The following is a 144,179-nucleotide window of genomic DNA, read 5'->3' on the forward strand; positions in this document are numbered from 1 at the left end:
GTCCACGCTGTCGCGGCATGCTACCAGTGTTAAAGACTGCGATGGAGCTCCGTATGCCACGGCAAACTGGCTGACACTGACGGCGGCGGTGCACAAATGCTGCGCAGCTAGCGCCATTCGACGGCCAACACCGCGGTTCCTGGTGTGTCCGCTGTGCCGTGCGTGTGATCATTGCTTGTACAGCCCTCTCGCAGTGTCCGGAGCAAGTATGGTGGGTCTGACACACCGGTGTCAATGTGTTCTTTTTTCCATTTCCAGGAGTGTATTTCTTCATGTTCAGTTTGCGATGTCGTTACCTGAAGTATCGTTGTCGGTGGTTTGCTGTCGATTTTCATGAGAACAACCCTATCACTGAACTGTTCACTCTCTGCCTTATCTTTCATTCATAACGAATTCTACTCCCGTTATACCATTTTCTGCTGTTATTGACATTACCCTATACTGACCTGACCAGAAATCCTGGTCTTCTTTCCATTCCTCTTCACTGACCATCACCGTATCGGAACTGATCCTTTGCATTTCCCTTTTCAGATTTTCTAATTTCCCTACCACGTTCAAGCTTCTGACATTCCACGCCCGACTCCTAGATCGTTATCCTTTCTTTGGTTATCCAATCTTTTTGTCATGGTCACCTCTCTCTTGTCAGTTCTCTCCCGGAGATATTAATGGGTGACTAGTCCGCAATCTTTTGCCAATGAAGAATCATCGTGAAACTTTTTCAATTACAAGCCACATATCCTGTGGATACACGTTATATGTATTTAATACAGTAGTTTCAGTGCTTCTGCATCTTTATGCTGTTGATCATTGCTGATCCTTCCGCTTTCTTCCCACCCCATGGGGAAGCAACTGCCCTGAACCTCTGCCCGCTCCTCCCCCCTCTTTGACAAAGTCGTTTGCAGAATGAGAGTGACTTCTTATGCCAGAAGTTTGCAGCCACGAATGCTGATTTTTATTTGAGATTGAAGAGGTGGCGAGATTCGAACCCGCTACCGAGAATTTGTTGATTACAAATTAAAGACCCTACCCCTAGACCACATGCAATAAACGTTATTACGTACAAGCACTATCAAAACATAGACATGAGGCTATTGTTGTATTTTCAAAAAGATACGTGTCTGAACCTTCATTAAGGACACAGAAATTCTGCTTCTGTCCACCATTTCACTTATACTAGTGGTATGCTTAAGGCAGTCCAGACATTGTCTTAGAACTTAAACTTTTATTATCATAGAGTGTGGATCGATGCAGGAAATTTCACAATCACAATATAGCTTTGCAACTGTCCATTTACGTAATTTTATTGTGAAATGTTACTTGTACCAGTTGTACTCTCAGCCCCTTAATTGCGTCTTTATTTAATCGAACACCACACCGTGGAGGGTCTCTTCCGCGAAGTTCGCCACTTGCGGGCCGTTTGTTACTATCTGAAAACACTTGTTGGGCAGTGCAGAGGCTGCCGTGATCATAAGCCACCATCAGCCACACCCACTGCTGCCTGCCTTCAACTGAGAACCTCTACTGCACTCCACATGACGTAACGCAGCGCCCCAGTGCACGTTACAGATAGGCTGCATTGACCTGTGAGTCAAAAAGTAGTCTGCGCCACATCATACAGTTAGGAATGCCGGCGGACGTAGCTTGTCTTTCACCCGATACGGGCTGTGTGTTCCAACACAACCAACACGCTATATAAGACGACCAATATTCAACCGTATTCCTAAGACTACATGATTGTACACTTAAACATGCCCTTGCTTTAGATCAGATTGTGTCCTCTTGTGGTAGAGAAAGGTGCGGTAACAGTTCTGACATTCCATTGCTGGAGCAGTCTACATGTCTCTCTGCAGACTGCTTTTAGTTTTCAACCGATACACGTTTGATGCGAGCTGAATGTAGTTACCTAAAAGTTTTCAGCACCCCCATGCCTGTATGATGACATGCTCTAGCTCTGTTCGCGACATTGTAAGAGTTTGGTTATCTACTTTTCACAGCTGAAGCATGAATCTGATTCGATGAAGCTATACACCACCCATGAAAGATAACGTTATTATTAACAACGAACACTTTTTATTATATGTGTACAGAATTCGTGGCACAAGTGAGGATCGGACTGGCATACATTTTACATCAAATCCAGCCATGATACAGCGTGGCAAAAGCCATTAGTAGGTTTCGGGATGCCATTAATTGGTTCACAAAATTCACGCAAAATTGAAGTCGCAGCGCAGTATCCCAGAAGAATGGAGGGTAAACTCGAAGGAGGGCCTTGCAGACTGGAGAAATCGGGACTGATACGGACGTACACATTCGTTTTACCCTCTACAAAAGTATACTTACTTGATGGTATGATAGGTTTTTACGCAAAGTGTAATGACACAATGATGTTAGATATCAATTGTACTAGAAAGATGAAAGAGGCATAAGACTATCGATCGAAACACTTTGTGCTAAAATCCGAAAACACGAGCTTTACTGGCAGTTCGATGGCAGCCGTGTCACAGAAAATTTTAAATCTAACGGTTCCTGTTTCGCTATGTGTCTTACGCTGCACACATATCAGACGTCTCCACAGTATTTCTAAATGGAGACCTCTACTCGTAATTAATATACAACTTATCATCAAAATTTCACGTCAATTTCATGGTGAAATCAATGAATAATGTGTCCACACCAATGAAATTTCGACCTAAAAAAATGTGAAATCCCTCTCCAGATGTAGTCTTAAGCTTTGAAAACGCATATTGTACCGACAACAATGAATGTTGCATTGAAAACAATGAATGTAATGCCAAAACCAATTAAATTCGTACTTAAAGAAGTTGATAAAGTCCCTCCAGAGGTGTAGTGTTATGCTTTTTACAACACTGAATCTTGTGTTGAAATCAGCGAATATACCATAAAAATATTCAATTTTTCTCATGTAACAGAGAATTTACACGTAAACGTTATGCACCTGTCGTTGGGCACATACACCGAAGAATAAAATGTAGTTACCCACTCAGCGAACGACACTTGACAGAAACAACGTAACAGAATTTCCCCCGCCTCATCATGTGTTCCATACTGTACAAATAACATCAAACGTCTCCAAAGAATTTTTTTAATGGAGGCAGCTGAACATACATTCCGAAAATCAACGAATGTATGTCAAAATTGCCTAATTTTGTGATGAAATCGATGAATATTGTACCTAAAGAAGTGAATTTTACATCATACCGCTATACCTCTGTCAGGGCTATACATAACCGACATGATCCTAGCAGGATGTCTCTGATTGCTTTCGATATCTGTTATCATCCACTCCAGAATTGATCATATGAGGATCATCTTTTACAGTGCCCGTCATTTTCTCACAATCATCCCAACAAATCTAAGTCCTACCCCCACTACATCCACACTTTACGAAGTCAAAGAACGATTCAAGTTACCCATTATGTAGCAAACGGAACGTCGTTCTATAGAGTTATTCCACCAATTGTAAAGCCAATGCAGTGGAAGCAAACTCCTTGGTAGAAATAGAAGTGTGCAGGACAGCAGCGTTTGACATGTAAACTTAAACAGTATGCTGCACTAACATCGTGAATACGAACAGAACAGAAGACAATCTCGCCTCTGTCTCTCTTCCTCACACACGATAGCTTTCGGGCAAAAGGCTAGAGAACCATGTGCACAGAGCTGACAGGACCTTAATACTTTCTATCAATGACACGGCCGCTACAGCAACGAAACTGCACGACTCAATTTATATCAATTTTGTGACAGGGAAACTGTGTGCTTCCCATCATCACACTTGCATAATCGTTTGATGCACTCTAACGTCTAGACAGGTATGCAATTTTACTTTTCAACTTTGCATCAGGAACAAGGAATTATTCTAAAATTGGCTTTCCAGTGTTTGATATCTAACCTAAAGCAAGCGTTGTCGACATAGTTGCTTTTCTAAGCTTTCAGTTGTAGCTTAGAAGAAGTATTCTGAAAGTCTTGTACTTACAAGTATTGCAAATAGTTCTGGACATGGCAGAGTAGCACATCCGATTTGGACTGTGAATGCCCTACGTATCAATATACATAATCTTACAGATTTGGACTGTGAATGCCCTACATATCAATATACATAATCTGTAGTAGCAGATTCATAACCGTGGATTCATAGCACTCACACACTCGTTTGATAGACGACAGTATTATCTTTGAACTTACATTGTTTTTTATGTGTAGCCTCGGTGTGGCGAAAATTTGATATCGATGTAGATGAAAAGTTTAACTCCAGCCATCCTTCTTATAAATAGAATGTGGGCTAATGTCTGGGCTAGCATTGCATTTTTAAGTGATTCCTCTTATAAATTATAGGTGTATGTGTTTGCACACGACGTACAACATTTCCGGCAGATTTCCATTCACCAATCACCCCTAGCATCCAGGCATACTATTCATCAAGAATGTATGGAGCAGCGCACAGAACTGTTTCCAGACCAGCTCCATGATACACATAATTGTTTCCAGACCTTGGTCTTCTACTGTCTCCAGTGTCTACACCAATAGCATCACATAGTGCACCAACTATTGTGGTGCTACTCTATGCAAAATTAAATGTGTTGTAACAGGATTGTCATCAGATGTAAAGCTCGTTGTAGTATTAATTTATGAAAATCCTCTATTGCTGACATGAAAGCAGTGCTTTCAGGTTATGATATGAACTACATCAGAATTCAGCAAAAAAAAAAAAAAAAAAAAAAAAAACCGCCAAGGAACAGTGAAAATATATGTCAACAACGAGAATGCCATTCTGTGCACTCACTTTCAGAAACCCACCAGGTGTCAGCAAAAATATCCAGCATGTATAGAATTTATGGAATTGGCTGGTGAACCTATGGTGATTATTTCGAAAAATAGCTAAATGTTCAAGCTGTAAACTGATGTAAACCATTATAGAAATAAACAGGTCTATGTACTTATAAAAAAATAGGAGCCCTTTCTTTTGGGATTACCCTCGTGCAAAGATGTAAATACTGAAGAGAGGGATCTTGTGATGTGTGGCTTTAAAATTGTTATAAAAATTAATGAGCAATACAATTTTACGTGAAACCACGGAAAATATTCGAAAAATTCAAATGGCTCTGAGCACTATGGGACTTGACATCTGAGGTCATCAGTCCCCTAGACTTAGAATTACTTAAAGCTAACTAACCATGCCCGAGACAGGATTCCAACCTGCGACCATAGCAGCAGCGCGGTTCCGGACTGAAGCGCCTAGAACCGCTCGGCCACAACAGCCGGCGAAAATGTTAGACGTCACAAAGAAATTCATGTTGATTACCAATCGGATGGGTCGTTTTGGCACAACAGATTATTTCGCCATGCTAAATTTGGATCACTTTACCATTTTCAGTTGAGGACTAGCCACTTTGTAGACGGGCAAGGTTTTAGTGTAGTTCACGAAGCCTGTTTATATCGATATGTGTCGTGTGTTGCTCTCCAGATTAAACATGCACCGCCTCTTCTACGAGTCTGCGAAGCCAAACTTCGCTGATTCCAAGTTACTTCATACGGAGAAAGGCAATTTAATCTCTTGTGTGACACACGAAATAAGCTATCTTCGTCAATATAAACAATTCCGAGTCTGTTGTACGTAGACATATGAAGTAATTAGGTACAGTCCTGATGAATTCGAAACCTCTGGATATGCGGCCGATAATCGTTATAGAATAACACTACAAGACAATAAAGTTAATAAAGTTAGCGGCCTGAAGAAAGACGAGGCGACTGGTTCGCAGTTTGTGGAGTTTGCGTGGCACGGGTAGAAAACGTGTGGATATGCATACAGGCAGGTGCCACCCATAGCGGAGCTAAGTGCGTGGATCGCGTATCCTTAAAGGCTCTCAGTATCGTGCATTACAAGAGGAGCCTGCTGAAGGGCGTTGGCGCTATTCCACATATGGTGAGCCAGGTAGCCTTTCTACTGCAAGGCCGTGAGGTACACACTGCTTTGTAGCTGAAAGGTGGCCTGTCGCGTCGTGACCACAAAATGTTCATCTGTGGGGATGGGATTGGCACCCACCCGTACTCAGGATATTCATTGTGTGAATGAGTGTATGGCTGTGTATTTATTTATTTCAAATAGTGGTTGTGTGCATGCGAATGTGCGTGTGGAATAGTTGGATCATTATGTCTCCATTCTCGTCGTCAAATGTGGGGTGTCTAGGAATCCTTCTTACTCGTTTCACAAATCGTATTAAAGAGTTTGTTAGAAAAAAATAAATGATTATGCTTTACTTTAACAATTACAAAGAAGTGCCGCAAGCAAATGGCGATACACGAATTAAGCTACCTTCTTCAATATAAAAAATTCCAGGTCTGTGCTACATAGACAATACAAGCGAAGCAACTAGTGTTCACGCTGCTATCCAAGTCACTAGTGTTGAAGCTACTATTCAACTGGATATTTCCTTTTCACATAGGGGTCGCTGCTGTCTCGTTATCGTACTGGAAAGGGGTCGGTCAGGGTGCGAATGGACGAAGCCTTCTCACAGCCATCTCTTCTCTATCGTCCCCGACTGGCGTGCCGAAGCTTGACTTTACGCCGTAACATGGATGAACGGCTAGTCATAGTTGTCTGGGTTCGTGTATATGCCTGATTGCACGTATGTTTGCCCATGAATATGTGTTTGAGGCTGAGTGCTGTTTGTCTTCACCAGTTTCCCATAAATACAGAAAAATGAACAGAGCTTGATCAAAGAATAAATATAAATACTGTCTCTGGAATGATCAGCAAGTAAATGTAAATACTGTATGTAGAATGATAAAGAAAATGAGAAAAACGTAAATACTGTGTATAGAATGAAAAACAACAAATTCTACGGCAATCGTAGTATGTAAGTTTTCAGTGTACCTGGTAGTATTTGTAATGTATATAAACAATCAGGAAAAAATAGTAGCTTTGTAAATAAACCGGTGTGCCGCGCGGAGTGGCCGCGCGGTTAGAGGCGCCATGCCACTGATTGCCCGGGCATTCACGCCGCAGGTTCGAGTCCTCCCTCGGCCATGGGTGTGTGTGTGGTGTTCTTAGCATAAATTAGTTTAAGTAGTGTGTAAGTCTAGAGACCGATGATCTCCGCAGTTTGGTCCCTTAGGAACTCAGACACATTTGAACATTTGAATAAACCAGTGCACAAATGTCGTAAAAAATACATCGTGAATTATTGTGTATAAGAAACAAATAGTTTTGTTAACGAACCAACAAAGAAATTGTAAAAAGACTCCTTCATGTACATCAACAGAAACGAATTGCTTTATAAATATACCAACAAACGAATAGATTGTTAATAACAAATCATACGCCATTATTAAATAATTGGATTGCAAATAATTGTATTGCTAATAATAAACTACTAGTTAACTTGGTATGTCATTGTACTTCCAGATCCTTTCACTATAGAATTATTGTTGATAATAAGTTGTTTATAGGAATCTGAAGCTCTCCCTATGATGCACAGACATCAAATGAAGATGCCAAGGCTACGATGCTATTTGTACAGGATATGGAGGGTGGGACGAGCTTAGGTCTTATTGGTCCATAGGGGAGGGGGATTGGATGGGTTTCCGGCCACTTTAATGTGTACCCATGGGTCGTGGAAAGAGTAGGGTTCCCTAGAAATTTTATGTCACACAACACCACGTGACGGGCCTCGAAATATGTTATGACCTTGAATGAACCTTTTACAATTACCTACGATTCCTTGATTAGGAGGGGTTTCCCATGGATGACCTTGAATGTACCACACACACACACACTTGACGGTTGTTTCTTTGGGGCAAGCAAGTGGAGAGTGATCATGAATACAAGTAGCCCAAGTGTGTAACCTAACACTGAAAATCACATTCAGATCAGGTCGTAATGGGAACTCGAACCGACCCGTGATGAGTACTACATATCAGGTATACCATTATTTTATCACCAGAAGTGCTGCAGCGCTCGATGTTTACCTGTCTTTGAACCCACAGTTCATAACTATTGACGTCCTTTAAAAATTACTACATATCTCTGAACCCCAACCCTGAGAAATTTATGCAGTTTTATATCAACGATCTACTCATTCCAGTACTTTAAAATTACAGCACAATTAGGTACACATAATTGTATACAGTCTTGTTATTTTCAGTTCCATATATTAAGAAAGTCCCATGATAGCACAGGCCCCAAAGCGTTTGTTACATGTGCTTTGTGTATAAACCGCCTCTTCATAGAAGGTGTTCCAATGAGCTTAAGATTTGAGTTTGTTTTTCAGTATAACCACCTTTAAAATTAATACACTTCATCCTGGTGCTCCTCTCCAAGTGCTGTAAAATACTCATCTACAGCTGCAATCGCTTCTTGCTTTGATAGAAAACGCAGACCAGGAAGATGGACTTCGAGTTTTGGAAACAGATGGAAGTCCGAGAGAGAATAAGCCGTGGACTTCATAACCGAGACCTCTCAACTTTCAAACTGCCAAGACACTTTTGTGAATAGGGACATTCTGTTGATGAAAGGTGATACGTTTTTTCCTGTAGACCACATCACTTCTCCTGAGTTTTGCATCCAGATCCATTAGAATGTTAATACAGTATTACCCAGTTATTGTTTCACCTTTCTGAACATAGTCAAGCAACAAAATTCCTTTCGTGCCTTGAAACACTGGTGCCATGACTGTTTTGGAGCTGAAGATTCGGCTTCTTTATTATTTTCGAGTGTTGTTTTGAATCTGATATATAGTTACGTTAAAATGTACAGTCGAGATCGCAATAATATTTCTTTATTTACTGGTTTCAGCTTGTATGGAAGCCATCTTCAGAATTTCCTGACCCCCTATGACTGGTGTTGACATCTCTTCGGATTTCTCGTGGTACCACGAGAAATACAACTGCAGATGGTACCACGAGAAATACAAGCCAGCTTCAGATGGTACCACGAGAAATCCGAGGAGCCGTCTGAACCGCTGCTACTTCTGCTCTACATCTATGGTCACCTGAAATTCTAAAGTCTTTTATGGCCCTGATATCCTTTAGACAATTGCCTGATGGTAGGTGGTGCAAGTGGACATGCAGAAATACTTTTCCTCTCTGTCATTTATGATATCATGCTTTATGCTTCCTACAGTTGTCAGTTCCACCTTTTATTATGTTCCTGTATCACCTTCCGTATGAAATACTTCTTCAAGCTACTCTCCGGCATTTTTGTCTCGTAGTAATTTCACTTTACTATACTGGTAATTTAAATTGTTATTTAGGCACTTTCTATTTCAGTTCACTGTGAAAGTTTTTCTGATTTGTTCTTTTTATACTTATTTACTGTCTAATTTTAACATTTTTAAATCCATTGGCTATCCATAGTAGTGAATAACTGCTAATTTTCAACAACATTAGCACTACACTGTGAAAGATGAAACTTACGTGCGTATCTCACTCTCGGTAAACAGCACCCTTTTCAGTGTTCTACAGAAATATTGTACCTTCTGTTCTAGTCCGATGATGGACTTGTATGCCAAAAACCGGTTAAGGAAATAAATTAATACTGTAGAAAATACACAATATTGTGTTTTCTATTTATAATTATGCAGTTGTGCTGCCAAGAAGCGAAGGAAGACTGGTTCAAATGGTTCAAATGGCTCTGAGCACTATGGGACTTAACAGCTGTGGTCATCAGTCCCCTAGAACTTAGAACTACTTAAACCTAACTAACCTAAGGACATCACACACATCTATGCCCGAGGCAGGATTCGAACCTGCGACCGTAGCAGTCGCGCGGCTCCGGACTGAGCGCCTAGAACCGCGAGACCACCGCGGCCGGCAAGGAAGACTGAATCGACATCATATTCATTTATTTTCCTTTTACATAATACTTTTATTGCTAGGTACTGAAATACGCCCTGTCACGGCGCTTTTTCCACAGAACACTGTTGCAACTCAATTTCTATTTCTGCCTGATGAACTCATACAGCCTCTGACCTTTTGCTGATTTCCACTGGGTGACAGACAGTACGTATTTCTACAGTGACGCACGTCATATTTCATACATCGCCAGGGCTGCCAATATTGTGATAAATCATGGCACTGACGCTACTTCGTAGAGAATTTATTGACTCGCATTTACCAATGATGCGTCACTCGTTCCAGTGCAGTAAATACCATACGGCCGACAACACAGGTGTAGTTTACTTGGTATCAATGAGCTTAGAATACAGTAATGGCGTGTGACTCGCTTTGTCTCTTCCTCTTCCCTCAACCATGTAGTCTCAACTTTAATGCACAGCTTCTGATATCCGATGAGTTCGAACTCCATCGACGAATTGTTAGAGGCTGACGAGAGGTGTGTAGTGAGTGTTTTGAGATGAGGAACCTTTCGTCTGCGGTGGCACGTTACCGAATTTGCATCCACTGGGCGCGTTGTATAGAGGCAAAAGGTGTACAGAATTCTTCGGCAGAGTGGCCTTTATTGTTGGAGACCTGCTGCATGTTTACCTGTGATGTGCGCGTTCATGGAGTGAACGTCTAGAGTCGAGTCGTCAACATGCCTCTTGGGCAGTCGAACACTGGGCTAATATTCTTTTCACATATGAGTTCCGATTTGGTCTGGAGAGTGATTCTCGACGCATTCGCATTTGGAGGGAATGTGGAATATCATGGAAAGAGACCAGTATCTATGAGGATTCCTAATGTTGTGGGCAAAGATTATGTTGACGTGATAAGTACGTCTTTATGAAACTGTAAAGGTGAATTGGCAAGGTTTAACTACTGTCAGGTATAGTGACGAGATACTGGGGCCTCATGTGTGACTCGTGAAAGATGGTGCGGGCCTAGAGTTCGTATTGACGGACGATAACGACCGACTTCATAAAACAAGAGCATTTGTTGTTTTCTTGGAAGCGGAAGATATCGCACACATGGCGTGGGCTGCTCGCTCTCCCGATTTGAATCTCATAGAGCGTGTCAGTATCCTCCAACTACTCTCCAAGACTAGCGAGTAGCTCTAAGGAAGAAAGGGCTTTATTGCCTCAACATGAGATTAATGATGTCATTCACAGCGTGCCTCGTCGTTGTCAGGCTTGTATTGCTCCCAGGCCTGTGACACACCATTCTGAGCACATTGACCAGTTGTCAGAATGTGCGGGTGTGGTGTGCGTACTCTAATACCTTCGGTACACACACCAGCAGATTATTTTACTTGTCGCTCTAGCGAACTAGGCGAGTGTCAGCAATATGTCTCGTGGTGTTATCGTGGCATGTTTATCTTCTGCCGTTCGGTCAGACGATAGACAGGCCACTTGCACGCTTAGAGTAGCAGATTGACGGTGACCAACTTTAAACAGAACTTGATTAATTTTCACACACATTTATTAAAATAACAACAACATAAAATTACTTAACTTGATTCTGGATGCTATTTACTATTGACAATCTGAAGTTCCTTTGGTATTGGTACGTTAATCTTATACTCACATATCTCTGATACTTGACAAAGTGTCTATACATTTATCTTCATGGCTATGTACAGGAATATGATAATCTTATTAGGCGCAAACTGAAACTTGACTACAGACTAATGCAGACTGATGCAGACTGACTAATCAGAGGTCTCTACACTCGTTATAATACCACGCGCGTTCAGGTATCACAGCGCGAGTGTGATCCGCGAGGAGAAAAGGGTCTACGTTAGCAGCAATCTCATTGGCTGCGTTACATATTAACAAGCGGATCGGTGGAAGCAGAATTTGGTCTGTCTCTAAGACAGCGCCATCTCATAGTGCGGAGACGGACGAGCGCTGCGCCTGTGCTGTTGTGCTTAGCGGGGCGCGCTCTAGTGGGAAAGTTGTGTACGCGCTGACTACGCGGAACTATGTACACAACAGCGGGCAAATGCGTTAAGTTGGAAAGATGAAGAACATTTTTGTCTACCATTATACATATTGCAGTTGTTTACGGTCTGCTTTCTTTAAACTGTTCCTACTTTTCTATCACCTGTTTATATTGTTCTGTGGCAAAATGAGCAAAATCTTGCAAAATTTCCGTTTGTTGGTTTAATTTTTGACACCCGTGTATTTATAGGTTAAAGCCCCTGATCCTGTGACTAAAATCCAGAAGATTCGCAGGCCACAGTAAACAATATATAACATCATATGGCCGAAAAACATACATGTATTAGCTAGGGAGGCGGGGGGGGGGGGTAAAATTTATGGTGGTGGTTGGCGGATTTGTTCCTACAACATTTTGATTTCTAGGTGGAGAGGGGGGGGGGCGGCTGATTTCCTCCCCGAGGGACCACTTCTGTCCCAGACTCATCCCCTATTACATGTATGTTGAGGAGTGTAAGAACTAATAGACACAAATTTAAGTGGTTCTAGAAAGTGGGATGCATCTACAACAGGAAGAAGTCGAGAGATGGGGTGAATCTATAATAGGAAGTAGCCAGAGTCAGGCTGTATGCATCCTAAGTTCTAAGGAAATATTGCACGATATGACAAATGTCGTGTGGGATGATATGATGGTGTGTGTTATATGGTATAACATCAGTACTATGCTACTTCACTTGACGATGCATCAAACTACCTGATTTTGATACTAAAACAAAGAAGAAAGAATGTGCGAATATGTCAAGATCTTGTGATTTAAAGTCTTTGAATGTGCCAGATAAGTCTAGAAGCTATTTCTCTTCTTTTACATCTCTAACACTGCTAGGATATATTCGTCTTTTTTGCGCTATGATAATAACATTTCGTTCCGGTGCCTTTATAAAGTAGCACACTCATGAGGCACAACGTTGTGAGCATTTCGAACCGCGAAACTGAATGCATACTGGTGACATTGTCAGTATGTGACGCGGTAAAGGGAGTATATAAAGTGATATGAGTCGAACGAGGAGTACTTCTGGCGAAGATATGGCCCGCAAATGGCGAAATCTACTGATTTTAGCGGATTTGAGAAGGGGCACAGGATTATGGCTTGAAATCTGATAACAACCAATTCGTAAACTGCGACGGTGGTCGGCTGTTAACGTGCTCCTGTCGTGGGCACACCGTTCGGCGAGCATGATGAACATGGAATTACGTAGCAGATGGCCCTTACGTGGCCCTCTGTTGACCTAACGACATCGTCATTCACGATTGCAGTGGACACGGGATCATCGATACTCGATCTTGGATCAGTGTAAACGCGTCGCCTGGCCGCATAAATCACGTTTGTTGTTACAACATGCCACTGATGCTGCCTGAAAAACTATCGTCTAGGCGAACTCCTGCTCGAAACAAGTATTCCGCCACGGACGCAGCATAATGTTATGGCAGACATTCATCTGGTTTTCTGTGGGACCTGAGGTAGTAATCGAAAGCACTGTGAAAGCTGTGTACTACGAGAACATTATTAAGAACCATCTTCACCCTTCGTGCTTGATGTCTTCCCCAATGTTGATGTCATATTCCAGCAGCGTAACTATCAGTGCCACAAAGCCGGAATTGTACTACACTGGTTTGAGGAGCTCTATAGTAGCAGTCTCAGGTTGATGTTTTGGGCACCAAATTCAGCTTCTCGATGGGGAACATACGGAAAGCTCAGGAACAGTGTGACCTGTGCGTACACATCTGGTGACATTTTTTTCTAGGTTAACCTCTTCATCTCAAAGTAGCACTTTATGTTCTGTGTCTAATATACACTCCTGGAAATTGAAATAAGAACACCGTGAATTCATTGTCCCAGGAAGGGGAAACTTTATTGACACATTCCTGGGGTCAGATACATCACATGATCACACTGACAGAACCACAGGCACATAGACACAGGCAACAGAGCATGCACAATGTCGGCACTAGTACAGTGTATATCCACCTTTCGCAGCAATGCAGGCTGCTATTCTCCCATGGAGACGATCGTAGAGATGCTGGATGTAGTCCTGTGGAACGGCTTGCCATGCCATTTCCACCTGGCGCCTCAGTTGGACCAGCGTTCGTGCTGGACGTGCAGACCGCGTGAGACGACGCTTCATCCAGTCCCAGACATGCTCAATGGGGGACAGATCCGGAGATCTTGCTGGCCAGGGTAGTTGACTTACACCTTCTATAGCACGTTGGGTGGCACGGGATACATGCGGACGTGCATTGTCCTGTTGGAACAGCACGTTCCCTCGCCGGTCTAGGAATGGTAGAACGATGGGTTCGATGACGGTTTGGATGTACCGTGCACTATTCAGTGTCCCCTCGACGATCACCAGTGGTGTACGGCCAGTGTAGGAGATCGCTCCCCACACCATGATGCCGGGTGTTGGCCCTGTGTGCCTCGGTCGTATGCAGTCCTGATTGTGGCGCTCACCTGCACGGCGCCAAACACGCATACGACCATCACTGGCACCAAGGCAGAAGCGACTCTCATCGCTGAAGACGACACGTCTCCATTCGTCCCTCCATTCACGCCTGTCGCGACACCAGTGGAGGCGGGCTGCACGATGTTGGGGCGTGAGCGGAAGACGGCCTAACGGTGTGCGGGACCGTAGCCCAGCTTCATGGAAACGGTTGCGAATGGTCCTCGCCGATACCCCAGTAGCAACAGTGTCCCTAATTTGCTGGGAAGTGGCGGTGCGGTCCCCTACGGCACTGCGTAGGATCCTACGGTCTTGGCGTGCATGCGTGCGTCGCTGCGGTCCGGTCCCAGGTCGACGGGCACGTGCACCTTCCGCCGACCACTGGCGACAACATCGATGTACTGTGGAGACCTCATGCCCCACGTGTTGAGCAATTCGGCGGTACGTCCACCCGGCCTCCCGCATGCCCACTATACGCCCTCGCTCAAAGTCCGTCAACTGCACATACGGTTCACGTCCACGCTGTCGCGGCATGCTACCAGTGTTAAAGACTGCGATGGAGCTCCGTATGCCACGGCAAACTGGCTGACACTGACGGCGGCTGTGCACAAATGCTGCGCAGCTAGCGCCATTCGACGGCCAACACCGCGGTTCCTGGTGTGTCCGCTGTGCCGTGCGTGTGATCATTGCTTGTACAGCCCTCTCGCAGTGTCTGGAGCAAGTATGGTGGGTCTGACACACCGGTGTCAATGTGTTCTTTTTTCCATTTCCAGGAGTGTATATCTTCCCCTACAGGTTTTACCCTCTACCGCTCACTCTAATTCAATGGAAGTCATTTACTAGTGTCGTCACAAATTTCCTATCATCCTGTTCCTTCTTCTTATTATTACTTTCCTTAGGTTTCTTTCTTCACCGATACTGCGGAGAAGCTCCTCATTCTTTATCTTATCAGTCCAGCTACTGTTTAACATTCATCTTTTCTGTCCTCGGTTTTCCCACAGTCCATGTTTTTCTACTACAAAATGCTGTGCTCCAAACTAAATTCTCAGAAGTTTCTTCCTCAAATTAAGACCTATGTTTGAGAATAGTTGACTACCCTCGGATGGAATGCCTTCTGTGCCTGTGGTCCTCTTTGCTGCGTCTGTGGTTTCTTTTGTTTCCAGGGAAGCATAATTCCTTATCTTCATCTAAAGCGTAATCAACAATACTGATGTTAAGTTTTTCTCTATTCTGATTTCTGCTACTTATCATTACTTTCGTCTGTCTTCGATTTACTCTCAGTCCACAATCTCCACTCATTAGACTGTTCATTCAGTTAAACAGATCATGTAAATCCTCTACACTTTCACTGGGAATGGCAATGTCATCAGCGAGCCTCATCATTGATATCCTTTCATCCTGAATTTTGATCCCACTATTTAACTTTTCGTCATCGCTTCTTCGATAAATAGATGGAACAGTAGGGAAAAACACTGCATTCCTGTCTTACACACTTTCTAATCTGAGAACTTCGTCCTTGGTCATCCAGTGTTATTGTACCCTCTTGATTGTACACTAGTGGCCATTAAAATTGCTACACCAAGAAGATGACGTGCTACAAACGCGAAATTTAACCGACAGGAAGAAGATGCTGTGATATACAAATGATTAGCTTTTCAGAGCATTCACATAAGGTTGGCACCGGTGGCGACACCTACAACGTGCTGATATGAGGAAAGTTTCCAACCGATTTCTCATACACAAACAGCAGTTGACCGGCGTAGCCTGGTGAAATGTTGTTGTGGTGCCTCGTGTAAGAAGTAGAAATGCGCACCGTCACGTTTCCGACTTTGATAAAGGTCGGATTGTAGCCTATCGCGATTGCGGTTTATCGTATCGCGACATTGCTACTCGCGTTGGTCGAGATCCAATGACTGTTAGCAGAATATGGAATCGGTGGGTTCAGGAGGGTAATACGGAACGCCGTGCTCGATCCCAACGTCCTCGTATCACTAGCAGTCGAGATGACAGGCATATTATCTACATGGCTATAACGGATCGTGCAGCCACGTCTCGATGCCTGAGTCAACATATGGGAACGTTTGCAAGACAACAACCATCTGCACGAACAGTTCGACGACGTTTGCAGCAGCATAGACTATCAGCTCGGAGACCATGGCTGCGGTTACCCTTCACGCTACATCACAGACAGGAGCGCCTGCGATGGTGTAGTCAACGACGAACCTGGGTGCACGAATGGCAAAACGTCGTCTTTTCGGATGAATCCAGGTTCTGTTTACAGCATCATGATGGTCGCATCCGTGTTTGGCGACATCGCGGTGAACGCACCCGGCATGATTGTATGGGGTGCCATTGGTTACACGTCTCGGTCACCTCTTGTTCGCATTGACGGCACTTTGAACAGTGGACGTTACATTTCAGATGTGTTACGACCCGTGGCTCTACCCTTCATTCGATCCCTGCGAAACCCTACATTTCAGTAGGATAATGCACGACCGCATGTTGCAGGTCCTGTACGGGCCTTTCTGGATACAGAAAATGTTCGACTGCTGCCCTGGCCAGCACATTCTCCAGAGCTATCACCAATTGAAAATGTCTGGTCAATGGTGGCCGAGCAACTGGCTCGTCACAATCCGCCAGTCACTACTCTTGCTGAACTGTGGTATCGTGTTGAAGCTGCATGGACAGCTGTACCTGTACACGCCATCCAAGCTCTGTTTGACGCAATGCCCAGACGTATCAAGGCCGTTATTACGGACAGAGGTGGTTGTTCTGGGTACTGATTTCTCAGTATCTATGCACCCAAATTGCGTGAGAATGTAATCACATGTCAGTTCTAGTATAATATATTTTTCCAATGAATACCCGTTTATCATTTGCATTTCTTCTTGGTGTAGCAATTTTAATGGCCAGTAGTCTACATATTGTACATTACCCGTCTCTCCCTATAGCCTACACCTATTTTCCTCAGAATTTCGAAAGTTTTGTATCATTTTAAGTGCTCGAACGTTGTGATTGGCTGACAGATGCTACGAGCGTCTCTTGATTTTTCTCTCATTCTTTCTCCAATTATCAATCGCAACTTGAGTTCTGCCTCTCCGATGCCTTTACCTTTCCTAACGCCAAATTGATCGTTATTTAACTGCTCCTCAGTTTTCTTTTCCATCATTATGTATTTTATTTTTGTCAGCAGGTTGGATGCATGAGCTTTAAGATGATTATGTGTTGGCATCATAGTTATCTGCCCTTGCTATTTTCGTAATTGAATGGATTTTTTCGAAAGTCTGATAGTACATCGCCAGTCTCATAGACTCTATGAACTATCTTGTATAACCGTTTGGGTGCCTGCCACTTCTCCTGTGATTTTATAAATTCCGATGGAATGTTATCTATCCTTTCAGCCTAATTTGATTTCAAGTCTTCCAAGCTCCGGTTCTAATATTGGATTTCCTATGTCATGCGCATCGTCCGTTTATTCATGTGTCACGTCGTAAGACAAATCCTACTCCTCGTAATTGCCTTCAGCGTACTCTTTTCACCCTTCCGCTCTTTCTCTTGTGCGTTTAAGAGTAGAATTCCCATTCTATTCTTAACGTTACCCTCCTTTCTTTTAATTTCACCGAGGTTTATTTTGACTTTTCTATATGCTGAGTCAGTCCTTCCGATGGTTTTTTCTTTTCCGATTTCTTCACACGTTTCCTGCTGCTAGTTCGCCTTGGCTGCCCTGCACTTCCTACTTATTTCTTCCCTTAGGGATTCGTATTGTTGTATTCCTGTCTTTGTCTGAACATTTTTGTACTTCCTTCTTTCGTCAATCAATTGAAGTATTTCATCGGTCACTCGAGATTTCTTCGCAGTTACCTTTCTTGTCCTATCTTTTTTCTGTCGAACACCTGTGATTACCAATTTTATAGATGTCCACTCCTCTTCGACTGAAATGCCTACTCTGGTATTCCTCGTCGCAGTATCCACAACCACAGCGAAGTCTCTCAGTACTTCAGCAAACCACTTCCTTCGACAAAGATCCTTCCTGAAGATTTTCTTAAACTCAGTTTATTCTTCATCGTTACTGAATTGTGGTCGGAGTCTGTAACTGCATCTGGATGCACCTTGCTATTCAACACCTGATTTGGAATCTCTGTGTGACCCTGATGTTATCCATCTGGAACCTTTCCCTGTCTCCGGGTGTTTTCCACGTACACTTCCTCTTCTTACGATTCTTTAACAGAGTATTCACTACTATCATTTGAAATTTATTGCGGGTTGTCATAACGTTTGGGTTCTTCAGTGTATGTTGAGTACAAGATGATGCTCACTTCCTATTTTACCTGGAAGGACAGATTGCTCCTGGGAGTAGAGTGGCGTGAACCACTTACAGTAGGTGTAGGTGCTTTTGGACAAACCATACAATCGTTTAGGTAAATTTCCTTAATACATTTTGTTTGGAATGGCAGTGGATAGTTGGAATCGTAGGTGCAGTATTCTAAAAAGTTTCCACATAACTTGTAATTTCGTCTGCTTCATTCTTCGTTTCCAGAAAGATTATATTTCGTTGTAAAAATTGTCATTGCCATCGCAGTCTCGTTGCGTATTCTGGGGTTTGCCTAAATCACACCGTTATAATTACCAAAACTACCGCGGTCGATTTGAATCTCGTCCTAACCGAAATTTCGATCCGTCATCCATTAGGTGTTATGCTCTATATTTATTTATTATCGAAACAGTCCATTTTTCCGAAAAACATACAGAAGCAAAGTGTCAGATACGAACGTCAGGAGTTCTATTGTGTGGACACGTAACAGCTTAATGATAATAACATGTACAATGTAAACCAAAGGCGGTTATAAATGTTGTGCGACATCATTCTGGATCCCAAATTCAGGTAAAGTTAAAACAAAAGGAAGAAATGCGTTGAACATTTCAAAAGGAAGAGGAAGTAAGGGATCAAAACACTTCATTCACATTGTACCAGCACTCAGAAAGAAATACGTTTAGTGTACGAGGAGAAGGTGGCATTAATTTAGGACTCGCGGAGGTGCAGCGCATCGTGGCACAGAAAGGTAAACCCTTAAAGAGTTGAGAGACGTGGCAGGACGCAGTAAGCACAAAGATAAATTAAGGACATAAAAAGATGTTTTACACTAATTGGATTTAACACAAACAGCTGTCTCCCAGCAACACATCTACAGTGCGAGTCAATTGCTCCTACCGCTGTCGTTTTACGCAATCATCGGTGTTATAGCAGGCCTTCAGATACCACGTACGGGTTTTTTATATTCTCTCGCTTGCTATGCGCAACGTATAAATCCCACAGAAAAAATGAGCAGGACCTTTTTGTAGGAAACGTAATATACTTACATTTCGTACTAGGTTGCGTTTTCGCTGGAGGCTACGGTTTTCGAGTTACTCGAGAAAAACGGACAAAAGTGACCTTCAAACGCACCCCTACCCACACTAATAGTTCACCTATCAGAATTTCTGGTATGTTGTTCGTGGCGTTCCCGCCTGCCACTGTACAAAACCTACCACTATACGAATGATTCCCGATATTCGACCTTATTTGTCTCGAGTGATAAGGCTGTTATGCCACCAGCATAGTCGACTACTTCGTTAACATTATTGATTTAAACGTGCCCGTGAGGGCAATGAACGAAAAATGACTTTCGCAAACGTTACGCTAAAGCTAATTACGTTGAAAATTCGATTCAAAGTTAACACAATGGCAGTAGTTTCGTAGTCAGAATGCCTGACGAATTAACGTTGTTATGGTGCTGTTAGAATTCACAAAATTACTAGATAAAATCTACACAAACGTCAGTTTTACAATTTGTATGTGATGGACTAAGCCGGTGACGTAGGAAGGCCAGTCACTGGTGACCATAGGAGGTCGAATGTGGGTAGTATATCGTGCAGTCGCAAATTTTGGAATGAACAGTGGTGGATGGGAATGCCAAGAACAACTCACTAGAAATCCTGGCTGGCGGGGACTAAGTGTGGGAGTGGGGGTGCTTTTGAAGGTCACTTTTGTATGTTTTTCTTGAATGACTCGAGAACTACAGCCTCTAACAAAAACGTATCTCAGTACAATCAACATTAAATTTGCTGAACATCTGTTCATTCTTTTCTGCAAGACTAATAGTGAGCGAGAGAACATGGAAATCTCGCGCGTGATTTATGAAGGCAAGTTATAACATTGCGGACTGCATACAACGACAGCGGTAGGGGCAGCTGAATCACGCTGAATATTGCTGAGCAGTTGAATTCACACTTTCTTCGACGATCATTTCGACTGACCCATTAACTATTCAGTTTCCTCTGTGCGTCATTGTCTTACATCGTGTGCTTCTCATTTCACGTAGCACAGATGAGACAAAATACTGTAAGCACCATCATAATGCGTTGTTGGTATACATTTGAAGCGCAATATAGCAGCGATGCTGCGTTGCAAAAATTCCACAAGTCCATGTTAGGCTCCCGGAGGCAAGTGTCCACAAGCGAGTCAGTACGTCCCGTAAATTACGGGTGGTGGTTTTTAGGAGCGGAACTGGTACCCGATAGCACCCCAGATGTGTACCATCGGGTTATGAACACACTAATTTGGTGGCCAAGACGTCAACGTGAATGTGTTATCATGCTCCTCAAACCACTGTATTAGGATTCGGGCCTTGTGATACGGACAGTTATCTTGCTGGAAGATGGCATCGCTGTTTGGGAAGACAGTAAATGTGAACGGATGCAGATGATCCACAATACCTTTTACATACTTCTTAGCTGTCGCGCTGCTTACGATTACTGCAATAGGCCCCACTGTAGCCTAGGTATACGTCCCGCATACAATAATACTGCCCATACTAGCTTGTGTACGTGGGGTGGTGCATGCTTCGAGCAGTCGTGTTCCTCCGGGTGACAGTGTATCCAGAGATGACTATCGTAACAAGAAATGTAATTTATCCAACCAGGCAGCACGTTTCCATTGATTCACGATCCAATTACGATAATTCGTGCCCATTGCAGTCTACATCTACATCTACATCCATACTCCGCAAGCCACCTGACGGTGTGTGGCGGAGGGTACCTTGAGTACCTCTATCGATTCTCCCTTCTATTCCAGTCTCGTATTGTTCGTGGAAAGGATTGTCGATGCGCCTCTGTGTGGGCTCTAATCTCTCTGATTTTATCCTCATGGTCTCTTCGCGAGATATACGTAGGAGGGAGCAATATACTGCTTGACTCCTCGGTGAAGGTATGTTCTCGAAACTTCAACAAAAGCTCGTACCGAGCTACTTAGTGTCTCTCCTGCGGAGTCTTCCACTGGAGATTATCTATCATCTCCGTAACGCTTTTGCGATTACTAAATGATCCTGTAACGAAGCGCGCTGCTCTCCGTTGGATCTTCTCTATCTCTTCTATCAACCCTATCTGGTACGGATCCCACACTGCTGAGCAGTATTCAAGCAGTGGGCGAACAAGTGTACTGTATGTAACCTACTTCCTTTGTTTTCGGGTTGCATTTCCTTAGGATTCTTCCAATGAATCTCAGTCTGGCATCTGCTTTACCGACGATCATCTTTATATGATCATTCCATTTTAAATCACTCCTATTGCGTACTCCCAGGTTATTTATGGAATTAACTGCTTCCAGTTGCTGACCTGCTATTTTGTAGCTAAATGATAAGGGATCTTTCTTTCTATGTATTCGCAGCACATTACACTGGTCTACATTGAGATTCAATTGCCATTCCCTGCACCATGCGTCAATTCGCTGCAGATCCTCCTGCATTTCAGTACAATTTTCCATTGTTACAACCTCTCGATATACCAGAGCATCATCCGCAAAAAGCCTCAGTGAACTTCCGATGTCATCCACAAGGTCATTTATGTAAACTGTGAATAGCAACGGTCGTACGACACTGCCCTGCGGCACACCTGAAATCACTCTTACTTCGGAAGACTTCTCTCCATTGGGAATGACATGCTGCGTTCTGTTATCTAGGAACTCTTCAATCCAATCACACAATTGGTCTGATAGTCCATATGCTCTTACTTTGTTCATTAAACGACTGTGAGGAACTGTATCGAACGCCTTGCGGAAGTCAAGAAACACATTAGCTGACGATGACGTTGGGGCAACATGGTAACAGGTAGGTCGTTTCTATGGGGCTCTACGTTCAACAATGTGTATCGAAGAGTGTACTCAAAAACACTTGGGCCTGCACCAGCATTGTATTCTGTGCTGTTATCTGTGAGAATCTCTGCTGCAAATGCTTTGTGGTTTGGCTTCTCATCGGTTAACACTGTCTCGTCCATAGCTGATTGGTAAGAGTGACTGACTGCCGTGGGCTCCATTCGCGGTACTGCCACGTGGTTTTCCTTGACGGGAGGAGTGGCACAGGATGCACTCAGCCTTGTGAGGGCGGCTGAGGAGCTCCTCGATTGCTTAGTAGCAGTTCTAACGTCAAGAAATCCGACAACGACCGGGAGAGCGGTGTGCTGACAACATGCCCCATACTGCATCCCATGGCTCCATGGCAGAGGATGACACGGCAATTGGACAGATCACAATGCGGAACTTTACGTACCTTTTTACCTGTCATCAGGCTGAAGCGCATGGAACAGCTGCACCCTATAGGCACGAATATTCAATCTCTAGCCTAGCACCCTGTGCACTGTGGTTTTTGGTAGCTCCAACAGTCGAGTTTGATTGGTTACGTTGGTCAGAGGATAAAATGACTTTCGAACCCGTTCTACACGCACATCACTCGTGCTCGGATGCCTGGATGACACTTCCGGATTTCTTAAACTTCGTGGACCTCAGTCTGCTGGTCGGACTTGATGATGATGAGGGACGGGCTTGTGGAGGTGGGATGGGGCGGGCATTTCCGTCAATAATTAATTTGGAGAAAAAGAACTTCAGGTGCATGTGAACATCATGCCACAAACCGTTACATAAACATCTACACTCCTGGAAATGGAAAAAAGAACACATTGACACCGGTGTGTCAGACCCACCATACTTGCTCCGGACACTGCGAGAGGGCTGTACAAGCAATGATCACACGCACGGCACAGCGGACACACCAGGAACCGCGGTGTTGGCCGTCGAATGGCGCTAGCTGCGCAGCATTTGTGCACCGCCGCCGTCAGTGTCAGCCAGTTTGCCGTGGCATCCGGAGCTCCATCGCAGTCTTTAACACTGGTAGCATGCCGCGACAGCGTGGACGTGAACCGTATGTGCAGTTGACGGACTTTGAGCGAGGGCGTATAGTGGGCATGCGGGAGGCCGGGTGGACGTACCGCCGAATTGCTCAACACGTGGGGCGTGAGGTCTCCACAGTACATCGATGTTGTCGCCAGTGGTCGGCGGAAGGTGCACGTGCCCGTCGACCTGGGACCGGACCGCAGCGACGCACGGATGCACGCCAAGACCGTAGGATCCTACGCAGTGCCGTAGGGGACCGCACCGCCACTTCCCAGCAAATTAGGGACACTGTTGCTCCTGGGGTATCGGCGAGGACCATTCGCAACCGTCTCCATGAAGCTGGGCTACGGTCCCGCACACCGTTAGGCCGTCTTCCGCTCACGCCCCAACATCGTGCAGCCCGCCTCCAGTGGTGTCGCGACAGGCGTGAATGGAGGGACGAATGGAGACGTGTCGTCTTCAGCGATGAGAGTCGCTTCTGCCTTGGTGCCAATGATGGTCGTATGCGTGCTTGGCGCCGTGCAGGTGAGCGCCACAATCAGGACTGCATACGACCGAGGCACACAGGGCCAACACCCGGCATCATGGTGTGGGGTGCGATCTCCTACACTGGCCGTACGCCACTGGTGATCGTCGAGGGGACACTGAATAGTGCACGGTACATCCAAACCGTCATCGAACCCATCGTTCTACCATTCCTAGACCGGCAAGGGAACTTGCTGTTCCAACAGGACAATGCACGTCCGCATGTATCCCGTGCCACCCAACGTGCTCTAGAAGGTGTAAGTCAACTACCCTGGCCAGCAAGATCTCCGGATCTGTCCCCCATTGAGCATGTTTGGGACTGGATGAAGCGTCGTCTCACGCGGTCTGCACGTCCAGCACGAACGCTGGTCCAACTGAGGCGCCAGGTGGAAATGGCATGGCAAGCCGTTCCACAGGACTACGTCCAGCATCTCTATGATCGTCACCATGGGAGAATAGCAGCCTGCATTGCTGCGAAAGGTGGATATACACTGTACTAGTGCCGACATCGTGCATGCTCTGTTGCCTGTGTCTATGTGCCTGTGGTTCTGTCAGTGTGATCATGTGATGTATCTGACCCCAGGAATGTGTCAATAAAGTTTCCCCTTCCTGGGACAATGAATTCACGGTGTTCTTATTTCAATTTCCAGGAGTGTATTTCTAAAGTGTATGTGATGAAAGTTGTAAAGATAATTTTGGAACATCCTATAGATGTGTTTCTAGTCCTACTGTGTCGATATATTGTTTCTTCACGCTATCAAAGTTCCTTTCTTAGACCTTGAGTAGGTGGTAACTGAAATGTCTCTAGCGGTAAAACGCGCAGTTTTGATGCGAATGACTTATACCACTGTTTTTGGGACGACTGGTTTATGTTCTAAGGATATTTTCGTGCCTTTCATGAGGTCACTGCACTCCCCTTGTTAAAATAAAATAAAGAATGATCTTGCCAGCCTCTGTGACCGAGCGGTTCTAGGTCCTTAGGTCAGTTAGGTTTAAGTAGTTCTAAGTCTAGGGGACTGATGACCTCAGATGTTAAGTCCCATAGTGCTTAGAGCCATTTGAACCATGATATTATTCCATTTACCTGTCTTTACCTCCATTAATTAAGTCCTCTTACTTCAGTATAGGCCCTGATCCATTTATTTATTTTCCAGTCTCAACATGCTTTCGCCATAGTCTGCCGAACTAGCATCCGTTTCGAAGTGGTTTTCACATTAAAATTCTATATCTCACTACCCACTAAGTCACACCTCATAATACATACTGTTTGTAAACTTACTTTTTTAGAAATATCAAAATTTACATTTCAAACTGCCGGGTTACCAAAAGCACTACCGGTCGTTTTCACTCATCTGCTTATTAATTTTTCTGTCGGCTTCATCCACAACGAAAACAAAATTCAAAGGCTAATTCTCTCACTTCATATGTAAGTTCTTCACTTCTTTGTAGAAATTTCCCTGCGACAGAGGAAGGCTGTACAGGACCATCAGAGAAAGTGTGGCTCAGAGATATTCCATTAATACATATTGATTCAATATTTTCACAGTTTAAGGATCTGAAAACTTCCAGTATTGTTGCTAAGAATAATATTCCCCAATTCTCCCATTATGATTAAGCAATATCATGGTTGGTGTAATGCGGCTGTAGAAGCGATTCATTTGTTTTTTACTATGCATATATACCAACATGCAAAGTTTGTTGCAATTAAGACCAATTTCTTTAAAATCTTTGCAAATATTGGAAAAGTGGTAAATCATACTCATTATTCCATAGTACAATTTCGATCACAATTACAACACGGTTTATTATCCTATATATACCTTAACATTCTGTTGTTCCCTTGTTTGATCAAACTGCAGAGCTTTTGTTAGGCATTTGCTGTCTTGTAACTTAGGACACACGTATTATACGTTTGTAGTTTTTAATATATCATTTGATTCCCTTATTGTGAGGTACAACAGTCACAACACTGTTCCAGGCATCTTGTAAATAATCCCTTTTGCTCCTACATCTACAATTATACACATACCCTGCAGGTCACAATACAGAGCATGGCGGAGAGTATCTAGTACTGCCACTAGTCCTTCTCTTTAGTGTTCCACTTGCAAATGGGGTGTGGGAAAGACCATTGTCTATATTTATTCACACGAGCCGTGATGTCTTCGCAGTACTTACGCGAGATGTCCACTGGAGAGAGCAGAATCTTTGTGCAGTCTGTCGCAAACGCCAGTTCTCTAAACTTTCTCAATATTAGAAGAACTACATTCGCAAATTGCGAATATGATTATACACCAGCTCTACAAATGAATATTGACGTATGAAAATTTGTGCCGGACCAGGATTTAGCGCGATGGTTGCCTTAACCAAGTCGGCTATCTGTGCACCGCTCCTATATCGACTCAAAACATTATATGTCAGTGCCCGCGTCCTATGCCCGCGCACCTTTCGCGTGATTCTCGCTGGGATAGAGACAATGTTAACCTCGTCGTTTTTGCCTCGATGGGCATTTAATGCAATTTGGCAATATAAGTATTCCATAGTGTCTGAATAGTACTATACTACGATGTTCTTCGGACATGGATGCATGCATGGATGCATGGATCGGTCCATGAGACATGCACGGGTTGCCAGTGTGGTTACGTTGACCCCCGCGATAAGCGGGAAATCTGGATTCGATTTCCGGTCTGGAACAAATTTTCGTGTCACTAATCACTTCTACAGCTCACGAGGTATTATATTCGTAAATTGCGAATACATTTCTTCGATTTAATACGGCTGTAGTTCGTCGGCAATGTCTGTTCCTTCGGACATGCATGAATGTCTGAAAGACATTACTTAGGCCTAGTACTACTCAGACACTGTGAAATAGAGACATTTCAAGCTTCTTTCTCAATAATGTTTCACGAAAAGAAAGTCTTCTTTGTTATGGGGATTCCTCTTTGAATTCACGGAGCATTTTCATAACACTCGCGTCTTGATCGAACCTACCGGTAAGAAATCTAGCAGCGCGCCTGTGAATTGCTTCGATGTCTTCCTTTCATATGGTCTGGTGGGGATTCGAAACACTTGAACACTGCTCAAGAATCTGTTGCACAAGAAATCTTTTGTACTTGAGGTTCTTTGTAGACAGCTGCACTATGGTAGAATTCTCCCAAAAACTGAAGTCGGCCATTCGTCTTCCCAAAACCGACCATAGGTATTCGCTCCGTTTCATGTCGCTTTGCAGCGTTACGCCTGGATATTTAACGGACGTGGCCGTGTCAAGTACCTCACGAACTCTATATTCGAACATTACAGACTATTTTTCCTGCTTTGTCTCCAACCTTCATCATTTCTGTTGAAGCCCAGTATTCTCTAGCACATTTCCTTTATTCATGCCTCAAATGGTGGAGACATGTCTTTTGGCTTCACTTTTGGCGTGTCATTACTTTTTTTCTTTTTTTGGATTTCTTCGTCCATTAGACTGTGCAAGTAGTTGCGAACCACTGCTTGGGGGGCCGATGCTGTAGTTTTCGTCGTTTTCTTCGATCTTCCTGGTGACTTTCGAACTCTTTGCTGGTACATAGATGGCATTTCCAGATCATGAATATGCTCCATCCTATGCAAGCGACTTTTACAATTTGCTCTAAAATCCTGGAAGTGTACGCTTATTCCTATATCTGTTATTTGCATCTCTGCCTCCCTTTTTGTGAAAGCTGCTTTTGCACCACAATAGTAATGTGTACGCAACATACGAAAACTGTAGCCAGGGCTGTAACGTCACAGTGTGTGTGAGTGTGGGTGTGCGTGTGCGCACGTACGAAGGGCGTGTATGTCAACGGCTTATAAAGGGCGGCGTGGCAACCGCTTTGAGCTAAATGTTAACGAGCTCACCTGGTGAGACGGCTTGCTAAAAATATGCAACTGCTACTCACCTAGAAGATTCCTGCACTCTTTGCTGGAGGAATGAGATCGGCTGTAAAGGCCAGTCTCTTTCACGCGCTTGCTGTACCACGTTCCTGCTCTGGTATTTATGTGGAAGTACTACTGAAATGTCAACCACTGTCACTCCGAATTGAATAGAAAATTTGCATGTTAGCGATAGAATGGTAGTGAGTGTACGAAAGTCCGTTACACGTTGCAGTACGAATTATACACCCCTGGAAATTGAAATAAGAACACCGTGAATTCATTGTCCCAGGAAGGGGAAACTTTATTGACACATTCCTGGGGTCAGATACATCACATGATCACACTGACAGAACCACAGGCACATAGACACAGGCAACAGAGCATGCACAATGTCGGCACTAGTACAGTGTATATCCACCTTTCGCAGCAATGCAGGCTGCTATTCTCCCATGGAGACGATCGTAGAGATGCTGGATGTAGTCCTGTGGAACGGCTTGCCATGCCATTTCCACCTGGCGCCTCAGTTGGACCAGCGTTCGTGCTGGACGTGCAGACCGCGTGAGACGACGCTTCATCCAGTCCCAAGCATGCTCAATGGGGGACAGATCCGGAGATCTTGCTGGCCAGGGTAGTTGACTTACACCTTCTAGAGCACGTTGGGTGGCACGGGATACATGCGGACGTGCATTGTCCTGTTGGAACAGCAAGTTCCCTTGCCGGTCTAGGAATGGTAGAACGATGGGTTCGATGACGGTTTGGATGTACCGTGCACTATTCAGTGTCCCCTCGACGATCACCAGTGGTGTACGGCCAGTGTAGGAGATCGCTCCCCACACCATGATGCCGGGTGTTGGCCCTGTGTGCCTCGGTCGTATGCAGTCCTGATTGTGGCGCTCACCTGCACGGCGCCAAGCACGCATACGACCATCATTGGCACCAAGGCAGAAGCGACTCTCATCGTTGAAGACGACACGTCTCCATTCGTCCCTCCATTCACGCCTGTCGCGACACCACTGGAGGCGGGCTGCACGATGTTGGGGCGTGAGAGGAAGACGGCCTAACGGTGTGCGGGACCGTAGCCCAGCTTCATGGAGACGGTTGCGAACGGTCCTCACCGATACCCCAGGAGCAACAGTGTCCCTAATTTGCTGGGAAGTGGCGGTGCGGTCCCCTACGGCACTGCGTAGGATCCTACGGTCTTGGCGTGCATCCGTGCGTCGCTGCGGTCCGGTCCCAGGTCGACGGGCACGTGCACCTTCCGCCGACCGCTGGCGACAACATCGATGTACTGTGGAGACCTCACGCCCCACGTGTTGACAATTCGGCGGTACGTCCACCCGGCCTCCCGCATGCCCACTATACGCCCTCGCTCAAAGTCCGTCAACTGCACATACGGTTCACGTCCACGCTGTCGCGGCATGTTACCAGTGTTAAAGACTGCGATGGAGCTCCGTATGCCACGGCAAACTGGCTGACACTGACGGCGGCGGTGCACAAATGCTGCGCAGCTAGCGCCATTCGACGGCCAACACCGCGGTTCCTGGTGTGTCCGCTGTGCCGTGCGTGTGATCATTGCTTGTACAGCCCTCTCGCAGTGTCCGGAGCAAGTATGGTGGGTCTGACACACCGGTGTCAATGTGTTCTTTTTTCCATTTCCGGGAGTGTATTACACGCAGCTGTCGACATCCCGTACACAAACAATAAAGAGTTAGTAATTATTTAATGTATAAAAAATCTACAGCCAAACACTCACCTAATATTTATGAAAACCTGGAAATTTATGGGTGGAGTACGTTGAATTAACTGATGATGTCAGGGAGAGTCCACAACTTAAAAATAAACCAGGGATATCAACATAGCACTCACAGTCAAGACCTAAGAAATACCATCTGGGAGTTGCGAATCTGCCGTCTGCGCTGATGGAAGCAAGATTAACAGACAGTTTGTTGGGAAGATCCACAAATACGTGAAGCTTGTGGAATACCTCTTTTGATACAAAGTATTTGAACAACGCATGTTACAAATTTTGACACAAGAGCAACTCTCTGCTTAGCCCCACAGCTATCCACCATCCTAGACGACGACAACAGTGTAATGCGAATTTCAAAATTTTGTTAGCTGTTACGCATGTTACATAAATCGTTGGCGAAAGGAAGTCAACGAACTCAATGAACTCTGGGTGAACGGATAGATCCCTGCTTTTCCTTTCTTTCTTTTTTTTTTTTTTTGGTTGAAGTATTAAGCTACCCCTATGACAGGCAGTAAGTTGTAAAGACGTTTTCACAAACGGTTGGTGGATTGTAATGCACACGAACCACCAGTTTGTGTCGGCATAGCTGGACATTCTGAATGAAACTGCTCATATGTGTTTCTGGGGAATCGTCGTAGTAATTTCGCTTGTGATAAGAGATATCATTATATTCAACATGACAATGATTGACCCAGTGCCAGTATAGAGATATCAGGGGTTACTTACAACAGTGTGCGTCAGCTTGCCTCAGGAGAAGATATAACCACTTTATGACACCCTTCCTAATCCAATCAGTGCATGCATTCAGGGCAGAGGGAGTGGAACATCACATTGGTAAGTCGGCTCATACTGCCAAGTTTCCGGCGTATTTTACACTCTTTTGTAATTACTGAAATAACAGCTTACAGTCTCTCAACCGTGAAGTTTCTTTTTGTTTCCTCCTCTGGGCATTTCACGTATTTTGTCAGCCAGTAAGAGGAGGGGACACGCAGTCCATCTACTGTGGGCGCATTCCCACACTGGCATCCGGTACTATACTGCAGTCGACGTATCAGTGAAAAAGTTGCAAATATAGAAACTGTCTTCCATTTAAAATTGCCCTGCACAAGCTATTTACGTGGGGTCAAAATCCACAGAAAATATCGATGGTAAGAGATGTGGAACGCGTCAAAACAAACGAAAGGTGAATATCATGCGGCATTATAACCTCAAATTTCTACAAGGCCTTGCGTTACGAGGACTCATATGGACCGATCAACGATTTCCACTATCATTCGACTCCGTGTTAATCAAGGCTCTTGAAACGTCCCCTTAGAACAATTTTACATGTGAAACGTCCACTTAGAACAATTGTACAAGACTGTGCTTAACCTGGCACACAATAATTTTAGCGCAACGCAATCTGACTATCTAAAAATCCCTGCAAAAGAATGGCCCTGACAAACATTACACTATATCTTTTACAAATCACTTACCTCACAAAAATCTTCGCTGCTCGAACTACTGCAATACGGCGAGCGCCACTACTGCCAGCTAAATAAAAGATTCAAACTACTGAAGGCACTAACTACTGATAGGGATAGTTAGCAAATGAAAGATTTTAATAGAGAACAAACACTGTATTTACCTTAATATTCATAATTAACATCCAGTATTATAAAACTCCGCCATCTCTCTCCCCACATCCACCACTGCTGGCGGCTCACCTCCAACTGCCCAGCGCTACGCGCTGTTCGCATCCAGCTATAGCAGTTCATGACAACAATGGCAGACAACAATTCAAACTTTTCATATAGAGAGTGCTACGTAACGTTGCCAATAAAAAAACATAAACAGCAAACTTACATAGCCCCCATGCTCCCCACAAAAAATTTTTACAAATGGTGTTGGGCACTGGCCAATACAGACTTGAAAAAATTTTTCATAATTACAATCACAAAGATATCAAATGCACACACTTATTAATACAATGTTGGTCAACAGCTAAAATTTTCTCACAGTCAATAAAGACAGTCCTGATCATTCACCACAGTAAAACTGCCATTTCTTTTATCAAAGTCTGAGCAATAAAAGGCAATGCACACGGAAGTAGTGGATGTCCATGCAGTCTTGAAGAAGTAGTATTGTCCTTCCAACGGTAAGATAGTGCTGACTCTTGACATGCTGACATGTAATGGGCCACAACAGAGCAAACCCACAGCAGAGTCATTCGACATTTTGAAGAAGATTGGTAGGTAGGTCATCACAGAGCAGACCCACTGCAGTCCTGGTAGAGAGTGTGGACAGGCCCACTGTAGTCCTGGTAGAGATTGTGGTATTGGTGGGCCACCAGAGATGCAGACCCACTGTAGTCCTTGTAGAGACGGCCAGCAGCCATCTGCTGCGACTGTGCAGGTGCACAATCACCATCGAAGAGTCTTGCAGAGAAGATAGCAAGTCCATAAACAACCACTTGTGCACTCACAAAGTTTGTGGAATTGTCCTTAGAACCAGCAATGCTGTTATCCAGTCCCTTGCTGAATTATTAACACACGTGCAAACACTAGCAGTCCCAACTTCTCACATATTGTCCATATACTATGACCAACAGAAAAGTGTGCAGTGAAATGTAACTAACAAGTTAATAATATGATGAACTGGTGTCAATTACAATTTTATAACATAAGAATACAATTACAAAGATACAAAATACAACATTAAAGACATAACAATACAGATAATATTTGTAGTAATAGGGGCTTTACAAAAGAATAGAAATAAACATATACATCAGTGTTACAGGAATGATGACATGAGTACAAAAATAAAAGATCAGAATCACTTTTGAAACGTCAACTTCACACATGAGCATTAAAACAGAATAAATAATGTCTAAACATCTTTACAAGGTAAATAACAGAGTATTAGAAAAATTCTACAACATAGCTGTCATCAGCTAAACACATAAGGACAGGAAAAACACAAATACACAAGGGTACACAAACACATAGTGGGATAACACAAAAGGAAAGGACAACACACAATTACATATTGGGAAAAAGCAGCAAAGAGGAAAGGACAGGGTTTGTTTTACTGCAGTATTTTGCTTGGAGATCTCCCTTCATTCCATAGATTGTTTGTCTTATTTCAACCTTTGCTATGAAACGTCCCCTTAGAACAATTTTACATGTGAAACGTCCACTTAGAACAATTGTACAAGACTGTGCTTAACCTGGCACACAATAATTTTAGCGCAACGCAATCTGACTATCTAAAAATCCCTGCAAAAGAATGGCCCTGACAAACATTAAACTATATCTTTTACAAATCACTTACCTCACAAAAATCTTCGCTGCTCGAACTACTGCAATACGGCGAGCGCCACTACTGCCAGCTAAATAAAAGATTCAAACTACTGAAGGCACTAACTACTGATAGGGATAGTTAGCAAATGAAAGATTTTAATAGAGAACAAACACTGTATTTACCTTAATATTCATAATTAACATCCAGTATTATAAAACTCCGCCATCTCTCTCCCCACATCCACCACTGCTGGCGGCTCACCTCCAACTGCCCAGCGCTACGCGCTGTTCGCATCCAGCTATAGCAGTTCATGACAACAATGGCAGACAACAATTCAAACTTTTCATATAGAGAGTGCTACGTAACGTTGCCAATAAAAAAACATAAACAGCAAACTTACACTCTTTACACCTACATAGAATTGACATTTACAACCTCCCGTAATCAGTTTCGCCTATTTTATGTATTAAAGGCTTTCACCTTTTTAGTTTCCTTACAGATATACAAAAATATATATAGTAGTTTGAATTAATAATTCAAATAGAATTGGGGAGACAAGGAATTTGTGGCATAACTTGACCAAAAGAAAGACACATTCTGAGACATCAAGGGATCACCAGTTTAGTATTGAGGGTAGTGTGGGAGGTAACAAACGTAGAGGGAGAGCAAGAGATTAATACACTAAGCAGATTCAGGAAGATGAAGGTCGCAGAAGATAGAGTTGCTTGGAAAGCTGCACCAATTCAGTCTTCTGACTGAAGAAAACAACAACAATAACACAAAAATGTTTGAGGTTCTTATCATGCTATTTATTAAAAATTTGTTATGAAAAAACATGTGAAAGCTTGATCTTTCAATTCTGTACATATGCATTTATGTATTTTCTCCGGACTTCTGTCTTAGACAGCTGCATAGAATACAAACTGTGGAGGTCAAATGAAAATAAAACGCCATCATTATCATCTAACCACTCCTCCTTCCATTCAAGAAGCCATCACCAGCAATCAGCTAGAAAGAATGTGTGTGAAATGTGAAGTAAATAATCCCATTGCGTCAAGGCGTTGGTGAAAGGACACTGAGTAACACATGAGCATGGGATAAAGTATTTTCAGCCTCCTATGAGGACAAAAACGCGCCATTTTTGCCATTAGCGGAAAAGCAATGTGATGCGGCAACGATTCTGGTTTTATTGACTGTTTGCTGAAGTCTCCAAGACGAATGCGTAACCCTACCCTCCATCAAAGAAAGATGACGACAACAGGTTTTTTTCAGACGTTTGACGCCGTCGTATGAACTGCCAGCTTCGTGTATTTAGCGTATAAGAAAGCATGGCGTCAGAGCGTGGTATTGTATAACCTGGTCGGCTACATCCATTGCGGCTAAATTTTTTTAATCAAAACGTACTGTACTTCCTGTTATTAGACTAAATTCAAATTTTGTATTCATGTCTGACATTGACTGCGGTGCATTACGAATCTACGATAGTTACTCCAAAATAGTGGACGGCCTCAGTATCCAAATCTCTTGCTAGGTATCTAGAGATGCAAATCGCGAATTTCTGGGCATTTCAGAATGATATCTTGGTTCTTCTTAGAAAACATTTCTTAATTTCTTTATAAAAATATTACCTTGCAGTTTACTTTAATTCTATTAACTGAAACTATATATGAATAGCTCTATGACTTAGAACAAGGGAAGAACAGCGTTAATTCTGCTGAAGCTTTTAAAGCGTGTTAATTTTACTGTGAATCAACAGCCAAACTTTAATGAGATGAATTCGTATGTTTTTTTTCTGGATAGGCTTAGCTAACAATGTTGTTCAAATATAAATCGCGGTCTTTGTTCGACGTAGCTAGTTTTTATACTATAGCACTTTAAGAAAACAGCTATACGTGAAGAAAACAGCTTTCAGTGACAACAATGACAGTAATTGATATTTTTTTCAGACAAACCTTCTTTTTTAAGTTTAAAACATTTCTTAAATATATTTTTTGAAGACACAACGAAGAATTACATGAATGATTTCCTTCCGTGTTGATTGATTGCATCGGTCATCTTTAGTGGCCTTGAAGATGGAAGAACATTACTCTGCTAGTGCTTTCTTCGTAAGGGTAGAACAAACGCTACGTGCACAGAGGAAGGTATTCAACACACATGATGAATAAGTCAGTTTCATTACGTGTAGTAGTCTAACGATTATTATTTAACATGTGGTTAGTTCAAAATGGCTCTGAGCACTATGAGACTTAACTTCTAAGGTCATGAGTCCCCTAGAACTTAAAACTACTTAAACCTAACAAAACTAAGGACATCACTCACATCCATACCCGAGATAGGATTTGAACCTGCGACCGTAGCGATCGCGCGGTTCCAGACTGTAGCGCTTAGAGCCGCTCGGCCACTCTGGCCGGCCGTGTGGTTATTTATAGAAATATCAGTGATCACATATGCATTTATACGTATACGTATTTACAGATGAGAAACTTAGAAATCTTCACGCATCACGACTGCGTATCCAATATTTTGATTCAGCGCACATCATCTGGAGTTGCCAGCAGGATGTTTTCTTCATCACCATGATAGGCTCAAATCTTGCATTCTTTGACAATGTGATGAACAGTTTGGTGTGGAGCTCTGAAGTCACAGTCTGGACTACGCAGCTTTTTCCACTTCTGGAGTGTATCTATGTGCCGGTCGTGGCCCGTTCTGGTTGTGTGTTCAGAGCAATCTAGATCTGCCGTGGCAGGTGGGATCCACTTGGAAGTCGAGCACCTATAAAGATGTTATGCAGACGCACATCAGTTACGGCTTTCTACCGATCTTTCCACTCATCAAGGGTCTTAAAATCACTGGCATCCACGTCAGCAACATCAAGCAGGGATCGGTGACGCGATTTTAGCCGGCCGGAGTGGCCGAGCGGTTCTAGGCGCTACAGTCTGGAGCTGCGCGACCGCTACGGTCGCAGGTTCGAATCCTGACTCGGGCATGGATGTGCGTGATGTCCTTAGGTTAGTTAGGTTTAAGTAGTTCTAAGTTCTAGGAGACTGATGACCTCAGATGTTAAGCCCCATAGTGCTCAGAGCCATTTGAACCATTTTTGACGCGATTTTAGTATTTTAAGATTCAAAAGTGGCAAGTCACGATGCGCGGGTAGACCACGATTATTGGAGGTCTTGTGGACTTCCCTCACAATGGCCGTAGATCTACGTAGATCAGGAGGTATTATACCAGTCTGCAGCGGAAGCCAATGAAGTGCAGCAGATCTATTACGTGTACTGGAGTAATCAGCTGAGGGTCACCAAGCCTTGTCTGATGACTTTTCGTCAAGACAAGTGCCCAATACTCAGGATTTGAGTACACCAAACCCAATGCTGAAGTTCGCAGGGTGGTTGCTGAAGGTCCCAATGTGGTTCCACATAGCTTATGGAGGATGTTGTTCCGAGTCCTCAACTTTTGAGTCAGGTTCAGGTTGGTCGGTACCTGACCCCTCCGCCCCTCCCCCACTCTGCCGATGATATTACACCAAGACGTCCTCCCAGGAGCTATATGTGATGCTCTAAAGAATCATCCTTGTTAATTTCTGTTTTATGGATATCAGACTTTTATCCAAGCCCTAAGGCGTGTTTTTATGCCTAATGTTCCTCCTAATGCTGGAGGAATCATTTTTCTCCTGCGGGATTCCTAAAGCTGTTATTGCATCCCGCATATCTGTCGCCATCGATTTCTATTTTCCGTACTTCCTCGTCTTCTATTTCTCTCTTTCTCGTGGCATCCTTCACCCCTTTTAACCAGACAACCTTTAGTGTTGCTTCTCCTTCTTACCAGAGTGTGATACATCAAGATCTCCTTTGGCCGTATCTGAATTCGCATTGTATGTCCTTACCATGCAAGCTGGCTTTCCTTTGTTCATTCTGTGACGCTTTTTTGAGTCATTTCCCTAATCGTCGTATGCCTGACGTGGTCTCTCCGAGACATCCTACACGATATTCGGAGACAGGCCACAACTACAAATCCGAATTTGTTTTTATTTATTACAGTACGCTCCCAGCACTTGCATCCACCGGCTCACATCCATATGCTCTACGATACTTCCATAGAACTCATTCCCTTCCATAGAACTCATTCCATAGTTTCCAAGTTGCTTAGAAGAGAATAAGAGAGGGCTTAGCTTCTGGGTGCTGCTTTTCTATAGGCTACTTGTTGCTGTATTGCCCAAATACTTGTTCCCTCTTCCGCGAAGATGCTACCTAAATATTTGAATTTTTTACATGTGTTGATGTGTTGACCCTCTACTATTGTGCTTCCTACATTTTCTACACTGTTGAGGAATTCAGGCTTTTGAAAATTTACTTTCAGTTCTCACTTATCACAACCTTTAATTTTTTTCTTAGCATGAAAGAGATTATGTCCATCTCTACTGTGACATCAGTAAGTTGGAGCGGGCCGAGAGATGTGTGTCAATAGTAAATAGAAATGCCGTGTGGCTAGGGCCTCCCGTCGGGTAGACCATTCGCCTGGTGCAAGTCTTTCGAGCTGACGCCACTTCGGCAACTTGCGTGTCGATGGGGATGAAATGATGATAATAAGGACAACACAACACGCAGTGCCTCAGCGGAGAAAATCTCCGACCCAGCCAGGAATCGAACTCGGGCCGTTAGGTATCAAATTTCGTCACGTTGACCACTCAGCTACCAGGGACGGACTTGTTCAATAGTGAATCACAAAAATCAGAAGAAGGACTTTAAGGTTTGGGAACAAATAAAAGAAAAAATAACGAATGTAGACTCTTCCAAGCATGCATATGAGTGCAGCTTAGTGGGAGTGTACAGTGCAACAAAGGAGGCTGATAGCAAAACGTTAGGATGTTGTAACTGAATATTACTATCAATTCAGCCCAAATATCCACAGCAGCAGAAAAGTTCATTCTTACTATTGTTCAATAAAATGGGTAGCAATTTGCACACTGGTGTTACTAATTAAATACTTACTTGACAGGGAAGTACTATAGCAGAAATGTGACAATAAAATAAGAGGTAACCAGTAACATTTATTACGTATATTCTGAAAAACTTTAATTAATTTTAGTAACAGCTGATGTGGGGCACTGAATGTCCTATACCCAATGCAATGAAATGTAAATATCTTGGATATCTCTCTAGCGTCTTTGATATTATCACTAGGACTGAAATTAATTGTGCAGACACTCATTTCACTGTTTCTCTTTCTGTGTAAAAGCGACTGCTAAGTTGGATTGTCTTACGGAATGGTGCACTGTAGCGTAATGGCAGTGACTGAACTGAGCTAGCTGCAGTCAATAAACTGTACTGTCCATCGGCAGGATCTGAGCTGTCAGAGTGTCCATAGGGCTTAGTCTTTTCTACCTGTTGGTGGGAGCAATGTAGTCCTCAGTTGGCAGTTGGCAACACTGCTGGTAGACGAACACAACATGCTGATCAACGTGCCGGCAGAAGCAGAAAGTAGTCCTGAACAGCGAGTGCCATCTACAAGCTGCTGCTAGGAACTGAGGGGCGCCAGGTGAGTGATTGTGGCTCTGCAGCGGCGGGCTCTCGTAGTATTATTGTGTACCTCTTGAGCCATGTAAACAGCACAAAATTATAGGTAAGTGTTATGAGTTGTAGATATCCTCAGAAGCTATAAAGCTGCACTTAGCTCGCTGAATTTGGAACTCAAATTAGAACAGGAAGCCTAAGTTCATACTTAACCGAGCAATGGTCGGGTCACTGCATCATACAACCTGTGCCAAAGATAGTAGTTTCGCACCGACGAAAGTTACACAACTTGTAGTGGTGAAGACTTGGTGCCGTGAACGTGTTCGAGAAAACATTGTTACGATCAGCATCGTAACGCGCAAGCCATTCCGCACAGCTGGATTGCTCTTGTCGATCTTCTGTTAAGCGGCGTAGGACCCAGTGGGCACAAACCTTTGAGTTCCCAAACTGGTGGACGAGTGTGTCAGCACTACCAACAGACGCCTCCTTTCGTGCAGCGAGGTGTTTGATTGTGGTCCGTCAACAACATCGACCAGAGTGTCTGCACCTTCCTACATTGTCGTCGGCCGGCACACGGGAGATGGGACCTCGTTGCGATGATTACAAACGCCTCGCCCAAAAACTCACCGTGTTTTTATTCACTCCCAGGTCTCCGTAGACATACTGCAAGCGCCTATGAATATCTACGATGATTTTTCGCCACACGCAACTCAATGAAAGCTCTCAGTTTGGAACGAACCTACACCATGTGATACAAAGTACCCGAACATCTGGCTGAAAATGACAAGTTCTTGGCGCCCTCCATCGGTAATGCTGGAATGCAGTATGGTGTCGGCCCATCCTTTGCCTTGACGAAAGCTTCCACTCTCGCAGGCATAGGTTCAGTCAGGTGCTGGAAGGCTTCTTGGGGAATGCCAGCAAATTCTTCACAGACTGCTGTACTGAGGAGAGATATCGATGTCGGTCGGTGAGGCCTGGCATGAAGTCGGCGCTCCAAAACATCCCAAAGGCGTTCTATAGGATTCAGATCAGGACTCTGTGCAGGCCAGTCCATTACAGGGATGTTATTGTCTTGTGACTACTCCGCTAAAGATGCAATCGCCATCACCGAATTGCTCTTCAACAGCGGGAAGTAAGGTGCTTAAAACATTAATGTAGGCCTGTGCTTTGATAGTGCCACGCATAAAAACAAGGGGTGCAAGCCCCCTCCGTGAGAAACACGACCACACCATAACACCATCGCCTCCGAATTTTACTGTTGGCACTACGCACGCTGGCAGATGACGTTCACCGAGCATTCGCCATACCCACACTCTGCCATCGGATCTCCACATTGTGTACCGTGATTTGCTATTCCACACAACGGTTTTCCACTGTTCAATCGTCCAATGTTTACGCTGCTTCCACCAAGCAATGCGCCGTTTGGCATTTACTGGCGTGATGTGTGGCTTATCCATGTTTTTCCACCTCCCGCCTAACTGTCATAGTACTTGCAGTGGTTCATGATGAAGGTTAGAATTCCTTTGTGATGGTCTGGATAGATGTCTATCTATTACAAATTACGACCTCCTTCAACTGTTGGCGGTCTCTGCCACTCAACACACGAGGTCGGCCTGTACGCTTTTGTGCTGTACGTGTCCCTTCACGTATCCACTTGACTATCACATTGGAAACAGTGGACCTGGGGATGTTTAGGAGTGTGGAAATCTCGCGTACAGACGTATGAAACAAGTGACACCCAATCAGCTGATCACGTTCGAAGTCGGTGAGTTCTGCGGAGCGCCCCATTCTGCTCTCTCACGATGTCTAATGACTACTGAGGTCTTGATATGAAGTACCTGGCCGTAGGTGGCAGCACAATGCACCTAATACGAAAATTGGGGATGGCCGGATACTTTTGGTCACATAGTGTACGTTACAGCTGCCGTTTTGAAGGCTATATGTAGCGCCACTACCTACCGGAACTTCATGGAACTGTAGGGATTGAGACGAGAATATTTCACGATGCCCCACAACATTTTTTCAACCGAAACTGGCTGAGAAAAAATGTATTGCATTTCTTACTGAACGCCCCGAAACATCCAGTGGACAACAGACACGTTTAATTAAACTATTCATATTACCGGCTCCTGTATAATTACTATTTCACCTGAAACTTTTTGTATAGCCCTAGGCTCAGTCTTATTTCATTGTGACAGAAAAATAACCCTCAGATAGAGTTATGATTTCTTTTATTGTAAATGGTGTTGTGGTGTCGAAAAAGATATCATTTTGATTTTGGCTATAAAAATTAATTTATTTTTCCTTTCACGACAAAGATTTATTCAAACATTTCATATTTGCATACTTTAGAACAAAAAACGTCAGTTTAATGTAAAAAACTCAGAATACAGAACGAAAGGAAAATACGTAATCCTGCCTAACAGTAAAGTTAAATGAAACATAAACAATCAAACTAGTTTACCGTATTAGAAATAACCTGAATCAGCGACAGGCTGCTGTAAGATTAATATATGAGGTGTGAAAAATTAGCAGCATATAATGAACTATTCATATGAATTGATACACAATTTTTGCACAACTGCTTCATATTCACCCAAGTAGTCCTCTCCACACTCTTTACACGTCACTGAAAGACAGGAATGGCAAATTTCTTTTAACATAATTATGTCTGATAAACAAACACTTCCACGTTTACAATGTACTGCATGAGTATCCCACCATGTTTGCAGGGCTTTTCACAGTAGGAACTTCCATGATCAAGTTATGGGCTGGTGTCCTGAAACTCATTTAAGATTCAATAGGCGAGCAGTTACAGCTATTTCTTCAATCAAAACTGGAGGTCTGCTCTCTGTATCCATTTCTTTTTTCCTTATTTGATTCATTAGAGTCACAGTCATGTACACTACTGTAAGAAGGCTAATTTTCATCGTCGAATTCATTTGCTTTACTAACTTCACCTTCTTCTAATGTTTTCCGCAATAAATCCAGAAAATATGGACCAAGCACTGGCATACGTGAATGAGAACTCTAAACCATAGTAACACTGAAAATAAGTAAAACACTACTGAAGCCTAAAAATAAAATGATTCTTAGTTGTTAAGTAAATTTTTGTCATCTAGGAAACAGAAACACTGATGGTGTTGTGGGGTTAATAATGGCATTACCCAAACTTTACAGCTGTGCAATGGTAAAACGGAAAACTCGACAATGTTTCCAGGTCTGTTATCAACTGCCTGCAAGGTTTGTGAAACTACCAACTACTGAATGACAAACAGGGTTGTACAATTTCATTGATATCGAAAACGCCCCACAGTTCCTTTTGAAGGTTAATTTTAAGAGAAGAGTAACGAAAAGATGATAATGATACTAAATTTGGGTGCTGTCTAGGGCTCAGGGAGCCAAATCAACGGCGTAGTTGCTTACTTGTTGTCCTGTGTTGATGTGGCGGTTTCAAAGATAAGAGGCGAAAACCTCATATTTGATTCAATATGGAAAAAAAATATTCATACAACGACAGAGTACTAACTTTGGTGGCAATGTGTGACGTAAGAGATCACTGCTCTTCAGTGGTATTTCTGATTACACTATGTAATTTGAGAAAACTCATTGAGAGGTGCGAACAGCACGAGAATTAAACCAGAAGTGAACGTATATCAGGACAATGCATTTAGCTTGTGTGTTTCCCTTTCTTTTGTGCAGTGGCGGGTGAGGGCCGTCTATTAACTTACGCCCACAGCCCGGAGTTTATTACGGCTGGACGCACTTGAGATGCCTCTACGATTTAATTTACTCCAAAAGGGCGCTCCCCGCGAGCAATTACGTCGCAGGAAATTGCGCTCAACCAGACAGGAAATTGCTCACTTAGTCGGAACTCGTGGAAAGTTATTGGATCTAAAACTAATCTCAGACTTACAAAATTGCTCTCAGGCTGTCGTGCACAGCATGCGTTTGTTGGAACTATCGAAGCTCGCCACCAGGCGATCATTATTACATTATTACGAACTCTCATGGCGCCCAGCTGCCACGCAGCCAGGTCCCGCAAGCTTCTCTCTGACGTCGAACAACAATACTGTTACGTTCTTAATAACGTTAATGACGTAACAATCTGAGCTGCAAACATGGATGAAAACCAATGCACGGTTCAGAACCGGTTGAGACAAGAAGGTAGACATAAATAGTTTCTTCATCACATAAGTAGTCTGCCGTTTCGACGTTCTCATATGTTTGAACATTTGAAGTTACGCACCTGCACTGACGAGTGCATCTGGGCATTGTAGCCGACAATGAGACTACTCGAAGCAGATCTTCAGTGAAACTTCCTGGCAGATTAAAACTGTCTGCCGGACCGAGACCCGAACTCGGGCAAGTGCCCGCGGAAGGCAAAGGTCCCGAGTTCGAGTCTCGGTCCGGCACACAGTTTTAATCTGCCAGGAAGTTTCATATCCGCGCACACTCCGCTGCAGAGTGAAAATCTCATTCAGATCTTCAGTGTTTGACGCTAGCTGAAACGTAAGAATGATGTTGCTGATGTCACCCCGTACCGGCGGGGAATCTGCCGTGCTAACAACATTTCCTGCCGTAAAAGGGCGTCTAATAACAGTACTGGCCTACTCATTATCACCTTTCGTCCAGATTTATAATATTTGCTGGTCTTGGCGAGAAAAGAAAGTGATCGATGTGGGAGCTCCAGGTGGACATGCGTTTAGAGCACAACATGGAAGTCTTAGGGACCTGGGTTCGAGTACGAAAGTGGAAAGATTTTTTTTTAAATTTTCTACTATCATGTTACTTGCACTGTAAATAATCCGAAATACGAACAAAGTAACCCACTCGTATGCAGCGCAATATGATAAAACCCTTTCTCCAAAATTATTGCCAATATGGGAAACTTGCAACAGCCCTATACAAAAAAAAAAATTCGTCTGATGTGATGAAGTGCGATGTGGAGGAGAGCAAATTTATTCTGTTAGTTGACTCGTGGGGAAGACAAGCAAATCCACAATTATACGACGAGATTTTTCACGATGAAGGATTGCCATAGTGCAGTATTAAAGTGATTAACCCCGACTCACGGTAAAGAAAAACAAACCCATTCTCTCACTGAGAGAGAAAAAGAAATAACGTTGCGAGAAGACTGCATCAAAATATGATACATTCCATTGTAGAACACCAGTTACCCTTTCCAGTACATGGCGGAATGAATCGTTGCGCGTGCTTTGCGGCCAGTCTGTGCGACGACTGCGCATCTTTTATGAGTGTACACAAAGTCTGTTTTTCTATAGAAACTTTAAATCAACTATGTCAAGGTAAAATAGTGGCGTTTGTAACGCGTGCGAGATGCCGAGAAAATTGCTGCTTCCCCTGTCTTCACTATGCATGTCATCCCAGCACGTGTAAGTCATCGATGGTAAAACAACTAACAATAAAAGTATCAGCTTTTATATACGACATCCTGGTGTACGCTTTATAATCCCTTCCTGGAAATAAATTTTCCTTTGACATTTATTTTCGTGTTTTTTATTAAAATACTAAAAGATTCAGTAAACGAGCTTTATTTCGGTTTATTTGCAGTGTCAGTGACGTAAAAATTGAAAATAAAGTCTTGCTTCTGTTCCTGCGTAACATCAAGCACCGGCACTTGGGCCTGGAACGCAACAGCCAAGAAGGCTGTGTACCAATACGCTGACTTGCTCCGCACCACGACAGGAGCGGTCCCAATACGAAGACCATACACTACTGGCCATTAAAATTGCTACTCCAAGAAGAAATGCAGATGATAAACGGGTATTCATTGGACAAATATATTATACTAGAACTGACATGTGATTACATTTTCACGTAATTTGGGTGCATAGATCCTGACAAATCAGCACCCAGAACAACCACCTCAGGCCCTAATAACGGCCTTGATATGCCTGGCCATTGAGTCAAACAGAGCTTGGACGACGTATACAGGTACAGCTGCCCATGCAGCTTCAACATGATACCACAGTTCATCAAGAGTAGTGACTGGCGTATTGTGACGAGCCAGTTGCTCGGCCACCATTGACCAGACGTTTTCAATTGGTGAGAGATCTGGAGAATGTGCTGGCCAGGGCAGCAGTCAAACATTTTCTGTATCCAGAAAGGCCCGTACAAGACCTGCAACATGCGGTCGTGCATTATCTTGCTGAAATGTAGGGTTTCGCAGGGATCGAATGAAGGGTAGAGCCACGGGTCGTAACACATCTGAAATGTAACGTCCACTGTTCAAAGTGCTGTCAATGCGAACAAGGGGTGATCGAGACGTGTAAGAAATGGCATCCGATACCATCACGCCGGGTGATACGCCAGTATGGCGATGATAAATACACGCTTCCAATGTGCGTTCATCGCGATGTCGCCAAACAGGGATGCGACCATCATGATACTGTAAACACAACCTGGATTCATCAGAAAAAATGACGTTTCGCCATTCGTGCACCCAGGTTCGTCGTTGAGTACACCATCGCAGGCGCTCCTGTCTGTGTTGCAGCGTCAAGGGTAACCGCAGCCATGGTCTCCGAGCTGGGATAATCCATGCTGCTGCAAACATCGTCGAACTGTTCGTGCAGATGGTTGTTGTCTTGTGAACGTGCCAATCTGTTGACTCAGGAATCAAGACATGGTTGTTCGATCCGTTACAGCCATCCGGATAAGATGCCTGTCATCTCGACTGCTAGTGATAGGAGGCCGTTGGGATCCAGCACGGCGTTCCGTATTACCCTCCTGAACCCTCTGATTCCATATTCTGCTAACAGTCATTGGATCTCGACCAACGCGAGCAGCAATGTCGCGATACGATAAACCCCACCGCGATGGGCTACAATCCGACGTTTATCAAAGTAGGAAATGTGATGGTACACATTTCTCTTTCTTACGCGAGGCATCACAACAACGTTTCACCAGGCAACGCCAGTGAACTGCTATTTGTGTATGATGAATCGGTTGGAAACTTCCTCAGCACGTTGTAGGTGTCGCCACCGGCGCCAACCTTGTGGAAAAGCTAATGATTTGCATATTACAGCATCTTCTTCCTGTCGATTAAATTTCGAGTCTGTAGTACGTCGTCTTCGTGGTATAGCAATTTTAATGGCCAGTAGTATATAAGCGCCGCTCCACATATCCGAGGCCTCACTAGAAGACGATCCATGATTCAAACGATTTAGCCATGACTTGTGATCTACATTAATTGCTTGCACAGAAATTGTATATATCGAAGAACATTGATTATTTGCAAGTCGCCAATTGCTTGCGACACCTGTTTGAAAAAAAGAAAAGTATTGTCAATTTAATTTACTGCAATAATCTCCGTTAATCTGATTTGCTTGAATTGTTGTCTAGCTATCCGACAAAATACCTTCCTAGGCACCCTATATTAGACGAGTGGGCAGGATCTTAAGTTTCCATATAGGCACAATGACTCCTCGACCTTCGGATTGCCATTCAGTACTCTTTCTGCTGTGCCAGCCGCTGTCTGAAACCAACGCCGACATAAAAGGCTGATGCCTTCCCTGATCCGCGACTGAAGCACTGTTTTCTCTAAAAGCTTGGCCATCTGAAGCTCCAACCTCTGCATATATAATAAATTTGGACGGAATCGGTGACGATGAGTAGGCGTGGGCTCCTTGTAAGCTGCAAATGGACCTTGGAAATATGTTAACAGGCTAAACGGTCTATTGAAGGTTCTCCTATTTGTGGTTGCACCATTGAGAACTCAAGAGCACCCTTCTGAATTGAACAGGAATCGAAGGTTTATGCGGTCGGTGTGGCCGACTGGTTCTGGGTGCTTCAGTCTGGAACCGCGCGACCGCTACGGTCGCAGGTTCGAAATCTGCCTCGGGCATGGATGTGTCTGATGTTCTTTGGTTAGTTAGGTATAAGTAATTCTAAGTTCTAGGGGACTGATGACCTCAGATGTTACGTCCCATAGTGCTCAGAGCCATTTGAAGGATTATGTTCACCTTCATTCGATAGGTGGTGGCTATATATTGTGATTACCTGTGGTCAAAGTAATAATGAGGAAGACGTTTCCAGTTAAACCCCTGCTACAATGGCAGATTATCAAGATTTCAGTGCGTCTGATTGTGGTGTTATAGCCAAGGCACGAGCGATGTGACACAGCATCTCCGAGGTAGCGATGAAGTGCGGATTTTCCCGTGCGACCTTTTCACGAGTGTACCTTGAATATCAGGAAAAAAACCTTAAATCTCCGACATCGCTGCGGCCGGAAAAAAATCCTTCAGGAACGGGACCAAAGACGACTGAAGAGAATCGTTCAACGAGACAGAAGTGCAGGTCTTCTGCAAATTGCTTCATATTTCAACGCTGGGCCAACAAGTGTCAGCATGCGAACCATTCAACGAAACATAATCGATTTGGGCTTTCGGAGACGAATGCCCACTTGTGTAATCTTGATAACAGTACAACACTCCTCGCCTGGGCCCGTTAACACCGAATTTAGGCTGTTGACGACAGGAAACATCTTGTCTGGTCGGACGAGTCTCGTTTCAAATTGTATCGAGCGAATGGACGTACACGGGTATGGAGACAGCCTCATGAATCCGTGGACCCTGCATGTCAGCAGCGGACTGTTCAAGCTGGTGAAGGCTCTGTAATGGTGTGGAGCGTGTGCAGTTGGAATGATATCGGATCCCTAAATCTGTAAGGTGTCAGGCAAATCCAACACCTTCCATGAAAACCCTGACATGATAAGCAAATCCAGTAGCATGTCACATAGCTCCGAATAAATCGTGACATTAAATTAACCAAAGTAATACGAGTAACGAGTGAGCAAATGGAATACCATAGACTAACACAAGAATGCCTAAATGCATGTCATACCTTCCCACCGTGAGACAGACGAAGTTCCGAGGGGAGAAACGAGAACAGAAGCCGAGAGTAGAACCGTGTTAAGCTGGAAGGCCCTACGATAAGGGACGGACCCCCACGTCGCCAGCTAACCGCTAGGACCACCCCCAGCCCATGTTAAAAGCTAGAGCCCTCCAGAAGAACAGTATAGATCTTACGATAACACTAAAAGGACCACACCAGCTGCAAGTTTTAGCGTGAGACTTTTTCGCGTCTCTGTTACGTCGCAAACTTTAAAAACATTGCCCCACCACGAAACGTATAACGTTTCTCATTCGATGGATAGAAGTTTTGTAGGCGGAGCTTCGGGTTAACATTGAGACCCTGATTGGTCAGATGAAAACACAGCCAGATAGTTTTTTTCAACTAACTTCGGTAAATTGTAGTAGGGAGAAGTTAGGAGAGAGTTGCTTCCGAGACGGCGAGATGTGAGGAGCTGCGCCGCCCTGACGCTGCCTAAACACCAAGGTAATGAACGCACGCGATGCCGCATTTTTGAGCGCATAAGGCTTCACTCAGAACTGCAGAAGTCTCATCTGTTACATCCCCGTTTCGCGTAATACTAGTGTCGATCGTCAATTAAAGCTCATGGTATTCACATTTGCTACGTAAGTTAAAATCTCAAACGCGATGACTTTTTTCTGTTATATAATTATTGAGAAGCCACATCAGCCACTGTAATTTACGACAAGTTAGATAAATAATTAAAGATAATTGAGGGTCACTGTAGACCATTTTGATAGTTTTCTCTTATGTGAAACTTAATTTAAACCTATATTATAGATGTGATATGGCATAGGTCATCCTTCGATCCATTGTAGAACTTGGAAATCCATTCAGGGAATATTCGTTCACATTTTTGTTGAACGCAGTTGGTTTTTATCATCCTGCATTAAAACATTTCCTTTTATCAATAGTGCAATTTATAAAGAATGTTTTGTGAGTAGAATAAAATTTCCATTGGTAAACTTAACTGCTTTTTCGACGTTATTTTACCAGCTAACTAAAAATGGGAAAGCCTTGAACCCCTTCCACTAAATTTAGTTAGTATTAAGATTGTTTTACAGGGAGTGCAGTGGAGCTGACGCTGAAATCATTAAGTATTTGGTTATATCATCGCTAGTCTCACTGAACTCTTCTGAACTCTACATGTCATGTGTGGTCTGGCGTCTCCTTACCAGCAACAGGTCCCAGGTTCAAAGGAGTCAATTCCCTAAAAAACACGCTTAGAGCGTCGTTGCTCGAAAGTGGTAGGGAGACACGATATAGAACAAACAGACACCACGCAGAATGTTAGAATTCGTCTAGATACAGCTCTGATAGGTGACACGTACGTAAGCATCCTTTCTGATCACCTGCATTCATTCATGTTCATTGTGCGTTCCGAGGGACTTGGGCAATTCCAGCAGGACAATACGACACCCCACATGTCCAGAATTGCTCCAGGAATACTCTTCTGAGTTTAAACACTGTTGCTGGGTACCAAACTCCCAAAGCATGAACATTATTGAGCATATCTGAGATGCCTTGCCACGTGATGTTCAGAAGAGATCTCCGCCCCCTCGTACTCTTACAGATTTGTGGACAGCCTCGCAGGACTCATGGGTCAGTTCCCTCCAGTGCTACTTCAGACATCAGTCGAGTCTATGCAATGTCGTGTTGCGGTACTTCTGTGTGTTCGCGAGGAGACCCTACAGGATATTACATAAGTTTCTTTGGCTCTCCAGTATACATCCAGGGTCGTCAAAAACAATTTGAAAACCTTGTAAGGGTTTGGATGGTAGATGGATAATAGTTTAGAAAAAAAATCGATATATTGTCGTTTCCGAGTTAATTAGCATTGAGCATAGCGAATCAGGCAGTTGAGTGCGCAAATTCAAGCAGACCGCCAGATGCAATTAGCTTCAGTTGTTCTCATATCGTAGATAATAGTGCATGTTACTACTCAGCCTTTGGCTCGGATTCGATCCTTTGTACCATCCCCTGTCTAATTTCTGTATTGCTTGCTGGTTCGAATTAGGAAGCCAAACAAAGGACGTGTTCGGCGGCACCGTCTCTGGCGGGCCATTTGAATTTGCACGCACCACGGCTTGATTTTCTAACTTCAGTGCTAATGAAGTCGGAAGCAGTGCAACCGATCGATCTTAACATAATGCATCTAATCAGAAGAATTCTACTTAGCAGAGATACACCTTAATGTTGTAAGATGGCAAGAACTATACCCCTTACATGAAGTCATTAAAGATCACCTGACTCACGTTGAGCGAACAGTAGGGCTGAACAAAAATGACTGACAAGGCACAATGCATCTTGTAGAAGGTATAGTATGGACGTATTGGAATAATTAATGTTGGGTGATGGTTTTAAAGTAATTCACACAACATGAAAACTTTGTGGAAACGCGTCGATTTACTGGAGGCTAGTTTATTCCAGGGAAGTATTCGAGTTGACCGTGGCCTGCTGGGGAGCGCCGAAGGGAAGCGACAATAGACAGCTTAGGGCAGCTCAAGCTCTGAGAAAGCAGTAACAGGGTGCGGCCTCCAGCTACCTTAAGATGAGTGACAGTGAGGGGGTGGCTGACCCCATGCCGGTGTACCCAGAAGCAGACGGAGAACTTGTATGCCTGTTGGTAAATGTCCGTCGTCCCGTTTTCAGTGAAACATGCGAGAAAGACGCGCAAAGCTACGGCAGAACGGTCAACAGAGGCGAAAATATGCGTGTTCGTGACTATAGCAACTTGTCGCTGAATTCACGGTCTGCAGAGTCTGAAGTAAATCAGGTGAAGAGCGATAGAATGAAATACGCTGGCCTCCAATGGGAACGTAGGACTGAGGAATTTGAAGTATTCTCCTGGGAGTCAGAATTCCGGAAAAATTGGTATTTTGTGCAGACGCTAACCTTGATGGGTGGCCTGGGAGGAGCTAAATAGCAGAAGTTGAGAGGAAAGGAAATTTTGTGGGAATTTGTTCACTTCCCAGAGCAGGCATTGGTCGGCGCTGCGAAGCGAAGCACAATTAACGCGAGTTGCGCTGCAATTGGCGTAAGTGATTTTGCTGCGGGGAAACCGAGGAGAAGTGCGGACTGAGAGAAGTCTCCGTAGAGGTCTTCCGTTCCCAGCTTGCCTAGAGTGTGGACGTGGTGTTCTTTACTCAGCTTGCCTGAGAGAGAGTGAGCATCTCTGCAGTTTAGGACTTCGCAAACGGAACGATTGACCTTGGAGATAGAAAGTTTTCGTTCAGCTATGTACTGAGCAAAACAGCTAGAAGTGAATAGTCGAGCGCAGCCCTGCAGCACCACGAGGTCGGCAGACGTCCGCATAACGACGCCGCGCCGCCACGCTGAACTCGATGATATTGCGTCCGCTCTGGCGACTGATTAATTTGTTGGATCACGTCGACAAAGTTTCCACGAGGGTTTCATGGGCCGTGTATTGTAGAATTCTTCTCGCACTTTGCGTTACGCCTGGGTCAGTCGATAGGATTTACTTTTGATTTATCGCGCTTTACTCCACGCAAACGCAATTTATTACCACTGCCTGTTAGGAGAGTCGTGTAGCGTGATGATTGAAGGTCGTGAGTTAAAATAAATCTGTGCTAATCGACTGCATCTGTTTTGAATCAAGTAGTTGAAATCCCAAGTCACTTTCTTAATTAATTTTATGTTCAATATTTGCGTCTGGTGTTCAATAGCTGAATATAACATCAATGTGCACCCCTTTTAATTAAAAGGGATCAATTCTGAATCAATTAATGTCAACACTGCCACCGCAGTTCAATCAGGAGTCACAGGGCCTTATTACTTTCTTTGCGTTATCCGACATTACGGCAGTTTTGTACTCTCTATTGATCTGTTAGTCAATTACCTGTGGTGAACACAAACCAAAACCACATAAGTGATGGGTGGGGTGTTACAATGTTACTGTCAGCTCTTACTAGACCAACAAATTGTTTGTGATCGTTGTATCAATGGCAGGAGAGAAAAATGGTTCAAATGGCTCTAAGCACTATGGGACTTAACATCTGAGGTCATCAGTCCCCTAGAACTTAGAACTACTTAAACCTAACTAACCTAAGGATATCACACACATCCATGCCCGAGTCAGCATTCGAACCTGCGACCTTAGCGATCGCCCGGTTCCAGACTGAAGCGCCTAGAACCGCACGGCCACACCGGCCGGCCAGTCCCTTGTGGCCACCTTCTGCATTTGACAGAACGCAGCTGATAGCGTATGAGCGGCAATGAGCTAAGAAACAGCTAAAAACGATTTTCAGCTACATTCGTCGCCTAAGCAAAACTCAGGTTTGTGAAGTTTTGGAAATGTTAACCCGTTAGCTGATTGACCGGGGTCATAATTCCACTAGGCACCAGTAAAATAGTAATTTTTATTGATATTTTACAAATACGAGTATAAGCACTTAATAAAGATAGAATATGTTATAATAGGTAAAAAAAAAAAGAAAAAACAACTTTTAAGGTACGAATGCTAATTAAATCTTGACATATAAAATATCCCTAAGTTAAAGATCGTACATTACGATTAAAAACACAAAAAGTAGCTTACGTTCTGTCACGTATATCGACACAGAAATACAGGAAGATCGAACAACAGAAAATATTTCATTTGTTGGCATTATTCCATACTTTCGTAAAGGGAGCTATACTGTCAACGCGAAAGGATCAACATATTGGTAAGTTGGGTATTTTCTGAAAATAAACGAACTCTGTTCCTATGCAGTCAGAGAATGGATCAACATATCCAAGATACAAAAAGCCATGACTCATAGCAGAACTGCAAGTTCATGTGTCTATCTTCATAGACGATCAAGAGATTTAAAAGTATGTATGATGAGACAGTAAAAAATGAGAAGAAAAATAATTCAGTGAGATGGGTGGCTAAAAAGAAAGAGGGGGGGGGGGGGAGGGATTGTAGGAGAACATCGACTGGGGTGAAAGAATGAAAGGAGAAGCCTCATGGAGAATTTTGCAGCGACCATAATTTAATCACTACTAACACAGGTTTAAGAATCGTGAAAGGTGATTCTATACATGAAAAGGACCTGGAGACACTGGAAAGTTTTAGGTGCAGGTTTAGAAACCTGAGTTTTCAACAGCAAAACGTTTCTAGTAACAGATGTGGATTCTGACCATGATTTATTAGTTAACAAACACAGATTAAAAGTGCAGAAATTTCAAAAAAGTAGGAATTTAGGGAGAAACGATCTGGATAAATTGAAACAAACAGAGTACTTTGAGATTTTGAAAGAGAGTTTTAGGAAACTATTGACTGAAATAGCTGAAATAATTACAATAAAAGATTAATGTACAGCTCTGAAAAATGAAATAGTGATGGTTGAGGAGGAATAACTAGCGAAAAATCAAGACATCATAAGGAATTCTTATATAACAGACGAGATGTTAAATGTAACTAGAGAAATTAGAATATTAAAAAATGCAGCAAATGAAATAGGAAAAAAGATAGAGACGTCTAAAAAAGAGACTGGTAGTGCAAAACTGCAAAGCTTGAATAGCTATAGCTAAAATGAAAAGCCGTAGAAGCATTACTATAGGAAAAATTTAAACAGCATATAGGATAATTAACGGAATATCTGAAGAAAAGAAAATGACTTGTATGAACGCCAAGAGCTGAAATTCTAAGCAATTAATAAACAAAGAATGAACTGCTGGAAGTGGACGCAGAAAGTAAAAATAGAAGGGCTATACAGGACAAATAATTTTGAAGATAGTGTTATGGGATGAGTGAGAAAGCGAATGGGGATGAGATGACGGAGAGTTTGAAGATGATGTTTGGTTTGTGGGGCGCTGAACTGCGCGGTCATCAACGCCCCGGAGAGTTTGACAGAGCATTGAAGAACGACATAATGCGCCTATAGTAGACACTGTTCCCTCACAAGCAGTAAGATCCTTGGAAGAAGGACCTGGTACATTATGTAACACTTCATGATTGCAAAGTACTACCACGAATTATCTAAAGAGCAACAGAGCGATTGGCAGATGCAGATCTGGGAGATCTGTTCGGGTTCCAGTGAAATGTAGGAGTAGGCAAAGCAATATTGATCCTAGGGCTTATCTTAGAAGACAGATCGAAGAAAGACAAATCCATAATTAAAGCGTCCGAGCGGTTCTAGGCGCTTCAGTCCGGAACTACGCTGCTGCTATGGTCGCAAGTTCGAATCCTGCCTCGGGCATGGCTGTGTGTGATGTCCTTAGGTTAGTTAGGTTTAAGTAGTTCTAAGTCTAGCGGACTGATGACCTCAGATGTTAAGTCCCATAGTGCTTAGAGCCATTTGAACCATTAATAAAGCACTTGTGTATTTACAGGATGGGTGAAAGAAAACCGGCAGGGCAGATATTTATTAGACTAACGAGGAATTTACGCTAGTTAATGAACAGGAGAGCTGCCCATTACAGAAAATGCTCGAAATAGTGATTTCGATGCACTAATCAGTTGCTGTCACACGTCTAGGCGCTACAGTCTGGAACCGCGACCGCTACAGTCGCAGGTTCGAATCCTGCCTCGGGCATGGATGTGTGTGATGTCCTTAGGTTAGTTAGGTTTAAGTAGTTCTAAGTTCTAGGGGACTGATGACCTCAGAAGTTAAGTCCCACAGTGCTCAGAGCCATTTTTTTACTGTCACACGCCAGTGCGTGCTCTGTCCCAACTACTTTGTTGTGTCAGTACGGCTGGGCGAGTGAGGTGCAATGCAACATAAAATGGTGCTCACTATAAAACAGCGCGTCCTCATTGTCGAGTGTTATGTGAAGCACAGTTCGCGCAAGGGTTTCGGCCTGAAAGTGTTTTGGCAGAACCTTCACCAAACTTTATAGTGCAAATCATAGTGGAATAATGGGGAAACTGTGGCCATTTGTAGCATTTTCTGTAATGATCCCCCCATGAACCATGGACCTTGGGAGGGGTATCTGTTGAGAGGCCAGACAAACGTGTGGTTCCTGAAGAGGGGCAGCAGCCTTTTCAGTAGTTGCAGGGGCAACAGTCTGGATGATTGACTGATCTGGCCTTGTAACATTAACCAAAACGGCCTTGCTGTGCTGGTACTGCGAACAGCTGAAAGCAAGGGGAAACTACGGCCGTAATTTTTCCCGAGGACATGCAGCTCTACTGTATGATTAAATGATGATGACGTCCTCTTGGGTAAAATATTCCGGAGGTAAAATAGTCCCCCATTCGGATCTCCGGGCGGGGACTACTCAGGAGGACGTCGTTATCAGGAGAAAGAAAACTGGCGTTCTACGGATCGGAGCGTGGAATGTCAGATCCCTTAATCGGGCAGGTAGGTTAGAAAATTTAAAAAGGGAAATGGATAGGTTAAAGTTAGATATAGTGGGAATTAGTGAAGTTCTGTGGCAGGAGGAACAAGACTTTTGGTCAGGTGATTACAGGGTTATAAATACAAAATCAAATAGGGGTAATGCAGGAGTAGGTTTAATAATGAATAAAAAAATAGGAGTGCGGGTTAGCTACTACAAACAGCATAGTGAACGCATTATTGTGGCCAAGATAGACACAAAGCCCATGCCTACTACAGTAGTACAAGTTTATATGCCAACTACCTCTGCAGATGATGAAGAAATAGATGAAATGTATGACGAGATAAAATAAATTATTCAGGTAGTGAAGGGAGACGAAAATTTAATAGTCATGGGTGACTGGAATTCGTCAGTAGGAAAAGGGAGAGAATGAAACATAGTAGGTGAATATGGATTGGGGGGAAGGAATGAAAGAGGAAGCCGCCTTGTAGAATTTTGCACAGAGCATAACTTAATCATAGCCAACACTTGGTTCAAGAATCATAAAAGAAGGTTGTATACCTGGAAGAATCCTGGAGATACTAAAAGGTATCAGATAGATTATATAATGGTAAGATAGAGATTTAGGAACCAGGTTTTAAATTGTAAGACATTTCCAGGTGCAGATGTGGATTCTGACCACAATCTATTGGTTATGAACTGCAGATTGAAACTGAAGAAACTGCAAAAAGGTGGGAATTTAAGGAGATGGGACCTGGATAAACTGAAAGAACCAGAGGTTGTAGAGAGTTTCAGGGAGAGCATAAGGGAACAATTGACAGGAATGGGGGAAAGAAATACAGTAGAAGAAGAATGGGTAGCTCTGAGGGATGAAGTAGTGAAGGCAGCAGAGGATCAAGTAGGTAAAAAGACGAGGGCTAATAGAAATCCTTGGGTAACAGAAGAAATATTGAATTTAATTGATGAAAGGAGAAAATATAAAAATGCAGTAAGTGAAGCAGGCAAAAAGGAATACAAACGTCTCAAAAATGAGATCGACAGGAAGTGCAAAATGGCTAAGCAGGCATGGCTAGAGGGCAAATGTAAGGATGTGGAGGCTTATCTCAGTAGGGGTAAGATAGATACTGCCTACAGGAAAATTAAAGAGACCTTTGGAGAGAAGAGAACCACTTGTATGAATATCAAGAGCTCAGATGGCAACCCAGTTCTAAGCAAAGAAGGGAAGGCAGAAAGGTGGAAGGAGTATATAGAGGGTTTATACAAGGGCGATGTACTTGTGGACAATATTATTGAAATGGAAGAGGATGTAGATGAAGATGAAATGGGAGATAAGATACTGCGTGAAGAGTTTGACAGAGCACTGAAAGACCTGAGTCGAAACAAGGCCCCGGGAGTAGACAACATTCCATTTGAACTACTGATGGCCTCGGGAGAGCCAGTCATGACAAAACTCTACCATCTGGTGAGCACGATGTATGAGACAGGCGAAATACCCTCAGACTTCAAGAAGAATATAATAATTCCAATCCCAAAGAAAGCAGGTGTTGACAGATGTGAAAATTACCGAACTATCAGTTTAATAAGTCACAGCTGCAAAATACTAACGCGAATTCTTTACAGACGAATGGAACAACTGGTAGAAGCCGACCTCGGGGAAGATCAGTTTGGATTCCGTAGAAATGTTGGAACACGTGAGGCAATACTGACCTTACGACTTATCTTAGAAGAAAGATTAAGAAAAGGCAAACATACATTTCTAGCATTTGTAGACTTAGAGAAAGCTTTTGACAATGTTAACTGGAATACTCTCTTTCAAATTCTGAAGGTGGCAGGGGTAAAATACAGGGAGCGAAAGGCTATTTACAGTTTGTACAGAAACCAGATGGCAGTTATAAGAGTCGAGGGGCATGAAAGGGAAGCAGTGGTTGGGAAAGGAGTAAGACAGGGTTGTAGCCTCTACCCGATGTTATTCAATCTGTATATTGAGCAAGCAGTAAAAGAAACAAAAGAAAAATTCGGAGTAGGTATTAAAGTTCATGGAGAAGAAGTAAAAACTTTGAGGTTCGCCGATGACATTGTAATTCTGTCAGAGACAGCAAAGGACTTGGAAGAGCAGTTGAACGGAATGGACAGTGTCTTGAAAGGAGGATATAAGATGAACATCAACAAAAGCAAAACGAGGATAATGGAATGTAGTTCAATTAAGTCGGGTGATGCTGAGGGAATTAGATTAGGAAATGAGACACTTAAAGTAGTAAAGGAGTTTTGCTATTTAGGGAGTAAAATAACCGATGATGGTCGAAGTGGAGAGGATATAAAATGTAGACTGGCAATGGCAAGGAAAGCGTTTCTCAAGAAGAGGAATTTGTTAACATCGAGTATAGATTTAAGTGTCAGGAAGTCGTTTCTGAAAGTATTTGTATGGAGTGTAGCCATGTATGGAAGTGAAACATGGACGATAACTAGTTTGGACAAGAAGAGAATAGAAGCTTTCGAAATGTGGTGCTACAGAAGAATGCTGAAGGTAAGGTGGGTAGATCACGTAACTAATGAGGAGGTATTGAATAGGATTGGGGAGAAGAGAAGTTTGTGGCACAACTTGACTAGAAGAAGGGATCGGTTGGTAGGACATGTTTTGAGGCATCAAGGGATCACAAATTTAGCATTGGAGGGCAGCGTGGAGGGTAAAAATCGTAGAGGGAGACCAAGAGATGAATACACTAAGCAGATTCAGAAGGATGTAGGTTGCAGTAAAAATACTGGGAGATGAAGAAGCTTGCACAGGATAGAGTAGCATGGAGAGCTGCATCAAACTAGTCTCAGGACTGAAGACCACAACAACAACAACTGTAATGATCATTAACAACCATTAACAAGAGTCAACTTCGCGTCGGTATTCTTGTTTAGTACTTCCCGAGGGAATTTTATTTTCCCACCCTCCAGAAAAAGTTTATGATAATGTTACTGATGTCTTCGAAACTCTGAAATAGTCACGGATAAAATACAGAAATCGAACGGCTATCTAGAACTTGTATGGAAAACATGTTGCAGTTATAAGGATTGAATAGAGAGGCAGAAATGAGAAGGGAGAGAGACACTGTGCAGCCTACATGTATGTTATTTTGTGTGTACTTAGTGAAAGAAGGAAAGGAAACCAAAGAGAAATTTAGAATAGGAATTAATGTTCACGGAGAACAAATTAAATATTTCATATTAAACTAAGCAGACATTTCGAATAGGAATTAATGATCACATAGCATAAATTAAATAATTAAGAGTGAACTAAGGAGAGATTTGGAGTGGATATTAATGTTCACGTAGAATAAATTATCTTTAAGGTTTCGTTATCTGCCATAGACGGCATGCATGGTATGTTGAGAATAGGTTATTAGAAGAATGACAACAAATGTAAAACTAGGGTAATGGAGTGTAGTCTAATTAAATCAAGCAATGCTGAGACACGAAAAGTAGGAGATGAGATTTTCTAATTAGATTTCAAAATAACCGATGATATCGAAGTAGTATTATAAAATGCAGACTGGCACCAGCGAGAAAAATGCTTCTGAAAAAGGTAACGTTGTTAATATCGAATATTAATTTAAATGTTAAAAAGCCTTTCTGAAAGTATTTATCCAGAATGTAACCCTGTAAGGAAATGAAACGTACAGCACAGACAAGTGGAGAATATAAGCTTTGGAAAGGTGACGCTGCAAAATAATTCTGGGAATTATATGCATAGACCAAATACTCAACAAAGAAGTACTTTGTCGAGTTAGGGATAAAAAAGCTTTGTGACACAGCCTGACTGAAAGGTGTGGCAGGGGTTCTTTGATTAGTAAGCAAAACGTCTTCGGTACCGGGTTCGAACTCCGCAACTGCTTAAATTTGGAATAAAAGTCAACAGCAATAGCGGCCGAAGACTTTCGGCATAAGAAGTCACCCTCATCCTGCCAACGGTCTTGTCAAAGAGTGCGGAGGAGCGGGCAGATGTTCAAGGCACTCTCTTCCCCTTGGCGATGGAAACTGGCCCTAAGAGGCGGAAGATCGACAGCGCGAGGATGCAGAAGGCTATGGAAACTACTGCATTAACGGCACATGATGTGTATCACAGGACGTGTGGCCTGTAACTGAAAAAGTGTCATGATGAAATCTCCACTGGCAAAAGATTCAGGACTAGTCCCTCATTCGGATCTCCGGGAGAGGACTGTCAAGAAGGAGATGACCATTACAGAAAGGCTGAAAAAGCAATGGAAGGATAACGTTTTATGAGTCTGGGCGTGGAATGTCTCAAGTCTGAACATTTTAGGGAGCTAGAAAACCTGAAAAAGGATATGCTTAGGCGCAGTCTGGATATAGAAGGGTCAGTACAGTGCAATGAAAAGAAGACAAGGATTTCTGGTCGGATGCGTATAGGATGATATCAACAACAGCAGAAAATAGTATAACAGGAGCGGAATTAGTTATGAATAGGAAAGTAGGGCAGAAAGTGAGTTAATGTGAACAGTTCAGTGACAGAGTTGTTCTCATGAAAATCGACATCAAACCGACAACGATAGGCCAGGTCTATGTATGTCGACGTCAGGAGCTAAAAATGAAGAGATAGAGAAAGTATATGAGGATATTGAACGAGTAATTGAGTACGTAAATGGAGATGAAAATCTAATGGTTGCAGTGGACTAGAGTGAAGTTGTAGGGAAACGAATAAGAGAAGGGGTTACGGGAGATTATGGTCTTGGTACTAGGAATGGGAGAGGTGAAAGACTAATTCAGTTCTGTGATAAATTTCTGCTTAGTAACAGTGAACACTCTGTTCAAGAATCACAAGAGGAGGAGGTATATTTGAAAAAGCCCGGGAAATACAGGAGGATTCTAGTTAGATTTCATGATGCTGAGGCAAAGATTCCGAAATCAGATACAGGATTGTAAGACGTACCCAGAAGCAGATATAAACTCAGATCACAATGTAGTATTGATTGAGAGTAGTCTGAAGTTTAAGAGGTTAGTCAGGAAGAACCAATACGGAAAGAAGTGGGATACGGAAGTACTAAGGAAAGACGACACCGGTATACGCTTGAAGTTTTCTAAGGCTGTAGATAGTGCAATAGGGAACAGCTTAGCAGGCAATACGGTTGAAGTGGAATTGACATCTCCAAAAAGGACAATCACAGTAGTTGGAAAGGAAAACATAGCTACGAAAGAGGTAAGTGCGAAGAAACCATGGATAATAGAAGAAATATTTCAGTTAATCGATGAAAGAAGGAAGTACGGGGAAATTCAGGAATAAAGAAACACAAGCCACTTAGGAGTTAAGTAAATAGGAATTGCAGCTAAGACGAAATGGCTGCATGCAAAACGTGAGAAAATCGAAAATGAAATTATTGTCGGAAGGACTGACTTAGCATGCAGAAAAGTCAAAACAACTTTCGATGAAATTGAAAGCATGTGTGGCAACATTAAGTATGCAAAGGGAATTCTTCTGCTAAATGCAGAAGAGAGGGCAGATAGGTGGAAAGAGCGCACTCAAAGCCACTATGAAGGGAGGACTCGTCTGATGATATAGAAGAAGAAGCAGGAGTGCACAAGGGATCCAATATTACATTCGAAATGTAAAAGATCTTTGGAAGACTTAAGATCTAATAAGGCATAAGGTATAGATATCATTCATGCAGGATTTTTAAAATTACTGGGGGAAGTGGCAACAAAACAATATTATTATTCATGTTGTTATGTAGAATGTATGAAACTGGCGATATACCATCAGACTTTCGGAAAAACATCTTCCACACCAATCCGAAGATTGCAAAGAGCCGACATGTGCGAAAATTATCGCACAATCAACGTAACAGCTCATGAAACCATATTGCTGACAAGAGTAATACACAGAAGGATGAAACTGAAAATTGAGGATTTTCTAGATGACGATGATTTTGTATTTTGGAAAGATAAAGGCACCAGAGAGGCAGTTCTCACGTTGTGGTTGATAATGCAAGCGAGACTAAAGAAAAATAGAGACATGTTCATAGGATTTGTCGACTTGAAGAAAGCGTACGACAATGTTAATTGGTGCAAGATGTACGAAATTGTGAGAAAAATAGGGGTAAGCTATAGCGAAAGATAGGTAATATACAATATGTACAAGAACCAAGAGGGCATAATAGAAGTAGTAGAAATAAGAACAGCGAGAAACTTAAGATCAAGATTGGTGATCACGAAGCAGATGAAGTTAAGTATTTCTGCTACCAAGACACCATAATATCTTATGACGCACGGAGCGAGGAGGACATAAAAAAAGAGGACTAGTCCTGGAAAAGGGCATTTCTGGCCAGGAGAAATCTACTGGTATCAAGCATTTGATGTAGAAATTTCTGAGAATGTACGTTTGGAGCACAGCATTGTATAATACTGAAAGATGAACTGAGGGGAAGGAAAGGAATATATCGAAAACACTGACAAGAAGAAGGGAAAGTATGGTAGGACATCTGTTAAGACATCACGGAATAACTCCCATGGTACTAGAAGGAAACATAGAACGTAAAAACTGTAGAGGAAGCTAGAGATTGCAATAAAAAAGACCTCAATGACAGTTGCAAGCCGCGGGATTAGCCGAGTGGTCTGAGGCGCTGCGGTCATGGACTGTGCGGCTGGTCCCGGTGGAGGTTCGAGTCCTCCATCGGGCATGGGTGTGTGTGTTTGTCCGTAGGATAATTCAGGTTAAGTAGTGTGTAAGCTTAGGGACTGATGACCTTAGCAGTTAAGTCCCATTAGATTTCACACACATTTGAACATTTGACAGTTGCAATGGGCGATGAATTAATTGCCAGAGTAAGCTCCCAATCCTTAAAGAAGTTCGACAAAGTGCCAACATTCCTCCGAAGCTGTCCAATCTTGTATATAAAAACGTATTCAGATCACTAGACCGGAATAACAGAGGAATAAAAACAGTGCCCTATATTTGAACCATCTGCACTTGGCTGACAATGTTGTGCTCATAAATGAAAATTTGGCAGACCTTACGAATGTGATCCGAGAAACTTGGCTCTGCAAAGGCTGACTAAGAAATAAACGTCAATAAAACCAAAATACTGAGCCCAGGCCACCATCGACTTACAGTCGGAAACTAGTCTGTAGAAGCTATTGATGAATATATCTACCTTGGCCACAAAATTGAACTAGGGAAAAACATACGAAATGTAGAAATTCCTCGCAAAATAGGACTGAGTCGGGCAGCGTTCCAGAAACTAGGAGTTATCCTGACGAACAGGGTGTCCTATATAACCTGAAGGCTAAGATCTATAATATGTTTATTCTACCATTTACAACCTACGATCTGGAAACTATGACTCTGACTAAGTCAAGTACTGGTAAACTAAAGCGTACACAACGAGCCAACAAATGCTAGGAATCAGCCCCAGGGAAACTACTCGATCATAGGACATTAGAAGGCGAACAAAGGTAGCTTATATCCTCGGGAGTCCTTGGCAGGATTGCCTGAAGTGGCAATGGGTCGGATACGTAGCTCGATAACGGCAGGCACACTCCTGCAATTGTTCACTGGAGACCATGGGACCACAAGAGGCGCACTGAAAAGCACCAAAAGAGACGGTTTGATGACGTGAAACTGCTGGCTGGCACACGATGTTACCAGATGGATCAAAATCGAACACATTAGGAACATATGAAAGAGTCCTATATACAGCAGTGGACTGAAATATCTGAAGAAGAATAAGTTAGGAGAAAATTGTAGACACCCATTTCAAGAAACAGTCTACATAATTCCTACACAGATAGACACAATCTCAAGTTTGTTATCGGTTTATAGCCAAGTCCAGGTTTGAAATCCAGTCAGAAGCTTGTGAAGGTCTTATACTATCGTTCTGAATCATCTGAGGAAAGATTCAAATATTATTTGATGATGTACAGTTTGCGGTGGGGGGGGGGGGGGGGGAGGGCGGAGGGAGGGCTGATAGTCATTACCTCTTTCGGAAATCTGTTTCTGGTGAGAGCGTTCGTAGTACAACGAGTTAGAACGCCGGTTTCTGGAATTCTGGAATTTCGATAGACTTTTTTACGTTTCAGATAAAAAGGATATGGAAAATAAGTACTTAAACTGTTACACGAGAGATTTCAATGATAGACTTCCTAGACAACTAGTGACTTTCAAAAAGTTTATCTCACTTTCAATAAAGTGTTTATCTCATCTCAAATATGATCTCCTTTTGTTTGTTTCTTATATAGCGTTCAAAAAACATTTCAGGTTAGTTCATTTAAGTGTGTGAACACAGCCATTAGGGCTCAATTGTATACTTGATTTTGTCTTTCGGTCCTTAGTTTATCAGCCGGCTGTAGTGGCCGAGCGGTTCTAGGCGCTCAGTCCAGAACCGCGCGGCTGCTACGGTCGCAGGTTCGAATCCTGCCTCGGGCATGGATGTATGTCACGTCCTTAGGTTAGTTAGGTTTAAGTAGTTCTAAGTTTTAGGGGACTGATGACCACAACTGTTAAGTCCCATGGTGCTCAGAGCCATTTGAACCATTTTTTTCCTTAGTTTATCTACAAATACTAATCAGTTTGATAACTCCCTGTTTTCTGAATGACAAACTTGACATATGTTACAGCAATTACGTTAGAATTTTGAAAGGAAAACATTCCACGTGCTCGTAAGATCTGTAGTGATTTCTGATTGTAAAGTCAGTCTGACGCCGACAGAGTTTTCTCCTGATGTTAAGTTCACAATTCAAAAATTTGGTTCAAATGGCTCTGAGCACTATAGGACGTAACGTCTGAGGTCATCAGTTGCCTAGAACTTAGAACTACTTAAACCTAACTAACCTTAGGACTTCACACACACCCATGCCCGCGGCAGGATTCGAACCCGCGACCGTGGCAGTCGCGCGGGTCCAGACTGTAGCGCTTAGAACCGCTCGGCCACCACGGCCGGCTCACAATTCACAATTTGTTTTTTATGTTTAGTAAGCTATCGTTATTAAATTTATTATTTATGTGTTTCAGCAAACGGTTCTAGGCGCTTCAGTCTGAAACCGCGCGACCGCTACGGTCGCAGGTTCGAATCCTGCCTCGGGCATGGATGTGTGTGATGTCCTTAGGTTAGTTAGGTTTAAGTAGTTCTAAGTTCTAGGGGACTGAAGACCTCAGATGTTAAGTCGCATAGTGCTCAGAGCCATTTGAACCATTTTTGTTTCAGCAAACAATCATCTCGCAATGATATAGGAGTTATCACGATAATACAATAAAAATCAATAGCTCACAATATTGATACATACAGGATACTAAGCACGCTCTGTCCGCCTGCGTAGCTGAGTGGCTGCCGGGCAGAGGATCAGGGTTCGATTCCTGGTACTGCTAAGGAGTACTCCTTGGTAGAAGTACTGGTACACCGTGAGCTCAGGCTCGTGAAACCAATTGAGGAGATACCTGAAACATTAATAACGACTCCAGAGTTGGAATGTCTGCAGAACGGCCGGGAGAGCGGTATGCTGACCATATGCCCGCCCCTCCTTTTCGCATCCGCATGCCGCCGAAAGGCAGAGGATGGCACAGCGGCCGGTAGACACTCCTCGAGCCTCAGGGCCTAGCCAGGAGCTTGTAAATGTGCTCTACAAGGATAGGGCAGGTAATCGGCGGTGGCCTTGGTACAGGAACCATCCTGACATTTACCTGAAGTGATCAAGGAAAACCACGAGGAACCCAGTCAGCATAGCCGGACAGAGCTAATACCATCTTCCCGAATATGAGATCAGTGCCTTAACACTGGGACGGCCAGATGCTGCAAACTGCGTAAAAGCACGGAAGTGCGACAAAGGTGCGCTCATCTCAGCCAGCAGTCGTGTCTAGACACGTACGCTAAATGAGCGGCGACGGTTCAGCGTCGTTGTTTTCGCGGTACCAGTAGGACCGAACTAAACCCTGTCTGGTGCCGGCGGAGGTTCGAGTCCTCCCTCGGGCATGAGTGTGTGTGTTTGTCCTTAGGATTATTTAGGTTAAGTAGTGTGTAAGCTTAGGGACTGATGACCTTAGCAGTTAAGTCCAATAAGATTTCACACACATCTGAACTTTTAAACCCAGTCTTGCGTCCCTCTAGCGACTGTTTCCTTAACTGAGACATACTGAGAAATAGCAAACATTGCAAAAAAGCAAAGAATGGGAGATCTACGTTCTCAGTCACTTAAACACGACTGAAACCTGAAATTTTTTTTTTACAGCAGTAGGTGAAAACCCACAGTAATTGTGCTGTGCCGCGAATAATAGACGGCATGGGTGTGTGTGTTTGACCTTAGGATAATTTAGGTTAAGTAGTGTGTAAGCTTAGGGACTGATGACCTCAACAGTTAAGTCCCATAAGATTTCTCACACATTTGAACTTTTAAACCCAGTCTTGCGTCCCTCTAGCGACTGTTTCCTTAACTGAGACATACTGAGAAATAGCAAACATTGCAAAAAAGCAAAGAATGGGAGATCTACGTTCTCAGTCATTTAAACACGACTGAAACCTGAAATTCTTTTTTACAGCAGTAGGTGAAAACCCACAGTATTTGTGCTGTGCCGCGAATAATAGACGGCATGGGTGTGTGTGTTTGTCCTTAGGATAATTTAGGTTAAGTAGTGTGTAAGCTTAGGGACTGATGACCTCAACAGTTAAGTCCCATAAGATTTCACACACATTTGAACTTTTAAACCCAGTCTTGCGTCCGTCTAGCGTCTGTTTCCTTAACTGAGACATACTGAGAAATAGCAAACATTGCAAAAAAGCAAAGAATGGGAGATCTACGTTCTCAGTCATTCAAACACGACTGAAAACTGAAATTCTTTTTTACAGCAGTAGGTGAAAACCCACAGTATTTGCCGTGCCGCGAATAATAGACGGCATGGGTGTGTGTGTGTTTGTCCTTAGGATAATTTAGGTTAAGTAGTGTGTAAGCTTAGGGACTGATGACCTCAACAGTTAAGTCCCATAAGGTTCCCATAAGGTTCGCAGGAGAGCTTCTGTAAAGTTGGGAAGGTAGGAGACGAGGTACTGGCAGAAGTAAAGCTGTGAGGACCGGGCGTAAGTCGTGCTTCGGTAGCTCAGATGGTAGAGCACTTGCCCGCGAAAGCCAAAGGCCCCGAGTTCGAGTCTTGATCGGGCACACAGTTTTAATCTGCCAGGAAGTTTCAAGTCCCATAAGATTTCACCCACATTTAAACTTTTAAACCCAGTCTTGCGTCCCTCTAGCAACTGTTTCCTTAACTGAGACATGCTGAGAAATAGCAAACATTGCAAAAAAGCAAAGAATGGGAGATCTATGTTCTCAGTCATTTAAACACGACTGAAAACTGAAATTCTTTTTTACAGCAGTAGGTGAAAACCCACAGTATTTGCTGTGCCGCGAATAATAGACGGCCAGCGAAGGTTCACGACTAAAAGACGCTGCTAATTTCACATAGATGAGTGGAATGTGCTGAACGGTGAAGAACGGCAAGCCCAATTAAGTGGGCTTAAGAAAATGGCTGAGGCACATCAACAGGTTTTTAATGTAAGTCACAATAACTGATACCTCTTGACAAACTCATCGTTTCTTTGGTACATTCGTATCTATTTTGCTGTGCAATGTACTGTTTTCAATTTTCCGGAATGACTACCATAGTACTTCTGCACTGCGAGCTAGTTTCAGAACTGATTAAGAATAGCAGGATCCAGGAAATCGTTTTCCGAAGGGGAGTTTGTAAAAGACTGTCTCACTGATGCTGCAGAACTACTGTGTACCACGAACTTCAGTAGGTTTCAAGAAATCGGCCTTTCCAAAGAAATAGTGACAGACTTATTTATTATATTTTAATTAATTCATTTATTTAAGAAATTTGTTTAAGAAAATTCTCTGCTTCTTATTTATTTTTGGTATTTTAAGTTTTTACCAGTGGTTTTATTTAGATTTTCTGCTTCAGTCTTTTAAAACCTAAAAAATATAAGTCTTTGGTTTTAAATACCACAGGCGAGCGAGATATATGTCCCGCAGCGTCGATCTCGCCGACACCCCTCGTCGAAACTGCTCCACCTGAAATCTCTAAAATGTTTATTTCGCTACAAAGATCGTTCGGCAGAACTAGGTGCTATGTTGTGTGATGCGTATGAATTGATGTGTCCAACTTTTTTATCAACGAAACGTTTATTGCTTCTGAGATATCCTCTCGAAAAATATTGACCGTGAAAAGATGCAGGCTTGCACTATCATTCCACACTGCACCTCCGTTCGATCTACACGTGATATCTGAAGAATCGTGACGTTTGTTGGCAGGGCGATGGAATAACACGATACTTTTCCTTGATTGCATTGCACTCGTTACAAATAACCTAAATTGGAACTATAACATATATAATGTTGTGGGCAGAGCAAACCAAAGACTGCGATTCATTGCCAGAACACTTAGAACGTACAACAGGTCTTCTTGAAAGGGTACAGTACCGTCCGACATTGAAAATAGGTACAACATACTTCATTATTTTTGTCAGAACAACACATTTTTTTTTGTAAAATAACTCAATTTCAATTAATACAGCGAAGCCGGATACCAGTGTGGGAAAGAATGACAATTTATTTATTTAATTGATCACATGTGCACTCCCACAAAATAAATCCCTACGTCCAGTTTGGTGAGATCTTTTGAAATGAATGAATGTATGGTCGTCTGCTAACCGCAGATAGTGAATGTGAATATATGATCATCTTTTAGTCGATCCTTTGGCCACCTTTGGTGGGACCAAAGAGATGAAATTTACCTGAGCTTTGAGCGCCTGAAATGTGGCTGACCAATACGGTAGCAAGGTGCTCCCCCACTTCAGCAGAGGTGCGAGAGGACCTCGAGAACGGCCATGTTTCAGCACTCTGCCGCTGGATCTTGTGCTACGATGACCTGTTTTAGTTGTGCTCCGTAATGAGGAAAGAGTGGAGACATGGTATGCATGTGGAATATTTAAGAGTAGTTTGAAATAATAATTTCTCTATTTCAGGAACTTTTGTGGGGAGAATTAAATGTCAGGCAGGTAATATTAATGGGATTGTAGTAATCTTCGGAAGTAACCAACGGTCACAATGAAACCATGTGTAGCAATAAGTTGAAATACTTCCGTGTGCTTAAGTTAAGCTGAATTACTAGCGTGTGTACAATAAGTTGAAATATTTAAGAAATAGCGTGTGTACCATAAGTTGAAATATTTAAGAAATGGCGTGTGCAGGACTTGAAATTAGAGACGAGTACTTCCACGTGGTGAGTACTGTGTGAGTCTCAAACTGTGTATGAGACAAAGGATAAAGAGAAGTACTCGTCCATGGTATCAGTTGAGGACTCGCGTGTGTGATGAATACGTTCTTAATATTACTTTGCGTGATATGATTCCGTGTGACGCTAGATTCAAACTCTGAGAGAGAAACAAGGTGAGTCGGCCGTCTATCCAGCAACGCCACTTGGCTTGCATTGCACAGGAAGACGTGCATATATCTCCAGAGTTCATAGTAGGAAAGTAGAATTACGAAGTGGGGCAGTGTCGTGTGAAACTGGGATAAATATTAATTGGAGTGGGAAAGCTGAAAGTGATAATGTTGTGACTATTACCTGTGTAGTATTTAATTAGATTAAAAACAGCCAACCAGTTGCAATGGATAAAGTAATCTTTACCTAGGTTTCGATAGATTTAAATCTATCTTCTTCAGAAGGCGGCAGTATTACATTAACATGGAGTGATATGTTAATGTAATACTGCCGCCTTCTGAAGAAGATAGATTTAAATCTATCGAAACATAGGTAAATATTACTTTATCCTTTGCAACTGGTCGGCTGTTTTTAATCTAATTACGTGGAACCGTTGCTGTTACGCAGCTATGTTTAAAATAATATGTAGTATTTCATATTGTAGTGTGGTGTATGTCATGTAATTTGGGTATGTGTGGTTTGCATGGGAGAGTAGCGAGGTAGTTTCAAAAGATTAGTGGGTTATGCTTGTTCCTTCTGTACCGCTCGGTCTGAAGGAAAGTTACGTGATGATGATTGTGAGAGTCGAAGTGTGAGAAATATCCACCATCCTATCCAGAAAGTGCACTGTAGCGCTAAATAATTATGAGACCATAATATAGAGATTCACCAATGTAAAGCCATGCCCACTGGGCGGAATTTCTCATGTGTTATTGTTGTAGGTTATAGAATTTGTGTGTTTATGTTATAGAATTTATCGGAATAAATAAGATAGTGAAAAGAAAAAGATCGGTGGACTTTTCCTTCGAATTGTATGTTGTCATGATATCCAGGATTTATAATGTGTGCGCCACTCATATTCAGTGCGATGGCCACGTGCTGATAAAAGCCGTTAAATAAAAAAAAAGGAAAGAAAATGTGGTACTGCCAGTGCGTAGTGAACAGTCAGAGTCCTGTAAATTACTGATAGTCAGATATGCGTTTCCGTTGGGTATTATTCATATAGGAGGATAATTTGTAACTTAGTTGTGAGTACGAGAGTTCATGTTACTCGATAAATAAGAATGAATCCACTCGCTTGGCAGACCACTCATCTTGCAGGCCTGATTGCTTGATGCCACAGTATGAGCAAGGCATGTGCGTGCCTCTCATTCTAAAGGGACTGCTTACACCACGCTTGTCCGCCCTATTCTGGAATATTTGCTGTGGGGTGTGGGATCCGTGGGACCGACGGATGACTTCGCAAAAAGCCTTTTATAAATTGGTAAATACACACCTTGAATGCGTATTATTTTCTTGAAATTGTTTATTGAGCCATCGACTAGCTAAACATTCACCATGGAGCTTAATAGCGTCGCACAACAATGGCAAAATCTCTCCAACATGAAACATGTCCGATCTCTGTAATCGCTTCACACATAGTCCTCAAATGTACATCTTTGGTTACTTATTCCAGAGAGACGCGTCCGTAGCACGGGACATCCAATTCTAGCAGGCAGTTTATACTACTCTCGCCATTAATAATTCCCCGCACCTGAGTCAATGTTTATCACCATTTATTGTCCATTACATTTTTAACAGTTATGGCAGGAGAAGTGTGCAGGTAGTCATGAAGTAAGGCTAAGGACTTTGTTGCGTTCTCTGTTGCGTTGCATGAAGCAACAGATCTCATAGATACAGCTCAGGTAGTCATATGCATACAAGGTGTCGATAACGCTGTGCGTGTAATAGACAGGCTCCAAACTGTCAAGCAACCGATTGATGATGGCGGTATGGACTGGAATAGCTGAATCTCAGTGACCCCGGATGGAGCAACTCCAATGCGATGCCATCAAAGGGGACTCATAGCACTGATGCGCGAAAAGCTAGGACTCAGAGAAGAGACCTCGTATGGAATTCCCTACATTCTGCATTGAGAGTCGCTTTGTGCAAAATCAGTAACGTTGGAAAACGTAATGCAAATTGTTGTGCGTACCGCAAGCTATCCGAAAAACACGGGCTTACGCATCGCCAGTTTCGGCAGTTTTTCGAGGAATTAGCAGTACGGCAAGATATCTTACTATATCGAAGTCAGCTGGCTAAGTCGAGGTAAAATGCTGAAAAGATTTTTTGATTTACGTTTGGCCACACCAGCTTTCTTGCACGAGAGGATAAGGAGTGGATCGAAATTAGAAGATCCTTTCTAGATATCAGGCCTCACATCTCTCGTGGACATTACGTCTGACATAAACAGCCCGAACGTCAGTTTGCAAGGTGAAGTCTGACATATTGGAAAAAGTACATGATTTTGATAGCAAATTTCTTCTTTGAGAGAGCCAACTATTGTCTGAAAACACTGCAGATTTCCCTATACTTGGTTTGGTCCAGGAAAGTGCTAGATTTCGGGTGTACGTGTTCATAACTGTAAGAATTAAGGAGCAGTTTCGAGCACGATTTGTAGATGTTACGAGTTCTTTACGTGGCCATTTTCAGCATTAGTTGAAGATGCTCCGAATCATCTACAGATGGAACTGATAGACCTGCAGTACAATACACGGCTGAAGGACAAGTTCTTTGCAGTACGAGGCACAAAAAAATTCTACGAAAACTGTCCACAGCAAAAATTTATACACCTGCATCACAAAGCTGCGAGATTTATGTCCATGTTTGGACCTAGTTATGCGTATGAAAGATTTTTCTCCATAATGAAAATGAATAAATCAATGTTTCGATCAAATATTAGTGACGAAAATCTTCGCAGCTGCTTGCTTTTATCAATGTGTCGTGCTTTTGCACCCGACATTAATTTTATCATTACCAACTGTGCCTCATCCTGCTCCATGTTACACAGGCGGACATTTTTATGTGAAAAAATTGGTGTTAAGCCGATTGTTCAAGGTATAGTTACATGTTTAAAAATTATCCCATAATTATTGAGAGACATGTTTGGTACCAAGGCCATGGAAGGTCTCCAGATACCCAACGTGAGCGTGAAACCAGTCCGGCATATTCGTGCGCCACTTGTTTTTATGTTTTGTTTTAGAACCGTGATGTTTGTTGCTAGGGCGATGGAATAACATGATACTTTCCCTTGATTGCATTGCACTCATTACAAATAACCCAAATTGGAACTATAACATATATAATGTTGCGGGTAGAGCAAACCAAGGACTGCGATTGAATGGCAAAACACTTACTACTAAGGAGACTGCTTACACCACGCTTGTCCACCCTATTCTGGAGTATTGCTGTGCGGTGTGGGATCCGCATCAGATGGGACTGACGGATCTCTTCGCAAAAATTCAAAGAAGGGCAGTTCGTTTTGTATTATCGCGAAATAGTGCCCCTGACAAAATACATGAATTCGAGTGGCAACATTAGAACAAAGGCGTTTTACATTGAAACGGAATTTTCTCATGAAATTTCAGTAACCAGTTTTCTCCTCCGGTTGCGAAAACATTCTATTGGCACCCACCTACACAGGGAGGAATGATCATCACGATAAAATAAGAGAAATCAGGACTCGCACAAAAAAAAATTAAGTGCCCGTTTTTCCCGCGTGCCGTTCGAGAGTGGAAGAGAGAGAGCTTGAAGGTGTTTCATTGAACCCTCTGCCAGGCGCTTTATTGTGAATAACAGAGTAATCACGTAGACGTAGAAAATATGGTTCAAATGGCTCTGAGCACTATGGGACTTAACATCTGTGGTCATCAGTCCCCTAGAACTTAGAACTACTTAAATCTAACTAACCTAAGGACATCACATACATCCACGCCCGAGGCAGGATTCGCACCTGCGACCGTAGCTGTCACGCAGTTCCAGACTGAAGCGCCTAGAACCGCACGGCCACACCGGCCGGCACGTAGACGTAGATGTTGGTGTGAAATGGGCACGGGAATGTCCCATGTATAGTGCATCCCAGCTAGTGGGTATAGCGAAGCGGCCACTTCTGTGCTCAGAGACACACACTAAATAAGCGGTGACGGTCCCGTGTCCCTGTTTACACTATGCTAAGCGTATGCACACTGACCAGGAAGTTGCACAAGTGCAGCAGCTCCGCAGGCGCGCAGAATTTCTGGGCGGTTCTACCTTCAACAGGTGCACCACTGTACCCATAATACACTCCAGGAAATGGAAAAAAGAACACATTGACACCGGTGTGTCAGACCATACTTGCTCCGGACACTACGAGAGGGCTGTACAAGCAATGATCACACGCACGGCACAGCGGACACACCAGGAACCGCGGTGTTGGCCGTCGAATGGCGCTAGCTGCGCAGCATTTGTGCACCGCCGCCGTCAGTGTCAGCCAGTTTGCCGTGGCATACGGAGCTCCATCGCAGTCTTCAACACTGGTAGCATGCCGCGACAGCGTGGACGTGAACCGTATGTGCAGTTGACGGACTTTGAGCGAGGGCGTATAGTGGGCATGCGGGAGGCCGGGTGGACGTATCGCCGAATTGCTCAACACGTGGGGCGTGAGGTCTCCACAGTACATCGATGTTGTCGCCAGTGGTCGGCGGAAGGTGCACGTGCCCGTCGACCTGGGACCGGACCGCAGCGACGCACGGATGCACGCCAAGACCGTAGGATCCTACGCAGTGCCGTAGGGGACCGCACCGCCACTTCCCAGCAAATTAGGGACACTGTTGCTCCTGGGGTATCGGCGAGGACCATTCGCAACCGTCTCCATGAAGCTGGGCTACGGTCCCGCACACCGTTAGGCCGTCTTCCGCTCACGCCCCAACATCGTGCAGCCCGCCTCCAGTGGTGTCGCGACAGGCGTGAATGGAGGGACGAATGGAGACGTGTCGTCTTCAGCGATGAGAGTCGCTTCTGCCTTGGTGCCAATGATGGTCGTATGCGTGTTTGGCGCCGTGCAGGTGAGCGCCACAATCAGGACTGCATACGACCGAGGCACACAGGCCCAACACCCGGCATCATGGTGTGGGGAGCGATCTCCTACACTGGCCGTACACCACTGGTGATCGTCGAGGGGACGGTACATGCAAACCGTCATCGAACCCATCGTTCTACCATTCCTAGACCGGCAAGGGAACTTGCTGTTCCAACAGGACAATGCACGTCCGCATGTATCCAGTGCCACCCAACGTGCTCTAGAAGGTGTAAGTCAACTACCCTGGCCAGCAAGATCTCCGGATCTGTCCCCCATTGAGCATGTTTGGGACTGGATGAAGCGTCGCCTCACGCGGTCTGCACGTCCAGCACGAACGCTGGTCCAACTGAGGCGCCAGGTGGAAATGGCATGGCAAGCCGTTCCACAGGACTACATCCAGCATCTCTACGATCGTCTCCATGGGAGAATAGCAGCCTGCATTGCTGCGAAAGGTGGATATACACTGTACTAGTGCCGACATTGTGCATGCTCTGTTGCCTGTGTCTATGTGCCTGTGGTTCTGTCAGTGTGATCATGCGATGTATCTGACCCCAGGAATGTGTCAATAAAGTTTCCCCTTCCTGGGACAATGAATTCACGGTGTTCTTATTTCAATTTCCAGGAGTGTACAAGGGGTCATCAGAAAGTTGCAGTTTTATGGCGTTGCTGCAGCGTGCATGCAACGTACTGCGACTCCGATTCGAGAATGTAAGCAACAATCTCTGTGGCATTTTTCACATTCCGATGAGCGTACGGCAAGTACGGAAACGTGAACTATGCCGATGTTATCACCAAATGTGTCCAAATGGGATCAGCGCACCGTTATTCTTTTCTTATCCGTCAAAGGACAAATGCAGGTAAACATCTATCGAAGAATGAAGAACGTGTATGGGGCAGCATGTCTCTCGAAAACCACCGTTGTGTAATGGTGCTAGACGGGATTCGGCACAAGACTCCGGCCGATCTGGGAGGCCAGACCCATCTTCAAGTGAAGCGGGAGAGACTCGTGCACACGCCCTATGGTCCTCATCTCTCCTCATGCTGTTATCAAGCCTACGGTCTTTTAAGAAACGCCTTGAAGGTGTTTAATACGCATTTACGGGCTTCTTCACGCTGCAGGGCACGATGTTTTAGCAAAATGGTGTCTTCAATCTTGTGCGTCGTTCGGATGATTGCCTCCACGAGCACGCCGATATTGCCTGACTGGCATACCGATTCTGGACTGTACAGTTTTCGAACGGGTACTTTTGATCACTCATTATACAATTTCGTTTGATTTACCCACTAATAATATAAAATTATGGTTTTTCTTTTCTACGCCGTACACGCTAAGGGCTGCCGCTTATGTCTGCCGTGTCATGAAGACGCCGCAATGCCCCTTGCGAAAACTACGGCTTGTACGGACAATCAAGTTCTGGGCCACCAATGTTCAAGTATTCCCCATGCTTCCATCCCGTTTTTCCCTCTGACTAGCCGAAGAAACAAAAAACCTGCTCCAGCAAGACATAACTGCCATCCCGATGCATACAAAAAGCGGAATCCATCATGTATTGAAATGCGACAGAGTGTTATATTTAAGCCTTTCATTATTTCCGTCTACTCTGAGTCCTTAAAGTAACCTTTAATTGTGTAGTATGCATTATTTATGAAGAAAGTTTTAGCTGTCTTTTTGAACAGATATACTTTAGTAGTGTCTTTCATTTCCTTGGACGATTTGTTACGTAATTTTATTATTTTCTGATAGAAAATACTGTTCTGAGCTTTTTGTTTGTTTTCCCATGGTAAATCAAAGTTCATACTGGCTCTTTTACCAGGATTACGTACAGAAACTACTAGTGAAGTACTCAGCAATGTTGTCCCTGACATGAGTCATACACTGGTAGGTGTACACACTTGCTGCAGTAAGGGTGACCACGTTTTATAAATACCTTTTTACAATGAGCCCAACTACCACTTCTAGGTTTTATTCTTATGGCCCATTTCTTCAGTTTATTAGTAAAAATGGCTTCCATGTTTCGTACCTTTCGTCCCCAGAAAAGAAACCCATATCTAAGAACTGAGTGTATGTAGGAATAGTGTGTCAATACAGGACATTAGTTGTTAACAGATTGATTATAAGACCCTAAGGTCATAATGTGCTGATAAATTGTTTTTTTCCAGTATATTGAGTGCTTATACCACGTTAACTGCTAATCTGAAGTGCATACTGTTCTTTGTCGTTACGTTCAACGTCAGTTTATCGCATAGACATTCTTGAGGGTTTGATTTGATTTCTGTAATAGGAGCATTTCATCAGTGACTATGACGTTGCTGTCCTCAGCGAAGAGAACTTTCCTCCATGTCTTATATTATGTGGAAAGTAATTGATATATATCAAGAAATGAACTGGATCCAATACAATGCTCCGAAGAACACATACAGGGTGAGTCAGGAGGAAAGGTACATGCTTTGAGACGCGATAGCATTAGTGATTCTGAACAAAAAATTTCATATGGACATATGCCCTTTTGCGAATGGTATCCGAGATAGAACTGGAAATGAAAGAAGAAGAAGAACACCTGTAATAGCTACAAACCAAACAAATAAAGGTGTTTGGTCTAAAGTTATACTTTCTGATCGTTATTAATTGCTGTTGTAATAAAGTTTACTGCACCGAGAATTGATGATACACATGCTAAGTGTAGTGAAAAAGTTTAATATCACTTTTGTACGTATTCTTTAATAACTAGAAAACAGCACACTCGAACGAAAACATATCTCAATACACAATCAAAATTAAATTTGCTACAAAAAACGTCCTATTTATTTTTTGTCTAGGACTAACAGTTTGCGCGGAGAGGTCGCTATAATATTGAAAATCTCGCGGGACGCGCGTGCGCTGTAGCTTAGTTACTTTTTGTAGGTCAGTTTGAGGTAGTTTTCCGACTTGATAGACGAGAAGCGTCCTGTATCAAAATATTCGTCTCAACTTCGTATATTTTACTGTGGTACGTTGTAAACAATGACAATGAATAACACAGAAAATAAATAGAAATGTACATTAAAAGTGTTCTATCTCGGAAACCATTCGCAACAGGGCATATGTCCACATCTAATTTTTTGTTCAGAATCAGTGATGCTATCACCCGTCAAAACATGTACCTTTCCTCCTGACTCACCATGTATGTTCATGTGTTACTTGTCTGATAACTATTTTAGTAAAAACCTATCATCAGCAGATGTGTAGACTACACTCCTGGAAATGGAAAAAAGAACACATTGACACCGGTGTGTCAGACCCACCACACTTGTTCCGGACACTGCGAGAGGGCTGTACAAGCAATGATCACACGCACGGCACAGCGGACACACCAGGAACCGCGGTGTTGGCCGTCGAATGGCGCTAGCTGCGCAGCATTTGTGCACCGCCGCCGTCAGTGTCAGCCAGTTTGCCGTGGCATACGGAGCTCCATCGCAGTCTTCAACACTGGTAGCATGCCGCGACAGCGTGGACGTGAACCGTATGTGCAGTTGACGGACTTTGAGCGAGGGCGTGGGCATGCGGGAGGCCGGGTGGACGTACCGCCGAATTGCTCAACACGTGGGGCGTGAGGTCTCCACAGTACATCGATGTTGTCGCCAGTGGTCGGTGGAAGGTGCACGTGCCCGTCGACCTGGGACCGGACCGCAGCGACGCACGGATGCACGCCAAGACCGTAGGATCCTACGCAGTGCCGTAGGGGACCGCACCGCCACTTCCCAGCAAATTAGGGACACTGTTGCTCCTAGAGTATCGGCGAGGACCATTCGCAACCGTCTCCATGAAGCTGGGCTACGGTCCTGCACACCGTTAGGCCGTCTTCCGCTCACGCCCCAACATCGTGCAGCCCGCCTCCAGTGGTGTCGCGACAGGCGTGAATGGAGGAACGAATGGAGACGTGTCGTCTTCAGCGATGAGAGTCGCTTCTGCCTTGGTGCCAATGATGGTCGTATGAGTGTTTGGCGCCGTGCAGGTGAGCGCTACAATCAGGACTGCATACGACCGAGGCACACAGGGCCAACACCCGGCATCATGGTGTGGGGAGCGATCTCCTACACTGGCCATACACCACTGGTGATCGTCGAGGGGACACTGAATAGTGCACGGCACATCCAAACCGTCATCGAACCCATCGTTCTACCATTCCTAGACCGGCAAGGGAACTTGCTGTTCCAACAGGACAATGCACGTCCGCATGTATCCCGTGCCACCCAACGTGCTCTAGAAGGTGTAAGTCAACTACCCTGGCCAGCAAGATCTCCGTATCTGTCCCCCATTGAGCATGTTTGGGATTGGATTAAGCGTCGTCTCACGCGGTCTGCACGTCCAGCACAAACGCTGGTCCAACTGAGGCGCCAGGTGGAAATGGCATGGCAAGCCGTTCCACAGGACTACATCCAGCATCTCTACGATCGTCTCCATGGGAGAATAGCAGCCTGCATTGCTGCGAAAGGTGGATATACACTGTACTAGTGCCGACATTGTGCATGCTCTGTTGCCTGTGTCTATGTGCCTGTGGTTCTATCAGTGTGATCATGTGATGTATCTGACCCCAGGAATGTGTCAATAAAGTTTCCCCTTCCTGGGACAATGAATTCACGGTGTTCTTATTTCAATTTCCAGGAGTGTATATCCTTCGCGCTCTGCTTTATAGTTAAGACCGGAACCACTTCTGCGCTATTCCTCTTACACCTAGCGTTTTTAGTTTTTTTAGCAGTATTTTATAGACAATAGAGTCAGAGACCTTGGAAAAGTCTAATAATATGTCTGAAAGACAGTCATTATATTTGCCCTGTTTGTTGCGCTTTTGCGTAAGCTCCGTTTCCCAATGACTGTTCTAATCGGAACACGTTGTTTTTTTAAAACTCATTATTAATTTAAGACGCGTATTTCAGGAACATGAATCACAAAAAAGTGTAAGTGATGACGAGAAAGGACAATCATCATAATGGAAGAAGTAAAGTCTGCCATAGTTACAATGAAAAATGGCAAAGCGGTAGGTAGAGATACGATACCGGGAGAAAAATTAAAATACTTGAACCAAGATGGAATAAGAGAAATATTGAGATTATGTAATAAAATATATGACAGTGGTGAATGGCCTGAGGACTTTCTGACAACAGTAATGATTCCACTACCGAAAAAACAAGGAACCAAGAAATGCAGCGAGCACAGGACAATCAGCCTCATTTCACATGCAGCCAAAGTGATGTTAAGAATAATTAATAAAAGACTTGCAAAAGTAATGGAGGAGAATCTTGGCGAGGAGCAGTTTGGCTTTAGACGGAATACGGGCACCAGAGATGTAATAGGGCTCCTACGAATCTCGGGAGAAAGGTTTATTGAAAAAGGAAGAGACCTATATAAGTGCTTCATCGATCTAGAAAAGTCATTTGACAATGTAGTTTGGGACAAGCTGGCGACTATAATGAGGGAAAAGAGAGTGGACTGGAAAACCAGAAGACTTGTAAACTCATTATATCTCAATCAAAAAGTTTCAATTAAAGTGAGAGGAGAAAGTACAAACTGGATCGGACTAGGAAAATGGGTAAGACAAGGATGCTGTCTATCACCTACTCTTTTCGACCTCTACATGGAAAATATGATTGACCAATGCTCATTAGATGACGAAGGCGTAGAAATTGGAGGAAGAAGAGTAGGGTGTTTGAGGTTTGCTGATGACATGGTCCTTCTAGCCACAGGGGAAAAAGAATTACAGGATTTGATGAGCACCATTGAAAGTAACGGAAAAAAATATGGGATGAAAATTAACACAAATAAAATAAAAGTATTGGCACTAGGAGGAAATAAGCAAATAAAAATTATGCTGAATGGAGAAATACTAGAACAGTTGCAAAATTTTAAGTATCTTGGAAGCAAGATAGACACCACAGAAATTAAAACACGGATAGCAATGGCAAAAGAGGAGTTTTATAAGAAAAGGAGAATTTTCTGCAGCAGTCTGGACAGAGAACTCAGGAAGAGACTCATAAAATGTCTTGTATGGAGTTTCTATATGGCACTGAAACATGGACTATGAGGAATAAAGACAGAGAAAGGCTGGAAGCTTTTGAGATCTGGACATGGCGGAGGATGGAAGAATAAGTTGGATGGACAGAGTAAAAAATGAAGAGGTATTGAGAAGAGTGGAAGAGAAAAGACAGTTACTAGATGTAATAAAGAGAAGAAAAAGAAATTGGATTGGGCATATATTAAGAAAGAATAACGGACTGATAAAAACAGTTTTAGAAGGTTATGTAGAAGGGAAAAGGAAGCGAAGAAGGAAGAGATTCCAGGTAATGGATGCCATGATCGACGGTACAACATACAGCAGCCTTAAGAAGGAAGCAATGGATCGCAGAAAATGGAGAGGCAAAGGACCTGCTAATAGAGCAGATATCTGATGATGATTTCAGGGCGTAAATAATTATTCTCAAATTGTACGAATATGCAAGTTCCATTTCGCAAGATGGGGGATATCTTATACAATATAACGGACGCCGCTGTGTCAGCGATTGTTTTGCACTCAGAGCGTATGTTTCGTGTCTTTATCCCACAGGCACAGAGTAAACAAGGCCCCTACTCTGTCCTGCTTCTCAGGAGCACTCAGTGTTGGGTAGTGCGAGAAAAACGAAAGCGGCGTAATGCTCTTCCCCGAGAGAGTCATTATTTCCGAAAGTCACCGCCCCGAGGACCCGGTAGCCCACTCCGGAAAGAGGAGGTAATCAGTGGAGTGGCGCGTGTCGCCGGGCCGTGTCTCGTGAGAGGTTGCAGAAAGCAGGAGAGGGAGAGAGGGCGGCAAAGAAACGGAGGACAGAGGAAGCACCGCCAGGCAGGAGTGATGCATTGCTGGCAGCAGCACAACCACGTCAGCACGCAACTCTTCACAGGTGCTGACAAGAATTTATCATCGCTGCTGTCCTTCCCAGTTGTATACTACGGGGTGTCCACATGAAAACCGCTTGATTCCCAAAAACAATTTAAAACAAAAAAGTACTATGAGACATGGATACTTGAGGGTTGTGGCATCATGTTACGTCACTTCATTGTTTTGTGCGCTTTTTTTCTGAAACGATTCCTCTTGTTGTAAGTTTGCTGTTTATGTTTTCTTATTGGCAATGCCACGTAGCGCTCTGTATGAAAATCACTGGCTGTGCTGTGTGCCGTCTGTGGCTAGTTTGCATTGTTGCCTGCCATTGTTGTCATGAACTGCTATAGCTGGATGTGAACAGCGCGTAGCGTTGCGCAGTTGGAGGTGAGCCGCCAGCAGTGGTGGATGTGGGGAGAGAGATGGCGGAGTTTTGAAAAATGTCATGAACTGCTGTATATATTATGAATATTGAGGTAAATACAGTGTTTGTTCTCTATTTCATTTGCTAACTATCCCTATCAGTAGTTAGTGCCTTCAGTAGTTTGAATCTTTTATTTAGCTGGCAGTAGTGGCGCTCGCTGTATTGCAGTAGTTCCAGTAACGAAGATTTTTGTGAGGTAAGTGATTTGTGAAAGGTATAGGTTAAAGTTAGTCAGGGCCATTGTTTTGTAGGGATTATTGAAAGTCAGATTGCGTTGCGCTAAAAACATTGTGTGTCAGGTTAAGCACAGTCTTGTATAAATTGCTCAAAGGGGACGTTTCATTGTTTGATTTCAAGCGCTAAATAATTACCAGAAATGAATGCACCTCAAGACACACGCAAATTTATGGTGTGGTATGTGGAAACGGAATTACCCATCTCTGAAGAAAGACATTTCCGACGTGAATTTCAGCGTGCGCCACCAGAGACTAAGGCGATCGAGTTTTGGTATGGCAAATTCGTGACCATTAGGAGTGTAACGAGATGAACTGATTCTGGCAGAAAATGCCCATCTGATGAAATGATAGGGGAGATTACCGAGAACTTCTAAAGAAAATCTTCAACAGTTTCAAGAGCTAATACGTGTACATCCCTCTCTCGACTGTTCAAAAGTTGTAGGATACGCGACTTCGGTTGCACGCATACGAAATTCCGATTGTGCAAGAATTGAATGAAACAACTTGTAGCTTCGCCACGAATTTACTACTGGGGTACGAGGCCGGATCAAGCAAAATCCCAGCTGTCTAGGAAACATGCTTGACGGAACAGCGTTCCACACAACAGAGAAGGTTAACTGGCACAACATTTGCATTTGGGGTTCGAAAACGCCAAGCGCCAATCGAGATATGAACACGAGCCTTCCGCCTGCTACACTTCGCAAAAAAAAAAAAACGATAATTGTCTCCTATTGTAATTCATACGTTGAAAGTATCGCTCAAAGATGCCTACAACCTTCCTCTGTAATGCTGAAAACGCGTGGAGCCCAGCGAAGTCACCCTCGGACTTCGTGACACTTTAAGCAGCAGGTGACGACATGCGAAAAGAAGGCCACAGTACAGAAGCTCATATGAGGTGTAAAGTGGGTTAAAGATGAAACTTCCTGCCAGATTAAAACTGCGTGCCGGACCGAGACTTTAACTCGGGACCTTTGCCTTTCGCGGGCAAGTGCTCTAACATTGAGCTACCCAAGCACGACTCACGCCCCGTCCTCACAACTTCAATTCCGCCAGTACCTCGTCTCCTACCTTCCAAACTTCACAGAAGCTCTCCTGCGAACCTTGCAGAACTAGCACTCCTGAAAGAAAGGATACTGCGGAGACATGGCTTAGCCACAGCCTGGGGGACGTTTCCAGAATGAGATTTTCACTCTGCAGCGGAGTGTGCGCTGATATGAAACTTCCTGGCAGATTAAAACTGTGTGCCGGACCGAGACTCGAACTCGGGACCTTTGCCTTTCGAGGGCAAGTGCTCTAACTGGAGAGCTTCTGTAAAGTTTGGAAGGTAGAAGACGGAGTACTGGTGGAACTAAAGTTGTGAGGACTGGGCGTGAGTCGTGCTTGGGTAGCTCCGGCACACAGTTTTAATCTGCCAGGAAGTTTCATATCAGCGCACACTCGCTGCAGAGTGAAAATCTCATTCTGGGTTAAAGATGTCACATTGATACTAAATTTCATCACAATTATGCCCAACGCCATGGTGAGGTGTCACACGTTGGGAAGGTTGTCACAACCATTCTTACCTACATCTCACCTCTTCTTTTGATGCCTCTGCGATAGAGGTCAGGACTGCGACACCCAGCGTTGTAATCATGCGGTTTTCTCATAGGTGGCCGAGCAAAACATTTCGGACACACCGCTACTCAGAATCGACATGAAAAGCCCCCAGGAGGTGGCATACAGGGCTTAATCTAACCAACCCTTCCCTTGGGGTATTGATTCCCAAACATATCAAGAGCCAAAATGGCATTTTCGCAGCGCGATGAGCAGCAAGACCACGATCCTGACATCGTTCAACATTGCTCACATCCCCGTCCCCCTTCCCACACCTCCCGGCGATTCAACCCTACTCTAAGAAGATCGTGCGCTGCAACGACATTGAGCATCATCTGACCCGTTTGGAGTGTACTGCAGCAGTAGTGTTCACTCTGGTATACAGGTTAGAAAGACTAGGCACCGCCTAAAATCATTCGACAAAATTTGAACGTGACCCGAAGCAGCAAACAGTATTTTCGGCCCTCGTCTTTCGCGCCCTGCTGTGGCGTGAACACCAGAGCGCTCCAACATGGACGGGCGTGAATACAATAGAAACCGCTTCGACGCACCTTAGGTGCGGCTGCCTGGTTTCAGGCTATAGAACAGCTGCGAGGCACCTCTCAGCTGAATAAGTGTCCAAGTCCCTGACAGATAAATTTTTTACGAGGTCAACAAAGCTGCGTGTGTGGCACCGAAGGTGTTGCCGAAACATCGATCGGAAAAGCATTCAAGTTTCCCACTAAACTTTTCACTTACTGCAACCATTCACAGACATTCACTCCTCTTCTGAACTACACCAGACAACTCCTCATTTGGCACCCAATTTGTCACACATGACTTCGCATGAATCTTTTACAGAGCTCGCTTCTGCGTTTTATCTCTGCGTCTTTCCACGATCTTCACGAACATTAAAGAACATATTTCACTAAGTCTCAGTGCTCTAAATCTACCATTAACTTACACAGATACTCATAAAATTCAGATTCATACTTTTTCTTAAAAATTATGGAGTTTTACAATCACTGTTTAAAATGCATGTCGTGTCCTATATTTGACTTTGCACCATCTGAGTCATAATAGTCCAGCGTTGGTGGTGACGCTAATCGGATCATTGATTTACCATACTTATGAAAACTTCATTCTAAAATTATTTGTAATCTCAACGTTAACGTGTTCTGAGTAGATTGCATTTTGCTTCAATAAATATTATGTTTACCAAACCAAACTATGACATTCAGCAACCATTAAACTAAATCGTTTAACTGAAGTGGTCAGGTCCTCCAGCCATTAGCAACAGGTGAGTCCCTGACGAAATCATGAAATAACATTTCCAATGTGTGCAGAAGTTGATTATTCAAGTAGCCTATGAACTTCACGAAGGTAATTTATAGTTTTGCTTGATCTTGGGTGGCAGAATTAGTATCAATTTGGTCTGCATACCGACGCAGCACCTGATGAATAAGTAACCGTATTCACAGCACACCCAGCTTCTGACAACATCTATGTCTTCATTTCTTGGCTCATTATGAAATGGTATTCTCTTCTTAGTGCACACTTCTAGTCAGGACCGATATCAATTGCAATGGCAACAACATTAGACTCAGAAGGAATGCCGTCCCAGTTTTTGCGAAGATGTTTGAAGTCATTTAATAAGCTCTCAATGTTTCTTAGATGAACATCAGTTGTAGTAGTTCGAGCTTCTAATTATTTGATATGTAGTCAACTTGCACAAATACTTTAGACAAATTGATGCCATGATCAGACACTTGAAAGATCTCACGTATTCGAAAGACCCTATGACGGAATGTCACATAAACTGACATTTCGATAAAAATTAAAAGGCTTGTTTGTGTGTTAAAAAGTAATGACGTGTGAACTATAAATTATTGAAAGACAGCGTCCGTGTGCGCGATGAATATCAAATATTAAAAAGTGTAGTTTATTATCTGTGAAGCTCACAAACAGCGATGCTTTTAACAAATAGCCTTTTGTTTATAGTATCTGTGTAATGCAGATGAAGAAGAACAGAGATAATGTTTTTTGGGTTAGATTTTTTTTCCTAGGTTGTTTCGTATAGCGGAAGGCCGCCATTGTATCACAGTCTGATATTTAATGTAAATCTGTTCGTAAGTTATCAGAATATATGTCCAATTGTTATTAGAAAGTGTTGGTTATTGAAGTAGTGAGCACCTCCCATAATAGCCATCATTAAGTGTAATTAATAACTCTATTTCAGAACTTGGTGTTGCGGAGAGCTCTCTTTCCCTAGCAGGATACTAAGCACGCTCTGTCCGCCTGCGTAGCTGAGTGGCTGCCGGGGATCAGGGTTCGATTCCTGGTACTGCTAAGGAGTACTCCTTGGTAGAAGTACTGGTACAGCGGGAGCTCAGCCTCGTGAAACCAATTGAGGAGATACTTGAAACATTAATAACGACTCCAGAGTTGGAATGTCTGCAGAACGGCCGGGAGAGCGGTATGCTGACCACATGCCCGCCCCTCCTTTTCGCATCCGCATGCCGCCGAAAGGCAGAGGATGGCACAGCGGCCGGTAGACACTCCTTGAGCCTCAGGGTCCAGCCAGGAGCTTGTAAATGTGCTCTACAAGGATAGGGCAGGTAATCGGCGGTGGCCTTGGTACAGGAACCATCCTGACATTTACCTGAAGTGATCAAGGAAAACCACGAGGAACCCAGTCAGCATAGCCGGACAGAGCTAATACCATCTTCCCGAATATGATATCAGTGCCTTAACACTGGGACGGCCAAATGCTGCAAACTGCGCAAAAGCGCGGAAGTGCGGCAGAGGTGCGCACATCTCAGCCAGCAGTCGCGTCTAGACACGTACGCCAAATGAGCGGCGACGGTTCAGCGTCGTTGTTTTCGCGGTATCAGTAGGACCGAACTAAACCCAGTCTGGTCCCGGCGGAGGTTCGAGTCCTCCCTCGGGCATGAGTGTGTGTGTTTGTCCTTAGGATAATTTAGGTTAAGTAGTGTGTAAGCTTAGGGACTGATGACCTTAGCAGTTAAGTCCAATAAGATTTCACACACATCTGAACTTTTAAACCCAGTCTTGCGTCCCTCTAGCGACTGTTTCCTTAAGTGAGACATACTGAGAAATAGCAAACAGTGCAAAAAGGCAAAGAATGGGAGATCTATGTTCTCAGTCATTTAAACACGACTGAAAACTGAAATTCTTTTGTACAGCAGTAGGTGAAAACCCACAGTATTTGTGCTGTGCCGCGAATAATAGACGGCATGGGTGTGTGTGTTTGTCCTTAGGATAATTTAGGTTAAGTAGTGTGTAAGCTTAGGGACTGATGACCTTAGCAGTTAAGTCCAATAAGATTTCACACACATCTGAACTTTTAAACCCAGTCTTGCGTCCCTCTAGCGACTGTTTCCTTAAGTGAGACATACTGAGAAATAGCAAACATTGCAAAAAAGCAAAGAATGGGAGATCTACGTTCTCAGTCATTCAAACACGACTGAAAACTGAATTTTTTTTTTACAGCAGTAGGTAAAAACCCACAGTATTTGTGCTGTGCCGCGAATAATAGACGGCATGGGTGTGTGTGTTTGTCCTTAGGATAATTTAGGTTAAGTAGTGTGTAAGCTTAGGGACTGATGACCGTAGCAGTTAAGTCCCATAAGATTTCACCCACATTTGAACTTTTAAACCCAGTCTTGCGTCCCTCTAGCGACTGTTTCCTTAACTGAGACATACTGAGAAATAGCAAACAGTGCAAAAAGGCAAAGAATGGGAGATCTATGTTCTCAGTCATTTAAACACGACTGAAAACTGAAATTCTTTTGTACAGCAGTAGGTGAAAACCCACAGTATTTGCTGTGCCGCGAATAATAGACGGCCAGCGAAAGTTCACGACTAAAAGACGCTGCTAATTTCACATAGATGAGTGGAATGTACTGAACGGTGAAGAACGGCAAGCCTAATTAAGTGGGCTTAAGAAAATGGCTGAGGCACATCAACAGGTTTTTAATGTAAGTCACAATAACTGATACCTCTTCACAAACTCATCATTTCTTTTGTTACATTCGTATCTATTTTGCTGTGCAATGTACTGTTTTCATGTTTTCAATTTTCCGGAATGACTATCATAGTACTTCTGCACTGCAAGCTAGTTTCAGAACTGATTAAGAATAGCAGGATCCAGGAAAGCGTTTTCCGAAGGGGAGTTAATAAAAGACTGTCTCACTGATGCTGCAGAACTACTGTGTACCACGAACTTCAGTAGGTTTCAAGAAATCGGCCGTTCCAAAGAAATAGTGACAGACTTATTTATTATATTTTAATTAATTTATTTATTTAAGAAATTTGTTTAAGAAAATTCTCTGCTTCTTATTTATTTTTGGTATTTTAAGTTTTTACCAGTGGTTTTATTTAGATTTTTGCTTCAGTCTTTTAAAACCTAAAAAATATAAGTCTTTGGTTTTAAATACCACAGGCGAGCGAGATATATGTCCCGCAGCGTCGATCTCGCCGCTACCCCTCGTCGAAACTGCTCCACCTGAAATCTCTAAAATGTTTATTTCGCTACGAAGATCGTTCGGCACAACTAGGTGCTATGTTGTGTGATGCGTATGAATTGATGTGTCCAACTTTTTTTATCAACGAAAAGTTTATTGCTTCTGAGATATCCTCTCGAAAAATATTGACCGTGAAAAGATGCAGGCTCGCACTATCATTCCACACTGCACTTCCGATCGATCTACGACACGTGATATCTGAAGAATCGTGACGTTTGTTGGTAGGGCGATGGAATAACAAGATACTTTTCCTTGATTGCATTGCACTCATTACAAATAACCTAAATTGGAACGATAACATAGATAATGTTGTGGGCAGAGCAAACCAAAGACTGCGATTCATTGCCAGAACACTTAGAACGTACAACAGGTCTTCTAAAGGGACTGCTTACACCACGCTTGTCCGCCCTATTCTGGAATATTGCTGTGGGGTGTGGGATCCGTGGGACTGACGGATGACTTCGCAAAAAGCCTTTTATAAATTGGTAAATACACACCTTGAATGCGTATTATTTTCTTGAATTTGTTTATTGTGCCATTGACTAACTAAACATTCACCATGGAGCTTAATAGCGTCGCACAACAATGGCAAAATCTCTCCAACATGAAACACGTCCGATCTCTGTAATCGCTTCACACATAGTCCTCAAATGTACATCTTTGGTTACTTATTCCAGAGAGACGCGTCCGTAGCACTGGACGTCCACTTCTAGCAGGCAGTTTACACTACTCTCGCCATTAATAATTCCCCGCACCTGAGTCAATGTTTGTCACCATTTATTGTCCATTACATTTTTAACTGTTATGGCAGGAGAAGTGTGCAGGTAGTTATGAAGTAAGGCTAAGGACTTTGTTGCGTTCTCTGTAGCGTTGCATGAAGCAACAGATCTCATAGATACAGCTCACGTAGTCATATGCATACAAGGTGTCGATAACGCTGTGCGTGTAATAGACGGGCTCCAAACTGTCAAGCAACCGATTGATGATGGCGGTATGGACTGGTATACCTTAATCTCAGTGACCCCGGATGGAGCAACTCCAATGCGATGCCATCAAAGGGGACTCATAGCACTGATGCGCGAAAAGCTAGGACTCAGAGAAGAGACCTCGTATGGAATTCCCTACATTTGAAACGTCCCCTTGGAACAATTTATACAAGACTGTGCTTAAACTGACACACAATGTTTTTAGCGCAACGCAATCTGACTATCAAAGATCCCTGAAAAAGAATGGCCCTGAGTAACTTTAACCTATACCTTTCACAAATCACTTACCTCACAAAAATCTTCGTTACTCGAACTACTGCAATACAGCGAGCGCCACTATTGCCAGCTAAATAAAAGATTCAAACTACAGAAGGCACTAACCACTGATAGGGATAGTTAGCAAATGAAAGATATTAATAGAGAACAAACAATGTATTTACCTTAATAGTCATAATACGAGGGTTGTTCAGAAAGTAAGTCCCGATCGGTCGCAAAATGGAAACCAATGGGAAAAGTCGGTAAAGCTTTGCACAGATGCGTTGGGCAGTGTCTCTAGTACGCCCGTTGATCGTGTCGCGTCGCTCTTTTCAGTTCTGAGTGAATAGTGAGCACGTAAAGATGGGTAGAGAATAGCATCTCCCGCCAAGTATGAGGGCCTGGTAAGAGATTTCGCCTGTGTCATGCAGCCCACATAACACAACTGTCGAGCAGTTCCTTCTTCATGCGAATTCTCGGCCGCACACTGCAGGGGCAATGAAGACGCTCCTGCAGCGTTTCCGATGCGAAGTGTTTGATCACCCACAATACAGTCCGTCATTGGCTCCCCCTGTGTCTCATCTCTGCTCACAAGAACCGCTAGCTATGAAGACAAAATTTTTCCACGGACAACTAGCTGTAGACCAGTACAGATAACTGGCCGAAAGCATAGGCAGCTGCTTTCTATGACGAGGATGTTGGAAAGTTGATACAATACTAAGACAACACTCGAAGTTGGAGCGGCGCCTATGTAGAGAAGTAGGTGGAAGGTGTACCTAACTGTCGCAAATAAAACGTTTCTGGTTTTCACAGTGGTTTCCATTTCGCGATCGATCGGAACTTACTTTCTGGACAACCCTCGTATATATAGCAGTTCATGACAAATTACAAAACTCCGCCATCTCTCTCCTCACATCCACCACTGCTGGCGGCTCACCTCCAACTGCGCAACGCTACGCGCTGTTCACATCCAGCTGCCGCTGCCCAACACTACAATGGCAGACAACAATGCAAACTAGCCACAGACTGCACACAGCACAGCCAGTGATTTTCATACAGAGCGCTACGTGGCATTACCAATATAAAAATCTAAACAGCCTACTTACACATTCTGTATCGAGAGTCGCTTTGTGCAACATCAGTAACGTTGGAAAACGTAATGCAAATTGTTGTGCGTACCGCAAGCTATCCGAAAAACACGGGCTTACGCATCGCCAGTTTCGGCAGTTTTTCGAGGAATTAGCAGCACGGCAACATATCTTACTATATCGAAGTCAGTGGGCTAAGTCGAGGTAAAATGCTGAAAAGATTTTTTGATTTACGTTTGGCCACACCAGCTTTCTTGCACGAGTGGATCGAAATTAGAAGATCCTTTCTAGATATCAGGCCTCGCATCTCTCGTGGACATTACGTCTGACATAAACAGCCCGAACGTCAGTTTGCAAGGTGAAGGTACTTTAATTTCTGACATATTGGAAAAAGTACATGATTTTGATAGCAAATTTCTTCTTTGAGAGAGCCAAGTATTGTCTGAAAACACTGCAGATTTCCCTATCCTTGGTTTGGTCCAGGAAAGTGCTAGATTTCGGGTGTACGTGTTCATAACTGTAAGAATTAAGGAGCAGTTTCGGACACGATTTGTAGATGTTACGAGTTCTTTACGTGGCCATTTTCAGCATTAGTTGAAGATGCTCCGAATCATCTACAGATGGAACTGATATACCTGCAGTACAATACACGGCTGAAGGACAAGTTCTTTGCAGTACGAGGCACAAAAAAATTCTACGAAAACTGTCCACAGCAAAAATTTATACACCTGCATCACAAAGCTGCGAGATTTACGTCCATGTTTGGATCTAATTATGCGTATGAAAGATTTTTCTCCATAATGAAAATGAATAAATCAATGTTTCGATCGAATATTAGTGACGAAAATCTTCGCAGCTGCTTGCTTTTATCAATGTCTCGTGCATTTGCACCCGACATTAATTTTATCATCACCCGTGATAAACATGCTTCGGATTTCTTTCTTTTTCTAATTGAAAATTGTTGTTTACCAACTGTGCCTCATCCTGCTCCATGTTACACAGGCGGATATTTTTATGTGAAAAAATTGGTGTTAAACCGATTGTTCAAGGTATAGTTACATGTTTAAAAATCATCCCATAATTATTGAGAGACATGTTTGGTACCAAGGCCATGGAAGGTCTCCAGATACCCAACGTGAGCGTGAAACCAGCCCGGCATATTCGTGCGCCACTTGTTTTTATGTTTTGTTTTAGAACCATGATGTTTGTTGCTAGGGCGATGGAATAACACGATACTTTCCCTTGATTGCATTGCACTAATTACAAATAACCCAAATTGGAACTATAACATCTATAATGTTGCGGGTAGAGCAAACCAAGGACTGCGATTCAATGGCAAAACACAACTAAAGAGACTGCCTACACCACGCTTGTCCGCCCTATTCTGGAGTATTGCTGTGCGGTGTGGGATCAGCATCAGGTGGGACTGACGGATCTCTTCGCAAAAATTCAAAGAAGGGCAGTTCGTTTTGTATTATCGCGAAATAGTGCCCCTGACAAAATACATGAATTCGAGTGGCAACATTAAAACAAAGGCGTTTTCCATTGAAACGGAATTTTCTCATGAAATTTCAGTCACCAGTTTTCTCCTCCGGTTGCGAAAACATTCTATTGGCGCCCACCTACACAGGGAGGAATTATCATCACGATAAAATAAGAGAAATCAGGACTCGCACAAAAAAAAATTAAGTGCCAGTTTTTCCCGCGAGCCGTTCGAATGTGGAAGAGAGAGAGCTTGAAGGTGTTCCATTGAACCCTCTGCCAGGCGCTTTATTGTGAATAACAGAGTAATCACGTAGACGTAGAAAAAATGGTTCAAATGGCTGTGAGCATTATGGGACTTAACATCTGTGGTCATCAGTCCCCTAGAACTTAGAACTACTTAAAACTAACTAACCTAAGGACATCACATACATCCATGCCCGAGGCAGGATTCGAACCTGCGACCGTAGCGGTCACGCGGTTCCAGACTGAAGCGCCTAGAACCGCACGGCCACACCGGCCGGCACGTAGACGTAGATGTTGGAGTGAAATGGGCACGGGAGTGTCCCATGTATAGTGCATCCCAGCTAGTGGGTATAGCGAAACGGCCACTTCTGTGCTCAGAGACACACACTAAATAAGAGGTGACGGTCCCGTGTCCCTATTTACACGTATGCTAAGCGTGTACACACTGACCAGGAAGTTGCACAAGTGCAGCAGCTCCGCACGCGTGCAGAATTTCTGGCCGGTTCTACCTTCAACAGCTGCACCACTGTACCCATAATACAAGGGGCCATCAGAAAGTTGCAGTTTTAGGGCGTTGCTGCAGCGTGCATGCAACGTACTGCGACTCCGATTCGAGAATGTAAGCAACGGATCTCTGTGGCATTTTTCACATTCCGATGAGCGTGCGGCAAGTACGGAAACGTGAACTATGGCGATGTTATCACCAAATGTGTCCAAACAGGATCAGCGCACCGTTATTCTTTTCTTATACGTCGAAGGACAAATGAAGGTAGACATCTATCGAAGAATGAAGAACGTGTATGGGGCAGCATGTCTCTCGAAAACCACCGTTGTGCAGTGGTGCTAGACGCGATTCGGCACAAGACTCCGGCCGATCTGGGAGGACAGACCCATCGTCAAGTAAAGCGGGAGAGACTCGTGCACACGCCCTATGGTCCTGATCTCTCCTCATGCTGTTATCAAGCGTACGGTCTTTTAAGAAACGCCTTGAAGAGCCGACAATTACTTTCTGAAGAGGGCGTGCAATACGCATTTACGGGTTTCTTCACGCAGCAGGACACGATGTTTTAGCAAAATGGTGTCTTCAATCTTGTGCGTCGTTCGGATGATTGCCTCCACGAGCACGTCGATATTGCCTGACTGGCATACCGATTCTGGACTGTACAGTTTTCGAACGGGTACTTTTGATCACTCATTATACAATTTCGTTTGATTTACTCACTAATAATATAAAATTATGGTTTTTCTTTTCAACGCCGTACACGCTAAGGGCTGCCGCTGATGTCTGCTGTGTCATGAAGACGCCGCAATGCCCCTTGCGAAAACTACGGCTTGTACGGACAATCAAGTTCTGGGCCACCAATGTTCAAGTATTCCCCATGCTTCCATCCCGTCTTTCCCTCTGACTAGCCGAAGAAACAAAAAACCTGCACCAGCAAGACATAACTGCCATCCCGATGCATGCAAAAAGTGGAATCAATCATGTATTGAAATGCGACACAGTGTTATATTTAAGCCTTTCATTATTTCCGTCTACTCTGAGTCCTTAAAGTAACCTTTAATTGTGTAGTATGCATTATTTATGAAGAAAGTTTTAGCTGTCTTTTTGAACAGATATACTTTAGTAGTGTCTTTCATTTCCTTGGACAATTTGTTATGTAATTTTATTATTTTCTGATAGAAAATACTGTTCTGAGCTTTTTGTTTGTTTTCCCATGGTAAATCAAACTTAATACTGGCTCTTTTACCAGGGTTACGTATAGAAACTGTTAGTGGAGTACTCAGCAATGTTGTCCCTGACATGCGTCATACACTGGTAGGTGTACACACTTGCTGCAGTAAGGGTGGCCACGTTTTATAAATACCTGTTTACAATGAGCCCAACTACCACCTCTAGGTTTTATTCTTATGGCCAATTTTTCTTCAGTTTCTTAGTAAAAATGGCGTCCATGTTTCGTACCTTTCGTCCCCAGAAAAGAAACCCATACCTAAGAACTGAGTGTATGTAGGAATAGTGTGTCAATACAGGACATTAGTTGTTAACAGATTGATTATAAGACCCTAAGGTCATAATGTGCTGATAAATTGTTTTTTCCAGTATATTGGGTGCTCATACCACGTTAACTGCTAATCTGAAGTGCATACTGTTCTTTGTCGTTACGTTCAACGTCAGTTTATCGCATAGAAATTCTTGAGGGTTTGATTTGATTTCTATAATAGGAGCATTTCATCAGTGACTATGATGTTGCTGTCCTCAGCGAAGAGAACTTTCCTCCATGTCTTATATTATGTGGAAAGTCATTGATATATATCAAGAAATGAACTGGATCCAATACAATGCTCCGAGGAAAACATACGGGGTGAGTCAGGAGGAAAGGTACATGCTTTGAGACGCGATAGCATTAGTGATTCTGAAAAAAAAATTCATATGGGCATATGCCCTTTTGCGAATGGTATCCGAGATAGAACTGGAAGTGAAAGAACAAGAAAAACACCTGTAATAGCTACAAACCAAACAAATAAAGGTGTTTGGTCTAAAGTTATACTTTCTGATCGTTATTAATTGCTGTTGTAATAAAGTTTACTGCACCGAGAATTGTTGATACACCTGCAAAATCTAGTGGAAAAGTTTAAGATCACTTTTGTACGTATTATTTAATAACTCGAAAACAGCACACTCCAACGAAAACATATCTCACTACACAATCAAAATTAAATTTGCTACAAAAAACATCCTATTTATTTTTTGTCTAGGACTAACAGTTTGCGCGGAGAGGTCGCTATAATATTGAAAATCTCGCGCGACGCGCGTGCGCTGTAGCTTAGTTACTTTTTGTAGGCCAGTTTGAGGTAGTTTTCCAACTTGATAGACCAGAAGCGTCCTGTATCAAATTATTCGTCTCAACTTCCTATATTTTACTGTGGTACGTTGTAAACAATGACAATGAATAACACAGAAAATAAATAGAAATGTACGTTAAAAGTGTTCTATCTCGGAAACCATTCGGAACAGGGCATATGTCCACATCTAATTTTTTGTTCAGAGTCAGTGATGCTATCACCCGTCAAAACATGTACCTTTCCTCCTGACTCACCATGTATGTTCATGTGTTACTTGTCTGATAACTATTTTAGTAAAAACCTATCATCAGCAGATGTGTAGACTATATCCTTCGCGCTCTGCTTTATAGTTAAGACCGGAACCACTTCTGCGCTATTCCTCTTACACCTAGCGTTTTTAGTTTTTTTAGCAGTATTTTATAGACAATAGAGTCAGAAACCTTGGACAAGTCTAATAATATGTCTGAAACACAGTCATTATATTTCCCCTGTTTGTTGCGCTTTTGCGTAAGCTCCGTTTCCCAATGACTGTTCTAATCGGAACACGTTGTTTTTTTAAAACTCATTATTAATTTAGGGCGTGTATTTCAGGAACTTGAATCACAAAAAAGTGTAAGTGATGACGAGAAAGGACCAACCATCATAATGGAAGAAGTAAACTCTGCCATAGCTACAATGAAAAATGGCAAAGCGGTAGGTAGAGATACGATACCGGGAGAAAAATTAAAATGCTTGAACCAAGATGGAATAAGAGAAATATTGAGATTATGTAATAAAATATATGACAGTGGTGAGTGGCCTGAGGACTTTCTGACAACAGTAATGATTCCACTACCGAAAAAACAAGGAACCAAGAAATGCAGCGACCACAGGACAATCAGCCTCATTTCACATGCAGCCAAAGTGATGTTAAGAATAATTAATAAAAGACTTGAAAAAGTAATGGAGGAGAATCTTGGCGAGAAGCAGTTTGGCTTTAGACGGAATACGGGCACCAGAGATGTAATAGGGCTTCTACGAATCTTGGGAGAAAGGTTTATTGAAAAAGGATGAGTCCTATATATGTGCTTCATCGATCTAGAAAAGGCATTTGACAATGTGGTTTAGGACAAGCTGGCGACTATAATGAGGGAAAAGAGAGTGGACTGGAAAACCAGAAGACTTGTAAACTCCTTATATCTTAATCAAAAAGTTTCATTTAAAGTGAGAGGAGAAAGTATAAACTGGCTCTGACTAGGAAAAGGAGTAAGACAAGGATGCTGTCTATCACCTACTCTTTTCAACCTCTACTTGGAAAATATGATTGACCAATGCTCATTAGATGACAAAGGCGTAGAAATTGGAGGAAGAAGAGTAGGGTGTTTGAGGTTTGCTGATGACATGGTCCTTCTAGCCACAGGGGAAAAAGAATTACAGGATTTGATGTACAACATTGAAAGTAACGGAAAAAAATATGGGATGAAAATTAACACAAATAAAATAAAAGTATTGGCACTAGGAGGAAATAAGGAAATAAAAATTATACTGAATGGAAAAATACTAGAACAGTTGCAAAATTTTAAGTATCTTGGAAGCAGGATAGACACCGACTGGAAGTGCATCACAGAAATTAAAACACGGATAGCAATGGCAAAAGAGGAGTTTTATAAGAAAAGGAGAATTTTCTGCAGCAGTCTGGACAGAGAACTCATGAAGAGACTCATAAAATGTCTTGTATGGAGTTTCTATATGACACTGAAACATGGACTATGAGGAATACAGACAGAGAAAGGCTGGAAGCTTTTGAAATCTGGACATGGCGGAGGATGGAAGAATAAGTTGGATGGACAGAGTAAAAAATGAAGAGGTATTGAGAAGAGTGGGAGAGAAAAGACAGTTACTAGATGTAATAAAGAGAAGAAAAAGAAATTGGATCGGGCATATATATTAAGAAAGAATAACGGACTGATAAAAACAGTTTTAGAAGGTTATGTAGAAGGAAAAAGGAAGCGAAGAAGGAAGAGATTACAGATAATGGATGCCATGATCGACGGTACAACATACAGCAGCCTTAAGAAGGAAGCAATGGATCGCAGAAAATGGAGAGGCAAAGGACCTGCTAATAGAGCAGATATCTGATGATGATTTCAGGGCGTAAATAATTATTCTCAAATTGTACGAATATGCAAGTTCCATTTCGCAAGATGGGGGGTATCTTATACAATATAACGGACGCCGCTGTGTCAGCGATTGTTTTGCACTCAGAGCGTATGTTTCGTGTCTTTATCCCACAGGCACAGAGTAAACAAGGCCCCTACTCTGTCCTGCTTCTCAGGAGCACTCAGTGTTGGGTAGTGCGAGAAAAACGAAAGCGGCGTAATGCTCTTCCCCGAGAGAGTCATTATTTCCGAAAGTCACCGCCCCGAGGACCCGGTAGCCCACTCCGGAAAGAGGAGGTAATCAGTGGAGTGGCGCGTGTCGCCGGGCCGTGTCTCGTGAGAGGTTGCAGAAAGCAGGAGAGGGAGAGAGGGCGGCAAAGAAAGGGAGGACAGAGGAAGCACCGCCAGGCAGGAGTGATGCATTGCTGGCAGCAGCACAACCACGTTGGCACGCAACTCTTCACAGGTGCGGACAAGAATTTATCATCGCTGCTGTCCTTCCCAGTTTTATACTACGGGGTGTCCACATGAAAACCGCTTGATTCCCAAAAACAATTTAAAACAAAAAAGTACTATGAGACATGGATACTTGAGGGTTGTGGCATCATGTTACGTCACTTCATAGTTCTGTGCGCTTTTTCTCTGAAACGATTCCTCTTGTTTGATTCCAAGCGCTAAATAATTACCAGAAATGAATGCAACTCAAGACACACGCAAATTTATGGTGTGCTATGCGGAAACGGAATTACCCATCTCTGAAGAAAGACATTTCCGACGTGAATTTCAGCGTGCGCCACCAGAGACTAAGGCGATCGAGTTTTGGTATGGAAAATTCGTGACCATTAGGAGTGTAACCAGATGAACAGGTTCTGGCAGAAAATGCCCATCTGATGAAATGAAAGGGGAAATTAGCGAGAATTTCTAAAGAAAATCTTCAACAGTTTCAAGAGCTAATACGTGTACATCCATCTCTCGACTGTTCAAAAGTTGTAGGATACGCGACTTCGGTTGCACGCATACGAAATTCCGATTGTGCAAGAATTGAACGAAACAACTTGTAGCTTCGCCACGAATTTACTACTGGGGTACGAGGCCGGATCAAGCAAAATCCCAGCTGTCTAGGAAATATGCTTGACGGAACAGCGTTCCACACAACAGGGAAGGTTAACTGGCACAACATTTGCATTTGGGGTTCGAAAACGCCAAGCGCCAATCGAGATATGAACACGAGCCTTCCGCCTGCTACACTTCGAAAAAAAACGATAATTGTCTCCTATTGTAATTCATACGTTGAAAGTATTGCTCACAAATGCCTACAACCTTCCTCTGTAATGCTGAAAACGCGTGGAGCCCTGCGAAGTCACCCTCGGACTTCGTGGCACTTTAAGCAGCAGGTGACGACATGCGAAAAGAAGGCCACAGTACAGAAGCTCATATGAGGTGTAAAGTGGGTTAAAGATGAAACTTCCTGCCAGATTAAAACTGTGTGCCGGACCGAGACTCGAACTCGGGACCTTTGCCTTTCGCGTGGAAGTGCTCTAACATTGAGCTACCCAAGCACGACTCACGCCCCGTCCTCACAACTTCACTTCCGCCAGTAGCCCGTCTCCTACCTTCCAAACTTCACAGAAGCTCTCCTGCGAACCTTGCAGACCTAGCACTCCTGAAAGAAAGGATATTGCGGAGACTTGGCTTAGCCACAGCCTGGGGGACGTTTCCAGAATGAGATTTTCACTCTGCAGCGGAGTGTGCGCTGATATGAAACTTCCTGGCAGATTAAAACTGTGTGCCGGACCGAGACTCGAACTCGGGACCTTTGCCTTTCGCAGGCAAGTGCTCTAACTGGAGAGCTTCTGTAAAGTTTGGAAGGTAGAAGACGGAGTACTGGTGGAACTAAAGTTGTGAGGACTGGGCGTGAGTCGTGCTTGGGTAGCTCCGGCACACAGTTTTAATCTGCCAGGAAGTTTCATATCAGCGCACACTCGCTGCAGAGTGAAAATCTCATTCTGGGTTAAAGATGTCACATTGGTACTAAATTTCATCACAATTATGCCCAACGCCATGGTGAGGTGTCAGACGTTGGGAAGGTTGTCACAACCATTCTTACCTACATCTCACCTCTTCTTTTGATGCCTCTGCGATAGAGGTCAGAACTGCGACACCCAGCGTTGTAATCATGCGGTTTTCTCATAGGTGGCCGAGTAAAACATTTCGGACACACCGCTACTCAGAATCGACGTGAAAAGCCCCCAGGAGGTGGCATACAGGGCTTAATCTAACCACCCCTTCCCTTGGGGCATTGATTCCCAAACATATCAAGGGCGAAAATGGCAGTTTCGCAGCGCGATGAGCAGCAAGACGACGATCCTGACAACGTTCAACACTGCTCACATCCCCGTCCCCCTTGCCCCACCTCCCGGCGATTCACCCCTACTCTAAGAAGATCGTGCGCTGCAACGACATTGAGCGTCATCTGACCCGTTTGGAGTGTACTGCAGCAGCAGTGTTCATTCTGGTATACAGGTTAGAAAGACTAGGGACCGCCTAAAATCATTCGACAAAATTTGAACGTGACCCGAAGCAGCAAACAGTATTTTCGGCCCTCGTCTTTCGCGCCCTGCTGTGGCGTGACCACAGAGCGCTCCAACATGGACGGGCATGAATACAATAGAAACCGCTTCGACGCACCTTAGGTGCGGCTGCCTGGTTTCAGGCTATAGAACAGCTGCGAGGCACCTCTCAGCTGAATAGGTGTCCCTGACAGATAAATTTTTAACTAGCTCAACAAAGTTGCGTGTGTGGCACCGAAGGTGTTGCCGAAACATCGATCGGAGAAGCATTCAAGTTTCCCACTAAACTTTTCACTTACTGCAACCATTCACAGACATTCACTCCTCTTCTGAACTACACCAGACAACTCCTCATTTGGCACCCAATTTGTCACACATGACTTCGCATGAATCTTTTACAGAGCTCGCTTCTGCGTTTTATCTCTGCGTCTTTCCACGATCTTCACGAACATTAAATAACATATTTCACTAAGTCTCAGTGCTCTAAATCTACCATTAACTTACACAGATACTCATAAAATTCAGATTCATACTCTTTCTTAAAAATTATGAAGTTTTACAATCACGGTTTAAAATGCATGTCGTGTCCTTTATTTGTCTTTCCACCATCTGAGTCATAATAGTCCAGTGTTGGTGGTGACGCTAATCTGATAATTGATTTACCATATTTATGAAAACTTCATTCTAAAATTATTTGTAATCTCAACGTTAACGTGTTCTGAGTAGATTGCATTTTGCTTCAATAAATATTATGTTTACCAAACCAAACTATGTCATTCAGCAACCATTAAACTAAATCGTTTAACTGAAGTGGTCAGGTCCTCCAGCCATTAGCAACAGGTGAGTCCCTGACGAGATCATCAAATAACATTTATAATGTGTGCAGAGGTTGATTATTCAAGTAGCCTATGAACTTCATGGAGGTAATTTATTGTTTTGCTTGATCTTGGGTGGCAGAATTAGTATCAATCTGGTCTGCATACCGACGCAGCACCTGATGAATAAGTAACCGTATTCAGAGCACACCCAGCTTCTGACAACATCTATGTCTTCATTTCTTGTCTCATTATGAAATGGTATTCTCTTCTTAGTGCACGCTTCTACTCGTAGTCAGGACCGATATCAATTGCAATGGCAACAACTTTAGACTCAGAAGGAATGCCGTCCCAGTTTTTGCGAAGATGTTTGAAGTCATTTAATAAGCTCTCAATGTTTCTTACATGAACATCAGTTGTAGTAGTTCGAGCTTCTAATTATTTGATATGTAGTCAACTTGCACAAAAAACTTTAGACAAATTGATGCCATGATCAGACACTTGAAAGATGTCACGTATTCGAAAGACCCTATGACGAAATGTCACATAAATTGACATTTCGATAAAAATTAAAAGAGTTTGTTTGTGTGTTAAAAAATAATGACGTGTGAACTATAAATTATTGAAAGACGGCGTCCGTGTGCGCGATGAATATCAAATATTAAAAAGTGTAGTTTATTATCTGTGAAGCTCGCAAACAGCGATGCTTTTAACAAATAGCCTTTTGTTTATAGTATCTGTATAATGTAGATGAAGAAGAACAGAGATACAGTTTTTTGGGTGAGATTTTTTTTCCTAGGTTGTTTCGTATAGCGGAAGGCCGCCATTGTATCACAGTCTGATATTTAATGTAAATCTGTTCGTAAGTTATCAGCATATATGTCCAATTGTTATTAGAAAGTGTTGGTTATTGAAGTAGTGAGCACCTCCCATAATAGCCATCATTAATTGTAATTAATAACTCTATTTCAGAACTTCGTGTTGCGGAGAGCTCTCTTTCCCTAGCAGCACTTGGTCGGCCATTACGCTGACGATATTTTTAAGTTAGAAATTCAGTCTGTAATATTAAATGTAAATGCGGGAGACATCTCTATTTTGATCTTTTAATAGTTTCAAAGCTAGTAAAGTAAAGACAAATTCCATTCATTAATGTTTTCGTAGTGAACGAGTTCAACATGTTTAAGATTGGCCGCTTAACGGCAGATGAGATTCTCCTCAGTTTTTGCCTTGCAGATAACGAATAGTAAATACAGGAAATTATTCCGTTTAATAAGCATAAAAAAGTCTCAGTTTCTTTGTGAAAGTTGGTACATTAATGACCAGTAGCCCCTGAGAACCAAATTAATCGTTACAGTTTGCTTAAAAGCACGCATATTTTCTCTCCATAATAGCAGCGCTCATGCGAACTATCTGTGAGTCGCGCGCTGTATATAAAATATTATTTCGAACATACTTCGGAATAGCCGATGTCCGTACGTATATTATCGTGGTATTGGGTTATTTCAGAGTCTCATGCTAGCCCACAATATTTAACAAAGTAAATAATATTGCAGTATTCAGTATTTATTTTTTTGATTAATCACTGTATATATAGAATTTAACCAAACTCCCAATACCGAGTACCGCGATAACCCCATACCACAGAAAGTGTTTCGTCAGACAAAATTAACTTACTCTGAGTTTCATCAGCAATGGAAATCTCATGCATGCGAGCTGCAATGGGTCTCATTGCGTCAACCTGAGCTCTCCAACGGGTATCAAACGTGAAATATAATAACTTTCAGCGCAGTGTCAGAATTTCCCATATTTGTGGACTGTAACTGAACGGGTTGCGAAGTTGTTGAAACACACCAAAGAAAGTGTCCGCTTCATTACTTTCCTCAGCAGCACGTACTCCACGTAACGTCGTCGCCGGCTGATACTCGTATCCGAGTTTTCATTTCTCTCCTGAGATTTCCTTAGTCATGGTTCAGGCTTCACGGTTCAGGCTTCAATCCTAGCGTGGAACAGGCGGCCACAGATATTACAGCTGATGGAAGGTGGAGGACGTGGCTGAGCCTTGAGGAGTTTACGTCTCTGGTGTTTGTCATTCTCCATTCTTCGACGTTCCAGCTCAAAGTTTTGAAGAGCATTTGAGGTAACTGAGCGCCAGCGACTTCAATCTTCTACTATTGTGGACCAGTTACTCGGATCGATGTTCAAGTTTTTCAGATTTTTCATGTACTGATCCTTATAACGTTTGAGAGGGGCACCTCGTGGCCTTTTACCTGTGCTCACTTCGCTGTACAGCATTTGGCGTGGAAGTCTGTCATTTTTCATCCGCTGGACATGTCCGACCCATCTGAGTCGATGCCCAATGATAAGAGCTTCCGTGCTATACATTTTTGCTTTCTCAAGAACAACCGTGTTGGATATGAAGTCATCCCACTTCAGGTTCATGATATATCTTAGCTTCTGTTGGTTGAAGCGTTCTAGTTTCTTCAGATCACAGCAATATAACGTCCAGGTTTCGCAACCATATAGCAGGGTGGAAATGACTACAGCTTTGTACACCGTCAGTTTGGTGTACAGTGTTAGGTCTTTATTCAGGAAGACACGCTTTGTAAGACGTCAAAATTCTACATGGGCAGCACGTAATCTATTCTCCACATCTTTTCCAGATGAGCAGTTAGATGACAGTATGCTTCCTAGGTAGAGGAAATGGTTCGCTTGTTCCAAAGGTGTATCATAAATGTATGTGCTGAAATCAGGAATGGTGGAGCCATCACCTTTGTCTTTGGAATATTGATGGAGAGACCAAATCGTTCGTATGCCCTGCTGAAGGAATTAACTGACAGCTGCAACTCTGCAGGTGAATGAGCTGGAGAAGCATTGTCGTCAGCATACTGCAGCTCTGTCACACGAGTGGTACTGGTGAACCTTTTTGAATGGAGTCTGGACTGGTTGAATAATCCTCCATCGAACCTATACTTTAGTTCTATTCCTGCATTGTTTATGGATGTCTAGTAAAGCATAGCTGCCAGATACACTGCAAATAATGTTGGTACAAGAACGCATCCTTGTTTAAGCCCACTTGTTATTGGGAATTCACGAGTTGATTAATTCTGGCAGAGGACCTGTCCAGTCATATCATCGTGGAGAGCTTCAATCAAGTCAACAAAATGTTCAAGGCGGCGGAAGCGTTTTAAGACCATCCACATGGCTTCTCTGGGAACTGTATCAAAGGCCTTTTCTAGATCGTAGAAAACAAGTAGTAAAGGCTTTTGCTGTTCTCTGCACTTCTCCTGTAGTTGTCGTGCACAGAAAATCATGTCAATTGTCCGTCTTGACGGTCGAAACCCCCATTGAGACTCAGGTAGTATAGTCTCGAAAGTGTCTGGAGGCGATTTAAAATGGTTCTTGCAAAAATTTTGCCAATGACAGAGAGTAGAGATATTCCCCGGTAGTTACCACAGACGCTTCTGTCGCCCTTCTTGAAGATGGTGACAATTGTGGAGTTCTTCAAGTCCACTGGTACCTTGCGGGTTTCCCACATTAATAGGATGAGTGAGAAGAGTCTAGTTTTTAGAGGCAAGCCGCCACCCTCAATAAGCTCCATCGGGATGCTGTCAGGTCCAGGAGCCTTCCCAGGTTTCACACTCTTGAGTGCCTTGCAAAATTCTTGAAAAGTTGGAGGATTAGCCATCCAGGGTTGTGGAGGGTGCTGTGGGACATTTTTGAGAAAATCTCCAGCGGTAGTAGAAGGGCGGTTTAACAGTGAGCTGAAGTGTTCTTTCCAACGATTTAAGATGTCCTGACTTTCAGTAAGAATGGTGGAGTTGTCAGCAGCTTTCAGTGTTCCTGATGAGGAGCGGATAGGTCCATACAGCTCCTTAATACCAGAGTAGAAGCCACGCAGGTTCCTTGCATCGGAAAGATTTTGGAGTTCTGTGGCTTTCTGTTGCCACAATTTGTTCTTGATTGCTCGTATTTCACTTTGACATTTCTGCTTGAGTTGTTGAAAGTGTGCTTTCTTTTCTGCGCAGGACGGATCTTGAGCAAGGGATAGGTAAGCATCCCGCTATGCATTGATGACGGCTTGGATTTCTCCATGGTTGTCATCAAACCAGTCACTTATTTTCCGTGCACTAAAACCAACAACATTCTCAGCAGTTTCTTTGATGATGTTCTTTAATGTGGTCCATTCTTGTTCGACATCATCTGTGGTTGCGGGAGCTTTGTTTAGTTGTTCAGACAGTATGTCTTGGAAGTGTGAGCGAACGTTTTTGTTGTTCAGGTTGCTTATGTTGAATTTTCTGCGTGATGGGTTTGAAAAGTGGGATCGTGGCTTGCGATACTTCGGTACTCTCAAACGGCTGACTAAAGGTCTATGGTCAGTCCAGCACTCATCGATGTTTAGTGCTGCTTTTATGATGATAATGTCTTTCTTGTCACGCTGTTGAGTAATAACGTAGTCTATAACATGCTAATGTTTGGAGCGTGGATGCATCCATGTGGCCTTATAGCGGTTAGACAAGCGGAATTGGGTGTTGGAGATGAAAAGCTCGTGCTCAGCACATAAACCAAGCAGTAACAACCCATTTGCATTGCAGTTACCGACCCCTTGTTTACCTATGACGTATCTCCAAAACCGGTTGTCCCTTCCCACCCTGGCATTGAAATCGCCAAGTAAGATTAATTTCTCTTTAATGGATATCTTAGAGAGAGTACTGTTCAATTCTAACTTTCTGCGTGGTGTCTGTTTGTTCTATATCGAGTCTCCCTACCACCTTCGCGCAACGACGCTCTAAGCGTGTTTTTTAGGGAATTGACTAGTTTGAACCTGGGACCTGTTGCTGGTAAGGAGACGCCAGAGCACACATGACATGTAGAGTTCAGAAGAGTTCAGTGAGACTAGCGATGATATAACCGAATACTTAATGATTTCAGCGTCAGCTCCACTGCACTCCCTGTAAAAGAATCTTAATACCATCTAAATTTGATGGAAGGGGTTCAAGGCTTTCCTATTTTTAGTTAGCTGGTAAAATAACGTCGAAAAAGCAGTTAAGTTTACGATTGGAAATTTTATTCTACTCACAAAACATTGTTTATAAATTGCACTATTGATAAAAGGAAATGTTTTAATACAGGATGGTAAAAACCAACTGCATTCAACAAAAATGTGAACGAATATTCCCTGAATGGATCAAAGGATAACCTATGCCATATCACATCTATAATCCATGTTTAAATTAAGTTTCACAAAAGAGAAAACTATCAAAATGGTCTACAGTAACCCTCAATTATCTTTAATTACTTATCTAACTTGTCGTAAATTACAGTGGCTGATGTGGCTTCTCAATAACTATATAACAGAAAAATCATCGCGTTCCAGATTTTTACTTCAAGTGGCAAATGTGAACACCATGAGCTTCAATTGACGATCGACACTAGTATTACGCAAAAAGGGGGTGTAACAGATGAGACTTCTGCAGTTCTGAGTGAAGCTTTATGCACTGTTATGCGGCATCGCGTGCTTTCATTACCTTGTCGGTGTTCGTCAGGGGGCGGTGGGCAGCACAGCTCCGCTCACCTCGCCGTCTCAGAAGCAACTCCCCCTAACTTCTCCTTACTACAATTTACTGAAGTTGGTTTAAAAAACTATCTGGCTGTGTTTTCGTCTGACCAATCAGGGTCACAATGTTAACCTTAAGCTCCGCCTACAAAAATTCTGTCTATCCAATGAGAAACGTTATACTTTTCGTGGTGGGGCAGTGTTTTTAAAGTTTGCAATGTAACAGAGACGCGAAAAAGTCTCACGCTAAAACTTGCGGCTGGGGTGGTCCTTTTACTGTTATCGTAAGATCTGTACTGTTCTTCTGGAGGGCTCTATCTTTTAACATGGGCTGTGGGGTGGTCATGACGTAACAGAGATGCGAAAAAGTCTCACGCTAAAACTTGCGGCTGGGGTGGCCCTTTTAGTGTTATCGTAAGATCTATACTGTTCTTCTGGAGGGCTCTAGCTTTTAACATGGACTGAGGGTGGTCCTACCGGTTAGCTGGCGACGTGGGTGTCCATCCCTTATCGTAGGGCCTTCCTGCTTAACACGGTTCTGCTCTCGACTTCTGTTCTCGTTTCTCCCCTCGGAACTGCATCTGTCTCACGGTGGGAAGGTATGACATGCATTTAGGCATTCTTGTGTTAGTCTGTGGTATTCCATTTGCTCACTCGTTACTCGTATTACTTTGGTTAATTTAATGTCACGATTTATTCGGAGCTCTGTGACCTACTACTGGATTTGCTTATCATGTCAGGGTTTTCATGGAAGGTGTTGGATTTGCCAGACACCTTACATGTCACCAACCTTCGAACTTAATTTTTGCACTGAAGTTAGGCAATGATTGAATCGTTGTCTAAGTCAGTCAAAAATTATTCTGTTATCTAAATTTTGTTGCCTACTGTTCAGCCACGTTATTCTGTTCTATGCTAGTTTGTATTACTAATTTATATTTTTATATTCTTCCATATTATTATCAAAATGTTTATATTGACAAGGGATGAAAATTTATATTCTATTATAATTATTATTTTTTAACTATTTTCTTTCTTTATTTCACTGTGAAGTTTGTTTTTTAAGAAGTTTGTTATCGAAAGTGAGGAGTCTTTCACATCGATTTTCTTAGAAATGTTGTTTTTATAAATGAAGTAATTAAGTAAAATCTATTCCTAACACATTTTCTAAATATCATTTACAAGTAAAATGTTTTTGTTTCTAGACACTAATTTCAACATTGTTACACTAACAAGTAAGAATTATTTCCAAGAAATGCTTTGACAAAGAAATATACATACACAAGTATTAAGATATTATCCTAACAAATGGTACAAATGTTAAAAAAAAAGGGAAAACACCCAACAAGATAATTTTTTATTCTTTTTTTTATATGGAGAAAATAAGTAAAATATAGTTATTCTTTTATTTTTATGAGGAGAAAATAAGTGGCATATAGTTTTAGTGTTTATTATGCCTTAGTTTTGTTCTTTATATACTGTCCATTTCAGAACTAATAACTTATTTTTATCGATAGTCTATTTTTTACCTAACTCCATAGTCAGTGACTGTTATTTTGTAGTTTATTAGCTGTCTGGTGTGCTTAACTTATTTAGTTTTTCACACGTTTCTTTTGCACAATTCCTACATCACATAATTTGATTTCACACATTCACACAATCCTATGAATGTTTAAGCATGAGGTTGACGAATGTTTTTGCACGAAGGTGATGGACTTGAGCGAGATGGATGTGGGCAAGTATTTGATGTACAGGTTCGTTCGTCATTCCTTGTTGGCTTTGCAAGTGTGTGTTGCTGTTGTGGAGGTCCCATAATGGAGTGGAGCTGTGAGTGCAGAATCTCGTGGTTTACTGGCTTTGTTTGCGTGAAAGTCATCGTCATGTGTCGCTGAAAGCGGTCGTTTTTCGTTGTAGTACTTCGCAGACGACTAGTTTACAATAGGATAGGGATTTGGGAAGGTATGTCATCTATTCTTCACCCATCTTCTTTCTTGGTCTCAATCTTGTGAATCTTCAACTTCTGTGCTTCCTGCTTTTTCTCTGCTTCTTACTTGCTTCTTGGTTCTTCTCTGGGCAGGATATGGAGATATTTATTGATAACTAGTCGCTTTGAAGTTCTCCTCCTAGTAACAGTTTGATAAATGGTTTGGGCATGTCATTTCTACTTTGTGGACGTTTTCTTCAGTTTCGTGCACCAGCGTGCTGTTTAATAGCAGTAGTGTGACTTTTACACATATTTTTTGCCAGTGGTGGCTTGCCCAAGCCGTCTTCTCGTCGGGCTGTTTTTTGCTCGCTCCGTTGAGTCTGGGCATCCGGAGACCCTTCTGGCCTTCGGTGTCCTGTCGTGTCTCTGCAGGGTTCCGCCACTGTGTGGTTCCATGTTCTGTCCCAGCATGGTTCGGCCACCCTGTGGTTCAGCTTGGCAGCAGATTTATTTACTGCCCACTTCAGCTACAAGGGCCTTCTGTTGGTCTCGCTGTCCTTTCCCTTCTGTCGATGCTTCTGTCTTGTAGGAATTGTGTCTTGCTAATTACGTCCTTCCTTTCTTGATACTTCTCGCATTGCAACTTGTGGGTCATTGCATCTCGTCCTTGCTGGAGTTTTTACAATGGTTCTTACAAAAAGTTTTGCTTATAATCATCTAACATATGTCTAGTACCTACATTGTTTTACGCCTTCTTAAAAGCTTTACAAATTTCGGCGCCCTTTCCATGTTACAATTCTAAGATATTTTGAGTCTTAACGTCTACAAGAATCCTCAAATCCGTATTTTATTTTTGTGTAGTGTCATGGTTTATAGCATTTTAGTATTTCATGCTATTAGACTATCTACACTTTATCCATTCACCTTAATCTATGGTAGTATTGGTGTTATTTTTGTTTTTGTTTTTATTGAAACTACTTTCTTTTTTCCACCTTCCTCTCTCTTCATTCTTCTTTCTCCTGACGATCTTATCTGCAACATAATCTTGAAATATTGTGCTGATTATTTACCAGTAATAAAATTAATCTTCCAACTTTTTGATATGGCTCACATGGTGAAGTCCTAAGATTTTGCCTGTTTTTGGGTTCATTAGTTCCATAGCACTATCATGAGCAATTCAGCTAATTATGACAGGTTATTTGTAGGCAGCGTAAAACTTATGTATTTTGTGTTTCTGTTTGCTGGAGAGGTGGTGTGTTTTTACAAATACTTTCTGGCATACTGAGAATGTTCTTTTAATTGCTGTTCTATCTCTTCTCTCTTTTCTTTTAATGGCTGCCTTTCTGATGTTGGAGAGTGCTGTTGCTATGACTTGTTTGTGCTGTCTATGTGGTACAATAGGAAATCTAACATTTTCTCTGGTTATGTTTGGGGGTTCAACATTTTTAAGTACAGTAACTGGAGGTAGTAGTGTAGTGCTATGTGGCATTTCATTTATTACTTCTTGGAAATCTTTAAGGTATATATCCCAAGTGTTGTGTCTTTTGCCTGCATATAATCGGCATAAAGTGTCTATGTCCTTCATAGATCGTTCTGCTGTATTTATGCTAGGTTTGTACTTAGATATGTAGATGGGTTTTATTTTGTGTTGTTTTAACGTGTTCTGCCATTGCACTGATTTGTATTGTGGGCCATTATCCTAAATTATTTGTTCCACTCGATCTACTTGTCTGAGAAAATCTTGTCTAAATGCTTTACTTATAGTAAGACCTGTTGCCCATTTTAACGGTGTGAAGGTAACATATTTAGAAGTAAGTTCCAAAACGACAAATATGAAAATATATCCATTTTTTGTGCGTGGGAGGGGCCCTATCAAATCTGTTGCAGCTATTTGTTTTAATGTTTTAGGGATTACTGGAAACATAGGTGGTTTGGTTTGGAAAGTGACGTGTTTAGCCCTCATACATTTTATGCATTTGACTAATACTGTTCTAATTCGTCTTTCCATATTAGGAAAATGGCTTGTATTTTTTTATTTCTAAAAACCATTTCTTTGGTGCAAAGTGGCCATTACTTAGATGTGTATACCATATGTACTTATTAATTAGTTCATCTGGGATATAAATTAACCATTCATTCGTTGCAAAATTTCGTCTAAAAAATTAAACATTGTTTTTTACGAGATAGTGCTGTTGAATGTCTGGAAAATCATTACTTCTCCACTTGTGTTTGATTCCTAGTATTTCGGGATCCTTGTCCTGTTCTTTGCCTAAGTTTTTCAATGCTGTCGTAATGTAGTTTTCGAAAGGTACTTGTTTCATATAGCACATTGTAAACTGGTCTTCTGCTGGTTCGAAACCTATGTTATTGGATGCACCCTGTGGACATCGTGATAAAGCATCTGCTAATACATTAGCTGGTCCTGGTATGTGTGTAATAGTGAAGTCAAATTCTTGTAGTATTAACATCCATCTGGCTAACCTCCCAAGAGTTAGTTTGGTGGATAACAGAAATTCTAATGCTTTGTGGTCAGTGTATACTTTTGTTTTTCTTCCGAACAGGAAGTATAGAAAACGTTGGAATCCCCATACAATGACTAATGCTTCCAGCTCCGCAACTGAATAGTTTTTTTTGTTGCTTTTTGTGAGCACCCGACTGGCAAATGCAATTGTTCTATATGATCTTAGCCCTGCCTGTTCGTATTCTTGGAATAAAACAACTCCTAAACCTGAAACTTCCTGGCAGACTAAAACAGTGTGCCCAACCGAGACTTGAACTCGGGACCTTTGCCTTTGCACGGGCAAGCGCTCTACCATCTGAGCTAGCGAAGCACGACTCACGCCCGGTCTCACAGCTCTACTACTGCCAGTATCTCGTCTCCTACCTTCCAAACTTTACAGAAGCTCTCCTTCGAACCATGCAGAACTAGCACTCCTGAAAGAGAGGATACTGCGGAGACATGGCTTAGCCACAGCCTGGGGGATGTTTCCACAATGAGATTTTCACTCTGCTGCGGAGTGTGCGCTGATATGAAACTTCCTGGCAATATTAAAACTGTGCGCCCGACCGAGACTCGAACTCGGGACCTTTGCCTTTCGCGGGCAAGCGCTCTACTATCTTTTTTTTTTTTTAATCTCATTTTGTTCGCGTCGGTTCGTTGCATCTGCGCGGGGCGGACGTCGTAAGACATCCGTTTATGTTCGTTGTTGATCGATTAGCTCAGTTTTTTTTTTATTACAGAGGGCTGCTAACCCTCTGACCGAACACGCTGAGCTACCGTGCCGGCATAACTGTATGCCCGACAGAGACTCGAACTCGGGACCTTTGCCTTTCGCGGGCAAGATACCATCTGAGCTACCGAAGCACGACTCACGCCCGGTCACACAGCTCTACTTCTGCCAGTATCTCGTCTCCTACCTTCCAAACTTTACAGAAGCTGTCCTGCGAACCATGCAGAACTAGCACTCCTGAAAGAAAGGATACTGCGGAGACATGGCTTAGCCACAGCCTGGGGGATGTTTCCAGAATGATGTGGTTCTGGAAACATCCCCCAGGCTGTGGCTAAGCCATGTCTCCGCAGTATCCTTTCTTTCAGGAGTGCTAGTTCTGCAAGTTTCGCAGGAGAGCTTCTGTAAAGTTTGGAAGGTAGGAGACGATGTACTGGCAGAAGTAAAGCTGTGAGTACCGGCCGTGAGTCGTTCTTCGGTAGCTCAGATGGTAGAGCGCTTGCCCGCGAAAGGCGAAGGTCCCGAGTTCGAGTCTCGGTCGGGCACACAGTTTTAATCTGCCAGGAAGTTTCATATCAGCGTACACTCCGCTGCAGAGTGAAAATCTCATTCTGGAACTCCTAAACCTGTTTTCGCGCTATCAGTGACCATACAAAAATTTTGTGTTAGGTCAGAATGTGCTAAAACCGGTGCTGTTGTTAGTGCGTTTTCACTTTTAAAAATTCTTCATTGGCTTGTTGATCCCATACCCATGGCGTGTTTTGTCCAGTCAATGCACATAGGCGTGGTGTTGCGAGAGAGTCGATCCAAATAAAACTTTTATAGAATCCGGTGAGACCTAGATATCCTCTGAGAGTTTTCTTATTATATGGAGTACAGAATTCTTTGATTGCCGTCAGTTTTTCTAGGTCGGGCATTACCTCCTTCTTCTTGGAAATTATGTGTCCTAGAAATTTGACCTCTCGCCTTCCATATTTGGATTTTGTTATATTTACTGTGACCCCATGCTCTTTCATGATCTGTAAAAACTGATTTAATGTGTCGTTGTGATGTTCCCAAGAGGGTTCTGCTATAATCAATCATCAACATAACAAGTAATTTTTTGTAAAATTTCAGGACTGAGTATAGTATTAAATCCCCTAATAAACGCTGCTGATGATATGTTTAAACCAAATGGCAATCGTTTAAACTGGTAACATCTACCGAATACGATAAATGCTGTAAATTTTCTACATTCTGGGCCAATTCTATTTGCCAGAAACTACTCCGTAAATCAATTGATGAAAATATCTTAGCACTGTGGAAGTTTTGTATCAATTCCTCTAATTTTTCTGGGCGATCTGTCTCAGTGATTATGATTGTGTTGATCTGTCTGGAATCAAGCACTAACCTGATGCTCCCATCTAGTTTTTGTACAATGTGGAGCGGGCTGTTATATATGGAGGTAGCATTTTAGATATCTAACATTTTAGATATCTCCTGGAATACTTTATTCCTGTAGCTTAATGGGATTGTATAGGGTGGCACTCTAAATGGTTTGTGCTGTTTTACTTCAAACTTGTACTGAAAGTGTTTAATACTGCCAGTCTTAGGTAAAAATACCTCTGCTTTATCTCGTAAAATACCCTCTAATTCTCTTTTACTGTGTTCCGAAATACCTTGAACTTCTTGCAATTTTTCGTCGATTTCTTTATGGACTTGTAACATGAGTTGAGGCGATTCCCCCTTTTTTGCATACCATTCTAATTCTTCATCCTCTTTATCTCGCGCCATTCTTAATTGTTTGTTTATAACTGGTATTTCTTCTAATTTTAGCTTTTGCTCAAAGAGAAGTGTGACATTTCCGAATGTTACGCTACCTTTCCCCAAATCTATTATCGCTCGTCTCTCATTTAAAAAATCTGCACCTATAATCAAATCTACAGTTAGTTTAGGTATAATCACGAAGTTGGCTTCGATCTTTTGACCTTGACACGAAAGAGTTAACCTTGTTTGTCTCGTAACTTCCGCAGCATTGTTTCTAATAGGACCTCTTACTTTAATCTTACGTGTTTTCAGAACTGGAAATTCCTCATTGGCATTACACTGCATGAATAAATTCTCTGAGATCGCAGTCAGTTCACTTCCGCTATCAATTACAATATTGACTGGGATATGCTTTACCATGGTCTTCACAATTGGTTGAATTTGACAGGGTTGGTTCTGTTCTTCTTCTTCTTGCATCAACGAATCCTCCACTGAATCATGCATGAGTCTTTTTAGGAATTTCCCTTGTGAATTCGAACTTTCTGTAGGATAAGCTTCGACTGCTACTTCTCTCTCTTTTATTTCCTCTTCTCTATTTCTTCCTTCATTTACGCTTTCTTCAACATCCTCTACGTTTTCCTCATCCTCGTCTATCTTCTCCTTCTTCGTCGCTACTTCCACATAATCGCATCTAAATGCTCTAATTATCGCTTCATAACTTCCTTCATTATATACGTTGGGTTGTGTGCCCACTCGTAACTTATTTTCAACTTCTGCCGACTGCGCATTATCCTCATTGAATTCGCTTTCCCTGGTTTCCATCTCAAATAGCTCTGCAAATACTCATTACTTCGTCCTTTCCTCCTACATTCGTTTTGCATGCCTCTGGTAATTCATCTTCCTCGTCAGTATTCTCCCAATTAATTTCGTCCCAACACGATATTGTTATTTTCTTGTCTTCGTTTTCATCTGGTCCCTGCGGATTTGTTTTTTCCTTCTTCTCTTCTCGTGATAAGATTTTTACTTCTCTGTTCAAGGTGCCGCAATTGTCCTGGGTCGGTGCGTCATTCTCTTTGGCATGGGCGCTTAGCTGTCATTTTGAACGTTTATCGGGGTTTGGTGGTCTTACCTCCACCTCTTCTATCTGTATTCTCTTTTCTTGTTCAGCTTGTTGATAGTGGTTTCTTTGTTGATAATTTGTCAGTATATTGGTTCTCCAGTACCCGTTCCGGTTGTCGTTATTCCCTCTGTAATAGTTGTTGCCGTTCCTGGGTGAATGATAGTTATTGCCATATTCTCTTCTAAATCCATAACCGGTTCTTTGTTGAAATCTATTGTCGTTTCTTGGTGCGAAGTTATCACATGGTTCGTAATTATTGTTTCTTCATACTGTGTCTTGTAGATTCAACTGCTTTTTGCTTTCGTCATTTTCTTGCTTCATCTTCCGAAAATATGAACTCTAGTTCCCTTAGAATACCTTTAAATGCTTCGACGTCATTGCCTCCGCGACCTACTAATAATTGCTGGTATTTTAATGGTAGCTTCAGCGCGCATAATTTAATCAACTCTCCGTCACTGTATGGTACATCAAAGCATTGATTTTTCTTTGCCATTAATTCGAAAAATTTCACTGGACTCTTCTCTCCTGAATTTTCAAAATATGGGTTCTGTAATAATTCGTACTTCACTCTGTTCTGTGCTTCGCTGGACCAATACCGTGGGAGAAACTTCTCTCTGAAATCTTCGTACGATCGGCATGTCGCTGCAACATTCTGCATGGTTTCTGCGACTGTTCCTGACATGTGTGCACATATAAAGTCTAATTTGTGTGGTAGCGTCCAGTGTTCTGGTATTCCTACTCGGAATTGTTCAATAAAAGTTCGTGGATGTAATGAGTTTCCCTCTCGAAAGTGTTGAAATTTTCTGACTGTGAGGAAATGATGGTTGTCGTACTTCGTCATAGTTCCATATGAAATTCGCGATTCTTCGCCACTTTTGTTTCTGATCATTTCTCCCGTCGTTCTTTCCGGTTGTGGTAGATCCATTGTATATTGTCCACTGTAACTTTCTCCTACCCTTGCGTAGTATCGTTGGAGTGGTACGCAATAATTTTCTTCCATCGGTTGTGAACGTGTAGCTGAATGCATTGCACTGTACTCTTCGCGACCTGGCTTTCCATTGTCAGGTATTTGTTCGGTATCTTGTCTGGCTAACCTTGCTGCTTCATTGCACGATCCAAACTGTCTTGAAACATACATTTGTGGTTCCGCATGTGTTTGTGATGACGTTTGTTCATCAAGAATTTCGAAACGTGTTTGTTGCTGTGCAGGCTGTCTGATTTCACGTATGTTACTTTCCGCCTGTGATTGGAATCGCAAATGCGTAATATCTTCGTTAATTGCTTGTTTTTCCGGTGCTGTTACAGATACGGATGTGGTTGCAGACTCTGTGCTTGTTCGATCCTGTTCACTACGCTCTTCAATGGTTTGCAACAACTCTGTTCACAATTTCTGAAATTGTCGCTTCGTTTGCGCTTCTATTTTGACTATGCGGTTATCATATCTATTCAGCGCTGCTTTTGTGATACGTTTGTGTAACACACTGTTTTCAACAACTTCACGCGCTGTACCTACTGCTTGTCTAGTAATTTCGTTTATCTGTTTCTCTAGTTTCTTGACTACTCCCTGGGTGTTGTTAAGTAATGTTTTGATCTCGTCCTGAATGTAATCACGCAATATTTGTACGTCCGCTTGTACCTTGTCAATGTCTGTTCTCAATTGATTGTGACCTGTTATTAAGTTTCCTATCACTTCTCGAGATTCTTTTGCCTCGTCTTCAATATGACTTAGGTGTAAATAATTTTTTTTTGTTTTGTTCTTTAATCGCACGCATTTGTCTCGTGGTTTCTGCATTCTGAATTTGAATTTGGTTTGTTATGTTTTTATTTTGCCTTGTCATGGTTTCCGTAATTTGTTGTAATAATTCTGCCAGATTTGTGGGTCCTATTGCGTTTTCTTCCGACGTCCTACGCTCTGTGTTTTCGCCCAAGTGTTGGTTCGCAACCGATTGCATTGAACTGTGCTGTGACACGTTTCTGCTCGCATTCCTTGTACTCTGTGGTGAGGGAGCTCTGATTACTTGTACTATGGGTTCTACGTATTCAAGACGCAAGTTAGAGACCGCATCGACTGTCTCTCTACTTTCCTGCTCCTCTGTCGTATGCTGACTGACGTTTTCTATGCCTTGACGTACATTATCCTCGTTATGGTGCGTTATATGTCCTATTTCTCGCGATACTGCATCGTCTGTTGTACTGTCCTCTTTCTCTATCCATTTTCATGCTGGGTCTCTACCTCATTTCGGACAAGGTCTCGATCTACCATTGCTAATCTTTCCGAATCACTTATTTTCTGTTTTAAAAGCAATTCACGCGCCCTACTTCGAGTCAACATGCGCTCATACGATCTCACGTGTTTCATAAACTTTTTGTTCACACGACTTGACACTTATTATATCCAAGACTGACAATCCACTCACTTACTCGTTGGGTCAGAACCAACTTGTCAACGATGTATCCGCCACCTGTGCGCTTGCATTGAGGAGAAAACTTAATTTTAACAATTTTTAAAATTCATAACTTAATTATGCTATTGTCTCTGCTAGAATGCCTCACTTTTTATTGAATACTTTCTTACTATCTATCGCTGCAGCTACTGTTTTCAACTATTTATGCCTTTCAAAAAAATTTTTTTTATTACAAAAATTTTTTAACAGAATATTTTTCTGACCTACTTAGGCATGTGGTCGACCTTCAATCATGGTATTTTACCATCCTGGCAGGGTCGTCATTCTCTAACATTCTGCGTGGTGTCTGTTTGTTCTATATCGTGTCTCCCTACCACTTTCGCGCAACGACGCTCTGAGTGTGTTTTTTTAGGGAATTGACTAGTTTGAAACCTGGGACCTGTTGCTGGTAAGGAGACGCCAGACCACATATGACATGAAGAGTTCAGAAGAGTTCAGTGAGACTAGCGATGATATAACCAAATACTTAATGATTTCAGCGTCAGCTCCACTGCACTCCCTGTAAAAGAATCTTAATACCAACTAAATTTGATGGAAGGGGTTCAAGGCTTTCCCATTTTTAGTTAGCTGGTAAAATAACGTCGAAAAAGCAGTTAAGTTTACGATTGGAAATTTTATTCTACTCACAAAACATTGTTTATAAATTGCACTATTGATAAAAGGAAATGTTTTAATACAGGATGGTAAAAACCAACTGCGTTCAACAAAAATGTGAACGAATATTCTCTGAATGGATCAAAGGATAACCTATGCCATATCACATCTATAATCCATGTTTAAATTAAGTTTCACAAAAGAGAAAACTATCAAAATGGTCTACAGTAACCCTCAATTATCTTTAATTACTTATCTAACTTGTCGTAAATTACAGTGGCTGATGTGGCTTCTCAATAACTATATAACAGAAAAATCATCGCGTTTCAGATTTTTACTTCAAGTGGCAAATGTGAACACCATGAGCTTTAATTGACGATCGACACTAGTATTACGCAAAAAGGGGGTGTAACAGATGAGACTTCTGCAGTTCTGAGTGAAGCTTTATGCACTGTTATGCAGCATCGCGTGCGTTCATTACCTTGTCGGTGTTCGTCAGGGGGCGGCGGACAGCACAGCTCCGCTCACCTCGCCGTCTCGGAAGCAACTCCCCCTAACTTCTCCTTACTACAGTTTACCGAAGTTGGTTTAAAAAAACTGTCTGGCTGTGTTTTCATCTGACCAATCAGGGTCTCAATGTTAACCTTAAGCTCTGCCTACAAAAATTCTGTCTATCCAATGAGAAACGTTATACTTTTCGTGGTGGGGCAGTGTTTTTAATGTTTGCAACATAACAGAGACGCGAAAAAGTCTCACGCTAAAACTTGCAGCTGGTGTGGTCCTTTTACTGTTATCGTAAGATCTATACTGTTCTTCTGGAGGGCTCTATCTTTTAACATGGGCTGGGGGGTGGTCCTGACATAACAGAGACGCGAAATGTCTCACGCTAAAACTTGCAGCTGGGGTGGCCCTTTTAGTGTTATCGTAAGATCTATACTGTTCTTCTGGAAGGCTCTAGCTTTTAACATGGGATGGGGGGTGGTACTAGCGGTTAGCTGACGACTCGGGTGTCCGTCCCTTATCGTAGGGCCTTTCAGCTTAACACGGTTCTGCTCTCAGCTTCTGTTCTCGTTTCTCCCCTCGGAACTGCGTCTGTCTCACGGTGGGAAGGTATGACATGCATTTAGGCATTCTTGTGTTAGTCTGTGGTATTCCATTTGCTCACTCGTTACTCGTATTACTTTGGTTAATCTAATGTCACGATTTATTCGGAGCTATGTGACATACTACTGGATTTGCTTATCATGTCAGGGTTTTCATGGAAGGTGTTGGATTTGCCTGACACCTTACACAGTTGGTGGTAGAACTGATTCTTTGTGTCTTCATCACTGTCTAAGGTAGGAGCATATTCGGAGACGAAGATGATGCAGCTGTCTGAACCAATGGGTTATCAGTCTTTCATTAATTGAGACAGGTGTAAGTCGAAGATCTTTCACTATTTTCGTTTTTATGGCATATACTGCACCATGGATGCGTGGTTCTCCTGCATCCTTTCCCTTCCAGAGGATGGTGTACCCTGAACGTACCTCACTAATGTGTCCCTCACCTGAGAGTCTTGTCTCACTCATGGCAGCTATGTCTATATCTAGCTGGGCTAGTTCTTGGGTGATGAGAGCGGTTCTTTTCTCTGGCCTGTAATTGTTCACGTCCAGGAGGGTCCTGACATTCCATGTCCCTATTGTCATAATCATTTCATTCACCCTTTGTTTACGTCCGCAGTATTAGGAGTGACCTACTGGGTGCGGATTCCCAGCCCGCATTTTCTAGGGTCTTCCCCATTCAGGGTGGCAGCGGTCATCCTAAATAGGCCTGCCCAGTCACACATGCAGGACCGGATTTCCGAGTAGTCACACGGGTTCTCAGGAAGGCGACCATCACACACCTGCCGCCTATGCGCAGGTCCAGAGAAGTAGCTTCCAGCCTCACTCGGAGCCTGCCACCATCGTCCTTATCCCATCGCCATTGGTCTTTAGAGAAAATGACAGGAGAAATTGCCATTTGCGTGGATTTGTTCAAGGTGGATTACAGATTGCGAGGAAGTGACTCACACACTATGATTCTGGAAAAATGGTTCAAATGGCTCTGAGCACTATGGGACTTAACATCTGTGGTGATCAGTCCCCTAGAACTTAGAACTACTTAAACCTAACTAACCTAAGGACATCACACACGTCCATGCCCGAGGTAGGATTCGAACCTGCGACCGTAGCAGTCGCGCGGTTCCGGACTGAGCGCCTAGAACCGCTAGACCACCACGGCCGGCTATGATTCTGGAACAATTCATCACGGCACATACGTATGTGACATGTGACTTCAGGTACCAGAACTGCAACGAACTGCCACGAGCTCAATGATAGCCGAGTGGCACCTTTACAGCCAGTTCGTCTGGCATGACCTCTTCCGCCTCCACGATCGTTGAGAACCTGGTATATAAGATTCTTCTTCCGCTCGCTTCGCCGTTGGGTCGAAGGGTAGATAATAGATACTAGAGAGCAAAGTGAAAGACACCATTGGGCCTCGGAAACCTAATACCGTTGGGGTCGAAGAAACCAAGAGTTGGCCAAGGGAGGCTGGATAGGAAAGGAAACAGGAGAAGCCTGATATTAGTAAGTGGAAGTAATGCCAGGCTTAGCTAAGGGCCCGTGTGGTTGCCACCCACATACTCCCAAGATGGGAGCCCCCACGTAACGTAAGGCTATGACAAACACGCGAAGAAAATTTTGCAAGATGATTGCACTGAACGAAATTTGTCTGAGCTCCTTTATAAGCACCACCCACGTTACTTCCTTTAAAATAACCACGTTCGCCGTATTCACTTAAAGGAACCGAGGGTTCTACAAGTGCTGATCGAATGTGCAATAGCAACTCGTGCTTACTAATCACATTCTACGAAATTACAAAAACTGTGCATTTGTTTCTTTATTAAGTAAATATAACGCAAGATGAATGTTGTCTGTTCAAGACGATTTTAATCAGGATTTACACCAAAAATAATTGATTAATACTTCGCATTTTTCCCTCTGTTCCAAGATGGCACTCCTAACATGATGGGCACAACTGGAGATAATTTCATTCTGAGTATTACTGGACAGATATTGCACTTGTAAACGCTTTCCAGCTTCTTGTCCGTGTCTGACCTTGTTCATGTTTTTTACAAGAACTGGAGCATCGTGACTCGAGAGCTCTAACATTCCGAAGAAGTTCCCATTATCTGCATCTTCCATTTTCTGAGATGGACTTTTGAAGGCCAAGCCTCTTTGACCAGCTCAATCAGCTAATGAAGTATTTGTAAGTATCAATGGGTGTTTCACAGCAAATGGATTGTCACTGAATTTTGATACAGCCCAGTACATACAGTTTTGTACCTCACAAAGAATACCTGACCCTATAAGTATAATGTATCCCAACAATGAATTTAAAGCTGTAGACAGTGGTAAATTTTTAGGGCTACAAATTGACCACAACCTAAATTGGAGGACTCACACTCTAGACTTAATGAAACGCCTTAGTTCAGCTACATTTGCAGTACGCATGATAGCAGAAATAGGTGATTTAAAAGTGAAGAAGTTAGTTTATTCGGCCTACTTCCATTGACTAATGAGTTATGGAATCATCTTTTGGGGAAACTCCTCTCACAAAGAGAACATTTTCAAAATTCAGAAACGAGTCATTAGAATTATATCTGGTGTCAGTCCTAGATCATCATGCAGAGACCTGTTTAAGAAACTTGGTATTCTAACTACTACTTATCAGTACATATACTCATTGATGTCCTTTGTTATTTCCAACATGTCTATTTTTACACATAATAGTGCAAAACATGATTATAATACCAGAACCAAAAACAATCTGTATAAGAGCTACAAAAGGCCGCGCGGGATTAGCCGAGCGGTCTCAGGCGCTGCAGTCATGGACTGTACGGCTGGTCCCGGCGGAGGTTCGAGTCCTCCCTCGGGCATGGGTGTGTGTGTTTGTCCTTAGGATAATTTAGGTTAAGAAGTGTGTAAGCTTAGGGACTGATGACCTTAGCAGTTAAGTTCCATAAGATTTCACACACATTTGAAAATTTTTTGACTACAAAAGCTTAACATTAGAACAAAAAGAAATACATGGGTACTCACATATTCAATAACTTACCAGAGCATATCAAAGGTCTTGTAAGTGATAAAGATCTGTTTCAGAGTGAATTAAGGAACGTCCTGTTGGCCAACTCCTTCTGCTCCATCGATCAATATCTTCACAAGGATTATTGCTCATAACTCTGTCTGCGTTATAATTGTACAATATACATGTATTTGAGGAAAAAAAGAACAACCTTTGACTTTTTCCACATCGCAGAGACACCTCTTCAAGGGATTCATCGAAATCGATAAATGTAATATAAGAAATAATGTCACATCAAACAACCGTCTTAGTATCAGTTTCCAAACAGAAGCTTCATTTTCAGTCTGCACACGAGAAAATAAAATTATATGGAGTCACAAATTAATAAACAATAATTATTCCACAATCATAGAATATATTTCTGCAGCTTGAGCATCAGGTGACTGGTTTTTGTCGTCTTCTTTTTTTTTATCATTATACATTGAGACTGAAAGAAATACGAGGCGAATAAATTTGTCTGACCTTTTCTCCCTTTCTCCCCTTTGGCTCTTCTTCTGTTCCCCAGGTTCGTCTGTAAATTCCATAATGTTAATATCACTTTAATCTAATTTACACTCTTCAAATACATAACTGTCAAAAGTTTGTGAAACCCCTCACTATCAGTGTTGCAAACTCAAAGGTCTCGAAAAGAGGTGGAAGTGCGCAGTAGTCAGCTCTTGGTACCGTTATGTACGAAACTGTATTCCTTAAGGTATTACTACTATCAGTGGTTATCCCGTCCTGATTGGTGCTGACGGATATAAGCATGAGCGGATGCTATCTGCCGCTGACGCGAACAGATACGAGAAATAGGAATGAGAAAAACCTTTTGGTTTCTTAGTTTTATAAACCAATTTTTCCGGTTGTTTATTGGTCTCAGCTATAATTGCTTTTTAAAAATGAACTGTTAACTGCGAAAAGACAACCGGTGAAAATGCAACTTTCCTCATCAGTTGAGCTAAAATTTGAAGTTTGTAAATAAAACGTATTTATGGGTAAAATTTCCTTTGGTTTCAAATTATGGGTTATCGGAAACAAAGTTAAGTGAGCAGTGCTCGTTTGATTACAATGAAAAGCAATAGTCACATGACACAAGAAGTGGCATAGTACTGCTGAGATTTCTATCGCCAAGTGGTGTCCATGTACTTAGACTGACATAATAAAGGGCGTGATCAAAGAACAGAAAACGTAAAAGTAAACTGTCACAGGTAAGCTTATGTTGGTGGAGGTGTAACTATAATAGTGATGAATTGACAATTATGAACCGACGACCGATGAATGTTGCCATCTTTGACATATTCTAAAACGCAATACGATACAAAAATTTACTTTGCAATATCAGTCTGATATTTGCGAACTGAGCTTGCTGACACGAGTCCCCCATGTGACTTGAGTCTCGGGGATTCCCTCGGGGATTTTGGCTCCCCCCCCCCCCTCCCCTTCCACCATCCTTCTTGGCGGACCTGGTGAAAGCTACGTCAGCTTATTCGCTGATTCGAGTGCTAGGCAGGAAGGGCTGTACAAAATGCTGTTATAAGCGGTTCTTAAAGCAACATAAATGAGTAACTTCAATATTTTTTGAAATACCTGCATTGTGCCTTAGCAGTGCAAAAGTTTGACAGTGCTTTTCTTTTGGAGTATCCTACCCGTGTGATAAATTTTAGATAGGTTTCGATGTCTGAAAGAGTGTACTACCTCACCTCTTCTCCTAGAGTCCACTAAAACTTCCTCGCCGAATCCTGGTGTCCACCGAGTTTGCATCAAAAAACACAGTCCTCCAGTAAAAAAAGGGAGCACCAAATTCTGGTCAACGGTGTAAATGTTAAGGCTCTGTCCGTTCTCACACCAAAGAAACTGTAAAAAGTTCTGCAATCAGCGTTTTCCCATGAACGCCGTTTCTAGAACATTCTATGTCGATTTCATACATCAAAGATGTCTTGTTTAGTTCACCAGTCCGTCGTTTTTCTGTGTACAAAATTTGCTTAACGTAAACTTCTAATTTGCCAAACTATATATTTTAAGAACGTACAATAAGAACATCTCCTGTCTTTAGGTGGAAGAAATCGTCAGGCAACCTTGGCTGGTGTCTGGCTGACGCAACACATAAACAAAGATGAATAGCGTCACTTCCTTCGGAGCAACTGTTCAAATGGTTCAAGTGGCTCTGAGCACTATGGGACTTAACATCTGAGGTCATCAGTCCCGTAGAACTTAGAACTACTTAAACCTAACTAACCTAAGGACATCACATACATTCATGCCCGAGTCAGGATTCGAGCCTGCGACCGTAGCAGTCGCGCGGGAACGGACTGAAACGCCTAGAACCGCTCGGCCTACGAGACCGGCTGGAGCAACTGTGAATAGGGATCTTGTTCTGTTCCCAACTCGATGTGCCTCCCGAGAAGTCGCCAACTGAGTACAAAGCCCTCTCAAAACAGGACTTTGACCGACCTGGGCCTGATTGTGGAAGGTCAATTTGCTTGCTACGGACGTCTGTCTCCACGAATGATTATTCGCACATTGTAGTTGGACCCGTGCTCCATGCACTGCCCGCCTACGGCTCATGGAAAAAATTCCCGGACCAGATGGACCAGTGCCTAGCTGAATAGTGTTGTTTGGCTCAATACCTGCGCCCTGATTGATCAGAGGCACCTCTCCTCCTGTTGGTCAGCCCCTGTACCTTAGAAAGTAGCTCTGCAGGGTCTCGGCCTGCAGCCCCTGTTGTGGTGTACTGATAGCTCCATAGATCAAGGCTCACAAGCGACATTTGCTATTCGACATGCAAATTTCACAAACAGAGCACAGGAGGTTAAATTTAAATGTCGTGTGAATAGGGCCTCCCGTCGGGTAGACCGTTCGCCATGTGCAAGTATTTCGATTTGACGCCACTTCGGCAACTTGCTAGTCGATGGGGATGAAATGATGATGATTAGGACAACACTACACCCAATTCCTGAGCGGAGAAAATCTACGACCCAGCCGGGAATCGAACCCGGGCCCTAGGATTGACATTCTGTCACGCTGAACACTTTTTTTATTGAACAAACTAACAGTACATATACATACACAATGTAACAGTTCTTGAAGGTACAATTTAAAATATACAAATGATTGACACCCCAACTTTGAGGGGGGGTCAAGGAAGACGCTGCGGAGCTAACCAGCAAAAGTTTGTCAGTAAGATGGTTTTCGGGTGAGGGTGCTATGCACTGTCACAACTTTGTGCCAGAAGTCGAGGACTGTATGCGGACCACTCTGAAAGAGGTATTCTAAAGCCTGTTGTCGAAACCAGGTGAGTGTATGGTGTTGAACAAGAGGGTAGTGAAATGTCTGGGGCAACACTAAGAAATCTGGGGTAACCATCGTTGGCGGGGCACGGAGGTAAAAGCCCACGGTTCGTTGGATGAGGAGCCAAACGTTTCGTTTCAGAGGACACGTAAGACGGTGCTCGTCGGTGTCTTCGAGCTGACAGCCCGGGCACAGTGGGGAGGTGGCCAGTCATATGCGATAAAGTCGACTATTGCCATTCAGCTACCGGAGGCGGACAACAGAGAAGGTTAATAAATAGGAAAAGATGGCTTGACTTTTACAATCACTGATATCATTACCGTGATTAGCAACCAGTATAAATCGAGAGATAGAAACATGACTATGATTATGATTAATGGAATTCTTGGAGTGAGATGTATCAGTCAAGGAACGGATTGGTCCCTCTCACTCCATCAGTTTTGGGAACACGTCAGAGACCAAGAATGTGAATATGTGATATACGCTGTTGAAAAAGGGCAGCATAATTTGACCATTCTTATCCAATGAGCGAACACTAACTGTCCCTGAGCCTTTTTGGCTTCAAACAAATGTGAACGTCCTGGGGGATGGGGTACCACCACACTGGAGTTTTCATCTTCGTGACTTCGTGTACCAAACATTTCCACAGTGGTGAATAGGACGTGATGGACCAACCAAGTCGCCACCACCATCTCCATTCTCAGCCCCTCCTAAATTCTTCATGTGGGATCATGTGACAGGCTTAATGCACGCCACATCTGTACGTGATGTTTTCAATGTTAGTGAAAGAATTACGGATACAATAGCCTCTGTCACTCATATACCTGTGCACACATCGGTTGAGATGTTCGTACAGTATCGCCTAGACGCTTAACTTATGAAAGAAGCCCACGTAGATGGGTACTGATTTTTTTGTACAAATCTTTCTGAGTTACTTTACATGATGCAGAAAACGGCTTGTATCTATGTCTCTGTAATTGGATTTGGAAACCAGGGAGGATTCATGTGTACATCCTGTACTTTTCGCGACAAAGGATTTTGAACTTGAAGTGCTGTGATAATGGGCAATACAGCGAGATTTATGAAGTGAAGTTTGTTATTCATATGTCTCATTTGCCGAGCTGACTAAGGTCTTATTGTTTCCCATTCGTTAGTTCGAACTCGCACTGCGTGACGTAACTCAAAAAGAAGAAGAAGGAAAAAAAAGATGCATCACGAAAGAATTATCCGAATGGGTCGGAAATTGGTAGATGTGAGCACGTGTAAGCGAAAAAAATTATTAGAATTTTACGGAAGTTGGATGATTTATTCAATAGAAAGTGTTTCACATATGCTGCAAGTCAGTATCAAGTTGGTCTATCTCTGGACCTTATGCAAACAGTTGTTTGGCTCGGTATTAATTGACAGAATTGTTGCGTGTGCTCCTGAGGGATGTCGCGTAAAATTCTGTCTAACTGTCGCTTTAGAGCGCCAAACTCTCAAGCCGGTTAGAGGGTCCTCCCCATAATGCTCAAAACGTTCACAACTGGCTAGAGATCCGGCGACCCTTATGGCCAAGCTAGGGTTTGGCAAGCACGAAGACAAGTAGCAGAAACTCTCGCCGTGTGCGAGCGGACATTATCTTGCAAAAATGTAAGACCAGGATCGTTTCCCATGGTGAGGAAAAAAACATAGTCGATGTTCCGCTGTGCTGTTAGGATGCAGTGGATGACAACCAAGAGGTCCTCCTATGAAATGAAACGACACCCCTGACCATCACTTCTGGCTGTCGGGTCGTACCGTGACCGACAGTCAAGCTGGTATTCCACTGTTGTCCAACGCCCTCCAGACACGTCTTTGCTGGCCTTCGGAGCTCCGTTCGAACCGAGACTCATCACTGAAGACAGTTCCACACCAATTAGATTCCAACCCGAATGTGATCGATACAACTGCAAACGGGGTTGTTGGTGTACAGAGGTCAATGGTAGTCGGTGCAGTGGGTGACGTGAGCTTCGCCTCCTTTCTGTGAGCAGCCTGTTAATTGTCCTTGTGATCACTGAAGCACCAGCTGCACATTGGTGGATAGATGATAACGATGAATTCGAGGCTGTGAGTGCCTCTCTGGGACGACCGCTTCCTTCTTGAAGCTGTGTTCGGCCATGGGTCACTCCATTCCTGCCAATATCTTCGAATAGTGGCACCGTTCCTATTCGAATATCGATTGATTCCCTGATTACTCCAACCGGCTTCTTTGAGCCCAACTACACGTCCTCTCTCAAATGCTGACACCTGCGTATATTGTTCACGCGCTCAGCTGGGAGGAATAGTTACTGTTTGAGTACACGAAATGAAATTCGAAAGGACGTTAGGCTCTTGACCCCTATATACTATCCTTGTCAGCTCTGCCTGTAGCGTCAAACATTCATCCCTACAGCGCCAAAGTTGACAATTTTATGTTTTCATCAATATCAGTATGAATATCAATTTGTGAGCAATTTGCACAGATGTGACTCAGTCCGAATGGAGTTATGTAAATTAGTCACAAATTGATATCGATACAGGTATTGACGGAAAAGAGTGAGTGATTCACTGTGCAGGAGGGTGAAGGATGTATGAGGATGGGTGGTAACCACATGCAGTATTGCTTATAGTGTCTGTTTCTAAGTAACATGCATATGGGAATTAGAGGATAGATTGGCACATAGCTCAACAGGTACTGGTTTGCGGACATATCATTATCCTTCTAGCTTTCGTCAGTACTACCTCCTTTATGAATATGTTATACTTTTTGTTAAAAATCCCACTTTACAAAAACAAGTCGTTGTTTAACGTTGTTACCAAAAATTTGCTTCATATTTTCACACAATAGTCTCAAAACTGTGCTGCGAAAATGTGTGGTATCGTTTTCTTTCTTGCAGTCAATTTTAACTACAATAGCGGGGTATTTAAACCATTAGACAACTGATTTCTCCCATGTATATTCTTTTTCTTTGTGTATAATTTCAAACAAAAATTGTGTACACAACTATGTGCCGTTTTGTTTTCTTACTTGTGGTCTGTCTTAACAGAAAACAAAAAGGTTGTATTTACGCCTTATGGGCTTGTGGTTAGAATATTACTACGGATCGATCATGCCTGGGATAGATTGAAAAAGCTGTTTATGGACGACGTGACCCACCAAACACTCTGATGGATCTACGCCGAATCGCCATTGAGGAGTGGGACAATCTGGACCAACAGTGCCTTGATAAACCTGTGGATAGTATGCCACTACGAATATAGTCATTCATCAGTGTAAGAGGACGTGCTACAGAGTATTAGAGGTGCCAGTGTGTACCGAAATCTGGACCATCACCCCTAAGGTCTCACTGTATGGTAGTACAGAAAACAGTTTTGCATCATCTCGGTTCCGAGAGTTCTGGTACCTGTACAGAAAATTGGAATAGACGTCAACATAAACATCATTTCCACCCTTTTTATTGCTTCATGAGCATGATGCTTATGTTGATCTCTATTCCAATTATCTGTACAGGTCCCAAAACTCTCGGAACCGAGATGATGCAAAACATTTTTGATGTGTGTAATTAGAAAGAACGGAGTAAGTCATGCACCCTACACTGCAGGTGGTGATCAGCTGCTGCTCACGAAAACTGGCATCCCAGGAGACAAGCAGCCATGTTAAAATGGGCTAGTGCGGTCTTCTCTAGATCCAGGCTCTGCGCGTACCGCTCCCAGACGTGTACCTTACCGGAACCTACAATAGCGTTAAGCGTCTCTGCAACTGCAGATCCATCACGTTTCGCGAGAGGTCCTCTTTGCAGCCAATCATGAGCGCCATGTTCCCGAAAGTCCTCATCTGGCCTCCTTACCTTATTGGTGTTCCCCTGTTATTAAGTCAGTTCCGTTGCCGTTTCACCTACTGCTTCACGTCCCAAAGTTGTTGTTCGTATCGCTTTGACCAGCTCTTATTGGGAAGTTGCTCAGTTTCTGCTGTGTTTGCTTCAACCCTTATCTTCTCCTGGAAGATTTCTAATTCCTAAAAGGAAATCTTATTTGATATTGCATTAAGTTTATTTCACAGCCTTTCTTCTCTCAGTGTTCCAGAGATTGTTTTATTCTGTAATAAATTCCAATCATATGTCACCGAGGGTTGTCTATTTCACACTCATACAACATGAAACTATTTTCCTTCACAAACATGCTTAAATTAATTATCAGGTCTTTGGTTTATTCTTTTCAGATGGCTCAGATGTGGTCACTGTCCAGTCAAGCAGCGGATCATAGCTCTTGAGGGATCCAAGCCATTCACTACCATCGGGAAGTATGTGTCCAACTATAGGTTATCAGAGAACCAGTGGGAATTTGCTTCATGCTCCATGCGTCAATGTCCCACTAGAAAGAGAAGCCTGATAATGGCTTGCAGGACTCTAATAATGACAAATTCCACCTACAGGTTGCCTAACGACAGTGTGTGGGCTGGGACAGTGGAAAGCTACTGGCCCAGCGAATGTAAAAAAACTTTAGACAAACCAACTTTATTACCACACAAACTAGTAAGGGTAACAAACGTAACTGCAAACAAGAAACGAGTAAGACATCCGAGTGTAGGTCGGTAGCGCAAACAATAACTACTTAAAGTCAAGTTGTTGTTGTTGTTGTGGTCTTCAGTCCTGAGACTGGTTTGATGCAGCTCTCCATGCTGCTCTATCCTGTGCAAGCTTCTTCATCTCCCAGTACTTACTGCAACCTACATCCTTCTGAATCTGCTTAGTATATTCATCTCTTGGTCTCCCTCTACGATTTTTACCCTCCACGCTGCCCTCCAATGCTAAATTTGTGATCCCTTGATGCCTCAGAACATGTCCTACTAACCGGTCCCTTCTTTTTGTCAAGTTGTGCCACAAACTCCTCTTCTCCCGAATTCTATTCAATACCTCCTCATTAGTTATGTGATCGACCCATCTAATCTTCAGCATTCTTCTGTAGCACCACATTTCTAAAGCTTCTATTCTCTTCTTGTCCAAACTATTTATCGTCCATGTTTCACTTCCATACATGGCTACACTCCACACAAATACCTTCAGAAACGACTTTCTGACACTTAAATCTATACTCGATGTTAACAAATTTCCCTTCTTCAGAAACGCTTTCCTTGCCATTGCCAGTCTACATTTTATATCTTCTCTACTTCGACCATCATCAGTTATTTTGCTCCCCAAATAGCAAAACTCCTTTACTACTTTAAGTGTCTCATTTCCTAATCTAATTCCCTCAGCATCATCCGACTTAATTTGACTACATTCAATTATCCTCGTTTTTCTTTTGTTGATGTTCATCTTATATCCTCCTTTCAAGACACTGTACATTCCGTTCAACTGCTCTTACAAGTTCTTTGCTGTCTATGACAGATTTACAATGTCATCGGCGAACCTGAAAGTTTTTATTTCTTCTCCATGGATTTTAACACCTAATCCAAATTTTTCTTTTGTTTCCTTTACTGCTTGCTCAATATACAGATTGAATAACATCGGCGAGAGGCTACAACCCTGTCTCACTCCCTTTCCAACCACTGCTTCCCTTTAATGCCCCTCGACTCTTATAACTGCCATCTGGTTTCTTCGCTCCCTGTATTTTACCCCTGCCACCTTTACAATTTGAAAGGGAGTATTCCGGACCACATTGTCAAAAGCTTTCTCTAAGTCTACAAATGCCTTTCCTTAATCTTTCTTCTAAGATAAGTCGTAAGGTCAGTATTTCCTCACGTGTTCCAGTATTTCTACGGAATCCAAACTGAACTTCCCCGAGGTCGGCTTCTAGATAGTTTTTCCATTCGTCTGTAAAGAATTCACGTTAGTATTTTGCAGCCGTGACTTATTAAACTGATAGTTCGGTAATTTTCACATCTGTCAACACCTGCTTTCTTTGTGATTGGAATTATTATATTCTTCTTGAAGTCTGAGGGTATTTCGCGTGTCTCATACATTTTGCTCACCAGATGGTAGAGTTTTGTCACGACTGGCTCTCCCAAGGCTGTCAGTAGTTCTAATGGAATGTTGTCTACTCCCGGGGCCTTGTTTCGACTTAGGTCTTTCAGTGCTCTGTCAAACTCTTCACACAGTATCGTATCTCCCATTTCATCTTCATCTACATACTCTTCCATTTCCATAATATTGTCCTCAAGTACATCGCCCTTATATAGACCCTCTATACACTCCTTCCACCTTTCTGCTTTCCCTTCTTTACTTAGAACTGGGTTTCCATCTGAGCTCTTGATATTCATACAAGTGGTTCTCTTTTCTCCAAAGGTCTCTTTAATTTTCCTGTAGGCAGTATCTATCTTACCCCTAGCGAGGTAAGCCTCTACATCCTTACATTTGTTCTCTAGCCATCCCTGCTTAGCCATTTTGCAGTTCCTGTCGATCTTATTTTTGAGACGTTTGTATTCCTTTTTCCTCCTTCATTTACTGCATTTTTATATTTTCTCCTTTCATTAATTAAATTCAATATTTCTTCTGTTACCCAAGGATTTCTACTAGCCCTCATCTTTTTACCTACTTGATCCTCTGCTGCCTTCACTACTTCGTCCCTCAAACCTACCCATTGTTCTTGTACTGTATTTCTTTCCCCCATTCCGGCCAATTATTCCCTTATGCTCTCCCTGAAACTCTGTACAACCTCTGGTTTAGGCAGTTTATACGGGTCTCATCTCCTTAAATTCCCACCTTTTTGCAGTTTCTTCAGTTTTAATCTACAGTTCATAACCTATAGCTTGCGGTCAGTGTCCACATCTGCCCCTGGAAATGTCTTACAATTTAAAACCTGGTTCCTAAATTTATGTCTTACCATTATATAATCTATCTGAAACCTGTCCGTATCTCTAGGCTTCTTCCATGGATACAATCTTCTTTTATGATTCTTGAACCAAATGTTAGCTACGATTCAGTTGTGCTCTGTGCAAAATTCTACCAGGCGGCTTCCTCTTTCATTTCTTACCCCCAATCCATATTCACCTACTACGTTTCCTGCTCTCCCTTTCCCTACTGCAGAATTCCAGTCACCCATGACTATTACATTTTCGTCTCCCTTCACTATCTGAATAATTTCTTTTATTCCACCATACATTTCATCAATTTCTTCATCATCTGTAGAGCTAGTTGGCATAAACACTTGTACTACTGTGGTAGGCGCGGGCGTCGTGTCTATCTTGGCCACAATAATGCGTTCACTATGCTGTTTGTTGTAGCTTACCCGCATTGCTATTTTCCTATTCATTATTAAACCTACTCCTTCATTACCCCTATTTGATTTTGTGTTTGCAGCCCTGTAGTCACCTGACCAGAAGTCTTGTTCCTCCTGCCACCGAACTTCACTAAGTCTCACTATATCTAACTTTAACCTATCCATTTCCCTTTTCAAATTTTCTACCCTACTGCCCGATTAAGGGATCTGACATTCCACACTCCGATCCGTAGAATGTCAGTTTTCTTTCTCCTGATAACGACATCCTCTTGAGCAGCCCCCGCCCGGAGATCCGAAAGGGGACTATTTTACCTCCAGAATATTTTACCCAAGAGGACGCCATCATCACTTAACCATACAGTAAAGCTGCATGTCCTCGGGAAAAATTACGGCTGTAGTTTCCCCCTACTTTCAGCCGTTCGCAGTACCAGCACAGCAAGGCCGTTTTGGTTAGTGTTACAAGGCCAGATCAGTCAATCATCCAGACTGTTGCCCCCGCAACTACTAAAAAGGCTGCTGCCCCTCTTCAGGAACCACACGTTTGTCTGGCCTCTCAACAGAGACCCCTCCGTTGTGGTTGCACCTACGGCACGGCTATTTGTATCGCTGAGGTACGCAAGCCTCCCCACCAACGGCAAGGTCCATGGTTCATGGGGGGTCTCCATAAACATCTGTCAAATGGCGCCTAGGCGCTCAGGATAAATTACGTGGAAGGACTGGATCTGGGTTCGGGTAAACATCATTCATCATATATAAAACATTTATTATAAAAGACTAGCTAGCGTAACCACTTTATCTAAGGGAGTCGATACAAGTTTGTGTGCTAGTGAGAACAAAACGATAAACTTTAAAGAGGTAAAATAATCTTTTGAAAAATTATTCTAACTATTTACAATACTTGAAAAGCGTGAGACATACCACAGTTATTACAACCCTATTGATTCAAAATGGTTCAAATGACTCTAAGCACAATGGGACTTAACATCTGAGGTCATCAGTCCCCTAGACTTAGAACTACTTAAACCTAACTAACCTAAGGACATCACACACACCAATGCTCGAGGCAGGATTCGAACCTGCGAGCGTAGAGTGCTATTTATTTGTGACTTTCACAGAATGGATTGGTAGTCAGGGGCCCGCACTGTTTGTCAATCAACAGACTGCAGTAATACTTAGAAAGTATATTTTTTGTGCAAAGATATACTATTTAAATGAAACATTATCTATTAACACTAACCAACTAAAAGTAGGGCACATTAGAAGGTGAGTGGTGTTTGTTGCAGGATTCTCGTGCGAGTTGTTTACAAGATTCCGTACATTGGAAAGTTCCCACCCCAACGTTTGAGCAATACCTGTGGTAGCACACAATAAACAACAAGACAACTGCATACACTAGTTACTTGGATTCTGACCAGTAACGAGTATTGGCAATACATACTTTTCGTCTGGTATGGAACGACTGCTGTACATGTGCTAGCATTTCAGGTAAGTCGTTACATATCATCGGGTGTAGATGGTTCGTCTTTGTAGATAGGGTCTTTCAGATTTCCTCATAGAAAAAAATCTTAAGGCGTCAAATCCCGGGAATGGGCGGGCCAAGGTACAAGGTCCTCTGCGTCCAATCAAACAATTTGGAAACAGTTTGTGGACTGATGACCTCAGATGTTAAGTCCCATAGTGCTCAGAGCCATATGAACCATTGTTTTGATCTCCTCCAAAATCTCGAGGAAATTACATTTCTTGCCCCCTTAAGAAAACAGTTAAATCACCTCTCACAATAGCTGTCTCCTCCATATACTTACCTGCAGCAGCTCATTCCAATTCACACAACCTACCATCAACAATCAGCCCACCCTCTTCTTCCCACTCCCTGTCTGTAGAGTTCTCTTTCAAAAGAATTTGTTTTCTCATTCTTAACAGTTACTTCTTATCTGTCATTATGCCCTCTGCTTCGATTAAATACAGCACGAATTCAAAGATACTGAAGTGTTATTTTCAATATTTGTTATTATTATTATTAGTATTATTAACAACTGTCACTACTAGTATTGTTAATTTTAATATCCCTGAAATAATAGCTCAGCTGAGCCACAAGTACGCACAAAAATAGACAAGCTCAGTAAAAGATTGTTTAGTGAATTCTTTGAGAGGCCGTTAGGCCCAAAGCTAGACAGGGTACAGAAGACAAATGAACCGAAGTTCACAGACGTGCGGATTCACATCTCGAGCGCGTCCAATCGTTAAGATCCGTTAGTGCTAAATGGAGGGACGGGACTACATCATACTGACACCAAACGAGCTACAGACATGTTACTGCCCGGCAATGTCTAGTGATTAATGGCGATACAGTACGTTTGATGTATGAGACATGACTGTCACACGGATCTTATCAAGAGAAATGACACTTTATCCCGTAACTGTTTGCGTGTGTATGTGTGTGTGTGTGTGTGTGTGTGTGTGTGTTTGTGTTTGTGTGTAGGTTGGCAGCATGTGTCCATTCTGCTCCTTACAGTGGGCTGACAATTTCTCAGAAGGTAGTGTCGGCGTCCTCAACTGAAACGCACAATAAAAGTGCTCCATACGATGAAGCCTTGCGCGACAAAACAGGGCGGGTTGACAGCGCAGGCAGTAATTAACGCTTTCTGCCCGCTTGTCAACCGGCCGGCTCCGAGACAAATCGTTTTCTTGTGCTTTCTGGAAGCGACTGAGAGTCAAAGTTCTCCGAATCCCTTCTCTACCCTTCTCAATGCACTACAACACGCGCTGCCAGGTACGTGCGATGTTACTCGCCTAATATCACTGTCCTCTACGGACACATACTCGTTCATCAACATAGATCAATTGATATTCAGTGTTGGATAAAGGCCATTTCTGGACACTTTTCCACACATTACGGTCTCTGCCTACAGACATCCACACTAACGATGCTCTGCTTCGTCAGCTGCAGTATTGTGTTTTAGCTCTTCTGTTGGTGAGCTACGGTGCTGCGGCACTGTGATATCGGCGTGTACCAGGACTGCAGTCGTGCACCTGGGAAAAGAAAATAATTAATTACGTAACTTTATTTTTTCTGAAGTTTTGACGTAAATTTCATGAGTATCCCACGTATTGCTATTGGCAGTCATCCATATTTCTTCCTCTTGGCTGTTAACTTGGTCTTTCTCTATTTCCTGGCAAACACAGAGAACGTGCTTGGTCCAACTACCATCCAACGCTCTGGCTACAAGTCTAGCGCAGCTCCGCTCATTTCCGTCACAGTCACAGTTACGTCTCCCACCGCTGTCTCTCCTGCTAATTCCCCATTTCTCGCTGAGAAACCTTTAGGTCTTTTAAAGTTTTTCACATTAAATATTTCAGAAAACAAGAAAAACGATGTTCTGTAACATTAAAGCATGCTTGCTCAAGATAATTCTTCACCAAAAGACATGCACATGAAGGTTATCATGTCTTCAATCTATAACAGCAGTCAGGATGGCAATTTGTTTATTAGAAAAAACGAATACTTTCCTTCAGCTGTTGTGGAAGACTGTGACGCAAGCCCGTTATTACGTAATTGATCTGACCGCAGGCAGAATGCAGCCTTTCTTCACCAAGGCACTACGATGGCTGGGAAAAACTGAAACAATGTGGAAAAACGAAATAAATATCAAGAATTCACCAAAATCCAGAAACTACATGCACTACTGGCCATCAAAATTGCTACACCACGAAGATGACGTGCTACAGACGCGAAATTTAACCGACGGGAAGAATATGCTGTGATATGCAGATGATTAGCTTTTCAGAGCATTCACACAAGGTTGGCGCCGGTGGCGACACCTACAACATGCTGACATGAGGAAAGTTTCCAAACGATTTCTCATACACAAACAGCAGTTGACCGGCGTTGCCTGGTGAAACATTGTTGTGATGCCTCGTGTAAGGAGGAGAAATGCGTACCATTACGTTTCCGACTTTGATAAAGATCGGATTGTAACCTATCGCGATTGCAGTTTATCGTATCGCGACATGCTGCTCGCGTTGGTCCAGATCCAATGACTTAGCAGAATATGGAATCGGTGGCATCAGGAGGGTAACACGGAACGCCGTGCTGGGTCCCAACGGCCTTGTATCATTAATAGACGAGATGACAGGCATCTTACACGCATGGCTCTAACGGATTGTGCAGCCACGTCTCGATCCCTGAGTCAACAGATGGGGACGTTTGCAAGACAACAACCATCTGCACGAACAGTTCGACGACGATTGCAGCAGCATGGACTATCAGCTCGGAGACCATGGCTGCGGTTACCCTTGACGTTGCATCACAGACAGGAGAGCCTGCGATTGTGTACTCAACGACGAACCTGGGTGCACGAATGGCAAAACGTCATTTTTTCGGATGAATCCAGGTTCTGTTTACAGCATCATGATGGTCGCATCCGTGTTTGGCGACATCGCGGTGAACGCACATTGGAAGCGTGTATTCGTCATCGCCATACTGGCGCATCACCCGGCATGATGGTATGGGGTGCCATTGGTTACACGTCTCGGTCACCTCTTGTTCGCATTGACGGCACTTCGAACAGTGGACGTTACATTTCAGATGTGTTACGACCCGTGGCTCTACCCTCCATTCGATCCTCGTGAAACCTTACATTTCAGTAGGATAATGCTCGATCACATGTTGCAGGTCCTGTATGGGCCTTTCTGGATACAGAAAATGTTCGACTGCTGCCCTGGCCAGAACATTCTCCACATCTGTCACCAACTGAAAACGTCTGGTCAATGGTGGCCGAGCAACTGGTTCGTTACAATACGCCAGTCGCTACTCTTGATGAACTGTGGTATCGTGTTGAGTCTGCATGGGCAGCTGTACCTGTACACACCATCCAAGCTCTGTTTGAGTCAATGACCAGACGTATCAAGGCCGTTGTTACGGGCAGAAGTGGTTGTTTTGGGTACTGATTTCTCAGGATCTATGTACCGAAAGTGCGTGCAAATGTAATCACATGTCAGTTCTAGTATAATATATTTGTCCAATGAATACCCGTTTATGATCTGCATTTCTTCTTGGTGTAGCAATTTTAATGGCCTTCTGCACTCAAGAAGTAGCCGAATTTTTCCACGACATAAGCACTAGATCAAAATCCCTGTAGATATCTCGAATAGTTCGCTAGAAGGCTACAAGGAAGAAACAGCTGATAAAATCACAGGACCATCTGCTCCCAAAAAATGGCCAAGATCTCTCCAGTAAAGTTTGAGAGAGCTCGCTGATCCCCATGAAACCATTTAACCTGCATGTAACCATTTTTAGGGTTCCGTACCTCAGTCAGTAAAAACGGAATATTTATGTCCTCTTTGTTGTCCACCTGTCTGTCTGCATCTATGTCCGACTGTTAAGATCCTTTTTGGACCAGCAAACTTCTGACTGGTTTGATGTGGCCCACCATGAAATCCTCTCCTGTGCCAACCTCTGCGTCTCCGAGTAGCACTTGCAACCTATATCCACAGTTATTTGCTGCATGTATTCCAGACTCTGTCTTCTTCTACAGTTTTTACCCTCTACATTTCTCTGTACTACTATGGAAGTTATTCTTTGATGTCTTAACAGATATCCTACCATTCTTTCCCTTCTGCTTGTCAGTGTTTTCCATATACTTCTTTCCTGACCTGTTTTGTGGAGAACCTCCTCATTCTTTATCTTATCAGTCCTCTTAATTGTCACCATTCTTCTGTAGCACTATACCTCAATTACTTCGATTCTCTTCTGTTCCGATCAGAAGACTGATGACTCAAAACTGTGTAAATACATCAAACGAAAAAAAAAATACCTTAGTCACGTTATCCAACTCTCTGTTTACCACTCTGTAAAGAACCTTTTCTCTCAGGAATACTTAAACGTATCAATTTGAAACAAATGTTACATATTAAAGTCTACTGTCCCTTGGCGATGTGAAAAAGTGAACCTTCTCAGTCAATGCAATAAAAAGACACGGCCATTTGTGTCACATAGTTTGATACTCGGAAACACACTCATCAAAAGCTACAGGGTACCTCCCGTTGACCTAGAGTCACGAAGTTTCCCAAGAAGCAATGTTTAATACTGGAACCAACGTACAAAATCCGCAAATTGTTCTTTTGTAATGGTGTCATACGAAACAATTTTTTTTTTGTTATTTGTTATCAGACTGTTTATCTGTCCATCTGTCTGCTAAGACCCCTTTTTCACAGGAACGGTTAGACATGTCAAGCTGAAATTTGTGTCACTAAGGTCTATCTTACCTTGGCGACATAATACACTATAGCTACTACGTCAGTGCAATCAAAAGATACGGCCATCTTTATCACATGTTTTGATACTCGCAACTCAATCATCAAAATCTACAGGGTACATCCCGCTGACGTAGAATTACGAAATTCGCCAAGAAACAAGGATCCACGCTACAACCAAAGGAAAAATTCTAAAACTGATAATTTATATTTATGTCACACGAAAAGATTTTGTCATTTGTTAGCAGACTGTCTGTATGTCCGTCCGCCCGTCTATTAAGACCAATATTTCTCAGGAAGAGTGGACGTATCAAGTTAAAATTTGTGTCACGTACGAAGGTTTGTAGTCCCTTAGTCAATGCAATCAAAACACATGGCCATTTATCTCGCAGATTTTTTTACTCTCAAATTCACTCATTAAATCCTATAGGATGTAGAATCAGAAATTCGCCAGGAAGAAAGCATTCACAGTACAAGGAAAATATGCTAAAACTGTGAATTTGTGAATGTATCACACGATAAAAGAATTGGAGTTTATCTGACTGTCTGCCCCTCCCTCTTTCTCTCAGGAACGGTAGACGTTTCAATTTGAAATTTACGTCGCATATTAAAGCCTCCAGACCCATGATGCAGACTAATGAAGCTTCTTAGCTATTGTAATCAAAAGTCATTTATGTCATATGCATTGATGCTCGGAAACTCACTCACTAAAACCTATGCGTTTCTTCCCCTTGACGTAGAATCATTAAATTTCGCAAGACAGGAGGTTTTTCAGTGCAAGTAAAGGAAAAAATCTGGAAATCATTAATTTGTAACTACATCACATGGAAAAATATTCTTATGTCATTTGTTATTCGACTTCAAACACGAAATTGTGCGGAACCCTTAGTACGTGAGGGCTACTCGCACCTCGCGAATTTCATTTCTTTTATTTTTTTTTTTTCATTTGTTGTCATTGGTAGTATCAACTAAGTGAAATTTACTGTTTACGACACATATATAAAATTGAGTGTTTTGGAGAAGAGTGAGAGCGTGTTAGAGAGAGAGAGAGGGTTGAACATGCTGTCTGTGGAGATAGCATCCATATCATCACGGAGCGGTAGGTTACGTTGGGTTACGTCTCTCTCATAGCTGAATATTCACTGTCACCCAACAGCTCTGTCTTCCAGCCTCGGATCTCCTGCCGCCTTCCTCTGTGTAACATTTTATAATCGTACATAATTAATGTTGAAATAAGCCATTACACTCTTCTGTTACATGGCCTGGTTGACTTTAAAGAGAATTTCTTCCGCTAGCATGCGTTTTGAGAAACATCATGCACACAGAAGAAAACAAATCATATTCACCCTACCCTTGCTCTGCGATACATACATACACACACACACACACACACACACACACTCAGAATAGGGTGTAATTACATCCGCATTTAGAGGGTATGACCGAAAGTGCTCCAGTCTTGATCCATGTTGTTTGTCGTTGATGGACCTACCCCCCACCCAACGGCCTTGGGATTATTCACGTCGCAGCACACACACAAGATAGTGTATCTGGATTGGATGTCCAACCGCATTTGGAATCTATGGCCACAAGATCACGTGACTGGTAGTGTAGTCATCACGACCTTTACCTGATTTTTTTTTTTTTGCTACTAAACATCATTAGTAAAAAAACATTTACTCTTGGTGGGCTTTTTGATAATATTGCTGTGCCAAGACATAATCTAATGTTTGTCTTACACTAGTACTAGAGCAGGCTGACATGGGGTCCAAACCAGCATCTTCCACAGAATTAAAATAAATACGCTTAACTTCTATGGGGTACATATGTTTCAGGTAATCATGACCGATAATTGATTATAAAACGATGGTCTCTTGATGACTATTCGTCGTAAACGATCGGTATGGCATGCAATACCTTCCCAGAACTGATTTTTTTTCTTTATTAAGAACATGGAAAATTCTAGAGCCAGTAAGTCTGAGAAGGCAAGGAACAACTATAAATCTCTAGAGGGTATGACTGTCTCGCCGGCAAAGTTACAGAACAAGTTATACCTTCCTCTTACGTAAATGAGACAATGTGTTTCGAGCAGACTTAGATCACTACCAATTAAAGTTTTCATACATGTTGTCCTAAGGTCGTCCTGGAATTTTATTTAGCGGGAGGCAGTATAATGTTATTTGTTGCTGAACACCTGATCATGACGTCTTTTCTGGTTCTGACACCTGAAATAAAAATACAGAAGTGTTATATTTCTCAGCTGGATGCGTACATGTTTTAGAAGAGAGTAGTTTTAAAGGGTTGTTCGGTAATGGCAGATTGCAGTATCACACCACAATACTCTACTTTAAAAAAACGATCAGAACGTAAAATGGATTATAAAATAATGCACTGTATGCCTACAGTTTTAACATGGAAATCGATTGCAGTAAACAGCAATACTGGCAGCTTTTTCGCAGATAGTATAATGGTTCAAATGGCTCTGAGCATAATGGGACTTAACATCTGAGGTCATCAGTCCCCTATAACTTAGAACTACTTAAACCTAACTAATCTAAGGACATCGCTCACATCCATTCCCGAGGCAGGATTCGAACCTGCGACCGTAGCGGTCGCACGGTTCCAGACTGAAGTGCCTAGGTAATATAATGGTGGAATTCGCTCTGCCGGAGGACTAAAATCAGTCTGACTGCCACTTTACTAGTATCAGGAACTACTTCCTATAGAACCATTACTGAGAAAAATGATTTATTGTACGCTTTCAGCTATGGCTGCCAACAGTATGACTTCTCCAGATGTGTTACAGTTTCACCCACCACGCAGCGCTAATGTCAGTATGGTGCTGTAAATAAATACCCACGATTACCCATTGCCCTAAAATTATTTATCACATGCATAACATGTTTAGGATTTTTGTGTGTTACGGGAACATACTGAATTTCATCGTCAGCTTCAGACACTTGCAAGGTTGGATTAATAAACTGTAATTATCATGAAAACTATATTGTAGCTCTTCGATAAAAACTTATTTTACTGTCAGTCCAGTGTTTACATATTTTCAAACAAATATTAGACATAATGCTTTTGCACAGATTCATTATGTTTTTATGCTTGTCCGGACTCCAGGTGGCTTCTTGCTTATAATAGGATCAGGCAATCATGGTGTCTCTTTCTAAATTTTTGTAGAACACTCATATAGTCCATACGTTACCTCATGACACTCACAAAAACGGAGCTAGAGAGAGGAAAACCTCTACCTCTACGGGTCCCAATTTCTTTTACCTTTTGCGAAATGTATGTCGTGCAATTGGAGGTCACATATATCAGCGTGTTGATTGAATCTGCTGGAGACAACTCGAAGATTAAGTATTAGTTTTGAGAGAAGTCTTCTACTTAGTAAGGGGTATGTTACAGCATTTGCGCAAGCAACGAAAGATTCACTGCTGTGAAGTGAGGCCAGCTTTATAAGCCATGTAGGAAACAATGTTGGATCTGTCTTGTGATACAGTGTTCATAATTCACGACCGTGTACTCAACAAAAAAGCATATTTAATGGTCTCTTCACAATTGTTATTGTATATTTGCCTGACTTAATAAGTTCTCACTGTGCAGGTGAACTCCGCTATCGTTAGTAGTTTGTGCTAGAGAGATGTATAATAGTAAAATATTTTTAGAATGTTTACAGATGGCTGCAGAGCGTCTTCGACAGATGGCACACTGCCTTTCTTTTCAACAAGCTTGCTGCGATGCTATACGTGCATAGGCCATGCTCAGATGATGTGTCATCACTGGTCGCAGAGCATTCTCTGGACATTGCGATGGAGATTTGTAGGTAGGAAGGATTTCGACCATTACCGTGAACATATCACAAGGCGGGGTTTCTATGATACGTAGGATGATTTCCCACGAATCCCATCAGCGAATGTCCGCATAGTGAGGCTGCGGTGCATCTTCCTTTGGGCTAGCCGTTTCATTTACGGCGTTGCGAGGACACCTCTGAGCTACTCGGACCCTTGCGGTAGTGGAGGCAACGTTCACACGAGGTAGTTGCTTGTGATTCTACTGACACCGCGTAAGTGCAGATCTTCTTTTTCAGCAGTAATTACATGTGTGCTGTTTGCAAGTTGATTGTTTGTCTTTGGGGAATTAGGTCATCGACAGGCAGTGGACTATCACTGCAGCTCTCGAAGATCGCCTTTTACCGTATAGTGAGAGGGGTGCAGCGACCTTTAGGATACAATGACATCAATATGCAGAAATGGCTAATTTTTTTCTGCGCTGTGGCTATTGCTCAGTCTTGTTTGAGTGGTGGGGATGTGTACATATACTTCGTATCTATGTATGTGTTATAGTGTCGTCGCACCGTCATATTGCGGGGTTTTATTTCACATCGCATGTCTGTTTCATTCTGTCTTGGAGCACTGGAAGATCTCGCCCACTGTCAGTGTGCTTGTCGGACTGTATTTTGTCGCTAATTTTCTCGCGATATGTCCAGTATAGTCCATGTGTAGGGGGAAGCATAGCAGTTGCTACCATTCCCGCCCACGTGTAAAGGGAACTTCATACTAAAGTTACCAGTGTGATGGACGCAGAAGAATTAACAACTGTCCCATTCGAATTTTTTTACACGTCTTCTAGCAGTATCAAACGCTGTATAGTAATAATGCAGTAGTTTACGTGGTGTTACGTGGCTTTTTATTATTCCTGTGAGCGCTGGCTGACCAAGAGTGACGCCGCACACGCGTAAGCGCTAGTTTTGAAAGCAGGACCGAGCTCCAGCAAAGCAGGTTAACAGGAATTCGTGGAGCGGCTAGGCCCTAGAAATGACATGATTCATTGTTTGCCAAGTGGTTCACATTTTCCCTTAAATAATTAATGGTAAAGCACAATCAAATAATCTTTTAGCCATCAGCAATTCTTAAAACAATGAATGGAATGCTTTAAATTCTAAGGAGCACAATGGCTTACCAATTTAACATCGATATCGAAATGTATAAACAAATATAATACATTAAATGTTCCCGGGTGATACAATAGTTTTAAATTTGAGACCCAAGATTTAACACGGTTCTTTAAGAGACCTGACAAATTAAAAGCAAAATTTTTCTAGGTCAGATGTAACAACGACTACCACAAATTTATTTACTGGTGAAAAGTTTAAATAAATTTATGTTCAAGAAAACAGAATGGTTTTAAATTACAGACCAAAATTTATCGCGGTTCTTTGCGAGAGCTGACAAACTGAAGTAAATACAAGGGCCATAAAATGGTCCGGCTAACCAGGTAAAACATGATACAGGAAGGGCACGGCACCAAAAGGGATCGAAGCCAAAGGGCAAAAAAGCGCACGCTCTCAAAAGATTTAGGACCACGCGAACCAGTGAAGACAAGAATTAAGCAACATTCACCGTGCCATAGGGCAGCTTCACATAAGCTAACGGAAGCTGCGATCCCAAATGCCAAGTAACATCATGCCGCCGGTGCGCTCACCCTTGTCAGATCGTTCCTGTTGCACGCATAGACTGTAGAAACAGTAGCTGACCCATCAGGCAACAGTACGATGCTTGTAAATAAGCATCAAGCGACAAGAAGATGTCTAGAAACACCAACTGATCAATTAGTACGATAACACACTTTCAGCAAATACCTGCTCAAAAATGGTTCAAATGGCTCTGAGCACTGTGGGACTTAACTTCGGAGGTCATCAGTCCCCTAGAACTTAGAACTACTTAAACCTAACTAACCTAAGGACATCATACACATACATGCCTGAGGCAGGATTCGAATCTGCGACAGTAGCGGCCGCGCGGTTCCAGACTTTAGCGCCTAGAACCGCTCGGCCACACCGGCCGGTGCAAATAGCTGCCTGAACAAGCAATCCCGAATGAGGTACAACAACAGCCGGCAGACGGCTATTAAAAGACTAAGAATTTCAAGAATACAAAATTTAAACACTGTCAACAACCAAGAATAAGTATGTTAATGTAAACATGCTACATTGCCGGCCGCGGTGGCCGAGCGGTTCTAGGCGCTTCAGTCAGGAACCGCGCGATTGCTGCGGTCGCAGGTTCGAATCCTGCCACGGGCATGGAAGTGTGTGATGTCCTTAGGTTGGTTAGGTTTAAGTAGTTCTAAGTTCTAGGGGACTGATGACCTCAGATGTTAAGTCCCATAGTTCTCAGAGCCATTTGAACCAAACAGGCTACAAACAGAGTTTAAGAAGATTTTAAATACCAATTTTGAGCTTCCCTTCGGATTTGAAATCCTGGTTCTGTTATTAACATAACGTTCAGATACCAGTACAAGAACGTCCGCAGGCCCAATCAGGCTCCAAGAACCAGGTAAGGAATCTCGCCTAACACCCAAGGCTGCCAACACACAGAATTTCGCAGCTCTCCAGCAGCACACGCTGTATTTCAATAGATCTGGCCAGATATGAGTCTAAATTATAATTAAAAGAGCACATTAATCATAAATGTTCATGCCAGCATCAGAAGCATCTGCCAGCGGAGTCATAAAAAATTGTTCAAATGGCCAATGGCTCTGAGCACTATGGGACTTAACTACTGTGGTCAGCAGTCCCCCAGAACTTAGAACTACTTAAACCTAACTAACCTAAGGACATCACACACATCCATGCCCGAAGCAGGATTCGAACCTGCGACCGTAGCAGTCGCGCGGTTCCGGAATGCGCGCCTAGAACCGCTAGACCACCGCGGCCGGCCGCGTGGAGTCATATTCCCACCACTTGCACAGAGGGTGAAATTAATAATATTAGCTAGCATTTGGCAAAGAGAAACACTACTAAGGGAGAAGGTCACAACGAAAATAACGCAGCTACCGGACGCCCCTTAAAACCAAACAGTAAAAAACTATCACCACAATCGTCACACCCGGGGAACACAATTAAATTACTTTTCAGGAAACTAAGCTCGGATCCATATTTCCCAGGAAGCGAAAATTTACAACTCAGGGAAGAATAGCGTAAGGCAGGGCAGTAACAACAGAGCCCGCTGATGCCGCCAATCTAGATCAGACAATACGGCTGTACAGCAGGAAAGAGGTGCCCGTTTGGCGCACCAGAATCAAAGTCATTCCCGTTGCAACGGTTACCTTGAGAGGTGGCATGAACCCCTCTCATATTTCTGTCTTACTCTGAGTAATTCGATCTTCCTCTCTAATTACATGCGGTGAAAAGTCGCTATTCCTTCACACGCGGACTTCCCACGCAGCGTCTCTCGTCACCCGGGTGGTCCGGTGACAAGCGGGCTCTGTTGATCTTAAAAGGGTTAAGCCGACGGGTGTGAGGGAGTCGCATGAATGCTTTCCACACGCTGACATTGTCATACGAGCGGCGGCGACACGCCCACAGGGGCCTGACGGAGCAGCTGGGCTAGAGGTTCCGTTACTTCACAGAAACTTAGTGAAAACCGTTTCTGGCGGGCTACCAGCGAGGCGTGGGATAGACTTGTGTTCCCAGGCAGTCTTGGTGGGCAAATTCCCGAGTTTTCTTCAAAATTGTACCTGTGATTGGCTTGCTCAGGGCATAGCTCCGTGACGTAGC

The sequence above is a fragment of the Schistocerca cancellata genome, chromosome 7, assembly GCF_023864275.1.
Source record: "Schistocerca cancellata isolate TAMUIC-IGC-003103 chromosome 7, iqSchCanc2.1, whole genome shotgun sequence".
Taxonomy (NCBI): Eukaryota; Metazoa; Arthropoda; class Insecta; order Orthoptera; family Acrididae; genus Schistocerca; species Schistocerca cancellata.